At 41.7% G+C, this 144,179-nt stretch overlaps 2 protein-coding genes across 6 annotated transcripts; both read right to left on the bottom strand.

Annotated features, from left to right (window-relative positions):
- Positions 1–27,820: 27,820 nt before the first annotated feature.
- Positions 27,821–83,817, bottom strand: atp9b (ATPase phospholipid transporting 9B). Of its 5 annotated transcripts, XM_034094257.1 has the most exons (30): positions 83,730–83,817; positions 75,520–75,693; positions 71,302–71,452; positions 69,317–69,430; positions 68,401–68,509; positions 67,765–67,823; positions 66,024–66,075; positions 62,900–62,994; positions 60,879–60,959; positions 59,225–59,300; positions 57,042–57,118; positions 53,144–53,304; positions 52,763–52,905; positions 50,417–50,532; positions 48,631–48,882; positions 44,578–44,739; positions 44,299–44,391; positions 41,916–41,999; positions 40,593–40,763; positions 39,673–39,771; positions 39,494–39,583; positions 38,392–38,536; positions 37,833–37,897; positions 37,382–37,537; positions 37,134–37,198; positions 36,768–36,876; positions 32,315–32,372; positions 30,474–30,677; positions 29,695–29,727; positions 27,821–29,434 (listed from the first exon to the last, which is right to left on the bottom strand). In XM_034094257.1, exons 1-30 carry the CDS (start codon positions 83,807–83,809, stop codon positions 29,298–29,300), a joined length of 3,411 nt encoding a protein of 1,136 aa, XP_033950148.1. In that variant the 5' UTR covers positions 83,810–83,817; the 3' UTR covers positions 27,821–29,297. The 5 variants fall into 5 exon arrangements, with proteins under 5 accessions (XP_033950148.1, XP_033950144.1, XP_033950146.1 ...); XM_034094253.1 differs by lacking the exon at positions 29,695–29,727 and having other exon boundaries at positions 62,879–62,994; XM_034094255.2 differs by lacking the exon at positions 29,695–29,727.
- Positions 83,818–84,884: 1,067 nt separating this feature from the next.
- On the bottom strand, positions 84,885–94,855 carry sall3b (spalt-like transcription factor 3b). The gene is made up of 4 exons (XM_034093915.1): positions 94,107–94,855; positions 87,312–90,251; positions 86,861–87,204; positions 84,885–85,691 (listed from the first exon to the last, which is right to left on the bottom strand). The coding sequence occupies exons 1-4, from the start codon at positions 94,183–94,185 to the stop codon at positions 85,299–85,301; spliced, it is 3,756 nt and encodes a 1,251-aa protein (XP_033949806.1). The 5' UTR covers positions 94,186–94,855; the 3' UTR covers positions 84,885–85,298.
- Between the last annotated feature and the right edge of the window lie 49,324 nt (positions 94,856–144,179).

The following is a 144,179-nucleotide window of genomic DNA, read 5'->3' as shown; positions in this document are numbered from 1 at the left end:
CCTTCAGCAGTGAGAAGTGAGAAGTGTGAAGTTGCCCTTTAATACACAGTATTCAGGGTGTAAGGCAGTGATACACAGGGCAGTTGTTGGGCAATTTGGATAGAAGGCAAAGAACTGACTCACTTCAATCCCGCAGGAACATCCTGTCACCATGACAAATGAACAGACACACTGGCCATAACTGCCAGGGAACGTCATTTTACTCTAAAGATCTGAGATGTTTGACATGTCAAAATATGTTTTTGCCATCATAAAGCTGTCGCATTATAACTGTAGCAGGTTTCAATCCCTGGATTCAAAGTGTGTTAACAGAGAGTCCTTCACACTGAGCCAATGTGTGACCTTCACTGTGAGCTAACAGAGCCGCTCTGTGAGGACAACACAAACACATAAGAACAGATCCTCTGTGGTGCAATACTTTTGGCTCTTGACACAATCACATTGCTAATTTAATCACACTGTAGATCATCGTAGGGACACTTTGAAATACTTGTGTTACCCCGCGTCACTGTGATCCCAACGGCTTTGCTCTCTGAAGTGTGGCCTGGTGTATCATCGTGTGAAGCTTCAGAGGGGTTGGGGTGGTCTTACTGTCACAAACCCACACCATTTTGTCGTCCGCCATCCCGTATATGGCCACTGTCAAGTTTGCGAATACTCTGCCCGGTATGACGTGGTTTGGCGGCGGCGAGGTGGAAAAGACCTCAGCTCGCCTTTCTTTCCACAGCTCCAAACCTCAAAATCCAGTGCCTGGCTTTATTTGCGTCTGAACAAAAACACGATGGAACATTGGACGCCGTTGTAAGTTATTCATAAAGTAAGAAACAACCCAAAATGCTGGCCTCCCCACTGCTGAATCACCTGTTTGTTTTGGAAAGATGAATTGGAAGGAAAAGTAAAACTGTACTTCTTTGTGTTTTCTAAGCCTGCTCACACACCCCTCTGGCCACATGTGCACTCATAATTGCTATTTTATAAAGTGTTTCTTGCTATAGAATAATAAAAGAGTATAAATAGTCTCTATAACCACGAGTTGAGTTCAGTCTGTGCCCAGAAAAACAGTTTCAGGGGACATTAAGTAATGCGCAACCACTTTTGGCGACCAAAAGAAGAAAAGAAGAAAGAAATATCGCTAAAACTTCAAAAAGGCTATGGCACAGCTTCCAGTGACCTGACGAGACACGAGAGAGGAGGAGAAAGGTGGAGCTGAAATCAAACCAACATGTGTGGTGTCACACATCACCACCAGAATCCAGTGGTGGAATGTTTCTAAGTGCAATTACTTAATTACTGTATTTAAGTACACATTTGGGTTACTTGTACTTCCATTTAGTATTATCACATTATACACTATATACTTTTACCCCACTACATTTTGTAGGCAAATGTACTTTTTACTTTACGTCATTTATTTTCAAGCACTGGTTACTAGCTACTTTAAGTATTAATAACTAAAACATTATTACATGTTAAGTTGAATACTCGATTCGGATTGGTCAATTTGGACATTCAAGAGGTTGTTAATCCTTGGTAACAGACTGCTGCTAAGGAGAGCGGAACGTCGCAAAAGAAGATCAAGGGACTATTTGCAGTCATATCAATCGGCAGAAAGAAGTCCGGTAAATTGAAAAAACATTAGTTTTCATCCATCAGAAAAAACTGTGGAATTCTTTTTTAATATAATGTTTTCATATTTGCAAGAGCACAACACTTTGGATTCAGGATGGCTAAACTGTCCCCAGTAAAGAAGAGCACAAGAGTGCAAGATAAGGAAAGATGTTAAAAGACAGGGCGATGGACGTCAGAGAAATTAACAGAAGAAGAAAGACAGGAAGTAAACAATAACAAAAATCATGGGTTGCAGTCAAATTGTCAAAAATCAGCTCCTATCGTCTTTTCCAAACCATTATTCCTTAGGTTAAGGAATAGTGGTTAGGAGTATTCAAAAGGTCTTAGGAAAAGAAAATCCGACTGCACTTACACTATCTGACACATTTTTGATGAGCCAGCAGATGTTATTAATGTGCCTGTGGGGAAACTAGAGCTCTCTATACAGAGCATAGATACGTCGCACCGGGTGCTCTTATGGTGTGGGTTTATGGACATGGACAACATTGAAAAATATATTCTTCATTAGGTTGGAACTGCAATCAAAAAGTTAAGTGGAACTTAGTGTTGTCACTCTCTGGTCCACATGTGTTAATCATCATAAATCCCAATACGTATGATTGTATGAAAATATAAAAAGATAAATACAATTGTATTTGTTATAAACGTGTTAGGCCTTAACATCTATCACTGTGTATATCACCCTTCAAACATGTTTAGAAAAGTTAAAGAAACGCCACACAGCTCAGTAAACACTTTGCAATGTGAACTTTATTTGATCATTTCAGCAGAAAAGACACTTCGTCAAGTAATGGTATAAGCTGTAAAATGTTTAATAAGCACCGTAACTTTCATGATACGCATTTCTCGGTCACGATCGGTTGTTTCCGTGAATGGCCGAATCTTGTGTCACGGCAAATGTTGCGGCCGCAAGGCATTGTGGGGCAGCATTTTGTCTTTCCTTTCGTAAAGGAAGGTCCAGTGTTTCCTAAACTAAATTAGGTTCTAAAGGAAGTTTTAAAGCTCCTTTCCTCATCTTGAGAATCTGAACAGCTCTTACCATGGCTGATGCTGAGGTACATCCGGGTCATTTCCCTCCGTCAGGAACCTTCCTGAAATAATCTGAAAACGTATACACGTGGTCTGATTACAGACTGGTTGATGACAAAGAAAATGTGAACTGACATGACACAGAAAACCCTCGATCAGTGCTGCCGCCATTTAAGTTGCATTGCTGTTGTTGCAGTTCCAAACTTTGATAAGCAGTAGAGTGGACCTTTTTAAAAACAAATCAATAACATATTTTTAAATCAATGTTGTGAGTCAAGTTGTTGGTTATTTAGAAGGTAGACTTGTGAAAAGGGATCCTGATCGCCATGATTTGTTTTCTTTCTTCATTAATTACCGCATTGCTGCTCATTATCCCTTAAATAATTTAACATATATGATTCTGAATGGTTTCATGGAGCAGTAGTACTTTTATTGTACCAAAACTATTGATGATAATACTTATACTAATATATACTTAAGAATCTTTACACAAGTACAATTTTCAATGCAGGAATTGTACATGTAACTGAGTATTAAACACTTTTATATTCATATTTAAGTAAAAGATCAGAGTACTCCTTCCTCAAAAACACCCCATCTATTATGCAGCTTTGGTCCCTGCTTGACTTTAATATTGCGATTTGGACGGCTACATTCTCCCCACCTGATTAGTCACTGCTGTTAATCAACTTAGTATTTATATTACAGTCAGTCTGAGGAATTAGGGAGTCAATATCTTTATTTTTGCATCTCTAAAGAAGGACTGTTTGTGTTTCTGTTTGGGTAGGATAGATATATAGTTGTTGATCCCCCCGCACCACGCCCCGCCACCACCCCTGCTCTCTCTTACAGGCAGACTTCCTGTCTCCCATCAATGTTCCCCTTTTTTCTCTGCCTCTGTGACAGAATCCACTGCTCTGTTTCCTGTTGTGAAAGCCCGTTGCCTGGTTACAGCAGGGGGAGGAGTTTTCAAAGCCGAGGGAGTGCCTGTAGAGGGCCGGGGGGGTTCATGTTCCCCCCCTGACGTCCCAAAGCCGGCATTAACTGGGGCAAAACGCTGAGCAACAGCCCCCCCGAGGAGGCACACAGCACTTTACCATCTCGGAGCTGTTGGAAACGGCTCCACGTGCCCAAGGTCGTTCACATGAATCAAGAATGGAGCGAGTGTAGGGAAGTGTGTTGCTGTGGGACACGCTGAGGAACACACTGAGGCAGTTTGTCCCCACATGATCCCAGGATAAATAACATCTTCACTGATTCGCTCTGGTTAGAAAATAAGTTTACATTTTAAGTGATCTGAAGAAAAGTGTGCAAAGAGAATAAACTGTATCACGGTCCAAAGTCAGAAAGTAAAGAATTTATGATGAACTCAGAACATTTGAGACCACAGACCCATCAAAAGTGGGAGGAATAACTAAGAGTAATGTACATCAGGGCGGTCATTGAGGAACAAAGAACACTGACATGGTGATCAGGATCCTTAGGTACATTTAAAGGTCACCTATTATGCAAAACCCACTTTTTCATGTCTTTTATACATCAGCATGTGTCCCCTCTGTGTAAAGAGATTCTGAAAGTTTCAGGAAAAAAGATTTTCTCTCTTTCTGTCCTGATCCATTTATATAAAAACTTGTCTGAAAATGAGCTGATTAGATTTTGGCCACTTTATGATGTCATAACAATTTGTTTGGCTTGAGTTACCATTAGCCAATCACCAACCAAGGTAACCCCCCCCCCCCCCAACCTTATCACCTGAATCTCCTCCTAGAGCACCATTGAGTTATTTGTAACCAAATGTCTCTCTGAGGGGCGTGGGGAGGGGCTCCTTATTTTCATCTAAAGTAACAGACAGAGAATCAGCACTTTTGAAACAGGGCTGAAACAGAGGGGATTATGGGTAATGCTGCAATGATCTGTTTGGTGTTTAGAGCCAAACAATTCAGAGACATGTTTTATATATATATCTGAGACTATAAAATATTGATGAAACAGTTTAATAAGGGACCTTTAAGACAATTTTATCTAAGAAGATTATCGTATTGCTTCCACTAAGAAAAAAAGAGTCCGTTCTACTGCGAATCAACGGCTGGAACTGCAGCGTAACTTCAAATGGCGGCAGCACTGATCGAGATTTTCTGAGACTGTCCAAGTCTGTTCACATTTTATTTTCAATATAAACACTGCCACAGCCCATACCGTGGCTGCTTCTCACTTCTCTTATTTTGAATTTCCTCACTCCTCGGTCCTCGGTATCACCGGAAGTTGATTTGTCTGCGCCATCTTGAGTAGCGTCCCATTGCCCTTATTTGTGCCGGAGGACCAAGGATAGAGGACCGAGGATAGAGGACCGAGGAGCAATAACGGAGGAGCGATAATCGAGGAACCACCAGACCATCCTCCGGTGAAATCCTCAGCCACTCGCCAGGCACCCTTACTGTGTATCACTCACTGATTGGACAATGCAGCTCATCATAGGCGGAGTTTGACATTTGCGCTTGGGGGGGCAAACCTTTTTTACTGACGTCAGTACACAGTCCCAACTATTGCGTGGGGTGCTACCATAGACTGTATATATAAATGGACGTAGGGTCCGTGAAGTCACCCATAGGATTCTGCAGAGTTGCCGTGAAGCCCTTAGTAGGCGGAGTCGGCCACTAACGTCAGAGTTCAACTCCCGCCTGCTCCAAATAAGGGCAAAGAGGCGGAGCCGAGGCGGGACCTATTGCCACCGAGCTGGAAGTTCCAGAGCTAGCTGAAGCTACCAAGCTAAGCTAACATGCACACTGCCGTCGCATTCTACGTTTCTAAGGTAAGCGGACATGAAACTATTCAGCAAAACTATAAATAATAATCTAAGTTATTGAGTTTTTAGCATAATACTTCAGAATCATAAAATCCCTTAACGTTTGTATGCAATTGTGCTAAATTCAACTCTGGAATCAAGCAAATATTAATATTGTTAGAGAATATTTCTGTCCTTACTCCTAGGAGTCTAACCTTTTCTGTGTGTTGACGTTTATGACCAACCCTAAATCTGTTATCTGTCTTAAGGAATGGGAGGCTTCAGCTATTGTTGATATTACCAGTTTTATGACCGGGCAACTATCGGTCACAGAGGGTTTTATGACAGTGAGAACGCTGGCTTCTAAGCACCACAGACAGGTGATTCAGTGTCTCCAGATGTTGGGGCTACCTCCAGTGACCCAATATGTTGATTAACTCTCTGTTAAAAGGTCTATCGAGAGAGAGGCTGGTCAGAATTGATGTGGCAATGCACTCGTGCAGTCAGAACCTCTGGCTGCTGTGACTTGTGATGTGAACAATTCCTGTGCTTGCAGCTGTACTTGGGATATGCAGCTATTTGCTGTTCAATCAATCAATCAATGTTTATTTATATAGCCCAATATCGCAAATGTTACATTTGTCTCAGTGGTCTTCACAGTGTGTACAGAATATCAGTATGACAATACGACACCCTCTGTCCTTAGACCCTCACATCGTACAAGGAAAAACTTCCGAAGAAAACCCAGTTTAAAGGGAACATGGGAGAAACCTCAGGGAGAGCAACAGAGGAGGGATCCCTCTCCCAGGACGGACAGACGTGCAATAGATGCCGTGTGTAAATTGAAAAGATAATACATTTGCAACATAGGTAGTCCAAATGTTTGGAAATGCATGTGTGTATAATAGGAAGATGAATCCACGAGGATATCCATCCAGGACCTATGATCCAGGACCACAGCCAGGGCTCGCGATCCAGGACACAGGACCGCAGCATCATCCATGACTCCGGATCCCAGCGTATATAGACACCAAAAAGAAAGACATTTTGGGAAGCTGGGTTAATCGGATCATGAGAGTACACAGGTATAGACAGAGAGAAGGAAGAAGTAAGATGTCCCCTGACAAACTAAGCCTATATCAGCAAAACTAGGGGCTGAATCTAATCAGCCCTAACTATAAGCTTTATCAAAAAGGAAGGTCTTAAGCGCACTCTTAAAAACGGATAGGGTGTCTGCCGCCCGAACACAAACTGGAAGCTGATTCCACAAATGTGGAGCTTGATAAGAAAAGGCTCTGGCTCCCATTGTACTTTTAGAGACTCTAGGAACAACCAACAACCCTGCATTCTTGGAACGCAATGCCCTAGTAGGACAGTAGGGTATAATGAGTTCTTTAAGGTAAGATGGCGCCTGCCCATTAAGGGCTTTGTAGGCGAGAAGAAGAATTTTAAATTCTATCCTGTGTTCTATAGGGAGCCAGTGTAAGGCAGCCAGAACAGGAGTAATGTGGTCCCTTTTCCTAACTCTGGTTAGTACACGAGCTGCAGCATTTTGAATCAGCTGAAGCGACTTGACTGACTTCTTGGTACTCCCTGATAATAAAGAGTTACAATAATCCAGCCTAGAAGTAACAAATGCATGGACTAGTTTCTCTGCATCGTTTTGAGGCAAGATATGCCTGATTTTTGCAATGTTACGTAGATGGAAGTAGGCGGTCCTTGAAATTGATTTTATGTGGGCGTTAAAGGATAAATCCTGATCAAATATAACACCAAGATTCCTTACAGTCTCACTGGAGGCCAAATTAATGCCATCCATAGTTAGTATATCTTTAGATAATTTGTTTCGTAGATTCTTCGGGCCAAGTACAATAACTTCAGTTTTGGTCGTGTTTAACATCAAAAAGTTTAAGGTCATCCACGTTTTGAAGTCCTTAAATAGGTCCGAGCACTGAGCCCTGTGGCACTCCATGGCTAACTTTGGTTTGCGTGGAAGATTCATCGTTAACACGTACAAACTGAGAGCGTTCAGATAGATAGGACCTAAACCAGCCTAAAGCAGTTCCCTGTATGCCAACTAAGTGCTGTAGTCTTTGCAATAGGATATCATGGTCGATAGTATCAAATGCAGCACTGAGATCGAGCAAAACAAGAATAGAGACAAGTCCCTTGTCTGAGGCTATTAGAATGTCATTTGTGACTTTAACCAGAGCTGTCTCTGTGCTATGATGTGTTCTAAAGCCAGACTGAAAATCTTCAAATAAGGTTACTAAGAAATGGTCGGATAAAGCAGGATTATGCGGTTCGACTAATAGTTGCTCAATTTCAATACCATAAGTCAGAACAAGGTCGAGAGTGTGATTATAGCAGTGGGTTGGTTTATTTACACTCTGACAGAAACCAACAGAATCTAATATAGAGTTAAATGCAACAGTAAGGCTATTTTTATCATCGTCAACATGAATATTAAAGTCACCTACGATAATTACTTTGTCTGTTTTAAGAACCAAAGTTGATAAAAACTCAGAGAATTCTGATAAGAATTCTGAATAAGAACCTGGTGCACGATACACTGTAACAAATAAGATTGGCTGCAAAGTTTTCCAGGTCGGATGCGTAAGACTAAAAACGAGGCTTTCAAAGGAGGTATAATTTAATTTTGGTTTAGTATTGATAAGTAAACTTGAGTCAAAGATTGCTGCAACTCCACCTCCTCGGCCCGTGCCTCGAGCAATATGAGTGTTGATATGGCTGGGTGGAGTGGCCTCATTTATGCTGACATATTCTTCATGTCTCAACCAAGTTTCAGTGAGACAGCATATATCAATATTATAATCGGATATTAAATCATTTACCAATATTGCTTTAGATGCTAGAGATCTTATGTTTAAGAGACCACATTTAATCTTCCTGTTTTGTTGCACTGTAGTAGTTGTTACATTTACTTTTATAAGGTTATTATGTATGACATCTCCATTAGGTTTTACCTTAAATTGTCCTTGGGCAGACACACACACCGCTAATATTGGGTATTTTATTGGGTTCGGGATTCCTATGGATGACTGCCTAGGAGAGAGCGCAGAGAAGCTTGTAAGACTGCGACTCCGCCTCCTGGTCTCAACTCCAGTTTGTCATGGATTACGTCCACAACGCCCTGAAATGTTTGCCGAAATGAGATCTGCACCTTCCAAAGTAGGATGAATGCCGTCTCTCTTAATCAGACCAGGTTCTCCCCAGAAGGCTGTCTTTACGAAGCCCACATTGTTTGCTGGGCACCACCAAGACAACCAGCGCTGAAATGATGACATGCGGCTATACATGTCATCATTGATCAGATTGGGGAGGGGACCACCTGTTGACTTTCTCCTCCGCTTTGTTGGTTCTGCATTTGATTCTGTGGTTCTTCCTGAGTTTGAACTGTTGGAGGTGCCTGGCCTGCCTTCTCTGGTCCTATGGCCATCTCAGAAAACTTCTCCTCCCTTCTCCTTGTCCCGTTCCTACAAGCTTCGGCGTCTTTCTCAGCTACCTGTATCTTCAGAAGTCTTAGTTGTAGTGTTTTCATTTCTTCGTCATTTTCTCTCTGTGTTGCCTGGTATTTCATATCGTGGTGAATGAGATGTTGTCTCCATTCTTCAATAGGTTTAGTGTCTAATCCCACCATGTCTCCCAGGCCTGCCTGCACTGATGGGGGAAGGGCTTTAATGACAGCGTTCTTCCACCACATTTCAACAGATGGAGAAAGATCATGTCGTTCTCCAGTGCAGTCCTCCCACACTCCTTCACATCTCTTCAGGAAGGCATGCATGTCTTCCCCCGGTTCTTTTCTCAGGATGTTGAGAGCATGTAAACTGCGTGGGCTGTGTATCTCTCCAGATCATTCACCCACTTCTACCCTCCTTTCGTGAGTGGAGGTAGTTTTCCCACTAATGCTTCCATGTCCCTGTGAGTCCATGGTTGGTATTGCAATCCTCCTTCTCCAGCCGCTATCACCGGTAGCATGAGTCTTGTGCAGTTCTTGAGTCTTCCAGCTTTAGTTACCGTTGTTGTGTCTGGAGAACCTTCTTCTTCTCTTCTTTTGAGTTCCTCCTTCAGTTGGTTGACTTCAGCAGATAGGAGTCTTACCTCATACTCCAAGTCTTTGACACGTGTAGCTGTGGGGAGACCGTCCAACTCCAATACTCCTCCTAAAACACCAAAAGTTGGGGCTTGTATTGAGGGTTGAAAGAAAGGGTGTTCTTCTGTCATGTAGGAAGGAGGCGCATCAGTCAAGCTTGGATGGAGCTGTGAAGTTTGGATAACTGGAGCTTCTTCTGTCTTGTCTTTCTTATCTTCCTTTGCCGTGAGCTCTGCTTCTTGAACTACATACATGCTATTTGTCAATCCTTGGCTGACATATTTCAGATGGAGTATCAGAATTGTAACTGTTTTCCTTTTTTCAGCCTTTCTCATAGCGTGTTTAGCAGGTCCATACCAAGGGGGTTGTCCAGCTTTCTCCCATGCTTCTTGCTGTTTTAGCTATTCTCCATCCTCATATTCAACTACAGCTTTTCTATGGGCTTTTGTTGGTCCAGGTTGATCGTCAGCTGGAATCAATCCTCTTGTTTGCCACTGCTTGAACAGTTTCTCTAATCGGTTCCATGTCTCCTGTCTAAAATTTGGAACTGTTGTAGCATCTGATCTGATTGTTACCCTTTCCTTGATATCTGCAGTTGAGCCTGGCTCTGCGTCTGGTCTCAACTTGGTGTCATTTGGCGACATGTTCTCTAACTATTTGAATGAAATTATTAAGTTATCAAAGATGAATAATAATAATAATAATGCATTTTATTTATATAGCACTTTTCACAACTCAAAGACGCTTTACAGTATGAGGGAGGGTAGACAAACAAGGACAGGCAAACAAGTAAGTATAGTAAAATAGAAAAATAAAAAGGCAGTCAAGAGGAAGTTGATTGAGAGGGGGGGGGCATATGGGTAGACAGAGTTGAAAAGATGTGTTTTGAGGCGGGACTGAAAGACTGTGAGGGACTCAGAGTCACGGAGATCTTGGGGGAGGGAATTCCAGAGCCTAGGATCTGCCACTGAGAAGGCTCTGTCCCCAAAGCTGCAGAGTGTGGATGTGGGAATGGATAGGAGTCCGGCTGCGGTGGATCTGAGGTACCGTGGGGGGTGATAAGGAGTGAGAAGGTTTGTGAGATAAGGGGGGGCCAGATGGTCGAGTGCTTTGTAGGTGAGGACCAGCATCTTGTAGTTGATGTGATGGGAGACAGGAAGCCAGTGGAGGTCTTTGAGGACTGGGGTGAAGTAATGCCATGATTTGGTATGCGTGAGGAGACGTGCAGCTGCATTTTGAACCCGTTGGAGTCTGTTGAGGGATGTAGTGCTGATGCCGTAAAGAAGTGAGTTGCAGTATTCAAGGTGGGAGGAAATGAAGGCATGGATTAGTCGTTTGGCTGCGGGGCGGGTGAGAGAGGGTAGGATTTTTTTGCAATATTGCGGAGGTGGAGAAATGAGGTTTTGACTGTTTGGCGGATGTGAGGTTCGAGGGAGAGGGTGGGGTCAAAGATTACGCCAAGGTTGCGTGCCTGATTGGAGGGGGAAACAATGGTGCCATCAATGGTGAGTGTTATGTTAGTGACCTTGCTGAGGGTGGATTTGGAGCCGATTAGGAGGAGTTCTGTTTTGTTGCTGTTCAGTTTGAGGAGGTTATGTTGCATCCAAGATTTAATAGCTGTCAGACAGGAATCGATGTGGGTAAGGGGTGGGTGAGAGATTTGGTGATGAGGTAGATCTGAGTGTCATCAGCATAGCAGTGGAAGTCCAGGTTGAAGTGGCGGAGTATCTGACCGAGGGGGAGGATGTAAATGATGAAGAGGAGGGGGACAAGTACTGATCCTTGAGGAACGCCTTGGGTGACTGAAGCTGTGGCAGAGGAGTGGTTGGGGAGGGAGATGAAGTGGGATCGTTCAGTGAGGTAGGACTGGAGCCATGTGAGTGCAATACCTTCAATACCAATGTCCCTGAGTCGGGTGAGCAGGATGTTGTGGCTCACGGTATCGAAGGCTGCACTCAGGTCGAGGAGGATGAGAATATTGAGCGAACCAGTGTCAGCAGAGGTGAGGAGGTCATTGAGGACTTTGACGAGTGCAGTTTCTGTACTGTGGTGAGGACGAAATCCAGACTGAAGGGGTTCATAAAGCTGGTTGGTTTGGAGATGGCAGTGAATTTGTTTGGCTACAATGCGTTCAAGAGTTTTTGAGAGGAATGGTAGGTTGGAGATGGGGCGGTAATTAGTGAGGGAGGAGGGATCAAGACCAGGTTTTTTGAGGATTGGAGTAACGGCAGCAGTTTTGAAGGCAGAGGGGACGGTTCCATGGGACAGCGAGGAGTTGAAAAGGTTAGCAAGATAGGGGCTGAGGACGGGGAGGCAGGACTTCAGGAGAGGAGTGGGTAGAGGGTCAAGGGAGCAGGTTGTGGGATTTGAGGAACCGATCAGATGGAGTATTTCAAGTGGGGTAACCAGGTTGAACTGGGAGAGGCGGCGCTGGGGAGAAGGAGTCAGGAGGTCAAGGGAGATGGGGGAAGAAATGGTAGCGGTGGAGGTTGGAGGAGATGCTTGTATATCAGATGGAGCTGAGAAGGAGTGGTTAATGGCGTTAATTTTGTCTGCGAAAAACTGGAGGAATGAGCTGCAAGTAGCGGAAGTAGAAGTAGGGAGGTTATCAGCACGGGGTTTGAAGAGCTTGTTAACTGTGGAGAAGAGGGTCCTGGGGTTACGGGAGGGGTCAGTGAATATGAGAATAAGAGGTAGGCAGATTTAGCGGCAATAAGAGCATCTTTGTATGCATTGAGATGGTGTTTGTAGCTTATGTAATGGACTGTGAGGGATGATTTCTTTGAAAGACGTTCAAGTTGGCGGCCTCGCTGCTTCATTTTACGCAGTGCGGGTGTGAACCAGGGTGAGGAGGTCTTGAAAGTAACCGTTTTATTTTTGAGGGGGGCTAAAGTGTTGAGGGAGGTGAGTATGGTGGAGTTGAGGTGATTGCGCAGATCATCAGGTGAGCTGAGGGTTGCGTCCAGGGGGAGATTAGACGATGAAGCACTAATCCTCTGACTAGTACCTTTGTATTCCTGTAAAAATATCCTGGCATCAGAATTTAATTTTTTTTTTTTTTTTAAAAAAAGTTTAAGTTGTTTTTTTTTTAAGTTAAAGTACATTTAGATTTTTTTTTTTTTTAATTTTTTTTTTTTTAATTGTACAGTGTATGTTTTGACTTTGGAATATGAAAATAGAAATATGGTTAAAATCTAAATCTGCTCTGTACTGTGTATACTGAATTGTATAGAATTATGCAAATGTTTGAATATTCTACACTGTCTAGTTTGAAAGACTATTATGTCAGGTTTCTTATCTTAAAATTAGAAACCACTTGCAATTCTATGTGTGTGATGAAGCATGTGTTCATTTATAACACTTGAAATTAAACTTCAGAATATTATTGTATCTTAAGATGTGTTTTATTTATAATGCTGCTCCTGTGATATGTAATAATTCTGTACTACTAGCAGAGTGCGCTGTTGTAATTTCCAGCTTAATCCACTAGGGATAGCTTTTGCAAAACTGACCTCTATTTTAACAAGAAGAAGCTTATTTTCCTTAAAAATATCTTAAAAATGGGAAGAAAATTACAATATGGTTAAACAATACAGCATAAAACCACCAAAACACATTTGCCAGCAGAAATACTTCAAGAATCAGATGTATTATTTTCTAGTTCCAACTGTGATAAGAAGTATGATTTGTTCTTCACAAGATGGAGTGCCTTACGGTACGTCCACACAGCAGCTTTAGACGAATCTTCCACCGCTTCTCTGCCCATTGACTTTGAATGGGGATGACGTCACTTTGCCTCGCTTTTCGCCGAACTGCTTTGTGGGGGAGCGAAGCGAAGATTTCCAGGATTTCCAGGATTCAAAAGTTGAGCAATGTTCAACTTTTGAAGCTGAGCTGGAAGCGTAAGCCAATCAAATCACGTGTATGCAAATCTGACAGTAGAAGCGCTAGCCAATCAAACCGCGTGTAAGCAGGGAGAACCAGACCGCAGTTCATTTCCTCATATTCCAAACGAGAAATTATGGTCGCAAATCACCCGGTTCTTTACGACCAGAACTATTAACGGGATACAAAATGGAGGAACCAGGCATGGAGGGAGGTGGCAGAGACAGTGGGTGAAACTGGTAGGTTTTCGCCTGTTTGGGGAGTTTATATATATATATATATATATTGCTCGCATAAAATCCCCGGGGTTTTTTGCTTTGTATGTCGGGGGCGGGAGATTCATGTGATTGGTTGTTGGTCTCGTTGCTCGCAAAAAATCCCCAAGCTTTCAGACACGCCCAGCTCCAAGATTTTCAAGATTTTTGAAAAGCTGCTGTGTGGACGTACCGTTAGCCTCATGAGAATGAAACTAGATGTATGAGAACAAACAGAGGAGTACTTTCAATTAGCATTTCACAAAATGGCGACTGCCATGAGGTCAAAACAAGATGGCAACTGATTTTTCAACCCCTAAACTGAAGAACAAAGAGATTTGAAAATACACCATGTGGTTCTCACAGAGGAGTTTAAATAATGGCGGGGTGATCTTTAGACGAACCATAACAAAAGGAACCACTGGTGTGGTATGTTATAGTCTAGAAAATACAATACAAAACAACACTGTAGTTTAAAATAATAACACTTCTATCTAGTTTTATGATTATCTGTTGCTGTTTAGACACGCTAGGATGGGACCAATATGGAGACCTATCAGCGACCATTAACAGACCGCCGTCAAATTTAACGTAATGCTGCTGTAACTCCGATTACTGTAATCCACAATATCTTGGTTGAAAACAGAACAGTATAACCACTGGTAAAGCCTTAAACTTTAATCAGGCCTATTCACTGAAAAGGACTTTTTTTAAACAGTTCCAAACTGTTGTTAGACTAGCACTCACTTCAGCAATTCCTCGGTAAAATAAGTATTTGGTCACCTACAAACAAACAAGATTTCTGGCTCTCACAGACCTGTAACTTCTTCTTTAAAAGCCTCCTCTGTCCTCCACTTGTTAACTGTATTAATGGCACTTGTTTGAACTCGTTATCAGTATAAAAGACACCTGTCCACAACCTCAAACAGTCACACTCCAAACTTCACTATGGCCAAGACCAAAGAGCTGTCAAAGGACACCAGAAACAAAATTGTAGACCTGCACCAGGCTGGGAAGACTGAATCTGCAATAGGTAAGCAGCTTGGTGTGAAGAAATCAACTGTGGGAGCAATTATTAGAAAATGGAAGACATACAAGACCACTGATAATCTCCCTCGATCTGGGGCTCCAAGCAAGATCTCACCCCGTGGGGTCAAAATGATCACAAGAACGGTGAGCAAAAATCCCAGAACCACACGGGGGGACCTAGTCAATGACCTGCAGAGAGCTGGGACCAAAGTAACACAGGCTACCATCAGTAACACACTACGCCGCCAGCCAGGGACTCAAATCCTGCAGTGCCAGACCTGTCCCCCTGCTTAAGCCAGTACATGTCCAGGCCCGTCTGAAGTTTGCTAGAGAGCATTTAGATGATCCAGAAGAGGATTGGGAGAATGTCATATGGTCAGATGAAACCAAAATAGAACTTTTTGGTAAAAACTCAACTAGACGTGTTTGGAGGAGAAAGAATGCTGAGTTGCATCCAAAGAACACCATACCTACTGTGAAACATGGGGGTGGGAACATCATGCTTTGGGGCTGTTTTTATGCAAAAGGACCAGGACGACTGATCCGTGTAAAGGAAAGAATGAATGGGCCATGTATCGTGAGATTTTGAGTGACAACCTCCTTCCATCAGCAAGGGCATTGAAGATGAAACGTGGCTGGGTCTTTCAGCATGACAATGATCCCAAACACACCGCCCGGGCAATGAAGGAGTGGCTTCGTAAGAAGCATTTCAAGGTCCTGGAGTGGCCTAGCCAGTCTCCAGATCTCAACCCCATAGAACATCTTTTGAGGGAGTTGAAAGTCCCTGTTGCCCAGCGACAGCCCCAAAACATCACTGCTCTAGAGGAGATCTGCATGGAGGAATGGGCCAAAATACCAGCAACAGTGTGTGAAAACCTTGTGAAGACTTACAGAAAACGTTTGACCTCTGTCATTGCCAACAAAGGGTATATAACAAAGTATTGAGATGAACTTTTGTTATTGACCAAATACTTATTTTCCACCATAATTTGCAAATACATTCTTTAAAAATCAGACAATGTGATTTTCTGGATTTAATTTTTCTCATTTTGTCTCTCATAGTTGAAGTGTACCTAGGATGACAATTACAGGCCTCTCTCATCTTTTTAAGTGGGAGAACTTGCACAATTGGTGGCTGACTAAATACTTTTTTGCCCCACTGTATCTGAACAACAAAGTGGACAATCCAATGAATGTTAATTGAACTGGGTTTTGATAGATAACACATCTCTTTTTCTTCTCTCAATAATTGTCATTCTTTTGTGCACTCAAATCAATATTAATCAAACTATTGTTCGTTTATTTTAAGAATGGCATTTATTAACGAGTTCTTAATTTATTTTATTTATTTGGGTCTATAACAGAAGATACAAATGTTTATGTCAGTAAATGTGTACCAACAGAGGTGGGGGTGTTTGTGAATAAAACGGGACAGAGCTGGCTGCTGTCTGACGATCAGCTGTGCGGCGTCATCACAAACGGACGTCGCTTCACGTGAGGCTCCGAGGAAAGGATGTCCCATTGCTCTTAAAACTAATTTCCCTGCTTCTTATGCCTTCTCGTGGTTTCCTTGCGTCTCTCCATGCTTCCCTGGTGGGAGGGACTAAGACGCAAGTGTTGCATTTAAGAGAAGTGAGAAGCAGCCTGTGTTCTTGTTAGTGTTTACTTCCTGTCTGTCTTCTTCTGTTGTTCCTGTTAGTGTTTACTTTCTGTCTGTCTTCTTCTGTTGTTCTTGTTAGTGTTTACTTCCTATCTTTCTTCTTCTGGTGATTTCTCTGGCATCCAGCGCTCTGTCTTTTAACCTCTTTAACCACCTTAAATTGATCCAACTTCTTTCTGCAGATTGATATGACTGTCCCTTGATCCTTCTTAGCAACTGTCTGTTCTCCTTAACAGCGGTCTGTTAGCAATAATTATTTGAAATTCCTTATTTGACCAATCAGAATCGATTATTCAACTAAACCGTTTAATAAAGACGAATAATGCTATATAAGAACAATTTTCAGGTGGTGATGTTAATTAGTGTGAGACGCAATTCACTCGATTAAAAAAACTACAGAAGACGTTTCGGAAGATTTACAGTGGTGGGCTCTTTTATTAACAATTTAGGTGAAACACTGTAAACTGTCTAAAATGTGCTGTTTTTTTAATGCAGTAATAACTTTAAATAGTTGGAAGGGTAACAGCTGGAAAAATGTTAATAGCTGGCCAAAGAGTCAAATGAAAGCAGCTTAAATATAAGATTAATTCTAAGACAAGACAGCAATTGATTTGTAATCGTAATCAACCTGTTACATTTGTAAGAGATTGGGGATCAGTAGCATGATTTAACCTTAGTAAACAACTAAATAGCGAATATAATGTATGTTGTAAGAGGGTCAGATGTTAAAAGGGTTGAACTGTTAACAATGACAGCCATTGAATATTGATTTGAGGTTTACGAGCCAGAAGCATCGGTTTAGATGCCAGTTATTATGTAAGCACAAACAGCAGTCAGTGGAAGTAGCTGAACAGTCAGTTGTAAAGAAAATTAGTTTAAGTGTGAGTTGACGGGTAAGAAAATAAAACTTTATTTCTTCTGGATATGTGAACACTTTGCTCCACACTCAAAGAGTTGGCAAAACATATACAGTCACCAACTGACTCGCAATCGTCCAAATGAAAGAAAACAATGTTGTAAAAGTCATCTGGAGAACTTACAGACGCTGTTTAGAAGCTACAGTAGCCACAATTAAAACTAATGTTATTTATGGGTAAATAAGTTAAAGGGGCCCTCTTGTGCTATTTGGGGTTTCCCTTTCCTGTAGTGTGTTCTACGGGGTTCTCTACTGTACATGTTCTGCAAAGGCTAAAATCCCCCTAACATAATGAGATCACTATGTTACACTTGCCCTTCTATTGGTTAGTGCTCCAACACATTGTATGTGATAGGCTAAGTAGTAGAACCTTTATTTATCCAGGAAAATCAATTAAGAACAAATTCTTATTTACAATGATGACCTGACAGGAGGCAAAGGCTTCCTGAGGGGATGGGGTTTGGGAGGAAATAAAAAGACACACTCCGGGCACTACAGAACCCAGGAGACAACACAAACACATAGAGCAAAGATGACAGGCATAGCAGTTAAACATATAAAAACTCTAAAACAATATTGCTGTGGTTCAATCAGTCATTACAATCAGCATCAGGCAAAGCAGCTGCATGTGTGCACCAGGGTGTCAATAATAGTGACATTGAAGGTGCGGGGGGAGACAAAGGTTTTCATTTTTAATGTTTTTTGAACGGTATTCCAGCTATCTGCCGCTGCAAACTGAAAGGCGGAGCGGCCAAAGGATGTATGGGCTTTAGGGATCTTTAGCAGGATGCTTGTAGCTGACCGGGTGTTGTGCGTTGGGGGTGTGCGGAGTTGCAGTAATTGTGTGAGGTAGAAGGGAGTGAGGCCTAGGAGTGTTTTGTAAACAAACATCAGCCAGTGGATGTTGCGTCTCAAGAGAGGGCCAGTTAGCCAGAGAGTACAGGTCACAGTGGTGTGTCCTGTAGGGGGCATTGGTGGCGAAGCGGATGGCGGAGTGATACAGAACGTCTAAATGATCGAGAGCTCCTTTACACGCCGAGCGGTAGATGGCATCACCGTAGTCGAACAGAGGAAGGACAGTCATCTGGACCAGAGAGAGTTTAGCAGATGAAGTGAATGAGGAGCGATTCCTATATAGAAAGCTGAGTCTAGCTTTGACCTTGGTCTGAATTTTGGAGAGATGTTCTGAGAATGACAGATTACTGTCAATCCAAAATCCAAGGTATTTGTAAGATTTAACTATTTCGAGGTCCCGGCCATCGGCGGTCACAATAGTGCCAGTTTGGGAGGCACCACTGCGGCCAAACCACATGATCTTGGTTTTAGTTGTGTTCAGGACCAGGCCAAGGGCAGAGAGATGTGACTGGATTCTCTGAAAACTATCCTGAAGAGTTGTCAGGACAGTATCCGGGGAAGGGCTAAGGGGCGGGACATCTCTAAGCGGTTGACCAATCACAACAGAGCTGGCCAGCTAACCAATCAGAGCAGACTGGGCTCTGGTGTCAGACAGAGGGTGAAAAGAGGTGCTGCAGCACAGGCAGTATGAGAAAAAGAAAGAGCTTTCTGAACATTAAAGCATGGAGACACGTCTCAGTAGAGGAGCAAAATACAAATATGAACCTGAAAATGATCACAATAGGGTCCCTTTAATATTTTCCCAACAGGAATAGTTAAATAAGGATATTCTTCATCCAGTCAGAAAATATCATTAGCAGTAACTTTATCTCTGGTCGTTGTTTCTTAATTCAAAAAGGGTGCTGTGGATTTTTACAACAACCTCAGTCAGATGGAATATGGCTGCAGAAGCCACTTAGCCGCTTAGTAACAAGATAGCATAATGGCAGGTCTCCCTCCAGCATATAACAAAGTGAAAAACATCTGATTTTCTAAATGTTCCATCTGAAATTCCTGCTGTGTAAGTGTTTTGTATCCCCACTTATGGCTTGGATAAAATCTAGTTTATACAGAGAAGTGTTTTTCAAAAAACATAGCAGGGCTTCAAATTGAGTTATGGACAACAATTTGCTGTAGAAGAGATGAAACACTGCATCATACGCTACCATTTTGATAATGTAAGAGCTCCACTGTTGTTTCTGCACTTAACAATAATAAACCTGAGCTTATTTTACAGAAGAAGCTCAGAGTTGTTTGCTTTGCAGTCTGGTTTAGACTCATCTGTGTAGATTTACATAAAGTCTGAACTAAATGTATGAAAACACATTTGAATGCCAAAGTAATGCAGGCACTGACAGAAGAAGAAGAAGAGCTTTTATAAAAATAAACCAAGGAATACACAAATACATTTGCCTTTTTATGGTAAAAGAGAGCCTACATCATTTCATCTTAAAATAGTATATATATATTATATCAATATAAGTATCTACCTATAAGTATACGGCCTGTACGTTTTTACAATCTAATATTCTTTAGGGCAGAAATAAATCACAATAAAAAAAGATGATTAAATCGAAGCAACCAATGGATTTTTTATAGAAATCTTGTAAGTTAATACATTTAATTAAAAAACATAGATAAAAATAATTAATAATGATTTAAGTATGACAGTCTGTTTTATCATTCCTTTAAGTAATAACAATCTAAAAATGTTACGACTGAAATAAATCTCAATAAAAATGAAATAATAATAATCATAAAATAATGACTTAATACGCATGTTTTTTTTTATTCCTGTAAGCTATAACAATGTAGTATTCTTGAGAACACAAATAAATCACAATAAATAAATAATTATAAAAAAAAGAATGATTCAAACCAAGTATCTCAGTTTTTAATATATGTAAATAATTACAATCTAGTACTCTTGGACAGACATAAATAACAATGACTAGGATATTAAATGGATTTTCAAATTTGACGCAGGGTTTAAATGGAACTTTTTTATTTTAAATGCATTATTCTTATTGTTGAGCATTTGTAATTCTGTATTTGTAATTTTTATTTTATTTGCTTGAAAAGCGCTATATAAATAACATGTTTTATGATTATGTATTCATCATTATTTTAATATTCAGGTATGGTTGTGACAGATGTTTTCTCTGTATCTGAGGTACATTTATTTTTGTTACCAGTGTTTTTTCTCTCTAAGATTCCATGGATATGTGAAGTTAACTGAGCACTTAGCCTGGTCCTTGTTCTCCGTTAGAGTTATTTACGGATGACTTGGAATACTTGAGCTCTGTTTTGCTGTCTCGCTGGGGAACAAACGCTTCAGATGGAGCCGAGCGCTGTGAGTGATGATGGAGAACAGACCAGTGAACACATCACTCTGATCCGGCCTCCTCACTCACATGAACAACATGTCATCCTTTAACACTCAATGCTGGGAGCCTTTGGGAAGTGTAGGTGTCAGTAGAGCAGTCTAATCCACATGCTGTTGATCTTATTCAATTATCAGGAAAAGTCCAACATTACCATCCAACCAAATCAATAATATCTATATTTTTTAATTAAAAAGTATATTAAAAAGGATGTGAATTAACATTGCATTAATGCTTACAAAATAAACAAAAAAGTATTGATTCTGTAAAACATGCTATGGAAGCCTGTTTGCGCCACAGAAAAAAATAATAATCCTGTAAGTCATTATAATGAGATAGCCAAGTCATTATAATGAGTTACATGATTTTTTATTTTTTTTTCCTGTGGCGCAAACAGGCTTCCATACATTTCTGTTATATTTATTAATTATATATTTTTTTTTATTTGATTAATTTTTTTTCAATATTATTTTTGTAAACTAAGTTCATTAAGGGGTAAACTACGTTCAGAAAACAAACTCATGTTTTTACTTTAAGTATACAAATTTCACACAAAAAAATGAAAGATGAAAATAATAATAGAAATAATGTAAACAGTAACATATTTAAAGTAAGATTAAAGCTGATAACAGAGCAATGATACACTAAGATATGGTCACGTTATGTCTCCAAGTTGCTTCAATTCATTCTTTATTAAGGGTAACACTTTTTATTTTAGAATTTTGGAAGCACTTATTCATACGATCTCCTAATTTCTTCCCTAAAATGTCATCATTTACACAGAAAAGACAGACATATTTGAGCGTCATGTAGAAACCATCTACTTTTTATTATTTAAGTATTGTCCCAACAAAGACAAACTGCTCTCTATTAGTATAATAAATCATTAGTCACATGAACATTATCCGCTCCATCAAAGCTCCTCATGCAGCGCATTAAGTGCAGCTGCTTTGGAAGACACACACACACACACACACACACACACACACACACACACACACACACACACACACACACACACACACACACACACACACACACACACACACACACACACACACACACACACACACACACACACACACACACACACACACACACACACACACACACACACACACACACACACACACACAAAAGGAGAAGATGAAAGAGAACATTTCTGAACATGTTAAAGCCAGCGGACCATCACATTCTCACTAGGTCACTCCTCCGTCCACAAAGTGTTTCCTCCTCTGTGGGGAATAAATTGATAACACATTTGTTTGCTCCAGGACTTCCTCAGATTACATGGTAAACTATATATTTTTGACTTATATCTCCTTCTACTCTGTTAGCATTTAAACACACAATCTGTAATTACTCTTTGCTCGGGCTTGTTCTCCTGCGTTGGCTCTAAAAGATCCCCCATAGAAATGTTTATCTGATGTTCTTTTTTCAACAAAACCTTCCATTACCTCCAGGCATGTTTTAAAGGAGACATATGCTTAAATCCAGGTTCATACCTGTATTTAAAGATCCCATGTCATGGCCATTTCTACTGATCATTAATTCCATTGTTGAGATCTACTAGAATATATATATTGTGCAATTTTCAAAACTCACATTGGTTTCTCATACAGCATCTCTGTGTAGTATGTGTATTCACTCTGTCCTAAACGGCTTGTTGGGGAGGTCTTTTCTGTGTTAGAGTTTTACTCGCTACAGGGTGTACTTTGAGGGTTTTTGCAGACCGTTTACATGCATAAAAACCTTCATAACACACAAGGGGACAGATAATAACTGGAAAAGCATGACATGGGACCTTTAAACGTCCCCGATTATACTGTTTTTCATCAATATATTATAGGTCTCGGGGGGGGGGGGGTAGACATCTCCACATGTCTACCCTACTTTTTATCATTTTTGAATCATAAATCTAGTCACCAAAAGCAAAATGCTAACGTTATGCTATAAACGAACTACAAGCTAGTACAGCAGCAGGGTCGCACGACTTCAACGTCACGCCAGTTTAAGATCGTTTCAACTGACTTGCACTGAAACTGCACTTTGAACACTTTAAATATATTAACTAGGGCTGTCAAACGATTCAAATTTTTAATCAGATTAATCACAGTTTAAAAATTAATTAATCATGATTAATCACCATTCGAACTATGTCCAAAATATGCCATTTATTTATGTATATTGTTGTGGGAATGGAAAGATAAATGAAAGAAGGCGGATATATCCATTTAACTGTATGTTAAATGGATATATATATATATATATAAACATAGATACTGTATGTATCTATGTTTATTATAACATTTTTCTGCATGTCAAAATGAAAGACAACCCACACACCTATCAATCATAAAACCGTGGGGTCTTAATTCATTACGTGTTGATTTCTATCAACGGGGGAGTACTTCAGGAAAGTCGACAGAGGGGGGGCTAGTGGAGTACTTCGTGACCACGTGTGAACGTTGTGATCAGCTGTTTTAGCGCAGCCGGTTGGCGTTGTTTTGTCGTCGGGACTTCCTGCAACAACACCACGCCGTTATCAAAGATGTTCTATTGAGAAGACGATCACTACGTGACAAAAGTTTTCAAAACGTGGCTACTGAAATCAATCTTACTAACTGCTGTCTGTGCAATTTATTCCGCGCGAGTTGGCAGACTTTATTTTGCTTACTTTAACATCATGTTTCATGGTGGGGCTAAGCCATTTCTTGGTATGGGTGTAGCCTACCCCAGCCATACCCTGGCGCTGCCACTGGTGGCATGTATGGGGCGGGCCATTCTGCACATTCGTTAAATGCTAAATATTTTAACGCAATTAATTCAAAAAATTAATTGCCGCCGTTAACGCGATAATTTTGACAGCACTAATATTAACATTTTTAAACTGTATACCCCGGTTATCTAGGCCCTTTTTGTTTTGTTTTGTGTATACATGTCACACTGTGGGAAACGATATTTCGATATTTCTGGATGTATAACACATGTAGCATTTTTTTAACTATAAAGCTGCCTTTGACTTCCGCGTGCTTGCATATTTTAACAAAGCTTTTGATTTTAGCCACACTGAATTTAACTAGCAGTCATGGCTGTCAATGACCAGTCTGATATCGTTTTACAAAGATGACAAGAAGAGTGTAGATAGAGGAGAGAACCACTACAAGTCAGGACACGTAAAACAGTGCAGCCTAGATGAAGGTGTGCTTACCGGTGTTGTCAGGGCTAGCATGAGGGACAAGGTTTATAGAGTCGGTGAGTAGTGATAGCAAGAGTACCGTTAACCTAGAGTTCATTTATTCACATTAATTCCCATCAACAAATCCATTTGATGTGTCACATTAAATCTTTATTAGGCAAGGCAAGTTTAGGACAAAAAGTGAGCCAATCTTTTTTCCTGAAACTTTCAAAATCTCTTTACACAGAGGGAATATATGTTGATGTAGAAAATACATTAATACGTGGATTTTGCATAATAGGTGACCTTTAAGGGCTTCGACTACAACTTGTGTTCATGCTTTAATGTACAAAAAACACATTATGTTTCTCATAATGTAGGCCTGATAGAGAGGCGAAGTCCCGCCCTTCTACTTCCACCCCATGGGACCTTATTTCGGTAAAATTATGTATTGAAGTCAATGGGGAGAGAAAGATTATCTTTCGATCCCGTTTGAATTGTGCCACGAATTACACATATGATGTTTGTCAATCTTAAAAAAACATTTCCATTTGAAAAAAGACACAGTTTGTCGTAAAACTGTTGAAATATAAGACTATGGAAAATACGCAACTAGAAAGACTACAAATCCCAGAGTCCTGTAAGAGATGTCATTAACGTTACACATTACACTCGTGTACTCACCGAAACCTTGTAAAGCCGGTCACGCATGCTGGCTCTTACGGACCGACTAACTCCCCTTTTTCGTATGTACAGTTCTCAACATGCCCAGAATTGTAGTGATTTTCACCTCTTTTAATACTTTTCGCCTCATTCTGAAAGAAAGAGGTGAAATGTGACGGCCATCTTGGTGTAAAATGTGACGGCCATCTTGGTGTGTGGTGACGTGTGCGAGACCAGAGATGTAGTTCATTGAGCGTTTCACACAAAATGTTTTGTTACTTCACAGTTTTACGACACATTTTTATTTTTTTGACTTGCAAAATTATCTTTTAAATTGACAAACATCATAGCCTATGTGTAAGTCGTGGCACAATTCAAACGGGATCGAAAGATGATCTTTCTCTCGCTATTGACTTCAATACATACTTTTTCCGAAATAAGGTCCCATGGAGGTCCACCGGAAGGGGAGGGACTTCGCCTCTCTATTGCTGATTTTACCCTCTGTTGGAAACGCTTCGTTTTAGGGCCTGTCTCTTTAAGAAGTCTTCCGAAAAAGCATCGTCTTCTCTGATTGGTCAGCGTTTTCAGTTGTTGCTATGTCGCAGACGGGGACTCACTGGCTGCATCTCACTTCGGTTATGTCTCATTTCCTCGCTATCACTGGAAGTTGATTTGTGTGCGCCATTTTGAGTAGCGTCCCAGTGGCCTTATTTGTGCCGGAGGACCGAGGATCGAGCAGCGATAACGGAGCGATAGTATGTATTAGTGATGTGTCGGTCGCGAACAAGCCGGTTCTTTTGAACGGCTCTTTGGTACAAACGAGGGGAACCGTACTTGGTGAGAGCCGTTCTTGTTATCGTTCAATCGTTGGTTCGCACTCACTGCCTGCAAAAATCCACTTGCCTTTTAAAAACCTTGATTTTGTTCCCCAAACGTATTCTGTGAAGACCCGCCCCTACTCTGATTGGTAGTTTTCAGCATGAGGAGTGAGATGGGGTGGGTCTTAATGGAATAAGCGAGAGAGAGAAGTCATAACAAGTGGTACAGGACAGGTAGACAACGTGTTTTTCGGATGGAAAATGAGCCAAATGCCAAAACGCAGCAGCATTTCGATGCACTTCAACCAAAACCCAGGCAGTGATAAAGCGCACCATTTGTAAAGGCAACATATCCTTTAAAGCAGGGTCAACAAATAATCTCCATCGCCACTTAAAAACTACAGTATCTAATATTAAGAGTTGCGTGAATTTCATTCAAGGCAAGGCAACTTTATTTACTTAAAGTGGACCTATCAAGCTATATTTGAAACATATATTGTAGGGCCATACCTATATAAAACATGTCTGTGAAGTTTTTATTTCAAAATACCAAACAGATCATGCATTTTAGCCATGCCTCATTTCGCTCCATTTGCTCTTTTCCAGCCCTGTTTTTGCAAGGGCTGATTCTGCTTTTGTGGCAGACTACAGCGCCACTTACAGGCCTGGCATATGTACTACAGCGTCTCCAGCGCTTTTGAGCGGTCTCTCATTCCCCTGATAGGTGGAGAGTTGCCCATATAGGCGGAGCACCCCTTTTCTGACGTCAGAAACATTCAAATAATAATCAGCTCCGTTGCAGCCCCGTTTTTAGAGATTTGGGTATGGAGGAAAAGAGAGAGGGTTGAGTTTTCTGACACTTGGTGAGTTCCCTGACACACCGGGGACACATATTCATGTATAAAAGACGTACAAAAGTGCATTTTGCATGATAGGTCCCCTTTAACACATACATTCAAAGTAGTACATTCACTGACATGAATGACATGGATATGGCGCCACCTTGTGTCATATTTACAATGCAGATTATTGACATTAGGTGTGGCAATACAGTCAATCATTATCCTGGTGAGATAAACCTAGTAACCCCGCCCCCTTTAAAAAAAACTGCTCTTTTGAACGGCTCTTTCAAAGGAACAGAGCCATAAGATCCGGCTCCCTTCAAAGAGCCATAATTCCCATCACTAGTATGTATGAACGATAGTCGAGGAACTACCGGACCATCCTCCGGTGAAATCCTCAGACAGTCGCCCCGCCCCCTTACTGTGTATCGCTCACTGATTGGATGATGCAGCACTGATCTGTTGCTTCTTGACATGAGAGCAGTTTCCCAGCGGAGTGAAGAAAACACATGAAACTCACTCCTCAGTTTATACTGTGTTACACGGAGTAGAGCATCATTTATACCGCTCACTTTAGCTGTGACATCACAACCTAATGGGGGTCCTGGCTGCTCCTTTAAAGGCAGTTTCTCAAAACAGACTGCATGCATTTCACCAGGCGCGTCGCCTGGGCTGGGCATCCGGGGCTTTCGCAGAAAAATCTGTTTAGAGTTCCATTTCATATGGGTGTTAAAAGAAGTATGCATATCTCTTAATGTTGCTCTCAAAGTGCACCAGATTGATGCTTTTAACTTCAATATTTAAAAACAAATCTTCCCGGGGGAGAATGCCCCCGGACCCCCGTAGAGGAGGTGAGGACCCCCTAGCGGAGGTTACCCCCACTTATGCCGTGAGCTGATTATCGAGCCTTCATTGTAACAGTCGCAGGTGTACTGTGTTTGTGCGTGTGGGGAGTGTTGCAGTAGAAAGTTCCACGGTACTTTAATGTACCTTAATAAACTGTGGGCTAAGCCCCGAATGTTTCCAGGTCCAGGAAACACCCCTGCATTTCACTGTGGATTTAGAATGTATATAAATGAATAAATAAACGATATCACATTACAAAGTTTGACCCAAAGTCCAGCTCAGATTTTGACCATGAAAAGGCAAATTAAGCAGATAAATTGGCACAAGCTAAATGTTTTTAAACAAACATCAGTAAGAACCATCACTACCACAGACATATAACACAGACTGCGCACATGTCACCGGCGTTGATTTAGCATTTTGACACTTTCACAGTATTTGTATGGCTTCTAGATATGCTTTATAATCGAAATAAATCTCACTTAATATACAATGGGATCTTTAAAACATAAAAATACAAAACAAATATTTTAAATAAATTAGCACTTTATTTGCTTTCTGATGCAAAAGGTTTGATTACCAAGTTACTCAACAGGGGGCTATTAAAGTTATATACATCTAAAATACAAACACAATTCAAAAGTATTGATGATATTTTAAATGAATAAAATAAATCCGAAAACAAGTGGGCAATTAATGTAGTGGAGGATAAAGTAAAATGTTTGCCTCTGAATTGTATTCGAGTAAAAGTATATATTAGCAGTATAAGTATTTCAGTGTAATACTTTACTTTGAGCCACATCCGTCCACATCCATGTCCAAGGTTTAGTCTCTACCTCCGTCTAGTGGCCACAAGATGCATTTCATGGTGAATAAAACCATATCAAAAAATGTATATGTATAGCAACTGTTGTCTCTTTTTATTATTCATTTTCAATAACAATTGTATAAATAAAGACATACTGTTAGAAATCGCAGTGTAGGACAGGGAAAGCAAGTTGACAAGAAAGAAAAGTGTATACATTATCACAAACACAGAACACAGGTCTCAGCAGGAATACACTTTTGGAATTGCTCGTCATCAGAATGTCAATCAGGAATTTAAAACGCTGTGTCGCAGTCACATAACTGCATCATTTATTAGTCTTTTTTATTATAGTGTAGCTACATTTTAAAGTATGGTTGCCACGATTTAAACTAACAGCCGTGTTTAGGAATGATCGGCCTGAGTTTAACTCAACTATGATTAAAAAATATATGTCAACCAGACTAATAATCATAGCTATAATAAATCCTGTATACTGAAATGTACAAAGCTTAGATCATGCTCAACAATAGCATTACACAGAGCGAATGATAAAACTCATTCCTCCTCAAAGAGAGCTCAATGTCACCGTCTGCTCCAGGACAAAGTCACATGGAAGTCATAATGTCAGTAAAGGTTTAAAAATAAACAGCCGTCAGTGTTCGGGGTCCTTTGTTGTGACTTTTTAAGTGGTTTCCCTTTCGGACATTTGTTTTCTTTAAGAGAATTGAAGTTCCTCGAAGTTCACATCTGGCTGCAGAGGTAACTAAAACAAACACCTCTGATGATTGTTGATGAGATGCAGCTTCAGCACACGGACACACGTCACGATGAGGCCCAAAGCCAGCCGCCGCGTCCAAACAGGAAGTTCGGCAGACATCGACAAACATCGCAAACACACTAACAAAACGATGTGTAATGCTGCTATGGAGTGCTGGTTCATAATACAGAGATGATAATGTCATGCGCCGTGTTACAAAATGTAAAGGACGCAAAGCAGCAAGCGCACAGAAATAAAGTTTTACCAGCACTTGTGAATGTTGTAATGTTTATCTTTAAAGCGTTAGTGCTACCGTGACAGCATTAAGGATCAATGTTGCATGTAAAGGCTTTATTAACCGTAACAAAGAAAACACTTGTGTCCCTACTCAACTCAGTTAAAAAAATGCAGGCCGGAAACTGTAATTAATACCAAGAATAAAAAAACGACACTAAAAAAATTAGAAACTTCACATATTAAAACGTAGACATCCAAAAAAATGCAGAATTGTATAAAATGACATTTGGATTGTTTGAAATGCGTTAAAACAAATAAAGGCAGATTGACCCTTTATGAAAATGGGGTCTTAGTGCAGTCACTCACACCGTGTTGCCCTTCTTCTGCGTGACTAAATCCATCGTTTAGAGTTTTTTCCCCATGTGCTCTGTTTTTTCAAGTAATCCCAAATCTCAGTGAGATAATCCGAAGAATTGATTCCCCTCCATTTTGCATTGTTCCAGTGGTTCCTTACCTGTCCCTCACTGAGGATCGGCGAGTGTAAAAAGTGCTGACATTAGAAAGCTCACGGCTTATGAGGAGAGTTTGGAGTAGCTCGGGGGGGAGAACTTGCGTTTCAGGTACTTGATGATGTAGAGAGGAAGACAGCTGACCAACGTGATGGCCGACACCTTCCACAGGAAAGGCCACGTCGTGATGAAGGACAGGTCTGGGGGGGGAAGAACAGCTTGAATACACGTTTTTTTTGTGGTTTATTACTTCACAGGATAGTAAGTGCTCAATCTAGTATGCAACTTGATCACAGGGGCATAAAACCACACGAACAGTGCATGAGAGACAGCGGAGAAGAATCCAATCACAACATGATGACACAAGCTCAAATGAAAAAAAGACAACATGCTGACAGACAAACATCACTGGGAAGTGCAGAGAGACACGAGGAGATCAACCGACAGGAAGCCAACCTACCAAGGAAAGCTCCCAGGGACACCCTGCCTATGCCTGTCGCAAACATACAGGAGCATAAGAGCAGCAGAAACAGTGAGACAGGTTAGCAGTGACGACAGGGACAGACAGGCGGAAGCATAAAAGCACAGAGCCAAAGCTACTGCACAGCATTAGGAGTAGTGTTGTAGTATTACATTAGATTAAACACAAAGCTGTTAGAGAGAAAGTGTCAAATGAATACTGGATTAAAAGGGTTAAGTGAAGATATGCTTCTACTAGTGAAAAGCCAGAGCTATGTGCAACATGAAAGCAGACCATAAAGGATTAGCCAATGTATTCAAATGATATCTTATTTGGGATCTATTTCAAAAAGCTCGAGTCATTTCAAAGTCTGAAATGTGAGGATGTGCTTATTTTCTTGTCACATGTGATATTAAACTACATTTCTTTGGGTTTTGAACTGGTTGAACAAAAGTAGCAATTTCATAATTTTAACTATTAATTACCTTAATAATTGTTCTATATCTTTGACATTTTAAAGAGAAATAATGTCACAACATGTATTTATTTAGAAAGGAATAAGCAGATGAATCTATAGCAAAATGTAAGTTAACTGACGTTGTTCCAAAAGCCTTGTGTGGGTAACTTCTCTCATATTTATTTATATATTTTCATTAAACTTTGACACATTCAAATATTCAAACTCATTTCATAAATGTATTTTTTTATTAAACAAATACGTTTTTCTCTTAGTTTCCGAGATGTTCAAAGATACAAGCGTGGAGTAAATGGAGACCTACCAAAGTACTCGTTGAGGAAGGCGAGGGAGGCCAGGTAGCAGCCCAGGCTGAAGAACTCGGCCACCACCATGAGCCAGTGCCAGGTGCGGATGGTGAGCGCCACCATCAGCAGCTCCGTGACGATGAGCGCCGTGAAGGAGATGGCCACCACGTGCACAAACTCAGACTCAAACAGCACCAGCGCGCCGTACATGAGACTGCCCCCTGGTGGCCAGAGGAAACACATCAACCACATGATATTACCAGAACACATTAGTGATGGAGGAGGCGGACTAAACAAGGGCTGTTGTTGAATAATATTTTTGAAACGTTCCTTAGGGAGTGAAATGACCCGGAAGTACTGTGATAGCCATGATAATATCTTTTTGAATTGTCTAGATACGAAAGGAGCTCCAATGCTTCTTTTGTTATCTCCTGCAGCAAAGGAAACACCGTACCATCCTCGACTAAAGGAAAGGAGATAACGCTGTCCCACGATTCCTTGCAGCCGCAACATTTTAAGTGATGCAACATTTTGCCGTTCACAGAAACAATCTATTGTGGCCAAATAAGCAGCATGTCAGTTACACTGCTTATTTAGCATTTATGTTCCACTCAGACTTATTGGGACTAATACATAGGGTAATGTTGATACATCTGAGGGGAAAAGAGGTTGAGGGAGAGCACATGCTACCATTTCATATCAACAATTGTTTTTTCATTCAAACCTTCATAAAGAAATTGTAAATAATCTTTTGCCTGTCCACGTTTATAGAGCCCGCATGAACCATCTTGATATGAACACACGCCCTTTTCTTAGTCCCTCTATGGAAGATATGGTTTTCCCACAGCAGACGCACATCAGTAACATCTGCTTTCCACGAGAAGTTGCACTGTCTCAGCACTGTAATGGTCTTTTCCTGATGATTTCTCCTTCACATCTTTCGCTAACACAAGGACGTTTTCACTGAGGTTACGAAAAATGGTTAGGAAAACACATAAGACCTGTTTTAAAAAAAAAATAAGATCACAGCCCAGGATTGTAAAGAGAAGGTTGTGTCATTTTCAAAGTATTATTTCTTCATCATTTGTTCTCAGGTCTGCTCCACAATGAGCTGCCTGGGACACTGAGGTAAGGATGTCTGGAGATAAGGACTGATTCAATAACTGTACAAGAGTTAAAGGTGCTTCAGTGAGTCTGTCTGAGTAACATATTGTAGTATCCAGACACTCAGTCATCTTGAGGCGCCCGCTGTATCTTGATAGCTCTTCATTCTGTCATAACCAACACAAATTGAGCTCAATGGCCTCTAACGGATCCCATAATTGCTGCTTCATAGTCTCCATATAGAACATTCCAGCGAGTCAAACTCTGTAATAAATTAAGCTAGATTGGCGGCTAACATTTTCCTCCTCCTCCTCCTCCGCTGTCGTCCTCTCATATCGTCTTTACATTAACCTGCCCCCCCCCCCCCCCCCTACCAGAGACCTGGTATTGGCCTTTAATTAAAAAACCCCGAGCTGTCAGGAAGTCACGCTCCAGCAGGAACATAGATCTTTCCCACACGCTGCATGGCTTAGCGATTACAGAAATATCGATTTACTGGACGGACAAAAGCCCGCATGTAAAGGCGGATGGCGGTTGGAAACCTAAGATACTGAGAAAGTGACCGTCCGAGAGTTTGAAGGGGGCCCGGGGACCCTGGTATTAAGACACGCTAGAGAGAGATGATGAAATGGTGGTTGAAGAGTTGCTTTGACAGTCTACAGTAGCAGACGGCACATTCTGTACAGACAAGCCATGCTGTACCTGGATCAGTTACAGATATAAGAGCTATTATGTTTTAGAAGGAGCACCTTACCTTGATAGATGCTGATCAAAACCCAGATGAGGAATGTCTTGAAAGATAATGAACGCCCCTGAAAGAGAAACATCGTCCATAAGTGGAACACATATATATGATATGACTTGATGTTAGGGAGAACGTTTGCAGAAAATAAACTTTAGATTTAAAAGGTCAGGATTTGATTTGATTTTTCAAGCACTGATGGGATAAATGGTATTTATAGCGCTTTATCCGGTCTTTAAGACTCCTGAAAGTGCTTTACAGTACTGTATAGGGATGGGTATCGAGAACCGGTACTAAGTCAATTCCGGTACCTGATTGGACGGTATCGGTATACCGTTAAGCCGCTGGACAAACGGTGCTGCCATCGGTATATGTGTTACGTCTACTTCCTTAGTTTAACTTTAAACCATTCTGGCTGGTTGGGAACCCTCATCCCGTGTGATGTATCCGGTTTGAGACCCTCTGATTGGCCACTGTAAATGCCACTCGTCATCTCTCTCAACAGCGCTCTTATTATTGTTGTGAGACTCCCGCAGGCATGGCGGACAGAGCGAAGCGATCGAAGGTGTGGGTGCACTTTAAAAAATGTAGTGGCGTCGATAGGGCAAGGTGCAATCTATGTACTCAATTAGTTGCTTGTGAAGGGGGTAACACAAGCAACTTAATGAAGCATTTGCAAACTCATTGAATCTAAAACGGTGCAGCGTATTTGACAGCCTAAACAATGTGGCTGCTAGCGATACTGCTAGTAGTGATGTCGGAACGAACACATCACTACGCGAACGAGCCGGCTCTTTTAAGTGAACGACAGGGGCCGGCTCGGGCCGTTTTTTTTTTTTTTTTTTTGTTAAAGAGCAACTTGCAGGTTAGAGACACCAGTGAATAAATGTGTAGGAAAATGATGAATACACTAGATTTTCCAAAAAATATACAGAAATATACACTACAGTGACATCTGGCGTCGTTTTAGTAAGACATTTTCACTTCCGCATGAAAAAGCCTCCGCACGTGACCTCCCGCGTGTGACGTAGTGATGGGCATTTCAATTCCCTTCAGGGACACAAATCTAGATTCAGTTCACTTTAAAGATTTGTTCACCGATTCGTTCACCGGTTCGCTTCTGGTGATTTGCACGTTCGCGAACGATTCGTCTTTGTACTCAAAGGTGGGGTAGGTAAGTTTGAGAAACCGGCTCGAGATACACTTTTTGTTATATTCCATGGAATGCTCTTAACATCCCGATAGCAATGAATATCTGAAGTGCTTTGACAAAACATCCATAAAAAAATTTCATCTGTGGAAGCCGTGGTGCTGTAAAAAGCACGACCAATCATTTTATATAAACTAAAATAACTGGATGGCCTACCTGCCTGTCAGCCTTCCATCGGGGCACAAACTTATCTCGTGCCCTCATTGGTCATGTGCACGTTCGTGTGTGTTGGAGGAGGGGCTCTGTAAGGAAGTGGCAGATTTTTTCCGGTTGTGTATTTTCAAATTCTAGCGCACTCGAGCTGGTTTCTCCAAAATTACCTACCCCACCTTTAATTTGTTCAGTGAATCCTCACTACTGCCGAAGTCCGTACAAGAAGTTTGCTGGCGTAAAATGTATGATATTGAAACACATTTTACACCTCACCTTGTTGCAACATGAATTATGCTCTGGGAATAGGCTACATATTATTTAAGAAATATAATTGGCCATTGTTAAATCTCATGTGTGCCTGATTATACGATGTATTCAGTGGCGAACCGTGTCTATCACAACTGGACCTTCTGTAGACACACACACCCGCCGCTGCCCCCCCCCCCTCCCAGTTCAGCACATCATTTATTTTGTAATGATTTAAAAGTACAATCCAGAAAAATATACGTACTCGCCTTTATCTTTTTGCCATCTTAGCCTTTTTACCAATTTCTTCATATCACAGTTTTGCATGATGTCACTGTAGGACAATGTTTTAAGGATCTCTTGTCGAGCTCGGTTGTCAGTTTGAAATGTCTGGATGAAGATGTAACTGATTTACAAATGTTAAAAATGCCTCTTTTCATCCTCTGTCTGAGGGAAAACCCCAACAAGCATGATAGGGCGAGCCAGGCCCCTTTAAGATATGTTATTTATTTTTGTCTGCTTCTGAGAATCTAATGTATAAGTTATAGTTATTTCTGCAAGAACATTACAATAAAATGACTGTTTAATCTTCACATCTTGTATTCATGTATATAATTTTGAGCACCAAATTATCGAAAAATACCGATAAGCGATATCGGTATCGATAAATCCTAACGATACCCATCCCTAGTACTGTATGTACAGTAGTATACAAGTTATCATTCACTTATTCATACAGAGCTATGAGGCACTTGCTTAAGTAAGCTAACATTCACACACATTTACACAACGTTGGCATCGGGAGCAACTCGGAGTTAAGTACCATGCCCAAGGATACATCGACATGTCGACTTCGAAGGCTGGGATCAAACCTTCCAATTGAAAGACGATCGCACTACCTCACAGCCAAAGTCGCCCATGATCGTGCGTTGAAGCTTGCCGGTGGGCGTGTCTGGCGTGCGACCAACAACCAATCACATTCATCTCCCGCCCTGGACACACAAGCACGCGGTTTGATTGGCTAGAGCTTGTACTGGCATATGATTTGATTGGCTGGCACTTCCGTCGACTCTTGAAAAGTTGAACTTTTCTCAACTTTCGAAGCGAGCAACGGAGGCAAAGCTTCCACGCTGCCGTGTGGACGTACCGTTACACTACAGGGCGACTGTGGCTGAGAGGGAGTGCGGTCGTCTTTCAGAGATGGAGTACTCGAGTCCTGGACTCGGACTCGAGTCGGACTTGAGTGCCGATTTTCGGGACTCGTGACTCGACTCGGACTCGCGCACTGATTGACGCGACTCGGACTCGTGAATTCTCGCACAGGATGACTTGGACTCGGACTCGGACTCGTGAATTCCCCCCCCCCACGATGACTCAGACTCGACTCGTACATTGACGCTCCGACTTGGACTCGAGCACATTTTCTCTGGAGTCTGATGTCCTCTATCCTGTATGGCGAGTTCACGTACTGGGCCCCGCTGTTCCAGTCTAGAGATGTCTACAGACACACCCCGCATCATGCTGTATGCTTTCACACATTCTGCTTCCACATTGGAAAAGAGCAGTTATGTGGAAACAATATAGAAGAGAAGGCTCCGTAACACATTACTCTAAGGATCGAGTTCAGACATATAGGCTGTCTTGAACACTATCATCAGAGTAACGTGATCTAATCAATAAATAAAGATTCAGCCGATAACGAAAGCACATACTTAACATGCAGAATGACATTTTGCATGTTAAGTAGCCATGTGCTTTCTGGGGATAAATCTTTATCGGTAAACTGATTTAACCCGTAAAAGTTCCTTCAAAATAAGAGTCCCGATCTTATTACTATCAAAATAAAAGTGCAAAACGAAAACTTTACTATAGGAAAATATTGGCATACACATATAATCACTTCTCTAAAAGGTAACTCATTTTAAATATAGTATATTTATATATAATAATAATATTAATATTATAAATAAGCTTTATATTTGTATAGCACCTATTACAAGAATTGTAGCCAAACTCGCTTCACAGCAGTTCAATAGACAGGATAACAGCAATGTAGAGGAGCAGCTACATTTCAAAACATATATCCACGAAGATTAATACATGAAGACTTGTGACTCGGACTTGACTTGGACTCTTCTTAAGTGACTCGGAATTGGACTCGGACTCGAACACAGGTAATGATGACTCGGACTCGACTTGGACACTCCTTGGGTGACTCGGACTTGGACTCGGACACAGGTAATGATGACTCGGACTCGGCTTGGACATTCCTTGGGTGACTCGGACTTGGACTCGGACTCGAAGAGTGGTGACTCGAGGGTGACTTGGACTCGTGAATTGGTGACTTGACTACAACACTGTCGTCTTTCAACCAGAAGGTTGTGGGTTCGATCCCAGCCCGTACAGCCAACACGTCGATGTATCCTTGGGCAAGATACTTAACCCTGAGTTGCTCCCGATGGCATGGCCAACGGTGTGTGAATGTTAGTTCCTAGAGCAAGTGGCACTGCTCTGTATGAATGGGTGTGAATGGGTGAATGACATGTAGTATGTAAAGCACTTTGAGGGGTCGTAAAGCTATATAAGTACAGTCCATTTACCATTTACCTCCCTAATTTAAAAATAACATCTTTTAATGTTTTGAAAATGCTGATTCAGGCTACCGCCAAGTGTTTTTTACCTTCTGATGCATGTAGGTAAGTGTCGGTGAAGAGAAGAAGAAAACAAGGAAAATGGCCAATCCTGTTCTTGATTTTGAACGTCAAATCAAAAGCTTATTTGGATGGATTTCTAATTTAGAATGCATATCGTGACACTGCAAGTAATGTAAATATATTTAAAAAAAGGGCACTGTACCTTGGTGAGGTCTTTATAAAGCTCTGGGTAGAGAAGAGCCATCTCTGGCTTCACGTCTTGGTCCAGAACCAAGGAGAACACAGGGAACATGGTGTACATGGTGGCATACCTGCACACAACAAAACAGGGTTAAGATGGACCACATATTTCCACAACTCTGTGCTGTGTTACCGTAAGGCTGTTGCCATATTAGCCACCGTTAACCATTGCATTTGGTTGTCCTAAGACTGTTATATAGAGGTAATAGCTTTGTGATGCTAAACGGCAACTTAGCACCTTGGCTGCAATAGGAGTATCTGTGAGGTGGCAGATACATTTCAAACAATACATTTTTACCACATTAAGACATTTGGAAAAGGTACATACCCCACCATGAGGAAACCCTGGTACAGTGGCACAGAGGCAAAGTAAAACACAGAAGAGAAGACCGCCTGAGGAAAGGGAACAGAAATGGTGTCATAAAGTCAGTTATTTCATAATTGTATTGGCCACAATGCGGAAGATTGTCTCAGGCTTCAGCACTGAGCAATAATTAAAAGCAGGACCACTTATTTAAAACAGGCATCAAAGGAGAAAACGACTTAAACCTGAATATTGTGTGAGTGTTTGAATACCTGCATGGTGGAGATGATCATGCCTCTGTGCATGACGAACTGACCCAGCGCGGCAGAGCGCTTGTAGCTGTTCCTGCCGTGAACCATGAGCAGGCGCCCAATGTGCTTAAACTGCGTGATGGAGAAGTCTGCAGCCAGAGATGCCTGCTTCCCTTCCTGTTCACACACACAATTAGAAAGACGCAGTTGTAAAACACCAACGTGTTAAACCATATACTTCTGAAATTGTATTAAAAAAGTATCTAAAGTTACAGAATGCGTCACTTTGTTCCTAGTTTCCCTGAAGGTGTTATAGTTTGGTATAATGTGTGGCCTTGCAGGAATAATATCCGTTTGACTTCTTACTAAATTAAGTGTTTAATAAATCGTTTCAAGATGATTGCAGTTTCTTTGACTGAATTAAGTGAGTGATTAATCAACATCTGTTTGTGTAGTAAATGGAGGTCTTTACCTTTCCTTCAATTCCAATACCACAATCTGCAGCCTGGATCATACTGACATCATTTCCTCCATCACCTTTCACAAAAAGAGAAAACACAACAAAATCATTGTACAATATTTGAATCTGGAAAAGCTCGATTAAAACGTATTTATTTTGTGTTGTATTTAAGGCTGTCATTGTGGTGAAGTATGTCCCGTGTCTTCTTGTATGTTGTGTTGTGCTTGTTGCCATCTCCTGTAAGCCAAATATGATCTGAACTGAAAGATGCACACTTTGCTGGGTGCTTCTCTTAGTGAGCTTTGACTGCCATCTTGTGGATAAAAAAAGTACATATATATATATTTTCTCCGGTGTCTGTGCATTGTCAGCATTTGATAGATATCAATGCAGGCGGCACAACTGGGGTATGGCAGCCAGTTTGAAGGCAAATCATAACTTTAAACCAAATCCCCATCCGAAAGAGAATAAAATAAATCACTGGATGGGTGTTTAATTCATCTGTCCAGCCTTTCCCCCTAAGGGACTGAGCGGTACACAGACACATGTGTCAGTCTGTGTCAGCCCTCACCTATGGCACAGGTCCTGTTGGCTGTGTGCTGCTTGAGGAGCGTGACGATCTGGGCCTTCTGGGTGGGGGAGCAGCGGCAGCAGACCACCGCAGGACACTGACACGCCAGCTCCACAAACTCATGCTCGTAATAGCGCAAACACACCTGCAACACAACACAGATACACTCTGGTGGTCTTTGTTGCAATTGCATTATAGTTTTTTAAATCTGTACACAGGAAATCTGAGCTAAGATACAATACATAGATTACTGAACAAGTTCCACAGATATTCACGTGATCTCTTGCAATACTTTATCAGTCGGACTTGAATGCCATACGAGTGAAAACACTGATTACAGTAAAGCCTTTTAGGAAAGCAAATGGCCATTTCATCTCCAACACAATCTTAATTGTCTTTAACCTTTTGTACCAGAGAAATATCCCTTTAGGTTCCAATACAAGCGATACACATCCAGAGTTGGAAGAAGTACTTGCATAAAAGTAAAATATACTCAATATACTTTAGGTTCAAAAAGTTAAAGTACGTATCTTGATGAATGGCCCATTGCAGAATGATATCTATTGCATTATGGTGTTCATCACTTCAATGTTGCACTGAGTAAAGCTGGTGTTTATTTCAATGACTTTACGTGCTGCCGGGTAGCTTGAACTGTAATAATACATCATGATTTATTGTTTTCTTTTATTATAAACTCTTATCTGCAAAGAAGCAAGTAACTAAAGCTGCAAAATAAATGTAGTGGAGTAATAAAAGCTTCCATTGTAGTGTATAAGTATAAAGTGGCATCAGGTAGAAATACTGTCCTGATGTAAAACGAGTCCAGGATCATAACAATGTCTTATGCTTTTGTTCGGCACATTATATCGACCATTAGCTGTACCTGTGCCTTTCTTTAATGTATGTCTTAAGTTAAACAAAAAACAAGAACTTTTCTAATCTTTTAGCCTCATAAAAAAGGACTAATATGATAGTATACTAATATTTCCTCTCCAAATCTTCAGAGCTCTGGTTAAAGTGTTAAGTATTGGTTTTGGCTGCATCCTCAGCATCATCTGCTCCCTTAGTAAACATGACTGTGTGCTGCGCTGTGCTGTAGTACCTCTAAGGAGTCTCCAGAGATGACCAGAGCACAGTCATGCTTCCTCCTGAAGGCGTTGAGCTCCAGATGGGCCTCTCCTCTGCTGGAGATCTGCTCGAGAGCCACACAATACAATTAGGCTTTTAGTCATTCCCCGATACATAAGCGCTTTGTGATAACATCAAAGGGAAACCGCGTACCGGCTTGAACACATGGATGTCTTGGGTTCTGGACACCAGGTGGGAGCTTTTGGCGATGCACGTAGCCGTCTCAAGTTTATCCCCCGTTAGCATCCAGATCTGTAATTCAAGAAAGAGACACAACTGGTTGCTCTGTGTACTCAACCTGAGATGATGCATGTGTTGCATGCTCTTAGCAAACAGGGAACATCTGAATGAACAGAATGGAGATCAGGGCAAAAGATAACAACCATGAGAAAGGAAATGTTAAAATCTAATTTTGGTTTATTACAACAGCAAAATGTTCCAACTACTCTCGGTCAGGGCTCATAAATCAAAAAGGGAAATCTTTTTGGCTTTTCAATGATCAAGTTATATTATTTATTGATTTGTTTTTTAAATAGTTTGGGATAATTAATAAATAGTATATTAGTATTTTAAATGATTTGAGTTAAGTAAATATATATTTACAATTGTTTTTAAATAAAGGCTTTTTAACATTTCCTTCCCCGCGGTAACTTGGATTTGAAGGGCCTGGATTGTCTTTCTGTTTAAACTGAAATTCACCTTAAAGTGTGAACTGTCTTTAATAACCTCACATATTTTGGACGTGTACAAGTTAAGATTATCATCATTACCTCCTTTTTGTGTATCTGGTTTAAACGCTGAATGACTCTTGAGGTATTCGGGGATATATTTGAGTCTCAGAGTTGACCAGAATAACCCTGGTGGCAGTATTCATAGTTGGTATGTTGCGAAATACCAGTATTGACAGTACGGAAAGTCATTTCACAACAGAAAGAGTTGAAGATGAATTTCACTGATACAGTTGCATTGATAATTTTTCTAAATGTTCTACAGATATTGTCACAATATTTTTGCTAAGAATGCTTTTGGCACTTTAACCATGTATTGAAAGTGTGACACAGTGACAGCCTTACCTTGATGCCAGCGTTCCTGAGCAGCTCCAGCGTGGGCCTGACGTCGGCCTGCAGCTGGTCCTCCACTCCGGTCAGACACAGCAGCTCCATCTCCCGCTCCAAGCTCTCCACCACTGCTGCCACCTTCAGGCCGCGGTCATGGAGGCTCAGCTTCGCCTGGCTGTAGCGGTTCTATACATGGAGGGGAAAAGAAAAGAAAAAATAATGAATTGTGAGGTAACAGTGAAAAAGGCAACTGATAAATACTCATGTCAACATAACTAAAAAGAGTGAATGCTGAGTTTTTAATCATTAAGTGACTCAAAAAAGCTGCTGTCATGAAATAGAAACAACCTAAATCCAAGGCTCACATTGCTATTTTGTTGAAAAGACTTACCTCTAGTTCCAATTAAAGAAAACATGAGACTCGTTAAAGTAAAGGATGCGCTGCCTGTATTTAGAGCAGTATAAGGCCCCGTCTACACGGACACGAAACGGGTTGTATCTGCTACAGTTCTCTATCGTATGGACGGTTCGTCCACGTGAGGCCGTAACGGAACCGGGGAAACGGAGCCCTCAAACGGTAATGGGTCCCAAGGTGGGTAGATCTGCGGGCGGAACGCTCTGGGTGGTCAAACGGCTCCGTGTGTACGTCCTATACGCCATAGCCCCGCCTCTCCCCACCTCTCCTGCTCACCCCCCGAGTCACCCACGTCATCGCTGATGTTTTTCGCCAACAACAACAACAACAGTGTTCCGAGTGTTTCGAGCCAGGTCCCATGATCTCGCAGGACAGTGCACCCAGCAGGAGCCTCCAGCAGACCCCCCCGCACTGTTCCCTCGTCCCTTGGAAGAGGCGGAGAGGTGGGTGTTTTTCATCTGCTGGTGGACTGCCGGGGAGAACGTCCTGCTCGGGAGCCAGGCTCAGAGTTAGTGGCACCTGCCTTTTACAGCAGGAACACACGCTCGCCTCGGGGAGGGAGAAAAAGAGAAACAGCCAGAGCCCTGCCTCTCCCCACCTCTGCTGCTCACTCCCGCGTCACCGCTGAATCCACCGCGGAGAATAAACAGAAGGGCACCCAGGCAACCATGGCAACCATGCTCGGGAGGTCTGATTCGCTACTTTTGGTGTATTTTGTGGCGGAAGTACAGCGCCACTTACAGGCCCGGCATATGTACTACAGCGTCTCCAGTGGGTCGAGCGGTCTCGTGTGGACGGACACGTTTCATGAGGCGATACCGTGCGGACGGAAGACTTTTTTGATATCGAATTCGGTTCTTTCTCCGTTTCGTCTCTGTGTAGATGCAGCCTAACACAGCATGCAGTGCGTTGATGATCCATACCTCAAAGTCCTGGTACTGCTCCTCAGACAGAGACTTCTTGGCCACCACCAGAGTCCTCAGGCCCTCCCTGGCCATGTTCCCACACTGACAGAGAGGAGAGGGACAGGGTGTTATGAGATATACACATAGTTCTGCCTTTAAAAGAAAGACTTTCAATTTCTATTCTTTAAGGTTTTGGTTTTTTAACTCTTGTGCCGCTCGAGACACACTTTAGATTTGTAGGCTGTGTTATTGCATATATATGGCATACATTCAGGTTGTTGTTTTTTCATTATGAAAGATCATTCTCAGCTATTGCTATAAGTATATAATAAACTGTTAGCTAAACTAGAAACACTCGGACCCATAAGGACTAAAATGTCCCCATTGAAACCAATCAAACCCACACATGTTAATCTTACTGCCATAACAGCTTAGAATCTACATGTTAACATGTCACGCTTTAATTCTACAGTATGGATCAAAATGAATGTTGGTGATTGTCATTGTGAGTCAGTCCACAACAAGTGCCCCACCCTTTGGCCACCCACATCCTTGCCCTAGGAGACTGACTATCTGATTGGAGGGTCAAGTGTGTGTGATGTTATCAAGTTGTGTGTGTAAATGTATTAATGAGTGGATTAATACGAGCAGAGCATTTAAGCAAATGCAAGTTTGTGCTTATTTTTCCTGAAAAAACCACAGTGCTATTACATAAACAAGCCGGCATTGAAAGGGTTAAAGTTTAAAATTAACGTCGTTATGATCCGGATTGATGTTGGTGACAATATTTAACTTTGAAAGTGGAACCAAAATAGTAATATATCTTGTTATATTGCTATTTATTGGCACCTTTTGTACTTTTTCAAAGCGAGGCACAGGGGTCAAAATAATTATCCCTCGCGGAGATGAATATAAATCAAACAAGGGCAGATCATTTGTTCTATCAGAGCGGCTGCTATAAGTACACCATGCAGAGTACTGTCGATAGCAGCATATTGTTACAACAGCAGAGAAATCAATAGTGAATAGCATAGCCTCTGGTGTAATTCAGAGGACACGGTAAAACAAAGGGATGGACGGCGGTTTATATTTGATATGAAACACCGATGGGGCGAATCTGCTCTGTTGATTGGTTATTGACAAGAGAATGAGCGTAGCGCCGGCTGATCTGACAGCGGGATATTACATCCAACGGGACATCGTTAGAACAATTGATCAGGAATATGACATACTGTAATTACTTCAACTTTATGTAGGTCACTAATTAAATCAAACGGCGCCCACAGTGCTAAACGACTCAATAATGCCAATATAATTATGAACATATGCACACAAGCCCTTCGATCAGCAAGCTGGTGTAGACAGGCCCGATGTCTCTCTCAATGAATGTCCTGATTACAGCATTGACACAAAGACCACTATGTGATGATGTGTGTGTTTATCTACTGCTCTTTATTATCTATTTCATTACAGTTTTCATCAAGAGGTGCTTATTTCAAGCAATGAGATAATGATTGATGCTTTTACGAAAAGACACAACAGAGTACGCACAGACAGTGGCTGGGTCCAACCAGACGAATAAACATAGAATATAAATGTGCCCAAAATGAAAGACTTTTTATAGACGTTTTGCGGCAGATGTTTTATTTTTAGGTCTGTCCATTTTAATATGGATGTTTCCAATGAAGTGCATGGCAGTGAAAAGGCTAAAAAGCGGAGGAATCGACATAAGCTACATGTACTGCACTGACTGGAGACCAATGGACATCAGTAGAAACCATCACTAACGTACTGCAGTGGCTAAATGAATCCATGACGAATGAGTTGCACTTGTTCGCTTTAGGTGTGTTGAAAGCGGTGGAAGACGTTTTGCTGAACCATGACTAGTTTCCCAGAAGCAGCTCAGGAGTGTGGACAGATGCACCACTGTAGGAACAGATCGTGCTCGCAGTGTGATGGCAGCATAGATATTACGCCTTGTGTCGCGCACGTTAGACAGAGGGCAATCACAGTGTCTCTGTGACAGCCGGGAGGTCGATGGTTTAGTTTAGGATTGGAAAACTGTCGAACTTAATGCCAATTTTTGTAAAAATAATTTCATAATAAATTCAAACGCCTTTGATTTCTCTTACCAGTTTGTCAAGCATTTCTTAAATATTTCAAACATGATTTAATGATCGCTAATCATCATTAGTTGGAAAGTCTGAAGTCAGAATAAACTAAAGTTTCATGATTCATTTATTTTTTTTGATTGATTGACAGAACAATTTATTTGACAGTTGACGGAAGCAGGAAGCTTCATCGTCATTGCATAGTCGGCGAACATTGTGCACGTGTCGGAAGTCACAATTAACAGAACCCGAATGCACCCTCAGTAGGTCGTATACATTGTAGATGTTACCTCTTCTTCCAACCAGTCGTTATACTGGACAATGCTCGCCATGGCAACATCAGCTCCCTTCATGTAGAAAGTGATGTCTCCGGTCGACTCCTCCTAAACCATATCATCAATGACAATTAGTACATTTCCTGTTCACGGAAGCCGAAACATGTAAACATCAGAATCCTATAGCTCTACACCAAGCATCTTCCAGCAGCCACATTTAACACATCAAGGTGATAAAGAGTCATAAACAATTATATTATATTATTATTATTATGGTATAGACAAGTTCCCCACCCTGACGATGATGCCCATCCTCTTGCTCTCGGAGGTAAAGGGGAAGATCTGCAGGATGTGGAAGGAAATGATCTGTCCGGAGGGGGTCCTCAGCTGCAGGGAGGCCAGGTCTCTGTTCACCAGGGTCAGGCCGACGCCCTGCGTCCACCGCACCAGCTCCACCTGAGGAACACATTCAAAAAGAAAACTGTACAGAAGCTCGAAACAGGGCAGTTCGACCCCCTACACCAGTGCTTCTCAAAGTGTGGTCCGCGGACCACTGGTGGTCCGTGAGCGCCCCCTAGTGGTCTGTGAGTATATTGGTAAGATTTCACATTTGAAATAAATAAATACATTTAAGTTTTCCGCACTCTCGCGGGAATATCTCCGCAATGGAACGAGCTTAAGTGTCACATTCTATTGCATGATAAAGCCCAGGGCAACACCTTCGTCACACATGTTGTCACTTGTTTGTACCATTTTCAGGCGATTTATAATCTGTTCTAGAAAAACGATGTGTTTTGGGATATTTGTGGAGTTAGGTGGTCCGCGAGTGTTATTGGTTAAGTGTCCTTGGTATGAAAAAGTTTGAGAAACACTGCCCTACATAATTACATTTACGCTCCGACTTCAATAAATCAAAGAGAGCTGATGAATTCTGCCATTTGTTATACTGACTAAAAGAACAATGCAAAGTCACAGTGACATATCAATGACCCGATTCCTACAATACGAGAGTATAGGACAGACCTCTAAATTGCATGTCATGTTTAACCTTCAAATTCATTTTGATTCAGGATATTATTGTCCACATTATGCTTAACTTGCAACAAAGGCATCCTAAACACAATAAGGTCATCTAAACCTAAAAGAAACGTAACCTTCAGAAATCAAGAATAGATTTCCTGTTCCGCATTCAAATCCTATCTTGTCCCATCCCTAGTTAAGGATGGAGATATATTGCATTCAACCCGTCATTTGCAAAGGACTCAGGCATTTACTCAATACAAATAAAATAAGCAAGCTAATCTCGCACAATACATATGTGAAAAAGAGGTGATTTTTTAACAAATATAAAACATGTTGAATCCAAATCCAAAATGTCGACCACGGAGCAGACTGAATCTCATCTCTCTTGCAGTTGAAAGACGAGGCCTGAGAGAGTTATGGCTTCTCCCTGTTTCTCTCCCCCTTCCCTCCTCAGCAGGAACTGCAGCCCCCGAGCGAGCGTTCAGCTGCACACGACTCAATCCTCAATGGGTTCATTTTCAATGTGCTCACTCAAAGGTTGTTATTATACTCTGACCTACAAATTGGAACTTCCTGTTAATACCCCGTCATTTCTGCTGCTCCCCCTTTGAGCTCCGTAAAAAGGAGCTGCCTGTATTTACTTAACACACATCTGCCTGTCATTATCCTGGTGGTGGTGTGTGCAGCTCACACACACATGGACAGATACGCCATGGACTGAGAGTCCTAAATCCAGCTGTTCAATCTCCTGTTTGAGCTCTACAGGAACTATTAAGCTTCGTCAACTTTGATACAAACTGAATGTGAATGATGCGTGACGACGGTAAGAGAAGAGCTACTCTCGGACAGGCGGATTAAACAGCCTGATCGATATTCAACTGCGTTCCAATGATCACGTACAATTTAAATCACAATGGAAGCACTGCCTTTAACGTTAACAGCAGCTCAAGCATGTCATGAAAATGACCATTAACAGGTTAAATACTGCTCATGGCACGTGATGTCAATATAAACGGTATTAGAAGTGAATTATTCTGGAGATCATTTAACGGTTTTAACATGAAAAAAAGGGCCTAGTTCATATTTGTATTAAAATTAAAATGTCTCTCCTGTGTTCCTCATACTGCCTGTGCCCACCTCTTTTCACCCTCTGTCTGAAACCAGAGCCCAGTCTGCCTGGAACAAATCCATTGGACTCCTTCCATAACATAGTGACATCACTATAATAATTAATATAATAATATTTAAATAATAATAATTAAATCCTTGCATTTATTATAGCGCTTTTTCCAGTGCTCAAAGCGCTTTACAGATACACATTACACACATATGTTTTATACATGCAATGGTCACTGTGGACAATACCCACAGGAGCAAGGACACACCGGCTTTACAGACGCAGCAGCGGCGGGTTTCACCCCTTGATCTGATGATCATTGCACAGCGCACTGCGCCACACCGTCCATCTTCACGCCTCGAGGTCATCGAGGCGCTTTTACAAATACAGTATTATAAATTAGTATTATACATGTACTGTGGACAATACCCACAGGAGCAAATCCGGGTGAAGTGTCTTGCCCAAGGACACAGCGGCCTGACGCAGTGGCGGCGGGAGCGGGTTTCGAACTGGAGTTCCCCAGCACTCCCCCTTGATCTGATGATCGGATGCACAGACCACTGCACCACCCGTCCCCGGGTAACACTGGCTCTTCTATTGGCTGACACTACAACATATTGTACGTAACAGGCTAAGGGGCGGGACATCTCTAAGCGGTTGACCAATCACAACAGAGCCGACCAGCTAACCAATCAGAGCAGACTGGGCTCTGGTTTCAGACAGAGGGTGAAAAGAGGTGCTGCAGCACAGGCAGTATGAGAACCTAAAGAGCTGTTTGACAGGTAGGCGTTTAAATGGCACAGCAGAAAAACAAAATACAAATTTGAACCCAAATAAGATGCCTTATGGTGAACATCACACTCAGTGAAACTATCAGTTACATCCAATTGGAAATGATGAAGCACCCACGTCCTGGACATGGCCGTCATTAAAGTCTACAGTCCAATGCTCTCGTCTGATATTACGAAGGTCAAAGGTCACAGGAGAACTCTGTTCACCGGCAGGTCAGGCGACCTCTGCGGCCGCCCACTTCATCTCCTTACTGATGGCTCATTACATTAGAGGCCGAGCAGAGAGCCAGGGCCAAACGAACTATCACTAACAGACGAGCAGCAGCCAAGATCTGATGCTGCAGTCAGCGAGAGTGAGGAGACAAGGAGGGGAGGGGGGGGGGGGGGGGGGGGGGGGGCGGAGGAAGAACAAAGAATATGGTAGAAGGGGAAGGGAGGGCTCCAGCTACAATCACAGACCTCCACCTCTCATCGTCTCTGGGAGAAAATTAAATATTGATCAATCCGAGCAGTGTGAGACAATAGAGAGGGGAGACGGAACGGAGGGGGGGCCGGGATATAAATAAATATATACATCAACTCAGAGGGGGAGGACAACTGAGATTTATCTCTCGCCACCTTTTTATCTTTATTTTGATTGTTAGATAGCTGGACTCGGGGTTCAACCCGAAGTGCCGCATTCTCACAAAGGCTCTCACATGTCACGGGTGACAAACGTGTTGAAATGGGGGGGGTGGGGGGATTAACTACCCCTCAACACGCATTAAATATCTCTTTAAAAACAGATACTGACTGTTACTTTACCTGTTAAAAAATATGTCCCTGTTCTCCAGATGTAAGTACAGATTCTCCTCGGGCTTCTCAATTGTATACAATGATTATTAAGGGCTATATATATATAAAGACTCAGCAGCACGCTCAGCCATAAAGGAAAGGTCAGAGGAAAGGAAGCGGTGGTGATGCCTTTAGGGATCGTTTGCACGTTCTACCAGGAGCAGTAAATTCACAGGAAGCAAGTACACACGGTTAAATAGCTTAACCTCTAGGAGGGGATCACGACCTCTGACTGCGTGTTCATGAAGTGACTATTATGACAAACCAGGGTTATTTAGGATCACCAATAAAACATGAAGACGGAAACACACGGGCTGTTCTCCTGAGCGAGAGAACACTGCTCACTCTCACTTACTAGTAGCTGCATTTCATCAACATATGAGACATTTAAAAACATCTGTAAAGGTGCTTTAGAAAACAGGTCCTTTATGTTCCTAAATGAAACCCTAAGTAATGGAAATATTTAGTATAAAGGGCAAAATAAAGATAGTCATTAAGATTAGGTGTTTATGTAACCTCTGAACCCATGTATTCCCTCTAAAGCTGAAGGTGCTGAAACCGTTTCCTGGATGTCATGTTTACCTCATCGGGGCTGGAGGCCTGGTAGGTTCGGTTGTCATCACTGAAGTCCTGGTCGGCCTCAGCAGACTCCGTCTCTCCGTCCACGGCGGCGTGCGACTCATAGACCGGTGTGACGTTGTGGCACAGGGCGATGGCCTTCACAGCCTCGTGGATGCGACTTCTGACGCTCTTGCGGACCTTCGGGCCCGAGCTTTGGGTTTTCCGTGCTGGAGCGGTGCCGCTGGTGCTTCCATTGGAGGGCTGGGAGGGCGGCTGAAACAATGTGAACCATGGAGTCAGAACATTAGACTTGTAAATACATTTAAGTCACAACCGAAGGATGCCTGCACATGGGTCGAATCCTACACTGGTCGCCAATTCCCTCTGACACCCCTGTTCAAGATAAACGACGCAGCGAAGGGAAGTGTTGTATCACCGTCTTTATCGTGTCATATCTGATTTGAGGACCTTTTATGTGTTCCGCTGTTTTGACATCAGCCATCAGTTGAACTGGGGGGTGACGAGCGGAGCAGGCAGACAGCCCACTGTGCCAGCTGCGCCTGGCGGGGGCGACGCGCTCTGCTGAAGCGTTTGATGTTGGCTTATTATTAACCTTCAGTCCTGCCAGGCAGGGAGGAGGGGCGGCGGGGAAGACAGTACGACAACCTTCATGGGAAGTGACTGAAAGATCAATGAGACACCATTGGGTTATGTTGTCAGACAAGTTAAGCATCGGAGCAACATGAAGAGGGTGCTAATGATATTGCTAGGTAATGAAGTATAATATTAGTTCAACAACATGTACTACAACACGTTTGTTTTGAAAGATTTATAATATTAATCGTTAAAAAATGAAAGAGGGGGGGAAAGTGTGCGGGAGGGAACTTTGGGATGTAAGCCTTTGCAGACCATTCACATGCAACCTATCGAACACACTACGACTGTACAGGGACGGGAACACCACAAAAAAGGACCATTTTAATATCTTTTAAAGATTTAAAGTAAAAGTTTTAGTTAAGAAAAAGTATTGTATATATAAATACATAAATGGCAACAACTGTTAATATCTGCCCTAATCTGGGTGGGTTGTTTAAATTAACAATAGTGCTAAACAAAAACGATTCCTGTAACGATGTCACTGCCACAGTAAATAAAGAGCAACATAGTAAGAATAGCTGGTCAGAGGAATTGCTTCAGCTGCAGTTCCAAAAAGGACTCGTCATTTTTCATTAGCCGAGATTACACATACGGGCGTGGGGCAGATGGTTTCGGAGCTGAGCAGCTGCTGGAGCTGGCTGAGTGTGAACAATATCATTCTGTCAAGACTGCAGCCAGGTCTGAGCCACCCGGTGAGGGAAACACTTGCTTACAGTACGAGGGCGCGCTGAGGGACACTGCCTGATGAATGAACAATATGGGCTTCCTTCCTGGAAATCTTATCCTTAGCTCAATATAAAAATTGATCGATGTGCTCCACGGGGAGAGGCGTGACTAAGCAGAAAAACACGAGACAACACGTTTGTATTTAAATGTGTCCTCTCCACGACTGGAAACACATTTGTATGTTGCAAGTGACACGTTTTGCTTTGTTTTGATTGGTTCTGTCCAGTTTTTGATGTACAGTAGATTTAACATCATTTATTGGGAATTCATATGATTGTATAGCTCAAGGGAATACAAGTAGTGGATTCATTCCCAAATGAGTGCTCAAACTTGATGCTATAGTGTTGTGGATGGTGGTGGTGTTAATGGTCAGAATGTTTCCTGAACAGTTCATTAAGGAATTAGAAACGGAAACACATCTGACCTGTGCAGCATATGACTGAGCTATGTGGCTCTGTATCTCGTCCATGGTGTCCGTGCCGTAGGACACTGTGCCCAGGTGCAGCCGCTTGAAGACCATTTCGTTCTGAGTCAATGTGCCTGCAGTTCAGAAGAGCAACACAATGTCACAAAGCAATACATCATAAAGAAATGACCCCATCGTTATTCCTTTATTGAGGACTGCTCTCATTTCTGTTATAGCAGAAGCATCTTAAGCAGAACAGGTACCGCCCAACTGATGCTGTACCTTTAAGGCTGGTGTGTGTAACTCAAGCCTTATCTTTGTGTGCATACTAACTGGGAACATTACAGTTTATAAAAAATACACATGTCAGTGTTCTCTAGTTGACAAACGATAATAAAGTGTCTTTTGTTTGCTATTGAATTTAGACTATAAGAAAATCTAATGAAGGTAAATCAATAACTTAGGATCTTCTGCTCTGTACACATAACGTAATAAGATAAGAATGATATACCAAATATCAGCTGTTTAAGAAATGGGTAAAAAAAACATCAAAGCAAGATAAATATACTTAACATATCTGAAGTTAACAAGCACACACACGGCATTTATCACCAGTGGACTGCCCACAATGCATCACTGTGTGACTGCCTTCTCATTGACCTAATCTCATTACCAATATGGAGTGCATGTCCTCTCTTCCTAACAGACAGTGCATACAAAGAGACTGAGTGAATGTCCAGACACTAAAAAACAACAACTTTGTGAAACAGAGCAATGGCTTGTTTGAATGGATGTGGGCAGACGCGATGTGTGGCGATGGAGCTTAAAGCTGATTCGAGGGCATCTCACTTCCCAAAACATTAGAGACGGGGTTAACCAATTCTCTCCGATTGATTGTCTGTTCTTCTTTCCATGTGCGTTAACCATCAACCTGGACAAATGGCTCTACAGCTAATCTATTCCTACCTAGATCAGCGGGGAAGACAGAGGAGCATGTTAGGAGCGCAGCAGGCGTTTATCACTGATCCACATTGACTAGCATTAGTAAAGAGCAGCCATTTGTTATTAGACACTCAGGACATGATTGTGAAATGAGAGAAGTTGAAGGAACACACATTAGGGACATTTGTTTGACCTTTTGTCCTTTCTTTTACCTCAGAATGCGTATACCTTAACCACAATTAGGTGGCTGAAACTACGTTTGAATACATTAAAGGTGGGGTAGGTACGTTTCAGAAACCGGCTCGAGATACACTTTTTGTTATATTCCATGGAATGCTCTTAACATCCCGATAGCAATGAATATCTTAAGTGCTTTGACAAAAAATCCATAAAAAAATGTCATCTGTGGAAGCCGTAGTGCTGTAAAAAGCACGACCAATTGGATTGGATTGGATTGCCGCCCTGTCTGTCAGCCTTCCATCTCGTGCACGCACAAATGTATCTCGTGCCCTCATTGGGCGTGCCGTCATTGGGCGAGTCATTGCAGCAGTACTTCAATGACTCGCCAGCAACAGGCGGCCACTTTCACCAGTCTGCTGACGTCACGTTCGTGTGTGTTAGAGGAGGTGCTCTGTAAGGAATTCTGAACGAAGGGGCGGATTCTTTTCGGCTGTGTACTTTCAAATGTTAGTGCACTCGAGCCGGTTTCTGAAACTTAGCTACCCCACCTTTAAATACATAAGTTATTTGTTTATTGTTAAGAAAGTGTGCTACACTAATAATTGCATAACATCTACAAACAGTGTTACCCTGTACATAGAATAGAGAGCTGCAGTGACGCGTCCTAAAACCCGGAAGTAAGCTGCGCTCGGGTTCCCTCCACAAAAAAGCAACGGGATTTCTCCATAGGATTTTGGAAAATAGCTGGAAATAAGGTCTGTGGAAACTAACCTGTTAGCTAAATGCACGTTTTGTTCAGCCGGATAATATTACCCTACTTTTATAATTCCTAATCATAAATCTAATCGATAGATTTATGATTCCTAGAAGTTAGCATCACAAGGGCTCCCTTTGAGAAAAAGTAAACTTTCAAACATTCTCCAGAAGGGTTTTTACTGTAAACCGTAAAATGAAATGTGAATCTCTTGTTTACGACGGACCTTATTTCAGGTACCAAAAACACAAAAGAAAAACCCACACAAACCAACTAACTAAGTTCCGGGTTTTAGGATTCATTCCTGCGCTACTCCTCTAAGGTCGGATCTTTATTGTTATGACGATTCCAACATCATTTTGCTATCAAGCAGAACAGCAAAAAGAGTTGAGCCGATACTTGGATGCAAGATAGTTGTCCTCTTGAAATCAGAAATAATGTTGAGTCAAGAACTGTGAATGTAATCTTCAGTGTGTATGGACAACTACCTGTCTTGTCTGTCAGCAGGTAGACCAGCCGGCCCAGTTCTTCTGGGATGGTGCTGGTTCTCACCACAGTGCCAGGGATGTTTTCGTCTTTCATGATCATCCAGCCGTAAGCCGACTTCCCCATGTCCAGATTTACACGCAAACTACCCATAGGAAAAACAAAGCCGTTATCTATCACAGAACTAATAACAACACAACTGTGTCAAAACTGAAACACAAAATTAATGAAATATATTCCATGTTCTAAAGAAGGTCTTGTCCAAGAGGAAACAGACAGGAAGCTTGGGAGTCAAAGTATTAATCATATTTTTTCTTTGTACAACCTTACATATTTTATTTTGCCTGTGGTCACAAAATATCAAAACATTATAAAAAAAGTACCTGATGGGGATGATGTAAGAGAAGAGCACGACAAATCGGAAAAGGTTGCGAAACCAAGGACCCACAAATCCCTGCACTGCTACCATGACAACAGACAAGACCACCTGGGCCAGGAACAGAGCCTTGGTGAGGCGGTTCAGCTCAAGGTCCAGTAAGCCCACCTATAGACAAGAGGTCATAGGTCAGACATCACTTCTTCATCATTGTCCTACTCATTTCCCATTAGCATGGAATTACTCGTACAACATTAAAATGACTGTGTGTATTAGGTTTTGATTCTGCAGTGCATTGTGGGGTTTTCCTTCAATGGGATTCACAGAATGACCAGAGTAAACATGGTATTTATTCTAGTCATACACTGTGACTAGAGAAGACTCTAAGTTCCCATCTGCTCCCAAAGCCTTACAATATGCTAGACAGAGAGCAAAAACAAAGCCAATGAAGAACACTCTTCGCTGCAGGCTTTTATCATGCAAACCATGTGTACGACGTAAATAAGTTTGTTTTGTAGTTGCTTTATTTCCATACTGAAGTATTGTCTTTCAATACAACAGAAGGTCAAAAGGCCTCAAAGATAAAGTTCCCATATTGAGATTGGCTTTATGGAAGAAAGAAAAGACAAAAAAGGGGGGTCAGAATTGTCTTTTATTTTTCGAGTGTGTCTCCCAGCCAATGGAGCATGTGGGAAAAAGATGTCAAATAAAGAAGTGCCCTTCCCCTTTCTGGCAGCGCTCGCCGCAAAGCCCTGTACACAGAGGGCTTTCTTCTGACGCACCACGCTTACAAAAACAGCAGAACATAACATCTCTCCTCCCTCAAATAAAAGGAACTGCTCTGAAAAGAAGGGGAGGGGGCAAGCACGTATAAAAAAGCAGCAGAATTCCTCCGCTGCCCAAACCCCCACCAAGCCCATTCCCCTGAGGACCGCGAGAGCCGGGGGACCAGTGTGACTGATTTATCCGTCGCTGTTAAACTCCCAGTAGCAAGAAAAAAAAGGAAGGGTAACGGGAGCGAGTGGGTGGGTGGGTATCTCCCACCCTGCTGCTTCACTACATGGTTCATGGTTGAGCTATTGAGAAAAATAGGGGGTTTGGGTGGATTAAAATGAAGAAAAATTAAGACAGAGAGCACGCCTGAAAAGCAAAGGATCGCCTTCTGCTCGAACAATGGCGGGTCTACATTTTTCCGAGCCTTGCCGGGGATCAGATGAAGTCATTATTCATTCAGTCAAGGGGGGGGAAGGACTCAATTACCTCAACCTAAAGATGCTATCAATGAATTAAAAAAAAAAGTGCATATTTTACCCCATTCATCTCCAAGCCATTAAAAGTGAAAGGAATGACTCGATCTGCTTTGTGGCTCGTATTTATGTGCGAAATCTGATGGACATGAATATTCATTGAGCTGAAAGCAAAGAATATCAGGAGTTCAGTGAGTAAGTAGCGCTTTGTTAAGGTGCTTGAGACACCGGTGAATCACCCATCCATCCCTAGTCAACCGTTCATCCGGAGACGGGTCACGGAGGTAGCAGTTCCAGCAGAGGGTCCCATACTCCCCTTTCACTCACCACATCAAGGTGCTCCCAGGCCAGCGTGGAGATGTCATTCCTGCACCTGGTCCTGGGTCTGGCCCTCGGTGTCCCCCCAGCCGGATAGGGAGGCAACCAGGTGGCTCCTTTCAACACGAAGGAGCAGCAGCTCTACTCCAAGTCCCTGCCGCACTTCTCACCTTATCCATAAGGGACAACTGGAGTAAACCCATTTCGTCCGACTGCATTCAAGACAGTGTTTCCGTTAGAAGAACATTGTTCGGAGAAAGGTTTAACTCCTTTTTACTCTGGTCACAGCCGTAGCAGCCAGGTTGCACTGAGCAAAGGGGCGTGTCCAAGGACAACAGTGGGCAAAAGGCAGCTTGTGTAAGGCCCCACATACGAACTACAAGTATTATTTTCCCTCGCGATATAAAGTCCTGAAGCTCTGGTGGCACGGTGTCTTGTGGCGTTGATGCGAGCGGCTTGGGTTAGATCATTTATACAAGACAATATGACTGGAGGATTACAATTTGCTGGACTTTTAAAGATATTTCCGGTCAAAGTACGGTGAGTACCGGCTACCTGAAACACTGGTTCACAATCTCGTTATTTTGTTCATGACCGTAGCTGAGAGTAGGAATGAAGACGGACCGGTACATTGAGAGCTTTGCATTCTGGCTCAGTTCTGTCTTGGTCACAACCGTGCGGTAAAGCAACTGCAATACCGCTGCAACGATTCTCCGGCCCATCTCACGCTCCATCGACCCCTCACTCAAGAGCAACACCCAGAGATACTTGAACTGCTTCACTTGGGGTAAGGACTCATTCCCTACTCTGAGTGGACAGTCCATCGGTTTCCTGCCGAGAGCCATGGCCTCGGGCTTTGAGGGGCTGATCCGGGGAATCAAGGGGAAATAAAGTGAAATTGATTCTTGAGGTCTTAGTAAACAACTTTTCCCAAGAGTTTGATAGACATGTGAAGAGTATTGAGAGCTGGATATGTACTTCAAACTAACAATCCGTATTGAGCAGCAGCCTCTTGTCAATGACATTGTTCTGCCTCTTTACTCAGACAGAGGTCTGTCTAACAATACGGAGACAAAGAGTGAATCTATGTCTGACGTGCTGTCAGATTGATCAAGTGCAGGCATTGTCCCCAGCCGCTGTCACAACAGATTATATGAGGCCAAAACGTTCTTGCGACTTTAGCCACACTGTATCGACTTTCTCCCCCAATCTCCAGGCTCCATATTGGCACTTCTGACATCACCTCCTTGAAATATTGAATTCCTCTCAACTGTCGAGCTTACACAAAACAGAGGCCCGCCCACGCTCAGTTCGACCGGCCACATCAGCGATCCTAATAAAAGACACTGGTGTCCAAACGGTGCCGCAGTAGTAAAGGGTTGTTGTGCCGCGTAGAGCTTTAGCGGTGCAGACAAGTGTAACTGTGTGTAAAAGTAATGTAGCAAAACCACCACCTCCATCAGTTGACCCGTGTCTATCTCGCTCCCCCATCTTCCAAGTAAAGTCTTATATTTAGAATCAGATTTCCATCCACCTCCTCAATCTGAGGACAACGCACTCAATGGGGATTCTGCGGGATTAACTTTCTGCTGCAAATGTCATTTAAATCCTCGGTTAGTTAATTTCCCTTTTGGTTAATTAGCAACCGGCGTTGACCTTTTGCGTTGACAGGTCCAACTTTATCTAGAAAGTCAAGGTTAAAAAAGCACCTCGCTCCAGTGATTGATTAGTGATTAGAGGCAGGGGGAAGAACGATGGCATGGAGGGGGACTTGGAGCAGATGTTACTTTGTGTGTTTCACCCTCTGCAGCCTTTTCTAAACATCTATGTTTATACCGGCATACGATTCAAAGATGTAAGGGCTTTATCGTCATATGCACAGTAGCTACAGTGTAGTTTTTAGAATGAAAATCTTGTTTTTCTTTATTATTTATGAATTGCAAGAAACAAAAGTAAGTGTATCTGGTTTGTAAGGATGTGAATTATTTTTGTTCCCAAGAAAATCGTTACATCCTATGCAGAAAGTAAAACATATACGAAGAAGAGCATTTAGTTCCAGACTCAAAATCTGACGATTTGTTGCTTTTTGTATCATATGTGAAAGTAAACATTCAGGTGTCATATTTGGCTTAAGTACATTTGGTAGTTTTTTCTAATTGAATTTTTTTATATTTTATACACTTGTATCATATGAATCGATATGTCAAGAAATTAGTTGGCACATATAAGACGTTTTATCCTTCTAATAACATGAATGCTTTTTTTAATTAAGGCATTCGCGACCAAAAACAAATCCCATAACTTGCCGTTTGTTCTCGCAGAAACAGAAAAAGTATTCACCTTGTTCTTGGCAGAGGATGTGTTCAGTACGCTCCTGGTCTCTTTGCCGGTGTAGATCACCAGCCCTATCACCGTGCCTGCCAAGCAGAGAGACAAGGAAAGTAATGCTGCTCATTAACACACACACACACACACACACACACACACACACACACACACACACACACACACACACACACACACACACACACACACACACACACACACACACACACACACACACACACACACACACACACACACACACACACACACACACACACACACACACACACACACACACACACACACACACACACACACACACACACACACACACACACACACACACACACACACACACACACACACACACACACACACACACACACACACACGGCAGTTGTCTCATTGCCACTCACGGCCACAGACAGCAGTTTAATACGCGTAGACTCTGAGGGCCTCGGCCACCCTATGGAAGCTCATAAAAGCTGATCAATACTCTGCCATCTTTATTTGGCAATTCATTACGGTGGCCTTATTACGGAGGATTAATGAGTCATTAATATTAAATGAGCTTAATGGGGGCGCAAAGCCTGAAATCCCCGAACTATAAAAATGGCAAGAAAGTAAAAATTGGGCAGAAAACAGAAGAAGGAAAGTGAAGAGAAGAAAAAGAGGACTGGAGAAGAAAGGAGATGAATTGATGAGTTTCAGAAAATATGTGACAAATGGTTTGTGACTCAGCATGCAGAGGGGCTTCAATTTGAATATGTGAACGACTAATTCCCTCGTCACAGCTGGACTGGGGGCCTGCGTTGGAGGGGATGCACGCTGATCCCGGGGCCACTTCTACCCCGTTTCCACCAAAGCCGTTCCAGGGCCAGATCGGAAGGGCAGACGTTTTCCAGTTTCTCTTGTTATAGCATCGATCGGGTGTGGTCAATACAACAGGTAAGACCGTTCGGAATGAAAAATATGCAGTTAAAATATGCTATGATAGTCAGATTAGCTTCCGTGGCTAAGCTCACATCACCCATCGAATACCAGGGACACGTTAATAACGGCATAATGATCCAAAACAGTGTGAATTCAAATGAAAACATTCACTTATGCGGAGGGGAAATGTGCGTCAGGGGACGTTGCTTGTGTGACAGCGAGTTATGACTTTCCAGCGCCTGTTGCCGAGTAAACAGTGACGTTATGACGTTGCACCATTTGGGATCTTGGAGACGGAAAGCGAAACACGTTCTCTCTTAGAACTCATTGAGAACTAAACAAGCACCAGCACGGAACTAGAACTAAACTGGATTCAGTGGAAAAGGGTACTCGAGTGCCCAGAAGGCCACGAGAGGCAAAGGAAGGGTCCGTCAAAGAGAGGCTTGTGAGGGACAATGACATTCCTGAGCAGAGATGATGTAAGGGGGTCAAAGTCAGGCTTTTTCTGCGAGTGTGTGTGTGTGTGTGTGTGTTCTTCTGGTCAAGGTCAGGCCAGAGGGGAGAGCAACACCGCAGATCAATGGTGTGGCCGTCGCCGCGAGCGTCACAAACACTCTCAACTGACACGAGCGTTTCTGTGGGGAATGGCTAAGTTGGAGCGAGGGAGGATTACCTCACTGGGCATTCTCAGAGTTCTTAGCAGTAACAAAGCCTTCAAGGTGTCGAGCCGTGAAGCGGGGATGGGTATGTGTTCATGTTGTTGCTGTTGAATATAAATGTGTCCTTATGATCCAAGTTTATCCAGCGGTGTTATATACACTATATTTGAAAGAACCGCTTTAGGTAAACGGCGTGTTTTCACAAATATACAGAAACTAACACACACACACACACACACACACACACACACACACACACAGACAATCCGAAGACTGGCTACTCCCACTCCCACAAGCACCATCTCCATTTCTTAGGGTTTTGTAAATGTATAAACGAGAATTGCTCACAAAAACAGGCTTATCAAAACATACTTTTAAATTCAGGGACACAGTATTTGAATGAAGTCTTATGTTTTCAAAGTACACTACCACTAGTAGAGTTTCAATGGGCAGAACCCCATACACAGCACTCCACGTGAACACAGTCAGACATGTTACAGTGTTCCTGGTAACCAACACACGTGTCTGCGATGCATCAGAAAGTATTGCACAGCATCTCATCACGAGATCAAAGCAGACTCAAACACAAAGTGGTCATTTCCTCACCAGAGGCGACGACCGTGCTGGCCCACAGCGTGTTTTCAATGCTCAGACTCTCGTGGATCTGAGGGTCAGCGTCTTCCTGCAGGAACAATAAGGAGGAAATAAATGTGTTATAATTATGTGTATTGTTGTTTAAGCTTGAAAGAATACTGCAAGGCTGTATTGTACAGCAGGTACGCTGTGAGACTGTATGGCACTGTATGCTGTGTAGCCTCCTAACAAACAATGATTTATAGGAAGCGTAGTTCAAAAGCGTGTTGGTGTAGGTTTCAACTGGAAGAAAGTCCCTTAATAAAACCCTTTTGAAATTATTTCTGCAATCAGCCAACTTCTAGTTAGTATTCAATGTTGCCGTGCGGCAGGAAACAAAAACAAAACCAATAGAGCCATGAATTTTGCTTTTAGACAGATAAATTGTTTTAATAAAGAAAATGTTGCGTTTTAATTTAACTCTTTCATTTATCGGCTTACATTGTCTTCACAACTAGCTAGATGTATGTGTTTAGGTGGATGACCAACATAGTTAAATGTGTATATTTCGCATTAAGCTGACATTTGCGCAATAAAAATATTTGAGTAAACGATTTGGCAAATCACTTAATCGAGGCAAACAAAACTATCCTGAAAGAAAAACATGCCAGCCGTACCGATTTGAGCAAAACAAGCTCAGAGAGAGTGCATACATCGTGAGCCGAAGCACCGGCTCTGCTGTGCCATTAATTTCCACAAGCACCTGACACAGGAGTGCAGACCGAGGCAATACAGTGGTGCCTTTATCAATACTTTCACGAGATTTGGCATGGCGATAGAGGCTGCTTTTTGAAACAGTATAGAGAGTGCACGTAGATGAGATTCCAGCGATAAATAAGCCCCTGGAGAGCCTCTTGTTTCACCCTCCCCCTCCCCGCCTTTACCCTTCTCTCTTAAATAAAGAGGAAAATGGCTTGAGTCAGGAGTGCAGAGTCGAGGCTCCGGTTTCGGCTCAAATTGCCGCCTGATATGATAATTATGATACCTAAGCACCCACATCCTGTCAATCTCACTCCAACATGGGGAGAGGCGCATGGAAGATACATGGCAGGTTGCAGAGTGCTTGACCGCCCTGACATTGGTGTTCATAACTGCACAGGGTCTGACTAAAAGACAGCAGAAACAAAGCCACCATATCCGTCTCGAGGACGGACATAAATAGGTAAGTTCATTTAGTGCGGATCTGTGGGAACCCATTTTTTTCCCATCCTGCCAGGACTAAAAGCACACGCTATGCAAAGGAAGGCCGCGGAGGATGAATGAGCGGAGGAAGTGCTCCTTCACTAAGCCTGGTGTGTGGCCAAGAGTGAAGACGGGCCACAAAGCCTGCCTTTGTACCGGAGCTCTCCTCTCTGTGGGGGCTGCGCTAATCTGCTATTAATAAAAAAAAAGAATATCACTGAGCAACAAGCAGGATGGATGGAGCTGGAGCGGCGAGGAGCTGCCTGTGATGTAAGAGGTACGCCTGCTGGAGATAACAACGGGGCCCAGATGGACACACAAGCTCTTATTGTTGCCGCTTGTCAACACACTGCAGTGATACACATCTTCCATGTCAATCCACTTTCTATAGGGAAAGCTCTGCATGTGTTTAACAGGTTATAAAAATGTCAACGAGGTACTGTACCCTCGTGAAGTTCCCCTCGAAGCTGTGGATGTCCAGCTGAGGCTTCTGGGCGTAGACGTAGGCGCTGATGGAGAAGAGATCCTGAGACGAGGAGGGGGACGGAGAGGATTTAGTATTCATTTATCAAAATAAAACTCAAGCACAGTCGTATCGTCTTAATTAAAGAGCCTTCCCTGCAGTGTGTTCTATAGGTTTGTGTGCATGTAAATGGTCTGCAAAGGCTAAAATCCCTGTGTTCCCTCCAGAGGGACTTTCTCTCCCACACATTTCCCCCCTAGCCCCCTCCCCACCTGAAACGCCTGCATTGGCACTCCTTTGTTGACTTCTGTATCATAATGACATCACTACGTAACACTTGTGCTTGTATTGGCTAGCGCTCCGACACAGTGTACGTGATAGGCTAAGGGGCGGGACATCTTTAAGCGGTTGACCAATCACAACAGAGCAGAGCAGCTAGGCAGTATGAGAAAAATAAAGACCTTTTTGAACATTAGAGCATTTATATAATAAATAAATATGAATATAAACAAAGGTTTTAAAAAGTAATACGCTTTAATGTTTGCAGTCTGTACATTCATTAATAATAATTGTAATTAAATAAGTTCAGTGTCTGTTCAAATCCTATGAAGATAGAAACCTACTCGAGCATTGAAAATCCAATCCTAGTCTTGGAAATATACATATTCTTATTTGAATCATTATTATGGGTTTTAATATTTGGATTCAACCAAACGTAATGATATAAGCATGTTGAAGCAGTTCAAAGAATAGAAAAATAACCTTAGAAAGACAATCATAAACACTTAATCATAAGTGTTTGATAAACTGTTCCTAAAGAATGTGACTGCAGCCTTTGGCCTGAGTCGCACCGACTGTAACACCGCCTCTTTTTTAGCCTCAAGTGGAACAAAATTGATTGTCAATATTAAATAATTCAGGCAGGCAGCCTCTGCAGCGGTGTGCTCAGATAGTGTTCTCCTGCGGAACACGGCAGAGCGGTTAGAGAGGAGCAGGGAAGATTATTTTACTGAGGCCCCAACGGAGAGTAGTGTTGCTCCGCACTTCTCAGAGACTCAGAGATCAATGTGGCTGCTGAACAAACAGGACTTATCCAGTCATTTAGAGCTGACACAGGGGTATAATAACACTTAAGGCCAGTGGTGGAATGTAACTAAGTACATTTACTCAAGTACTATATTAAAGTTGAACTGTGAGGTATTTCAACTTTACTTAAGTATTATAATTTTCTGTTACATCTATGAGCGATTGTACTATTTACTCCATTACTTAAATTTAACACTTGTTATTTTATTACATAAGTGATGAGAAGTGATTATGTGTTACATATACTTTTCCCCCACCACTTCTTAATTCTTAATGTTGGCAGTACTCAGATGTTCGTGGCTTTGAAACTTAGCCAAAATAAAAATAAAAGATATCATTGTTTTTATCTTGAATTGACAACCTTGCTTTAGTGACTCTTCAAAGTAATATTGACATATCCAATAGTATTTAGGAAAAAAATCTTTCAGTAATATTCTGAGACGACAGTTCTCTGTGTGCTAACTTCTTAACACAAATACATTAAGAATCACTTTCTGTGTGAGAGCAATCACAAAATAGCACCATATTGATCTGTTTTACTGCACAAAGAGTTAGTATTATAGGCTAAAACTAATTGCTTCAATAACCAATGTAAAAAGAAGGTTGCATGCTGTACAGGCTTAAGTGAGGACAACGCTTGCTATCTTCTCGTCTCTTGAAACCTAATATGGACGCCACGGCTCAATCATCCAATGACTTGCTGCAACTTTAATTCTCTGATCACACTAAGTGGCAACAATCGCCTGAGCTGAAATCTTAAGGTTCACAATGTTCCCGCTGTCCGTCATCAGTGATTAGGTTCCCATCACAACTTCATCTGATGAGCAATGCTTTTAGTGATAACACAACACTCATTCACTCGTGCTCAATGCGTGTGTGTGTCACCAGAGACTCACTACATCGTAATGCACCCTCACCCCCACTGCTGGGAGCCGCTGCGTGCAGCACACGGCCACCTTCAGCTTCCAGTCCGTTTCCCCGTCCAGCTGATCCGTTCTGATGAAACAGGAACCTGGAAAATGCAGGACAGAAATTCTATAAGTACTGTAAGTGTCAGTGGTGGAATGTAACTAAGTACAATTACTAAAGTACCCTACTTAAGTACTATTTTGACATACTTGTAGTTTACTTGAGAGTATTTCCATGTGATGCTCCTTTGAACTTCTGCACTTCCTTTCAGAGGCAGTTTTAACGTAACTGCATTTACTTAACAATCATAGTTACTTTCTTCAGTGGCCGACAGGTGCAAACTCCTTACAACAGCCCACACACTTCTTTGAAGAGAAACCCACTGTCGCTTCAAGAAAGATTCAAATATAAAAACACAAATGTTCCAAAACACGTGCAAAGGAAGGAACATCTTCTCCATCCTGACGAAACATGTCGTGTAGCATTACTTAAAGAGCTGCATTAACAAAACGCTGCAAGAAGCGAGGACAGCGAGGACCGGAGCACGTGTTGACGGGTGGGGATTTTGAAGTTCGGAAACTATCACCGTCACTGGAAATGTACATTGTGTTATTATAACAATGTGATCTCATGACTCTTCTAATAGTAGTGGGGACCTGCTGAAAGCTAGCTAGCTCATGGAGCTAAGCTAGCTAGCTCATGGAGCTAAGCTAGTCATTTCAAATATACTGATGGAATAATTGCAATTATGAAACAGGCTAGGGTCAGCGAGAGCGGCAGTTGGCCGACTTTATAATCCCTGAATGTCAACAGGTGCTTCGGTCCCAGATGTGTGCGTCACTTTTTAGTGTCCCTGTTTCCGATCTGTTTTGAGCTTAATAATACTTCTGTACTTCTACTTAAGTAACATTTGTACTCACGACTTTAGTCTCGGGACTAAAGTCGTGAGTAAAAATGTTACTTACAAAAAAAAAAATACTACGATCTACTGGGACTACTTCATACCCGAGTATCTGCCACTTCCTTACAGAGCCCCTCCTCCAACACACACGAACGCGCACATGACCAATGAGGGCACGAGATAAGTTTGTGCCCCGATGGAAGGCTGACAGGCAGGTAGGCAGGTTGTACTTTTTACAGTATTACGGCTTCTACAGATGACATTTTTTATGGATTTTTTGTCAAAGCACTTCAGATATTCATGGCTATCGGGATGTTAAGAGCATTCCATGGAATATAACAAAAAGTGTATCTCGAGCCGGTTTCTCAAACTTACCTACCCCACCTTTAAGCCTGTGAACTGATTTGGTAATGTTAGTGAGTAATCGATCTAAAGTGTGATAATATTACACTCTATAAGCTAATGGTCGTGCCAGTTAGGCAGAATCAGAAAATCCCAAGGGTGTTACATTTGTAATGACTGCAAAATAAATGTAGTTTTTTATGGCTGTTTCACAATTTCACACAGATAAGTTAGTATGATTTAAAACATATTAAATTAAAATTCAGCATATCTTGTGGCTATTTTGTATCCATTTGCTAAGAGATTGTGCTGCTGAGGAGGTTTATTACAGCATCCAATACTTATCGTCATGTGCCCAGTAGGCCTTGGTTTAACTACATTTCTGAACATTTTCTAATCATAAAGTAAAAAAAACAAATCATTCGACTTCTTTGTCAGAAATCGTATATACACACATTTAAAAACACATGCTTAAAGTCTTTACATTTAAAATGAATGAACCAACTTGACCTTCATTTGTGTTTAGTTCAAATGAATTGATATAATATATTTGTAGTAATATTTGTGCCGGTAATGTAATGTTGATCTGATTCTTATCATTGTCAGTGTGATATAGACTACTTGATTGTGTGTGGACCTGCTCGAGGTCTCGGATGGAAATGAACCAATAACTCAATCAGCAGAAATCCTCTCTTCTCTTCCCGGAGATGGTCGTATTGTTACGCATGGTCCTTGTTAAGTCAAAACATGGTATTATTTGTAATAACATAGATATGTCAATCACAAACGGCACGGTACATCGCAGCCTGCAGCAGATCCAGAGCAAGTGTGGCTGCTACGGACACCGCAGGGTCCGATAAACGTTGAGCAGTCGTGACCCGTATTGATCTGAGGTAATATTACATATGAAACTGATGGATGAGAGCAACTATTTGACAGAGGGGGCAAAGGGCAGCTATAAACCGTCCCTGGGGGGATCACTATGATGGAGGACATTAAGGAGGAGGATTCATGCTGTGCTTCTGCTGAACCGGCACTAAAGCATCACTCGTGTGTGTGTGTGTGTGTGTGTGTGTGTGTGTGTGTGTGTGTGTGTGTGTGTGTGTGTGTGTGTGTGTGTGTGTGTGTGTGTGTGTGTGTGTGTGGACTAGCATTACTATACTTGTGGGGACCTAAATCTGTTTACATAGTCACGTGTGGGGACTCGCCTCCCTTATGGGGACAAATTGGAGGTCCCCATGAGGGGAATCATTAATTTTAGGGTGAAGACTTGGTTAGGGTTAGGGTAAGGGTACGTTTAAGGGTTAGGCATGTGTTGGTTATGGTTAAGGTTAGGATAAGTCTCTCGGAAATGCATGTAAGTCAATGTAATGTCCCCTGAAGTGAGGTATACATGATATATGTGTGTGTGTGTGTGTGTGTGTGTGTGTGTACAAGCATGCGAAATATAAAGATGTGTTATGTAAGAGTGTGTGTTTTAAAGGCATAAAGACATCAACAACTCGCTGCCAAGCATATTGGCACATCAAAGATTGATGGAAATGATGTGCTCAGAACATTTCCTGCCGATGCCCCTCAGGAAGGAGCGAGAGTCTGACGCAGCTTATTGATTCATTGGACTTCGCATCATCACTCACTGGAAGAATGTGACATAAATCATATGAACCACGAGCCGCCGAGGAGAGGATGCCACGGGACTGGTGGTCTGTGAAGTCACATTCCCACCCAAATCATCTCGATACGTTTTCGTCAAAGTGCTACGTGTATTCTGTCTGTTAATTGTATATTTGTATTTATGTTTCATTTACGGCGATGATTTATGAATGTAATTTGATTTAAAGAGCGTCCTTCACTTGGGAGGAGTCCTTGTGTGAGCCCTTTACACTCACCGTTTTTCTCCGATGTCCTCAGGAATATCATGTCTGCGGGAATCCTTTGGTTCTGCAAAAAGGAAGATAAAAAGCCTTTTAATCGTGGAGTGTTCCTGAGCACTAAGGCACAATCTTCCTGAATAATTAAACAAGGTTAATACCTTGGGTGAAGGAGAAAGCGTTTTTTGAAAGTCAGTCTAATGGAAATTGTACTTAATAGAAGCAGCTGGATTTCATGTTGGCTGAAACTGAAGATCACAGGCTTAACAGGTGGGTGCGAGCTTCAAAGAGTACCAACAGCACCTTGTAAGTTTCAATTCACAATGAAGTACAACTCAACTGAAATCAACACCGTGCTTTAAACTCTGTTAAGTTATTTTGGGGGATTTCCCTTTCCTTTCCCTTAGTGTGTGTAAAGCTTTTCCTGCATGTAAATCGTCTGCAAAGGCTAAACTTATTGTAAGTCGCTTTGGATAAAAGCGTCAGCTAAATGCAATGTAATGTAAACCCAGAGCCCAGTCTGCTCTGATTGGTTAGCTGGCCGGTTGTGTAATGATTGGTCAACCACAAAGACATAATAATAATAACTTGAATTTATATAGCGCCTTTCGTAACCTCAAGGTCGCTTTACAAAGAAACATACAAGGACAAGACATAAAACATAAACATAAAACAGGGGGCAGAAATGGAAGTGTAAGTGGGGGGGGGAGTTATTGTTGGAAGGCGATGTTGAACAGATGAGTTTTAAGGGTTGATTTGAAGATGTTGAGAGAAGGGGCGTTGTGGATTTCTGCAGGGAGGGAGTTCCAGAGGGGGGGGCAGCGACACTGAAGGCACGGTCCCCGAAGGTGCGGAGGCGTGAACGGGGAATGGAGAGCAGGCCGGAGTCTGAGGATGAAAGGGTGCGGGACGGGATGTAAGGGTGGAGGAGATCTGTGAGGTACTGAGGGGAGAGGGCATGGAGCGGTTTGTAGGTGAGGAGGAGGAGTTTGTAGGTGAGGAGGAGGAGTTTGTAGGTGAGGAGGAGGAGTTTGTAGGTGAGGAGGAGGAGTTTGTAGGTGATGCGGGACTTGACTGGGAGCCAGTGGAGGCTGAAGAGAGTGGGGGTGATGTGCTGCCAGGGCTTGGTGCGTGTGAGAACCCTGGCAGCTGGGTTCTGTGTGTACTGGAGCCGGTTCAGGGTTCTGCTGGGAACCCCGGTTACAATAGTCCAGGCGTGAGGTAATGAAACAATGTATCAGCTTCTCAGCAACAGAGTCGGACAGTGATGGCCGGAGTCTGGAGATATCTGAGGTGGAAGAAGGCTGATTTTGAAACGGATTTTATGTGGTTTTGAAATGAGAGGGTTGAATCCAAGACAACACCAGGGTTGCGGACCTGAGGGGACGGGGAGATGATGGAACCGTGGATGTTGAGGAGCAGATCTCCAACCTTCCCGGGGCGTGCCTTGGGGGCCACAACCATGAGCTCAGTTTTATCACCGTTTAGTTTGAGTAGGTCCCGTCTCTTCGCTAATGATGTGCAATATGTTGTCGTGCAAACCAATAGAAGCGTGAGAGTTACATAGTGATGTCACTGTGTAACAAATGTAAACAAAGGAATCAAATGAAGGACTTTCAGGCTTTGGGAAGTGTGTGGGAGAGGAACAGGACATGGACACATGAAACCCACTACAGCACAGAGAAGACCCCGAAAGCATAGTCGGCCCCTTTAAAACCCGTGCATGCAGAAATATCTCCAGGAAACCGTAGAGATTTACCTTTTCAACGATGATCATGTCCCCGACTTGTATGTCGGAGCTCTTCACTGGAGTTTGACCTAAAGGAAAAAGACAAATGAATGAAGAAAAGACACTCAAATGATACCTTTCTTTTTCAAGACATGCTATGAGTATTTGAATAACTACGAAATAAACTGAAGGTATTGATTTCAGGCTCTTAAAACCACAACCCACTTTCCCGTCTCCCTTTCCAACAGAAAGGATAATGTAATACCCCTCTGTTTGCATCTCGGGTCAGAGGCATAGACAAAAACAACGGCACACACTGTAGGGTCACTCAATTATATCGCCTCAATATCCTCCAAAGCCGTCTTCGAGCTGCGTACACGCACACGAGCACATGAGTGTGAGAGCTGCAGCCCCAGGTCACAGATAGCACACGGGGGGGTTTCACCACACGTTCAACAAAGGGACCGATCTTAGATCCTACGGTCTTGAGAAAGTGAGAGAAGGAAAAATCAATGCAATTACAGCGAGAGGAATGACTTCTGTTACAAGTGTAGATCCCGCGGAGTGCCGTCTCTTTAATTGCACGGGGAGAGAATATCCGTTATCATAATGTCAGCAAACAGTTACAGTCATGAGGAGGAGAGTGGATGGATGTCTCTCGCTCACCTCGCACTGTGAGCTTGCTGTACAGTTGAGAGTTCATCTCTTTGTCCCGTCGGTAGCGCCGCATTTCGTCCACGGCCTCGCGCACCATCGTCACGGTTAACACAAAGCCCTGAGACACGGAAGGTAGGGCAAAACAGATTCAAGTCAGCCAGATCATTCAGAAAGCTACGTTAATATTAGAGCTGCTGATCGGGACACATAAAGCCGACCTTCACACAACAACGGTTCCTTTCCAACTGTATTAACTGAGAACAGCCGTGACTTTGAGATGTGTCCTTTATGTGGAATAATAGTTTATTTACAAATGAGGTCACAAGAAGCCTTTGCTTCTGACATCAAGAATTATTTCCTTTTTTTAGCTTAATCATTATTACATCTTGACGGAAACAGAAACAAAAGTAGTTTAAAACTGTCTCAATGGGATAAAAAGATGACTATAAAGTCATAAGTCGGTGATTCATCTGAATTTAAATGTGTTAATAACAATTATTCTAACTATACATATAAATGCAGATTAATTTCTGTGTCCAAGTGTCAAAAACTGAAATGATTGTCTCCCATCAAATCAATTGACAATTCTTGAATAAACTAATCATTTTAATATTCAATTATATACACAAAGGCCTTCTTGAAACTCAACCTATAATGCATCGAGCACTTTTTATACACTAACGATAACAGTGAACAATGAAAAGTGTTTCACAAAAAACTAATGTTTAAAAAATACCAACACAGAGACAGACATGACTGTGTTTAATAAAAACACTTAATAACTCAATGAAATTCAAAGGCAAACTAAAAAGGCAGGTGTTGGGTAGGCCGTACAAGAAAAACACTCCAACTGGCTTCCATTGCATTTCTATGAGAGACTAACACATGTTTCATACAAATCAATTACAGACTGAAGTGCATGTACCAGCGGTGCCCAGTACGTGTAGAGGTATCCAATCTTCAGGGATGGCACAAACTGGGAGCAGGCCACCACCAGGAAGTAGAGATTGAGGAAGAACTTGAACTGCTGGTAGAGAACCTGAGAGCAGAGGAGAGGATTCAGAGAGGTGAGGGAACCTGTCAGCGAGGCGGGTCAGAGACCAGCTGCCAGCGAAGACAAAGAGGATGCCGCCGCAACAGATGGGTTACTGTACCAGGTCCAAGAGGGAACCGGATACATGCTAATGCTGTTAACTTTACATTAACCCGATGGGAACTGTGGCACTCTGGGAACTTCTGTTACACATGGCATTCAGGGTGAACATTTCCCCTGGCATGGTACCTTTGAGAAAGCAGTAGTGTGCAGAACTTCGGTCCAATTATCAGGTACTTATATTTTACCTGAGTATTTTCAATTGATTCTACTTTGACTTAATTTTAAGAAAATATTCTACTTTTTACACCATTTATCTGAAAGCTTGAATCACTAGTTACTTTATGAATTCAGATTGAAAGCTGATATACAATGTATGAATTATGAAATAATCATTGACTTATAGGTTAAAATGAACAGCAGCAGAATAAAAAGTAGTAAAAGTTAGCTCCACATTTAACAGCCGTTGCCAAAAACCAAGCCCCCAGGAAGTTCGCCGGGCGTTGAAGCAAATGTTAGTAGTGGCCAAACGTTGGTACTACAACTACAGTGTCAGTCCCATTGACAAGAGACATCTGTAAATCAGCGTAACATATGTGTTTAGATCAGTGATCCACCAAGTACACGCACGTGAATAGCCTGTATTCAAATAAGTTGGTCTTTAAGTTGTAAAATGCGCTAAAAGCAGAATCAAGGTTTTTTCCATCCATTCTTTTGACTGAGCTGAGAATCTCCAGAATGTATTTGAATCAGCAATGGCTCCATGTTTGGCTTCACTGAGCGACTTTCATAGGAATGGCCACTGAAGGACAAATACAGGACTTCTGATTCTCATTCTGATAAATTAATAATCATAAACCATTGATTGTATTCATATCGATCTGAAATGAGCTTCTACACTACACAAGTACTTTTACTTTCGGAATGTACAGTAGGTGTATTTGATACCAATACTCTTTGTATCTCTATCAAAGTTAGATGAAGGCTCGACTTTGACTTCTAACAGAGTATGTTTACATGTTGTTATTGCTACTTCCACTTAGGTATAAGACATGAGTACCCGTTCCTCCTCTGGTACGATGTCTGTTGGAGCCTCTATGCTTTGCAGCACAATCACAGCACAAGACAAACGGGACTGATCACCACAATAATGGATAAAGAAGGAACTTTCTTAAATCACGTGCCACCGGGCTGTGGCTTGCCGGGCTCGTTGCTAATGGGCCATCCATCAACAGGGATCTTGGTATCCCATTCATCTACGGTCGCATTTTGAATAATGTTTGCAATAATGAGAGTCCTGCATCTCGTCACAGATTATCAGAGACAACGGGATCAATGCGCGGCTCTCCGCGGTTAATGAACCCCCTGACCTTTAGGGGAAAATGCACACGGCTAAACTCAATTTGTGTGTGTTTAATAATTCATCGCAGAGGGAGAAAAACAGCGCCGTTGTGTTCGCCAGCGACGAGAATATCTGCGTCTCTAACAGACAGTTGACATTTTATTGCCTGGAACCGTTTGGTTTTTAATAAGTAAGTCTGATGGATCTCTCATGTCCCCCACCGTGTAAACGCTCGCCTTAATGACGGAACAGTTAACTATCAGACCCAGTGCAGGCTACTGTGCTTTCCATAATACACACATTTCATCTGGATGAAGTAGGGATTATAAAGCAGTGGGAACATTGACTCAAAACAGCCGTAACGTCTACGGTTGTCCCGACGATCAGAGCATGAAATGTGAGTCCTGCTACATGAGCAAGTGGAGTGATGTGACCCACAGGATATGCCTTAGTTGCTCTCTGGAATCGAACGTACCCCAGGCACGAAGGTGAAGATGTTGTATTTCTGGTTTTTTATTCCGTTTTTGGGGAACTTCTCTTCACATTTCTCCGGGCAGCCGAGCCACACGGTCCTGGCCTTCAGCTCCTTTCTCCTCCGACATACACGGGCCAGGCAGTCGCAGCAGCTGAGAGACACAAAGAGACATACTTCATCCAGAGTCAACATCACGCCAGATACAAGCTGCTAAACGGGCTGCAACTAGCAGTCACCAGCAATAGCAACACTAACATTAGCAATTCATCTCCTGATTATTTGCAGGTCTATAAACAGTCCAGGAATTGTTATGAATGTCTGTGGTGACATATTTCGTCATAAACAAACTCGTAACAGCAGATTCTGAATTTGTGTTGCTTAATTTACTGATTCAACTCAATTATAAACGTTTAGTTTGTGGCCGATTTATATACAGCTCTGGAAAGAATGAAGTGACCACTCCAAATTGTTCCTAAATCTCAATCTCTACATGTAGGGCAGCCCTTTCATTCCAGTGACTGTTGGATTCCAACACGGAGAAATGTTGGAAGTAGTTTATAGAATAAAATTAAATAAAAATGCATTTTTCTCAAACACATCGCTAGAAATAGTCAAACCAGAGGAACTGATAATGCTGCAGTGGTCTCTTCATTTTTCAGAGCTGTAACATTTTTCGATAAGAATAAAAAGAATATATAGAAAAGATAAGTTGATATCTTCATTTTTAACCACTTTCACAGACAAATGACAAGACTTATTTTCTTTTATAAAAGAGAAGTTCACTTCAAACTTTTACAAAAAGCTTAATGGTCACAAAAATATGTTTTCAGCAAACTTTTCAACAGGGAGGATTTGAAGATGTTGCATGAATCAGATCTTTAAGACTTCTTTTGACACAATTTCATAAACAAACCCTTTGCCAACATCACTTAAAGGTGGGGTAGGTCATTTTGGAGAAACCAGCTCGAGTGCGCTAGAATTTGAAAATACACAGCCGGAGAAAATCTGCCACTTCCTTACAGAGCCCCGCCTCCAACACACACGAACGCGCACATGACCAATGAGGGCACGAGATACGTTTGTGCACAGATGGAAGGCTGACAGGCAGGTAGGCCATCCAGTCACTTTAGCCGGGCCGGCTCAGATGATTGGTCGTGCTTTTTACAGTACTAAGGCTTCCACAGATGATGTTTTTTTAATGGATTCATTATCAAAGCACTTCAGATATTCATCGCTATCGGATGTTAAGAGCATTCCATGGAATATAACAAGTGTTTCTGAAGTGAATTACCTACCTCACCTTTAAATGATCTGAAATGTTAAGATATTCAGGAGGAATTGTTGAGAAGCTGTAAAGGCTATGGGAGTTGAAAATCAGAGGAATCTTAAAAAGCAAAAATAATGTTTGTGTGCAGACGAGTGTTCATCAGTGTTTATGTGAACGTGATAAACACTTGTTTTGAGTTGGTTTTACCTCATGTTGACATCCAATAACCAGCCACATGTACAGTTAGTATTGTGATATTATCAAAGTTCTGAGAGGAGATTAGATTGATGGATTGTGACAATATTTACTTTTTTTTTTTAAAGTATTTGACTTTCTATCAACCTGCTAATGACTACAATGGAGCTTATCTAGCATATCTGATATCAAACGCAAACAGAGGTGTAGTACAGGGGTAAATTACAATGAGAGCGCTGGCACCTGGGGGGGAGATGAGAGGGTGTGTGTGTATACCGTCATGCTGATCGACTTGGCTTTTCCACTTTTTAAGCAAGTTGGCAAAACATGAAACTAAATAAATCAACTTTGGTGAAAAGTCCTGTTTGTATTGGCGTCGCTGCTCTCCGTCTCTGTGCACCCCCGGTCCGGTTTCATAAGAGCCATTATTTGAGCAAATGCATGCTATTCAAACGATATGCTATTTGAACAGTCAGGGCTTATTCAGCGTGAATTATTTGAGTTTTATAATCCCACACTAAGCACACATAAAATTACTGGAAAGCATCAAACTGGTCAGCTGTGAAAAATCCAATTTGTTCATTAGAGGGGGGGGGGGGGATCAATATGCAACTGGAGATGCATTGCTATCAACACAGAGAATGTTCAATGGAAGTCCTTCATTAGTAAACGCATCTTTATGGGCACTGAACAAACATTTGTGTATGAAGGTTACACTTTATTGCACGAACAAACACTTCTAAAAAAAAGGAGCATCTTTAGAGGGCAAAACCTCTCAAATGCATCATTAGCTGGATCAACCGCAGCGCTGTGTCTGACCTGAAAATCTTTTTTGGACTGATGGTGCGCATCGAGGAACTCGACCAAAAAACATGCCCTTATCCTCTCTTTGCACTTCATGCACAGCTACCGGTGCGTTCCAAATCCAAACTGATCGTCACCAGCGTCCTCGCTAACATTATACACTACATTTACAGAGTGACAAACAGAACCACCACTTTCAGAGCGGGGAAGGTCCAATAACTCCTGATGTGAGGTTGTATTGCAGAACAGGAATTTGTTTAGGTTTGAAAGCAATAAACATGTATTTATATTAGTGCTGTCAAAATTATCGCATTAACGGCGGTAATACATTTTTTGAATTAATTGCGTTAAAATATTTAACGCATTTAACACATGTGCAGAATGGCCCGCCCCATACGTGCCACCAGTGGCAGCGCCAGGGTATGGCTGGGGTAGGCTACACCCATACCAAGAAATGGCTTAGCCCCACCATGAAAAATGATGTTAAAGTAAGCAAAATAAAGTCTGCCAACTCGCGCGGAGTAAATTGCACAGACAGCAGTTAGTAAGATTGATTTCAGTAGCCACGGTTTTGAAAACTTTTGTCACGTAGTGATCGTCTTCTCAATAGAACATCTTTGATAATGACTTCTGGCCAATCAGAATCAAGATAACGGCGTGGTGTTGTTGCAGGAAGTCCCGACGGAGAATACTCTTGCTGTAGTACAGGGCAGAGCAATATAATAGTAATAATATGGCTCTGGTACAGGGGTGCACATAACTGGTACGCAGGTTATGTGCGTAATCTGAAATGCGTACCGTCACTTGTGTCACAAAGCGCATTTGCGTACCGACGTACTTGTGAAGCTTTTCCAGAAGGCGGTTAGATCACCGGACGACAGAGTCGGTCTCCGTGTGCACAGACAGGGCTGCTGTTAACGTCGGTCTGTACAACGGACTTGTGCCAAAACTACGCCAACCGGCTGCGGAGGGAGACTCCCCCCCTTCACTGGAGAACTGCGCTAAAACAGCTGATCACAACGTTCACACTCTGTGGTCACGAAGTACTCCACTAGCTCCCCCCTCTGTCGACTTTCCTGAAGTACTCCCCCGTTGATAGAAATCAACACGTAATGAATTAAGACCCCACGGTTTGATGATTGATAGGTGTGTGGGTTGTCTTTCATTTTGACATGCAGAAAAATGTTATAATAAACAGATACTGTATGTTAAATGGATATATCCGCCTTCTTTCATTTATCTTTCCATTCCCACAACAATATACATAAAGAAATGGCATATTTTGGACATAGTTCGAATGGTGATTAATCATGATTAATTCATTTTTAAGCTGTGATTAATCTGATTAAAAATGTTAATCGTTTGACAGCCCTAATTTATATATAAATAAATAAATAAATAATTCTACTATTCAAATCTGTATATGCGTCAACAGTTTCACCTTACTCTATTTGTGATTTTATTATATGCTGTTACTTATATTCTTTATGCTTATTATCCTTGTTTTGTACTGTTCTTTCCTGTACGATGTTATTCCTGTTGCTGCTTTAACGTCATTTCCCTGTCAGTTTGATTGGAAAGTACCTGAGCATACGACCTGGACAATGATTAACCTCATTTTAGAATAACATGTGTATACCCTGTGGGCATTTGTTCAGAGACATCTCGTAAAACTGCTGCAATATATAAATCTGCAATAAGTGTAAAAAGAGTAAGAATAATATTAAAGCTTCCACCCAGGAAAAATACAGTAGGAGGTAAATACATGTTGCAGAGGCACAAAGTATACACTTTCTGGATTACATTATAGTTTTGATATTTGTTCAAAAACCTTTCTCCAATGCAGGAGTTAGAGTCAAGTTGAGCAAGGGAAGAACGTTGAGCTACATGAGATCCGCGCATCATCATGTTCAAATAAAACCATTTAAAGAATAATAATGCTAAAGAAATACCTGCCACAGAGGACCTTCCACCCCCCCAGCAGGAACCAGCCAAGGCCCCTCTGTCTGTGGCTGACTCGGGCCCGGGGCAGGGTCTGGTAGTCGCTCTCGTCATTCTCAAAGCCTTCCTCCGACATCATCAGAGGCATCTCGTCCAGGTTAGAGGGCTCATCTTCCAGGGAGTATCTGCCAGGACGGGGGGGACAGTCAATTATTTAGAAAAAGAACTTGCCATGGAACTTCAATGGATTGTGCTGACGAGGACATGCTATTATAAATGAAGAATGATAATATGTTGTGTTAAGGTGTACATGCAAACAATGTTCCAGCCTTGGACTTTAGATCTCAAAATATTAACTTTAGGTGTTTGTTATTTAAAGCCTGCTATCACAACTAAATTGACACACAATGTCCGTTTCTTTTTTTAAATAGGTACATATTGTGAAGAACGTGGTGGTCTGACAAGGTGGGGTGGATGAGTTAGTGGGCAGGATGTGTGTGGGTTATTGGGCATGGAGGGGGTGGTATGGAAGGGTGGAGGATGGGGCAGCTGGACCTGGCATCAATGTGATTGTCTTCTTGTACATTGTTTATTCTTTACAGCCCTGATACCGTTATGTACAAAATATAAAGATTTGTATTCAATAATGATGATATTCTATTTACATTAAGTTATACTGATGATAATAAACCCAGCCCATTTGAAACATGTCCCCATCATTACGCTTTGAATCCAACTGGTTGCTGAATTAAACATGATCTACAAGCTGTTGGGCAACTAAGGACATTCTGGAGTCAGTTGAGAGTTCCAGATGTGCAGATTCGAGCAAAAGTCTGAAGAAAAGCCAAGACTAAAAGATATTTAGCGCAGTGCATCAGTTCCTCCATCACTAAGTACTGTTGAGAGTGTCTCCTGTTCACATTATAAAAGACACGCTGGATGCACATAATGACTTATTCATGAGGTGTAGTGTAGAATCAGAAATGCAACATTGGCTCACAATCCTGGCTCAGTCACCGTAAACCTCAGCTCGTGCATATCAACAAACAAATACAATGTATGCATTACACCGTCACCATATACGATCAAGAGAAGATGCAAAACATATACAAACTTGTGGAGGAGTTCAAACTGCAGAAAACTCAGCATATCTATATAATGTTTAGCATTTGGTTCACATGTAAGTAAATAATAGGGAAAGGTTTACAGGTCTCTATTGAAAATTCTGCTAAATGAGACACATAAGCCCATTCTCATTTCTCACATGTTTGCCTCCTCGACTCCTCGGTCCTCCGGTAGTGATCCGGAAATCGATGTCAGTGCGCCACGTTGAAGGACATCTCATTTCTCTTAATGCACATCGAGGACCGAGCATCGAGGAGGCTCATATATTATATTACATTACTCAGCACTACTTATTATGTGTAGGGGCTGTAGGTGTGTGTGTGCGTGCGTGTGTGTGTGTGTGTGTGTGTGTGTGTGTGTGTGAGAGAGAGCGACAGGCAGGACAGGTCTCAGTTTCCCCTGTTTACTTTTAAGAATTGTAAATAAAACGTTTGGCCTGTAATTGAATTTCCCCCTTGTAGGGACCAGAGAGAGGTGAGGGAAATATATCCAGTCTCTGATAATGTTACGTTAATAGTGCAAGTGCTTTGATACTCGTTTGATTCTGAAATCGTATATGTATGTCATTATTTAGCATGTCTACAGCATTTTCCATAGTTAAATCTGTTCATTTCATTTTATGAAAAAGGTTTCCCCCTCAGTCAATTCATACCGGCTGCCCGCATCAGTAGCCTGTTATTGTTACTCCCTCCTCGGTTCCCCTCCTCGACTCCTACGCTCGCATCTCCTGTGGGCAGGACTAAGACGTGAGGCGAGGAGTCGAGGCGAGAGGAGTTGAGGAGGTGAAAATTGGGAAATGAGAAAGGGCTATAGTCTGCTATGAAGTGAGGATTGCGAACCAAAGATGCAGTTGACTATTAGAGGAGCTACTCTCTTGGTTAATATGAAGTCAAGGCCGTTGCCCATTCTGCTGGCATGTAGCTGGGCCTAAACTATTGTTTACCTGCTGAAAAAACATCACCAATTATTTCTGCAACCACGCATTTACTGAAGGCACTCCACATGTGACAGCTGGCCTCCATATTGATTGAATATACAACAATGTAATGGGTTTTGTGTAGAAATTAGACAAGTTGCAGGAAATCACAATGCAAAACCCAAATCTGGTTTTGATAGGATAATAAGGAAGCTGCTACTGTGCCTACTGCTGTTAAAGCTGATCCTACAAAACTACTTTTTTATAAACTAAAATAAACACTTACAAGATGACATTAGGAGACCTTCAGAACCAATGAATGCCATTGTTGTATTGTCAAGTCTTTCTTCTCTCTGCAATGCCTGTTTGCTTTCATTACAAATAACTGCTTGTTGAATTAAAACCCTACTTCAACATATAGCAGGGTTTCCCACACATAGAATATACTTGGGCGGGCCGCCCAGGTATATTAACGACCGCCCAAGTATATTTCGCGACCCATTTAGGTTTTTTTTTTTTTTTTTTTTATAATTTTGTTTTTTATTCACCCGTGACCACGACGCCATCTGCGATCGATTAACTTGTGGACAATGATCCCTCGCTCCCTTGCTCTGATCTCGCCTCCTTCTGGCCTGCCTCACACAGGGTGACTGGCTGTCCACATGATATGGCCTGCCGACATGGCCACTGTCATACAGATCATAAATCAAAGCCCTTGATTGGTCTCTGTGTGTCATTCAAGCTCGGGATAACCTCAGCTCAGGTGAGGTAAAGGACTCTCTGAGTGTTTAGATAGTTAACTTAGTCTAAGTTCTCAGTGGGTCTCAAACGGTGTGGTCACCATTTATGTAAACACATATTTCCATTTGAGAGGGTAGTGATTGGTGTAATGTATAGTGAGGTGGGCTGAAGATCGGAAGGCTGTGAGTTCAAATCCCGCCAGGAACACCACCACTAGTGTGCCCTTGAGTAAGGCACTTAGCCCTTAGTTACTCCAGGGAGAATGTCCCTGTAATCGGTCATTATAAGTCGCTTTGGATAAAAGCGTCAGCTAAATGAAATGTAATGTGATTAGTAAAATATGCATGAATAAATAAATAAAAAGTTAACTGGGTGAAAAAAGGTAAGATACACTTTTAAAACTTGTTGAGAGAAAACTAGTCTTTGCTGCTGCCTCAAAGAGGAGCAGGGGGGAGAGGAGGGAGACAGGAGAGGCTGATTCAGGAGCACAGACACACTCACAACTATAAATGAACCAAAAATAAATTAATAAACAAGTTTCAGTGATTTTTTCATATTGGAAATGGTATGTTATTCGTTATGGCCATGATTTTATGATTATTGAAATGTATACAGTTCCGTTTAATATAGGTGTTTCCATATATCTAGTCTCTTTATTTTCCCCTCAAAATGCACCAGATTGATGCATTTAACTCCAAAATAAAATCTTACCGGGGGGGCATGCCCCTGGACCCCCCTAGAGGATTTGAGGTCGACCCCCACTAAAAATCACATGGATAGGTTCCTAAATACATTTATAAATACATTTATTTTTTTAAGTATTTAAGCATTTCCATATGTTCATGTGTGGGTAGTAGATTTAAACTATAGGGCTATCATTATGGGCCCTGCCTGTACCTGTTTGCTCTGCCATCGCGTGAAGGGTCTGCTAACAAGCGACCAACAGAAATATTAATGTTGTTGCACGTCACCTCACCTCAAGGCTGACAGGCAGGTAGGCCATCCAATCGATTGGTTGTACTTTTTTCAGTATTACGGCTTCTACAGATGACATTTTTGTATGGATTTTTTGTCAAAGCACTTAAGATATTCATTGCTATCGGGATGTTAAGAGCATTCCATGGAATATAACAAAAAGTGTATCTCGAGCCGGTTTCTGAAACGTACCTACCCCACCATTAAAATCGCGATTTCGATTTAAAATCGATTAAACGTTCAGCCCTAATGCGAATGCACAGTTCTGGGAATCGTTATAATTACGCACATCAAACGCTATTTGAAAAAAGGGTTGAAGGATAAAAACACAACATATTTGTCATGTGGCTTCCCATATGGTTACAATGCCCAAAGAAAATATTATATGGAATATAAGTAGCCTGAAATGCCCATCTGCTGTACACCAATCCCTGTCTTGTACCTACAAAACACATTATGTAAACACATACTACCAACAGCGGGATTAGGATCTTAACATCAACCGTTCATACTGATATGTCCCTCCAGAGCTCAACGACGCAGGCTGCTAGCTGCAACATGACTTCCTGTTTCACCTGAGAGTTCCTGTACCTTACATTTAAGACAGATAATGATCATATCATTAAGATACATTTCAGTCCTATAGAATGTATCCACCCATGCATAATGATAGCCAGTGACATCAAGGCTTTAACCACTGGTTGGTTGATTCTCAGTTCCTATTTTTCCTAAATACATTTCAGTATCTTAATCATGTGATAAAGCCTAAATGATATCACAAGCTTAAACCAAACCCCAATTAATTCAACTGCAACTACCTAGCCTGCACTACTTGATATGTAGTGCTACAACAGGTTAATGCTGTACACATTTGAATTAAAACGTATACTTTATCATATGGAGTAACAATTACAACAAATCCTCAAGTGGGGAGATGATGTCATTCTACAGTGTGAAAATTAAATATTCCTATTGATTAAGGAGGCTGATAGATTATAAAACATGCTTTTTTTTATCCAAAACAATTATAATATAGGTGTATTACCTTGAGCAAAAAAAGCGCTGAAAGCCAAACACTTCTGGGTGTTCTTTTGGGAGGCTGGGTGTTTGCATGTGATTTACCTTCTGACACACTTTGGTAAAAGGTGGTTCTGAAGGTCTTGTTTACATAACCCTGGCTGATCCAATGTTACAAGGTAACCCAATGAGGAAGAAGTGTTCGAAACATGTGACAGTCAATGATCTTCATTGCTTTGAGAGTTCGTAAGCAGTGAGTCACAATATGTAAATGATTGAAATGCATTCATAACTGAATCATAGTTTTGCTTTGAACCCTCAATTAAACTAATGCACCTCACGTAGCGAAACTGGCTTCATCCTAACTGTTATTTGTACTAGCCAACCTCCTATCCATCCCCACCCGCATCAAGCACCGGACCTGGGGGGACAGAGCCTTCTGCCCCCTCCCTCTGGAACTCACTCCCCCAACCCATCAGAGACTGCACTGACCTCACCACCTTCAAAACTCACCTCTTCAATCTGGCTTTTAATGTGTGATAATTTACATTATTTGACTTTAACTATATATTTATTTGATGTTCTTTTCTTTTCACTATATCTGTAAAGCGTCTTTGAGCACCTGTAAAAGCGCTAACAAAATAAATCTATTATTAATATTATTATTATGTTGTACTAGTCTATAACTACGAAGTGCTCGATGTTGAGTGTGAACTATTGTTGTCAACACATCAAAAATAACGTATACCATGGCAATCGGAAAGATAGTTAGCAGCAAGAAGACAATAACATGCCTTAAGATAAGAAACCATTGTAATTCTGCTCAAAGGTTAACTGAAAAGTCTTCAAAGAAAAGCAAGGATCTATTGAATGCCTTAATATTAGTTGCAACAAGTGCAGGGCTCCACATTATAAATGGCCCGCTGGCCCGGAAGCACTATTTAGACACCCCGGGCCAGCATAACGTACTTTCCACTTGCCCGCTCGGGCCACTAAAAATATTGCTTTAAAAAAAAAAAAGTGTCCTGTGGTATCAGTATTTTGACTAGCAATTTTGTTAAATTGTTTCGTTTATTAACGCTACAACATAGCGTTTCGTGAGTCGGTTGTCGTCGTTAGGTGAAAAGCAAACAGCTGTTTGCTGCGGAGCGCAGCGCAAGCAGGCTCCCGTGAGCGCGCTCCTTCACTACAGACTATCGCGCCACCTAACCATTCGCCAAAAATGTTTTTAATACCAGCGGTAACCTCCGGAAAGTCACCGGAGGAGTTAAAGGAGAGTGACAGGGAGTATGAGAAGAAGAGGGAGAGAAAGTTTCAGCTTGATCGATGGAGTTGGCTTCTAGTGGTGCAGTGACGCGTCTTAAAACCCTTTTATAATCTATCGATTAGATTTATGATTCGAAAGTTATAAAAGTAGGGTAACATGTGGAGATTATCCGGCTGAACAAAACGTGCATTTATCAAACAGGTTTGTTTTCCACAGACCTTATTTCCAGCAATTTTCCAAAACCCTGTGGAGAAATCCCATGGCTTTTTGTCGAGGGAACCAGCAGCTTACTTCCTGGTTTTAGGACGCGTCACTGCACCTCTCAATATGATGCCAATATAAACAAGGTCTTCTGTCAGCTCTGTACAGCAATGCCGACCTATGCTGACAAGTACGTGAATAACTGATGATTCAAATGTTGTAGTACAAGTAGTAATGTAGTTAGTGCATAAATTACTATTGCAACAAATGTGTTCATTTTCTTCATTATTAGTCGATTTTTTTTGGGGACGAATGCTCCGGGCCAGTGGTTACAATGGTGGGGCCAGTGTTGATACAATTCCACTGGCCCAGAGGGCAAGCGGAATTTTACCCTTAATGTCTACCCCTGAAGTGGGACCTTTGTCAAAAGCCAGGGACTGTAGCAAACTGTAAATGACATATTGAAAAATCAGCGTTAGGTAGTGTTTGTTAGATATGGTTGAAAACATGCAAATCATCTCCTGAGGTTTTGACCTCAGCCACATTAGTGCTTGAGGCTACCACCAACTTCTCATCACTGTTTTGTTTACAAACTGTTGGGACCTTCCAACAGGAAACACTAACATCTAAAGTGTTTGTATGATCTATAACTCCCACAACTGATTGCAAAACTCTAACTCCAATGGAAGCGTGGGGTGGTTTTGGAAAGGTTTTATGACTCTCCAGTGACGCACAAGCATTGTAGTAAACAATTTTGAAATACTCTTATTGGTTTTTAAAGCTCTTAATGGTCCTGGTCCTAGATATTATCAGACTTGGGTTTTACCTATATTACCCTCAGGTCATCTGGTTCTGGCCTCTTTTCATCATACCAAAAGTTAAAACAAAGACCCATAGCGAGGTGTCTTTGTATTATTATTATTATTATTATTATTTGACTCCTTTTTATTATTCTTATACCGGATTATACCTGGGAAGGAGGAGATAGTGTTGTTCTTATATTTTGTTAAATGTCTATGTGTTTGGTTTGTGAAGCACTTTGAGTTACCTTTGTGTCTGAAAAGTGCTTCATAAATAAAGTTAGATTTTTCATTTCATTTCAAACCTTTATTTAACCAGATTGGTCCCATTGAGATCATAGATCTCTTTTTCAAGGGAGACCTGCAGATTAGATTTGAACATTTGCTTCCCGTTACAATAAAAAAAAAAGCTTAGATAATGTGGCTTTACCAGCTTCAGGACCCGCTGCTCTGTATCTGTTTCTGATCCAGCAGAAGCCACAACTATTCCCCAAATAACTGCCACATGAATGTAATTACTGAGAGCAAGAGAAGGGAATACAGAAAGGCTGACATTCTTTAAATGCGAGATAAGAGAAAACATCACAACAAATGGTGCTACATACACTAGTGATGGGCTACCATTACTCATATCAATATACAATGTAAACACTACTACTAAACATACCATCTAGTCTAAAAGTACCTGATAATGCGACTAGTTCCCTTCATTTCCATATCTGAATCTAAGGGCTTGTCCTCTCTGAAAAATGAACAAGCGGGTGAATGATGACTCCAGTATGCAACACATTATTATAACATGTGACGAACTTAACACACAGAAGCTATCATGTGACTTTAAATGAAATGCCAGCAGGGTACTAAGCAGTGCAGTGGTAAAGGGATATATGTCACGAACTAAGAGGTTATAGAGTTTGTGGTATTTGGCTAATAAAGGTATACTAAAATTAGAATGGTTTGTAATTTTATGGAAACTGGTGTTAGCTCACGAAACAGCTGTCAAAGAAGATAATGCGATAAGCTGTCAGAAGCAGAGCTAGCACACAAGCTAACAGCTACAACCAGAACACAAACATACACCAGGGAGCTACTGAGGCACAAAACATTTAAACATTTGGGACAAACCGCTGTGTCTTAAGTAGGCAACAGAAGAAAATATATCAGCTGGCTCCTCCATACCTTGAAAGTCTGGCTGAGTTGTAATACGGGATCCTCCTCGAGTTCTTCCGTAACGGATTTAACGGGATGCTGTCAGCCATCTTGGCTGGGCAGTACACATCCTGACGTCACGTACAAAAAAAACGTTTAGGAGTTATGCTGCGTTCAATAACTATTCAGACATATCGTACATAATGATATATAATGGAGAAGTGCGTTTTAGGTTAGAGAACACAAAGGGTTTCCTTATTGTTTCCAGTTATTCCATTGACGTAGCACAACATACCACTAACCATTGATAAATCAAATAAACAAATAAGTGTTCTTCTAAAAGTTGTTCTCGTTGGATGGAACAATGCGGAGTATCCAAATTTCGAGAGTCGACGAATGCATCTTTTATTTTCCATTGAAAACTAATTTAGAGCCATGATGAGCAGATAACCAGCTGATGAAGGCAAGTTTGAAGACCATGAGATACGGTTGAAAGTTCCGCAAAGGCGAATAATAAATGAACATTTGCTTTTTGACTGTTTATTTGCATAGGCCTTTAGCTACAGTAAACCTAATTTGTTCTTTTTGGTTTATTTTTTCACTTAAATCCCAGATGATATTCTCGATAATCTAAAAAAAACAAAACATTTAAATATGTCCCAGATAAATTATTAAGTAGACAGTGTTTATATCATACGTCTGGAGACAAGATGAAAAGAAAAAACACAACATTTGTTCAAAACTTATTTATGCTTGAAAACGGATTGCACCAAAAATAAATTAGCTTATTAAATTGTGATTATTATTATTATTATTATGTATAATTATGATCATCTATTGTGTTCATAGAGTGTAGCTTGAGAAGAGTTCAGTTATGTTGTAGGCCTGCGAAACTGAACAGAAAAGATGAACAAGATGCAGAAACCACATTTAAACAAATAGATTTTGTTTTATAAGTTACGTCTGATTGATCCTGTTTGTTTGTGGGAAATAAATACTTATCGCTTACATAATGCATAAAGAAAAAGTAATCAAGCTTAATGAAATAAAATGAAAGATCTTAGTTGAAGTTTTTACAACAAAAACTAAGCATGTATTGTTCTAATGTGTAAAATAACATTAGGAAAGTGTGAGGCAGTGAATTGAACATACAGACTGTTTGTTCTAGTTTTTATTTGGGTCCAACTGTTGTTTAAGAATAACACTTTCTCACCATAATATTGACAACTCTTAATTGTGGGTATTCATGAGCATGTATTGTGCTTTGCACCAGCTAGCAGCATTGGGCAGCTGTCCGGAGGAGATAACAGACTCTTTGCATTATTGATTTGAACATACAGTATGTTCCTCTTATTCAGCACCCTAGGAATTCTCAGGTACAAGATAAACAACTTTTTAATGTATTGGAACCAAAACAAACATTCACAAATGACGGCAAAGTAAAATAGCAAAATGTGAATACCCAACTAGTCTTTGTCAATTGATAAAAAGTTCTTTTTTAAGTCTATATATAATACATACGAACAAACAAGAGGTTTTACAAATATTTTAATGTTCATAATAGATTGCATAAGTATTAAGTCTCCATTCATTGTTTTTTCAATTGATTCCAATTTCTTTGCTGTCATCAATCAGCATAGAAAAATGCCTATTATTCCCCAGGTCCATGCCTGTCTTGGTTAGACTGTTTATTGGACTTCCTGCGGCGCTCACTCTGTCCATGCCTGCAGTCAGAGGGTGCAGCTGAGAGATGACTCTGTTCTGAATCACTGAGATCTCGTTGTTCTTCGTGGCCAGGCTGTTGGCGATCGCTGTAGCGTATCGGTTCCAAAATCCAGGATCTACGTTCATGGCTCGAGCTGCCAGGTCTTTCTGAAACATCTCTCCAAACTTTGCGGCATCTCCGCTCAGCAGGGCCATGGGGTTTTCCACTGACAGACGCCGGCCTCTCCTGGCTGGTGCATTGTTCCACATGTGAGTTCCCATATGAACCTGAAAACGACAGGAAATTAGATTTGATGTATGCTTTTATTTCTCAGCAAAAACATGGGTTGTCGCAGTAAATATCCAGCCCCCTACACCTTAACAGCTGCAGCTTTATTATCTATTACACTATAATACTCATTCTATATATAATAGCCTTTATTAAATAAAATGTGAAAAGGTTTCAGATATCTGTTTTAATTGATTAAATCTGTGTTTACCAAATCTGACGGAAGTGTAGTTCCACTAGAGTGGGTTTTTGAAAGTTGATTCATGCTTAGTCACCCAACAGAAACTTGATCAGCAAGAAAGTAAAACTTCATACAAAGAATCGCTAAGTATTTGCTGGTACAAACTTCTTGAAGGTTAAGATTTGATGCTATTCTTTGGAGAAATTATTTTAGGTTTTGACCTTAGACTTAACAAAACATTTGTAATGCATATTTAAAATGTTGGGACATTTTATGACAACAATGTATTACTAATGCATGGAGAACTGTATCTGCAACCTAATCAATGAGGAAATAATTGTAAATGCCAGCCCTTTACTGATTTTTCTTTCGAAAGTGACTCAAATTGTTATAAACATGCTTTTTGGCTTATGGGGGGAAATATACCTTGAAACAATATCATAGGAGACATGTTGCACCTAATTATAGTCAGGGCATTCATAATTCATACAGAATTTCATGTGGCTTTTTTATTTTGAATTTAAGAAAATGTCTTTTTCTTACATTAGTTGAAATGCACGCATATGCCTGTGCGAATAAATATGTTGTAATTAAATAAGAATGTATGCACTTTTATAAAAGGGGGATTGATCTGTGTTCAAACAGGGAGTTAAACCGTAATTGAACAGTAACAGTGATTTAAATGTACAAACTGGCTTACTTTTTCTTTTTCTTTTGAACACACATGGGTCAATGATTAGTTTCTATAAAATAACAGGGAGGTTATGTTGTTGCCATGTATGCTGCCTTACATACAACAAAAGACCCACTTGCTGTGTAATTACAAAAATGTAATTTTTAAAATTGATTGACCAGTCACTTGTTTTTTTTCTGTTGTTGTTGAGAACTATTCATCTTATATTTCACAAAAGGCAGATAATTACCTCTAAATATACCAACAGAGCTATCAGCTTGACAGCACAACAGAGAGAAACCTCCTTTATCTACCTTCAGATTGCCTTTCGTGGTGAACGCTCTGCCGCAGGAGGAGCAGACAAAGGGTTTCTCTCCGGTGTGTGTGCGCTCGTGGATCTGCAGGGCGCTGGCAGAAGAGAAGTTCTTCCCACAGGCGTTGCAGTTGTGCTGCTTCGGAGTTCGGCGGGGAGGCGCGGGGCCGAGCAGGGAGGTCATTCCTGGGCTGCCGACTGAAGCGTAAGCTGGGGGGATGTGGACGCTAAACGGTGGGAGCTGCCTTTCAGACAAATTGTTCGGTTGACTATGACCATTCATCTCGGTTTTTATCAGCCCTGACGATGTGCTGGTAACCAGGGTGGGGATACTTTGACCTGCAGCTGAAATCAAAGTGCAAAGGGGATCAATCATTGAATCATCTTCAAAAGAAAAACACATTTATCTTTAGTAGGCTATGAACATTTGCATTTCAACATTGCAAGATTACCTCTTTCTCGGCTCAGTTGGAAGGACATACTATAAGGAGTCTCCTCTTTCACACACAGCTTGCTGGCCGGTATTCCTCCCAGTTCTTGGACCACTGCAGCTGCTGATGCCGAGGTAGGAGAATCAGGTTGCTCTCTCTTTACTGAGGCTGCCAAAGACTCGTGGGATTCTGGCCTATTGTTGTTCACTGCAGGCGATTTGATCGTCATGCCTTCTGAGTTGCTTTGAATCGGAGATCCCGACACACGAGGCGAACAGGACGATTCTGAAACATGTGGGCTGTTAAGTCTGCAGTTCTCCACGCCTTTCTCTGCCAAAGACCTTTTAAAATTAAGTTGGCTAATGTCATTAAAACCATTTGTTAGAGATTGTATACCAAAGGAGTGGTTTAGGCTTAAAGTAGAGTCAATCATCCTCATTTGGTTCTCCAGAGCGGCTAAACTTGAAACAATGTTGGACTTCGGCGGTGAATAACAGTCATAGATCAAGGGTTTCGATGGATTTACAACTTCCTCCATACTCTCTACTTCCTCTTCTTCTTCCTCATTATCATCCTCCATTGACATATAATCAAGGAGGTCATTGTCATTGCTGCTGAGACTATCAAAATGCCTCTCGTTGAAGGACACATCCATCTCCTGCAGCCCCTCCATGAGCGTGGAGTCTGGAATCTGTCCCACCATGTGCATGCGGATGTGCTGCTGAAGGACAACAGCGTTGGTGAACTTCTTCTGGCAGATGGGACACGAGTGTTGCACCTGGACGGGAGGGTTTTCTCTGTGGACGCCAATGTGAGTCTTCAGGTTGCCTTTGGTGGTGAAAGCCCTGCCACACACTTTACATTTGAAGGGCCTCTCCCCGGTGTGGATGCGGTAGTGCATCTTGAGCGCACTCTGACAGCTGAGGATGCGGTGACAGAGGACACACTGGTTGGGGTCTGTTATCTTCTTGTCGATGTTCTCCACCAGCTGCTGAAGCTTTGAGGTTTCAGACGTGTGCATAGAGTCCAGGAAACCCCCGCTTGGGTATTTCATTACGTCCGAGTCGTACGATAGAGGTGGGGACTCGGAGAGGGGGGATGCTGAGGTGATGGGTTCCGGCGTGGTGGCCACAGATGGGATCGTAGTGCTGGGTGCTTCTGTTAGAGGGTTGCCTCTCAATATCAGGGAGCAGTTCTGGGGCAGGTGTATCCCTTCTGTTTTTAGTATATTGGACACTTCTGTCTCACGCTTCAACTCTGAAACAGGAGCGAAATGAGCCTCACTGCCTCTGTGGTTAGGTGACAAAGATACACATTCACCAAGAGCTGTCTGGAAGGGAGATTTAACAGATGGTGTTACACTTACAGGGTCATTCGAGCCTCTGATACAGGTAATAGCGGAGGGAAGCGGAAGACCCATAGTGGCTGGCAGAGTTGCTACAACAGGTTTGTTCTCCAGCCATGAGGACACGGGCTTTTCCGGGGGGAAGGACATTCCGTAGGGAATCCCAGAATTCGTTGGCACATTGTCTAGATATTCTGGCACAGGGTAGGGGTTCATCTGAACATGAGGGTACTTATCTTTATGCCTCTGGAAGTGCACCTTTAAGTTCCCTTTCGTGGAGAAGCGATTGCCACAGATGTTGCATTTGAAGGGCCGCTCTCCTGTATGGGAGCGCAGGTGGATCTGCAGAGCGCTGTCGCTGCCAAACACTTTGGCACAGAACCTGCATTTATGCTTGAAGAAAGGCTCCTCTGGGTTGGGCTTGGTTTCGTACAAGGGCCCGTTGGGCGGTTTCCCCTTCCCGTGCTTCATGAGGGCTGCGAGAGGGTCAAGTGCATTAGCTGTGGCGGCGATGCTAGCCAAGGGATTGGGGAAAATGACACTGCTAGGGGGGCTCTGAGGTAGAAATGGTAGGCCGGAGGGGGAACTGAGGAGGCGGCTCTGTCCCAGGGGGAGCGGGCTGGAGGAGCTCAGCGTCTGAGAGCAGCTAATGCCGCTGCTGTGTGAGCCCATGTAAGGAGGCAGCAATGTGGAGATGTTGCTGCTGCAGCTGGTGACAGATGGGGTGGACGTTTCTGAAGACGTTGAGGTACATTTCACATTTCTGAAGGTGGACTGCCCATATAGAGTTTGTGAGGGGAGACTGTGTGACTTCTTGAGCACAGAAGACAAAGAAACAGCAGCCTTTCCGTTGAAGGTTGAGGGCATGGTTCCTGATAGAGGCAGGATGGGAGGAGCGATGGTGGGGAAAGGGATAGGGGCCAGAGACAGGGATCTGGAGACTGGCTTTAACGCCGCCTGTGTTGGTTGTCTGTTCATGATGGCTACCTGGCTGCAGATCTGCTCAATGAGCTGCAGCTGGTGGACCTGTTGTTGTTGAAGGGCCAGCAGGTGCTCCAGGATCACAGGGATGGCCCCTGAAGCCTTCCCTCCAGTCCCCATGCTGCTGAGATCCTGGGAGAACTGAGCCACAGCCACCCTGGTGCTGTGGAGGATCTCCAGCGTCACGTTTGTACTCTGCATGCCGTAACTGTCAACAGCTGACATCTTGGGGGTCTCAGCGGAATCTGGAGGCTGAGGGCTGGAGGTTTGTTTGTCGTGCAAGTGATGCTCAAGCTCCATGGCTTCATCTCGCTCCAAGCCTTCCTCGAAATTGTCCAGGCTATCGTTGTCGTTCACCAGCGTCCCCCCCAGGCCACAGCTGGGTTCTGCTGCAGACGAGTCACTAGACGCAACGCTAGGAACCGGAGAGGGTCCAACAGGAGATTCATCAGGAACTGGCATCCCGTCATTGTCCTTCACGATCAGCACCAAGGGATCCACAGCGCAGACTTTCTGATGCTCACTCAGTTCGGTCCTGGAGAAGAACTCAGCACAGCATCGTTCACAGATGTGTGTTTCCTGTCTGCTGTGGCAGCCTCCATTGGTGTTCTCTCTGCACAGGCCCTCCACCATGCCTGAAACATGAAATAAACTGATTAAGAACGCATACTGGCTCACTTATCGTCCTGATATTTCCTACATACAGAGCAGTGAGTCCATCTTTCTTAACTTGTGTTGTGGACAAGCATTGTTCAAAAACCACTGAACCAAAGATCTGTGTCCAAAACTAACAATTCATGTTGATTTTAACATCGGTTGTTTTGTAGAAGAAAACCATTTAATGTAGAAGAAAAAAGTATTCACCCAAAACAAATGTATAACATTGTCATACAGTGTGGAAATGTGTTTTTCTACCATTGAGCTACTCAGGGAAATTAAATGGGAAACAACATTTTAACAGCAAATATTTCACTTTCTATTTCACTTTCTTTCTCTTTTTATGTCTCAAATTAGATGATATGTAATACAAAGTGTTCCTATGTATATATATATATTTACAGCAGCATGTGTTCGTGATACCACTTTGGATCTTATAATTCTACAAGGCCCATAATAAACATCTCTTTAAAGTGTCGACAAAGGTTTTAAACTGGCACCCCCTGTTTGCAGATGTTAATAATCTTCCTCAAAAATCAATAAAGTTCAATGAAGTTATCTGACCTCTCCATTGTGCATTCAGACAGATAATGAAATCTCATACACTATATTGATTTTCCTCTGCATTCATACATTTAAGTATTGTCTCATGTGCATCAAATGTGCACTTTCTACTATTGGTCAAAACCTACAAAGTGTTAATAGTTGTTCAACTGGATTAAAAAGCTAAAACGTGGTTACATTGGGTGATGTCAGCTGACAATTTAATGTAAATGTCATTTGTGCAAAACATCATAGGTTTTAGATTTTCAAGGCAGTTTGAAACATAAGTTAAACATATTCTTGATGAGCATGGTCAGGCCCGGGAAAACTTCAGTGTATTCTTATACCCAGAAAAACACATTTGGGATTCTTCATCAAAACACAATCAAAAAGTGTATCATCTCTCAGCTTTAACAGCATGTTGTTTCTATAACAGGAACAAAGATCCGAATGATATGTGCACAGTTTTCGATTTTGAAAGGATTTAATTTATTATAATGTCAGTTTGAAAGGGATCTTTTGACATCACAGTGTCCTCCCCTCCTCCGTCAGCAGCTCATAAGTGACGTAGTTTGAGAAAAGATTTTACACTTTACAATCACTGTTGCATCTGTTCAGGCGTTGCCCCATTAGGGAACAGACAGCTTTACCAGATGGAACATTTGGGGAAATCAATAGTAAATGATTTCTACATACACTCCGGCTTCCCTACTCACATTTAAGAACCACAATTAAAAAGCACCACAGAAAATAGATGGGCAAAATGTTATTTCATTGAACTTTTTAGCAATAATTTGGATTGCAATGGGAAAAACAAAAGTAATCAAAAACAACACGATGAAACCAAATCATGAATAATGAAATGTAGTGCGTGTGTGTTCTGGGTGTGTGTGGCCGACATATGCTGCACGTAAACGCAGTAAATGTGGACAATTGAACGTGCCTGTCTTTGTGTTAAATTGACCATGAATGTGTGTGTGTGTGTGTGTGTGTGTGTGTGTGTGTGTGTGTGTGTGTGTGTGTGTGTGTGTGTGAGAGCTACCAGACTGTACATGCACGCAGTTTGTGTGAATGTGTGTGTTACTATGCACGTAGTTTGTGTGTTATCACTCTGTCTCACCACCTGAGAGAACGAGTGTCAGTGTGTTCGAGCTATAACCCCGAATGGGACATCTGTTGTATTCACGATTATAGCAGAACACTCAACAGATCCTCAAGCAGACACACTGATGCACGTCTGTATTAACTAGGAATATGTTTTTAATTAAATGACAGGCTTCTAACTGTGTCACATCTGTGTCATAAAAATTGATTGTAAAAAAGAAGAGTGTGCCCACAGTTGAGAGGGTTAAACGTATTTGGAAGTGAAGAGGTACATCGTGACTGGCTCTCCATGTGGGTGGTCTGGAGATCACCAAGGCGATTCAGCAAACACGGGAGCGAAAACACTTTCCCTGTGGATTTTGGGAATCGTTTCTCTTCCAGGAAAAACAAAGAAAAGATCAGTTTTGATTTAGATTCCAAATATAATAACACCGATAGACATGTCGTTCTTAAATGTCACCGATCGCTCAATCCATTCTGTTAGGAGCAGAACACAGATTTATGAGTGTTTCTCGCTGTGTGGCTTGGCCAGGGGAAAGGGTCTGCAGCAGCAAAGCAAACAGAGTGCAGGGGCCAGCGCAGAGCCTCTTGCCTCCGAGTGACCCGCAGCTGCAGAGGTCACCACTTCACATGTACTAATTGTATTATGATGCAGACGTGGAGCACTTGCCCCTCGCAGGGTGAGGCTGACAAAGGTTAAATCGGCAGGCTTAATCAAAGCCCCTCTCCGAGTGGCCGAGCCCCCCCCGCCTGGCTGCAGGGCTGTGGGGGGGCCTCGAACACACTCGACACCTTCTCACACACACCAATAATAATTAATAAATCACTGGCTGACATGAGACAATAACTGAGGGGAGGATGATTTGAATTAATGCGCAGGCCTTTTGCTTTTCAGATGTATGACTTACATGTTGAATAAAGTTGACAGGGATATAAATAAATACTTGAATCAATTGAATCATTAGATTATATTAATTCAGATTCATTTATGAACTGTCAGCTACAGCCAAGCATGTTGCAAACCAATTTTGTCATTGCACAATATTTAGAGAGCGAAGGCCAAATTATTTTTTAAATTGTCATATTTTTTTTTTTTTTTGGATAACCTCTTGTCCAATCCATTAAAGGTTTATGTATGTTATAATATCAGTGCTGATACGTACAAATAACATCCAGCTTTACAGATATGATAAAATATAATTTTTTATTTTAATATTAAATCATTAAAAACGGTTAGTGTTCCACACCATGGGCTGGCAATAGGATGAAGTGGTATCTCATTACAAAGTGTTCAGGGCTGATCATTTTAAAACTAGATTGTTTATATATATGATATAGTGGATGTTGAGATTCATTCAATATTGTGAATTTTCTAGGTAATTTGTGGTGAAAATATTGATATTTTTTAAAGTAAGAATATCAGTTAAACCCAGGGGTCCTGCATGCATGTAAAATACACTTTTATTATCATAAAAGTAATATCATTAAGGCCACAATTTCATTTTAGTTTATTTTCTTATGACGTATAAGATTACTGTTTCTCATTGTAATAGTTGTCAAGAAGGCCTCGAACCCAAATCAAAATAACCTACACATTTAAAACGTATTTCAGCTTTAGTTATATTAATGCTTTTATTGTTGTTGGATAGGCCTTTCCTACATATCCCCTAAAACGGTTAAAGTTACATTAAATAACATGTGAAAAGTTGAATTCACGAGAGGTTTGATCGTTTTGTAGCCTACCGTTTTCAGAATAACGTTACTTTGATTACTTTACTGTGTCCACAAATCCAATAAATAAATACATGTACCGTTTTTGGTTAAAACACCAAAAAACGATTTAACTATCCAACATTTAATTCTATTCTTGTAACAGATTCATAAACTTTTTAGACATTTATTTTTTAATCTAGCACACTTCAGAAATTCAAAGTGTGAAAACTAATGTATGCTCAAATTGTAAAAAAATAAAATAAAACTGTGAACCAATTTAAACCACTCAATTTAGTTTACAAAATAGAGTTCGTCCAACATTTTAGATATTAAAATGGCCTGAGCCACAATCATTCTTAATCTTAAACCTTTTCTTTGCAATAAAAGTCTTTAAATTAAGCTCTACTCGTAGTTGTTGTTTGTATCCCATCAGCTGCAGTAAACACAGTAAAAGTGGTTTGAAACACACGTACCGGTATGGCAGAGCGGTGCGCTCCTCGCCACTCCCTCCGCCTGGAGCTGCTGCGGCTTGGCTTGCTTGCGGCGGGACATGTTGAGCTCTCTCTGCGCCTCTCTGCCTCCTCACCCCGGCTCATCTACGAGCAGCGAGTGGGACCCTTCAGCCGGAGCGGGGAGCTGGAATAAACGAAGTGTTCCTGCTGCTGCTGATGCCCGTGTGCAGATTGCGCATGTCAGTGTGATGGTGATGGAGGAAGGATAGCGCTTTTACGACTCCTGCTGCCCTTCGGCGGGTGATTGGCTGCAGTCCAGCCAACTCACGCAAGATATGGAAATGAGGGATGGGGTTAAATAATAATATGTTCACTTCCTGTCCGGTGATGCTTTTACGCACAACTCTCCGAGGAACTCCAACATGGTTTAGTCCGACGTGTGAGTGGCTCGTGCGCTGTGTAGGAGACCTGGGTTTAACTTTGTGGTCAAATGCTGCATCCTGGTGTCCGTTTGGGATTAAGAGTGCCTTTCTTTGGGAGCTTTTTGACGAGTTTGCGTCAAAAGAGCCGCTCCAGTTTGAGTTGACTTCTCTGATGGATGGATGTCGCCTCAAGAGCAGTTATCCTTCCACAGGAGAGGAGAGGCTGTGTCCCAAAACTGCGTAAAGTCCAGAAGAAAATCCTTTAACAAAAAGTAGTTGCGCAAACAATGTGAAATAAATCACATTTTGCGCAAACACCTCGCTCAGGTCGCAGACAGGTCCGGTCTCCAGCCGGTGTGTTTCGGAAGTGAGGCTCCCTGGTTTGTCCGAGGCACCGGCGCTCCTTGGTGCCTCCGCCTCCGGTCCATCATTAGAAGCCCCTCAGCCGCCTGCGATAGGCTGCTGCCAGGATACCGCAGGAGCTGCTGGAGCCCGTGCTTCATTTGTTACGACCTCCCACAATTTGGCGCCATAAAAGAGCGAAAAATGTCTCCAAGTTGGAAAATAAGTCTTCCTTCAGAGGTGGAAAAAGTACTTAGGTGTTGTACTTAAGTACAAGTTGAAGTAGGCCTACCAGAGTGTAGGAATACTGTGTTGCAAGTAAAAGTCCTTCAATCAAAATGTAAACATACTTAAAGTACCAAAAGTAAAAGTATTCATTGTGCAGATTGGTCCATTTCAGAATAATATATACAGTATGATTTAAGAGTAGATTATATTTCATATCATCAATCCAAATCTGTAAAGTAACTACAAAATAAATGTAGTGGTAAAGTAGGCTACAAGTACCTCAAAATTGTAGGCTACTTGACTAAATATACTTAGTTACTTACAGGTACTCAGCAGTGGTGGAAGAAGTATTCAGATGCTTTACTTGAGTAAAAGTACCGATACATTATTGTCAAATAAAAGTCCTTACAAAAGTACAAAAGTATTATCAACAAAATGTACTTAACGTATGTAATGTAATGGTACTCATAGTACGACATGGCCAGATAATACTGTATCAAATAGCATTTTACTGAGTAGACCATGTGTCAAACTCAAGGCCCGGGGGCCAAATCAGGCCCGTGGTGGATTTAATTTCGGCCCACAGGATCATTTCTAATTACTATTAGATCTGGCCCGCCGGTATATTGCACGCACACCTTCACTCCATCCTGAGGGTTTCCTCAGCTCAGAGCCTGACCCCAAACATTGATGAACTTGCACCCGAGATGAGATGCCAAGTATCTGGCTTAGTGTGCATCACAGAGCAGCACACTGAGTTTACATGGATGTTTCCTTCTGCACTTTCTTTCTTGCGACAACAGGGAATGTTTGGTTTTCTCTTTGAGGGAAATGTTTTTTTGAAGCTGTTATTGGCCTGTGGGAAAATGTACTCGCAGATAGAGCCATAAGAAATGAATGCAACTGATTATGTAATGTTTAATGTTGTTTTTATATCCAATAATTTAAGCTTTGTTAGTTCCAGGTTTAATATGTGCAATAAGTTCATTTCAATACGTTTTGCAATAAACATTGAAGCAGTCCGGCCCTCGACTAGTACACATTTTTTTATTTTGGCCCGCTGTGTATTTAAGTTTGACCCCCTAAAGACAAACACAGTCTGAATGACTTTTTGTAAAATATTGAAATCATTTGACTCTGTTATGACTTAAAGACTGAGCCCACTTACATTTTTAAAGAGAAATGGAAATACTCAAGTTAAGTACAAGTACCTCAAAATTGTACTTAAGGACAGTACTTTAGTAAATGTACTTATTTATTTCCCACCTCTGATTATCAGAGATGTGAGGAGGGTAAACTAATATCAGTTTGGAAATAAAATAAAAAATAGACCCTCTCGTCTTCAATTTGTTACGGTTTGGTGGTCGGTTTACATTTGATTAGCACATCGTGAAGTAGCTAAAGATCACAGTGGGAATTAGAGCCAAATATCAGAGTACGAATAAAATCAGTTTGATCGTCCTCTTCCACACTGTAGCTATTTCAAAGCTTGAAGCACACTAAAGCTGTAATCCCCGTCCACCATGGCATTGTCCCACAACTTGTAATTATGTGGTATTAAAAGATGCAGCTGGGGGAGGACAGAATCAGCTGTTGATAATTGCAAGTACTACACAACAGCCCGGTATTGATCGGCATGTCTCCTATTCCCCTGCTATGGAGAGATAAGGAGACCCGCTCCTGCCGGAATATCATTTCTTCTGACCTATCAGGTTTCTACAGACTTATGATGAATAGCCAGAGTGGCCGAAGAGGGCTTATCTGGGAGACTCAACCCTCCTTGATTCGATATCGATTCCTTGTAACCAGCGGTGGCACACAAAATCAAACTAGCTACTACTTGACCATGATCTCTTCCAGATTCCAACTTGGCCAGACTGACGCAGACTGCACTCACACCGAAGCACCACTCGAGGGGAATTATTGTGTACATCTGTGAGAGGAGCACGTATCAATGTGTTCATTGTTTAGTATGATGAGCATAAGAGATGTGTTCACAATGCCAAGTTCAATTAATTAGATGATACATGTTTTCAGTTTGGGTGTTGCAGGAATGTAATGCATACTTACAGTTAAATAGAATACAGATGTACTAGAACTAATTATGAACGGGTTATTCACAGTTACCTGAAAAACATGTAACAAGCACTGTGAAGATTAAACTTCCCCCCCCCCCCCCCCCCCGTTTATTATGAGGCATTTATGGAAATACTGATATCATGAATCCTTTTTAAGGATATACTTTTATTTTTTTTATTTGGGTGTTTTTGTTCTTTTCTGTTTGTTTATTTTCTATTGTTTTGTTGGGAAAATGACTAACTAGTAAAATGATGAAATGTCCCAGTTTTAGGTTTATGCATACTGGATATTATATACGATGTACATGTATTGTATAACTTGACTAAGTTAACATTGATGTTACTTGTGAACTACCTATCCATATCAAATGGCTGCCATGTGATCTAAAATAATAAAGCAGAGGCCCTACATTTTAAAATATAAGTTAGTCAGGGAACCTATTTCTGGAAAACTATATTTCCACCAAAAACTTACATTTGCTTCAAAACAAGCAAATAATATAAATCAAATATATTGTTTGTCTATAATTTCTGTTTAAATTACTTACTCTAACTAATGGCCGCTGAGACGGACAGCCAGCAGCTATGCAAAGCTCTGCAGAGATATGTCAAGCTAAAAGACACCACAAGAGTCCAGGGGAAGACGTTGAGACTTCTACACCTCCATACTGAGGTGAAATTATTTCCATGTCAAGTGTACTGGCCTATAACGGAGGTTTGGGCACATTTCTTTAAATAAAACAAAGTAATTCCAACTCTTTAGACGTGCTGACCTATTGGTGGATCATGATATACTTACATTGCAGCCAAACATTTTATTAAACCTACATTTTTTATTTCAAATTCTGTTGGAGATCCCAAAGTGTCCAAAGTTAATAAATATGTGAAGTTTAATTGAGAGGAAACGTATAAAAAGGATCTATAAGACATGTAGAATATTTACTTTATCGGAGACAGTAAATATGCAAATGATCAGACAGGGTGTGATTCAATTCGTTTTTTTGTAGTCCTGAGACCTTAAGAACAAAATAAGCGTTTGTCATTGCCTTCCATTCAAAACCCCTGTGAGCGTTTTCTGATCTGGCATCTCTTTTAAAAGGACGGAAGTCTTTGTAAGTGTCTTCCAATCAGACATTATTTGCACAACAACAATAGAGACATTTGTTGGGAAAACATTGGTTGAGTGGGCAGTTAGCAGTCTGTCAGTTTTTATTTTTTGGTAAGACATCTTTGTGACATCACCAAGAGTCATTATGTTTTGCCCTGAGCCAACGAAAAGTCACTAGAATGTATGTTCATATTGGAAAGATCTGCAGCAAGTGCCAGTGCCAATACAGTGATGAAGCATGTAATGATCTCAGTGTACCCACAGTCCCTTTACCTATTATTTATTATTATTATTATTTTTTTTTTTTCCAAGATGGAGTTTGATTCAGGCCTTTGTAAAGTAATCCAATATCATGGTAATCTCTAGCAACATAAATAATACAATTGCATTCACCTCCATTGAAATCAGATGGTGGGCCAAATAAATAATATGTCTGCGGTCACCAATGATTTGTCAAAAAAAAGATTTTCTTTTTAAATGGGCTGCATTTATACATCACTGTTCAAGTCTTTGCAACCCCTTAATAAGCATTCACCCATTCATACAGATGCAGATGCTGTATAAGGTGCCCCCTGCTCAGGGACACTAACATTCACACACACTCCTAAACTGTTCAGGAGAGATCTGGGGTTAAGTATCTTGACCAAGGACAGTTCGACATGTTGACTCCAGTGGCTGGGGATCAAACCAACAACCCCCCGATTGGTGGACGACCATTCTACTTAGAAAACAGCTGCCCTTAAGATGTGGCTGAACTGACCCTTTAAAGCAGTGGTCAACAACCTTTTTAAGCCCAAGATCACAGACCTCGGCCTAGGTGAAAGGCGAGATCTACCTATTGCAGAATTGAGTGAAAAAGACGGCCCAGACAGTGCTTCCAATTTGAGGCTTTTTATATAGGCTAATTGCATCTGAATTACCGTTACAATGAAGGCTCCATAATCAGCTCACAGCATATAGGCAGGGGTAAAGTGCTATTTTTTATGAGTGGGGGGCGGACCTCACCTCCTCTAGGGGGGTCCGGGGGGATGCTCCCCCGGGAAGATTTTTTTTTTTTAAATATTGAAGTTGAAAGCATCAATCTGGTGTACTTTGAGAGCAACATGAAGAGATCTATGGATATATCTCTGAGCACCCAGATGAAACACAACTGTAAACAGATGTTCTTTTTCTTTATGGATATTTTACAAATCACCCTTTTAAACTGTATTCTTGTTTTACTGCCATATAGTATTTCATACCTGTTTTTCATTTATTCTATTATTGTTTGTATAACTATAATGATCATATGAAGGTGTCCCTCGTAAATAATCTTTTGAATAATTTGTGACAAAACTGTTCTAAACAAGTCCTTTAGCTCACCAGAGCCCCTCAGTCTGACAGGGGAGGACTCTCCTCCAGCTTGTTGTGGAAACAGCCCCTTATGTCCGTTAGTGCAGCTAGCTAACCAGATGCTAACATGACGGCACCGGTCCCTCTCTCTCCCTCCCTCTCCCTCCCTCTCTCCCCCTCTCTCTCCCTCTCTCTCTCCCTCTCTCTCTCTATCACACTAAATGCGCTATTGCCACACACACACAGAGCCGAGCTTGAATGACACAAGCACACGTGTATTTCCATGCAACTCTCTGATTGGTCTGGTGACTTGCCTCTGTTGCATTCACGGAACACGGGAAATTGCATTCCTGCCGTCCTCTCTTGTGTCATGATGAGGTTCACGTAAAGCACGGTTAAAGGTGGGGTAGGTAAGTTTCAGAAACCGGCTCGAGATACACTTGTTGTTATATTCCATGGAATGCTCTTAACATCCCGATAGCAATGAATATCTGAAGTGCTTTGACAAAAAATCCATGAAAAAATGTCATCTGTAGAAGCCGTAATACTGTAAAAAGTACAACCAATCCGTTTAGCCGGCCCGGCTAAACGGATTGGATGGCCTACCTACCTGTCAGCCTTCCATCGGGGCACAAACTTATCTCGTGCCCTCATTGGTCGTGTGTGTTGGAGGAGGGGCTCTATAAGGAAGTGGCAGATTTTCTCCGGTTGTGTATTTTCAAATTCGAGCGATCTCGAGGCGGTTTCTCAAATGTACCTACCCCACCTTTAATGTATTATATTATTGCGGTGTCTCAATATATACGTCAATCAAGTGGCACAGCTAACGGGGTGGTGGATGATAGGTTTACATCTAAAAACGTATTTTTCAAACATTATTATTTTTATTTTCTTTTTCTTTCTTTTGTTACTTTTTTTTTTAACGGTCCGCGATCTACCCCTCGATTGCGAGTGTGGTGGGGTAGATCGACTGGTTGGCGACCACTGCTTTAAAGTATGCTTGGGGAATTATGTCAAGTCCCAAAATAAGGAGTATCCAACAGTCAAAGGGGTTGGAGCCACAGGCTGCAGGCTCAGTTAGTAGCGACAGTGGAGCCATCAATTTCATTTGATTTACTTTCCCATGAAACCAACTGGATCATAACAATTTTTAAGTTAACAATATTTCTCCTCTGGGGGGCTTTAGGGTGGCAGTCTGTTTAGCCCTCCACCACCGGGACCCTGCTACATAATAGATCGAAAAGAATTACACTCGCTCAGGCTTTGTTTCCTCATATAATCACACAAAAGGATTTTTCTTGAAAATGATCATAAATCAAAGGCCGGATCAATACGCCGGGCCCAGCCTGCACTAGCCTGATAACACAATCAATACAGGGTATTTGGATTTTAATTAATACATGACGGCGCCTCAGCCCTGAAACGGTGAAATACGGCCTCAACTCCCTCTGAAATACGTCCTGCAGAGCATCACATGCGGCCCTGATATCTGCTACAACTCATCAGGTGTCGATGTGATCTGGTACCTGAGGAGCAGAGCGGACGAGGGAACACATATATTTGTACAAGAAGCAGGTGAAACAACACTGAGACGGAGACAGTTCAGCCAGCAGCTTTAGGCTCTATGATGTTTAAAGTGTGTTACGATGAGACTTTGAGGCATCATCTTAATATCGTTGATAGATGTGTTTTATTCCAAAAACAATGCAGACTTATTTAAATGCATTTTACATTTAGGCATATAGCTCAATTTAGTAATTAAATTGAGGACATTTGGATGTAACTGGGGTATATTGTGCTTATCAGTAGTGTTTTAGCATGCTAACATTTGTTATTTGTCACGTCAAAGGAAGTACAGCTAAGCTTGACCAAGCACCAAATTGGCGATCCATCAAATAGTTGTCAAGATATTGCACCTACAACCTCCTGGTAGTTAACATGTCAATGGATCACAAGGCCAAACAGATTCATCCTCTTGGGAAATGAATGTCTTCACCAAATGTCATTGTGGTCCTTGCAAAAGTTATTGAGATATTTCACACACAAACACAAATGTCAAGATGGCACAGAGAATAACCAAAGTTAGACTTATTCATCCTCTGGTGATCATGAATGTCTCGTTGACACAATTCACTAAATAAAATGTAAATTCGTCTTGGCAGAGAGAAACATTCAGAAGAACAGCAAAGTCACTTGGATTCATCCGAGGGATTTCATATATCCAAAAGGTAAGATATTTCAATAAAAAAACACCTTTTGATTTAGCTAGAAGAGTCAAAGGATCACTTAAATTGAGACCGGTCACTGAAATCCAAAAATGTCAACCTGCTCGTGGTAATACAGTGAAAATCAAAGGCTTAGCAACGTAATAAGGATTCACCCTCTGGTGGTCATGAATGTGTTTACCAAATGTCATTAGGATAAGGATTACTACAAAAGTTGTTGAGATATATCAAAATGAATGTCAACCTTGTGATGGCGCTAGATGAAGAGTCAATGGATCACAACAATCAGGATAATTCATCATCTGGTGACCATGAATGTCTTTACAAATATGCATGGCCTCTATCCAATAGTTGTCGAGACAGTTAACTTAAAAAAAAATGATTTGCTTTTGCTTCTAGAGAAATATTAAGAAGATCCGCAAAGATTATCCACTTATTCATTCTCTGGGGATCACCAATGTTCACCAATTTTTTTAATTTTTTTTACAAGTCTTTTTATTTCATTATAGTGTACAGTAATCAATGCCATTTCATTGATATTGTAATATCACAGTACACTCACTACACTCCCCCCTCCCTCCCTCCCTCCCTCCCTCCGTCCACACATGCCCACACAGGGTTCATCAATTTTCAATAGTTGAGACAAACGAAAGAAAATGTCAACTTGCTTTTGCCTCCATAGGAACATTATGAAGATCAGCAAAGTCACCATGATACAACCTCTGGGGATCGTGAGCGCTGCACCTAATTTAATTGCAATCAATTCAAAATGTGTTACGTAATTTCACTTAATTCACAAATGTACAGTAAACATCATGGTAGCGCTAAATGGCCAGAGGATCAGCTGAGTGTTTAGGATTCATCCTCTGAAGACAATGCATGTCGGCACAACATTCCATGGCAATCCATCCGATAGAAGCCGAGGTATTTCAGTCTGTACCAGAGTGTTGGACTGGCCGTCTGACACAGCCATCCCTAGAGCCACGCTGCTAACACGGCTAAAAACAAAAGACTGATCACTGCAGTCCATCCTCACGTCCCTCCGGAGAGACCGGCAATTGTCAAAGCTGATATGGAGGCTCAGACAGGCTCCCTGGCAATATCCAAAACCTTCACTCAGCAGTTATTGCAGCTGAATGGGAGCAGGTCCTTCATCCCAAAACACAAAGCAGACGGGGAATAGACCAAAAAGAAATCAGAAGTGAACAAAGCGGGATTGAACAGAGAGCAGAGAGTGATAGACAGCACAGAGACAGGGCTGTTAGGTTATGTAGACCGAGGGCCGAGGGCCGGGGAATTTCTGATCGCTTTAATTCACACAACCAACTTCGCTCTGCTCTCTCCCCCTCTCTGCTTTTATCTAACACTGTGTTTCTGTATTGATTTCTTTTTCTTTATCTTCAAGGCTGGATAAGAGAACAGAGAAGTACGGGACTGAGAGTGAATGGAGAACTTTCCTGAAGATTGCTGCTATTCTCCGACTTATTGCCTCCTGTCCTTCACGGTTTCACATGACGTCCCGAGTGTCATGATCGCCTTCAGGCTGGAAATGAAGAAGCTGATGATACCAGCGGACTGGGATCAAAAAGGAGGGAATTGGATGAGGTAGTAAAAAGACACAGAAATTAAATAAAAGCGGGGGATAATATCACCTCGGTTTATTTATTTGTTGGAGCACAGGCAAGAGAAAGAAGAAGATTTGCTTTAGGGAACTTTGTGTTGGTCCAGGACACTTGGGAAGGTGTTATGAGACTCTTTCCGTTAGGCACGCAGATAAAACACCTCCTCAGCTGCTGTTCTCTTATCCATAAAAGCTTCGTAATGATGTGTTGTGACTTTGTTGACTTGCGAACGTACATGACAACAAGTTAATGCCTCTCACAAAGTTGCGCGCCAAATACAACAATGGCTGCAGTAAAACAGTAGTTAATTACCACCTTTGAGCAAGAAACATGTGAGGCTGGTAGAGGAAAGCTACAGTATCTTGGAGTTGCTTTCTTTACATGAAATACACCAGAGTTGAAAGTGCCAATTTTCAAATGATGAGAAACTTTTCAGCCACAGATCTGTTAAAACAAAGAGGAGATACACATGAATATATCAGCATGGTGCTTCTTTCTTATTCCAGAAACAATTGGACAGCACAATGGTTTGGCATGAGAATAGATGGTTCTAGATCAAAGTGAAAGTCAGAAGTCTTTTCAGAGCCGACTAACAAAGCAGACTGCCTGCAGGTAGCCCTTTGTTTCAACTCCAGCATTAACACAATCAGCATTTCATACCAACTCTGACAAATAATGTAGTTGGCAATCTGTTAATCTGGGAAACCAGGGTTTGGTATTCAATGTAGGAATCCACACACATGTTATTGTGGTTATGTAACTTAAATGTGACTTGGAGCAAACATTAGTGGTGATAGTAAATGAGTAAATCCACTCGAAAGTACCATTTGAGATACTTGTTCTTCACTGAAGTATAACGTTTTTAAATGAAATGAAATCAAGATATCTAAATGCTAACATGTGTAAAATGTACGAAAGGTCTCTTTTCACCAAGTCAGCTTATAAGAAACATGTAAGTAAAACAAAAAGGTGCTATACTTTATTTACATTATCACACAGACACCGGTCAAGAGAGAATCAAACAGCTAAAGGATTTTGCATCGGAAACTAAAAAATGTGTTGATACTGTAAACCCCAAAACAAGGAAAACCCATAGAAATACAAATTAAATATCACATTTAAATAAACTTTTAAAATTAAGATTTATAATTTTTAAAATGGTATGTAATTTAAAATTACATAGAAAATTACATTTGTTACATTATTTTTGTAATACTTTAAATGGTCTATTATTAGCTTTTTCTTTAACTGTCTACCTTTTCTAAATCATTCCAAAGTGTATAAATTGCCAAAGATAACCTCCTCCATCAGCGAGATGTTCCTCACAACCTTTCCTTTTAATTTCAATACGCTTTACTTATAATATTTGAACCTTAGTAAATTCTCGCTGACAAGCTAACTTGCCGTGGAATACCGTTACACATAGTATTGTTAATACGTGAATACGTGTTCCACCACTGGCCCATCGCACGGTGAGGCAGTGCGAGGAGCCTGCAGGCCTCTCTGTTACAGCAACACATGTGAAGATGTTCGAGCCTGCTGGTCCAGCGTGGCTCAGCGGGAGAATAATGATTGTAAACTCCTCCTGAAACTCCCCAGGAGAAACAGTGTCCTCACAACTCGGAGCAGAAGGCCAATAACAGCTGGCTAACATGTTGTCCTGCCACATCCTCAGAGCACAGAAAGCCAAACCATGTTGTCTACTTGATAGCACACTTACAGTAAGGAATGGGAAGTCCCAGATAAGATAAACATCTTTCAGCTTTGGGAGAACATGAAGGGTAAGGACGAGCTTACTCGTGTCTGTGGGAAGTTGCAGATCCTCGTGAAAAGTCAAAGCTGTCAAACATATCAAGGTGTCGTCCCCCAGCCAGTAAAACAGCAAAGCTCCGCCACCGTCTACACACAATGAAAAGGAGGCGAGAGGGAAAAAAGAAACTAGAAAAGGGCCCAGACTGATTTTTATGTGAATGTTGACTAAGAATGGTCTCCATCTGTGTAAACCCACTCAAACAGTGACTTCCTGTGAGTAACCGTCTGAAGCCTGGAGCAAATCACTGATATTTATCATGCAAGATGGCACACATTCCCAGAGCTTCGCTGCACTCGCACTCAGGCCGGGGAGAGGCTACTTCTAAATCAGCCCGACTATACCAGGATCTGAATCTCAAAGTTCTAGGTACGTTTGCTACTTTGCTTACTAGCCACGGCAGACAGAACTAACGGATGTTTTGGATAGTATCGTACATAGGGGTGGGTTTAAGGGAGGTTACTCAACTTTAAAAAAGGCTTAGTGGTTTTATCAGCAGTAGTGTCTGAAACAGCCTCTGCTGGTCCTCAGCAGACTAGTATTTACTGGCTAAAGCTGAACAATTGTTTAATTCTTAAAGTTTAAGAGCCACAATTATTTGTTAATTTGATAATTTCTGGAGTCTTTGGATTCTCCAGACTCTCCTGAACCTGTCATTTTTGGATCCAAACACGTATGGATATATCCACTAACTGATCCCTTATGCAACAGTTGTTCGTCAGTATCAGGATCATTCAAACTTCTCTAATATTCTTAATTTTGTTGTTGTTTTTTTTGCACTTATTATTGTCTTGTTCCGTACAGGGGGGGAGGGGATGTAAAACATGGACAACACACACACTTCTGTATTTTATATTCTGCGCTGAATGTATTACAAGGTTGCTAAGTTGAAGATTGATGAATTCAATCATTAAAACAATTCTTCTGGATATAAAAAGTGTACATTTCAAAACCAAGATTGCACATTTAGCAATTATTCGAAATGTTTCTCAGCAGGTTGTATGTTGGAACGACAAGACTATACTGTAGGCTTTTTTGTTGTTGTATATAACATATATGGTGAAAAATAAAACCCTTAATGTTTTAACCTTGTTGAAAAATATTTAATTTAATAAAAAAATAAGTTTCTAAAAGTCGGTCAATTTCTCTCACACCCTTCTGAAAAGAAAAACACGCAAAGTGCCCATTCCTTGACCTAAATACTTCTGGAATACGTACTTACTATAAAGTGAAAATAAAGTAGTAAGTAAAGTAAGAATTCATAGTTTCAACCTTGTGTACAAAATATATAAAATAATTATAAAAAGTAAGAAGTTTCTCATGGCCTGCAAAAAGCTGCCTTTGTTCCAGCTCCAGGTTATGATGTGTTCTTCTCACGGTGACAGACAACATGCCAGCTGCCATTGATCTCCATTCTCTTATATTAGCAACTTCCATTGACCCTATCCTAAATGTGATACATATTTAGGCATCATAGTCACCGTCTAAAGTGGAATCAAGATAGAGGGTTTTTTCCCTTACCAAAGTGTTTATGTTCTCCTTCCTTTAGCAGATCTTGCACGTTGAACACCAAGTAGTGTTTCTAAGAGTTGCCGTCACCCTCAGTGTTCACCCTGGCTTCCCACATATTAATGATGCAATAAAAGGCGGCGTGGTCGGAGCAAGTTACGGATAATTGCAAAGTCATGCTCCATCGGGCCTGCGCGGTTTATTTGATTAACCTCTGGTGACAGGTCAGATGTCGGGAGTATGTTTTTCAGCCAGATGATCACGGGTCATGTATGGCCTCCCACTGAAGGATAATCAATAGCTGGATAGACACACAGCAGAACAAATCTGTCATCATACTCGTGTTTGTATTATGTCTGGTCCTGAGGCGCAGGAACTGGCAGATATCACGATTCTGCCTGGCCTGGTGTTTACAGAGCAATGAAAAGGGAGAGAGCTTTTCTCATAAACTCTGGCCTCAGTTCAACCCAGGGAATGTTTCTGTTTCTACCTGCCTCACACTTTGTTCTCTCCTAGCCACAAAATGGCAGAACGTGCGTCAAACGGTCCATTCAGAAAGAGAAGAGGGGGAGAGGCGGGGGAGAGGAGGGAGGGAGGGAAAAACAAATGTCATGATGCAAATAGTCAAACGAATCCAATCTGCTTTACAGCGGTTGTACAGCACGTCCTGGCCCTGCACACCCTCACCCTGCTCTGCTGCCTCTCTCTGCCACCCTCCCTCCTGCTGCTCTCTGAAAGCAGCGCCCGCTTTGAGCTCCGACAGGCTGTAAACAAATGCCATTTTGCATTTCCTGTAGTCTAGACACAATTGAGGCAGAGCTGAAGCAGCGCTCATTCATCGTCTGTGGAGCAGATAAACACTTTAAGGTTGTGTGCTAAGCATTTAGCCACAATGCTAAGTGCACGTTTTAAAAAAAAATATTGGTAAAATTATCAATTTTGAACAAAGGAAAACACCTCGATAGAAGAGTAGACTAGGTTGGGGAAATAACATTGGAACAAAATGGTAAGAAATTATAATAAATAACTTATATTTCCCTGAAAATTCAGTGAAATCCAGGTAAAACTTAAAAATCTTAACATTTACTTTAAATCACTAAAAGCTCGAAATGCATACCTTTAAAACCCTTACCCTTAAAAAACATTGAAATCCACAAACTGTTTAGATTTCCCCGAACAACAATATTTGACGAATCAAATTTCACAGATTGTTCCCTAAAAGCTGAAAAACTAACGATTAGAAATATCTAAACATGTACAGTATAAAGAAATCCTTAAAAATACCTTAAAGCCATACAAATCCCTTAAAGGGAGAGTTCCCTAAAATGACAAATCTTGAGAATTCAATAAAATACAAATAAATAAAATCTCCTTAAAACACACTCTAAACATTAACTAGCAATCTTTAAAAAAGGATAGTAAACTTAAAAAGTAAAAAAGTATAGGAACTGCCATCAAAATCCAAAATCTTTAACACTACTCTTACATTTTGCATACCCCAGTTCAAATAATGCTATTGTCTTGCCTTTTCTTGTATTAAACACCAAGACAGTGAACATGCCTTTGAGGTGCATCCTGGGTAAAATGTCCCCTGCTGCAGAGACAGAGGGCTGAGCAGCGCAGCCAGACGAATGAAAGACGCGGAGATGATCATTGATTTAATCACATCATCAACGGCAGCCTCTTCAGGGCCAACGCAGCTAATCCATAGCAGCAAACAGATTCACGCCAGCATCACAGCTAAATGGGGATCAGGACGTTGCGCAGGGATCAGCTTCATCACCATCATCACCTTCATCACCTCACATTATGAAGTGTCTCAGCATCGATCAGGGATAACAACTACATGTCCATCGACCGCATAACACATAACTGCATCGACAAGAGAATCAGACGGATAATTGTTCCTCTGTCATCTAACTCCTGGGTGTGTGTGTGTGTGTGTGTGTGTGCGTGCGTGCGTGCGTGCGTGTGTGTGTGTGTGTGTGTGTGGCCTAGCATTACTATACTTTTTTTTTTGTTTGTTTATTTTATTTAAAGGACAGTGCACATTAATTCACATTGCTGTAAATGAGCCAGTATTAGCCAGCAGGCTAATTTTCAACTGTTGTCCTTGGCAAGATGTTAACTGACCACAACAAGACTAGAAAATAAAAACATAATTAAATAGAGTACAGCAGACAACATCAGTACACCAATACATAAATAGCAGTACAAGAATAAATAAATAGCAGTACAACAATAAATAGGAACAGTAGTACAACAATAGAGAGGAACAAACAAACATGCAAACAGATGAAATATCATCATACCTTGATTCAGTTAAAAGTGTTCACATTTTTGATTGTTTAAAAGCCAGTTCTTATGATTGTGGGTAAATGTATGATAAGGTGTTATTCCTGATCTGTATTGGTATCGTGTTCCAGAGTGTTGGTGCCCTCACAGAGAAACAGTGTTTGCCAAAGGAACTGGACCTAAGAGGGACTACACAGTCCCCTCTTAGGGCAGACCTTGTGGTTCTGCTGTTTGAATTTTTCTGTTGTATAAAAGTGCGGAGTGGGGGGGTGCCTTGCCGTTTAGCATTTTAAAAATGAGACATGCATCAGTGTGTTTTAATATATTTTCCCAGCTGAGCAGGTTATGTTTGTCCAGGATTTTGCAATGGTGGTATAGCTTTGGTTTTTTGTCAAAAACTTTGAGAGCTTGCTTGTAAAGTGACAGGATAGGCCTTAATGTGGTGCTATTCGCCTGGGTCCAGCTGGTCATACAGTATGTTAGGTGGGGAAGGATCATGGCAGTCATATAGAGTTTTGCAACAGGTGTTGTCAAACAGTTCCTTATATATCTAAAATTTGCTAGATTGTATTTAGTTATTTGCATTACCTTTCTCACTTGTTTTTTGAAGGATAAAGTAGTGTCAAGGATAATGCCTAGATATTTGAAATGTGTAACTGTTTGAATGACCTCCCCAGACACATAGACCTTGGGTTCACAGTGTGATAGAGCGTTGGTCTTGCTAAAAAACATACAGACTGTCTTCTTAACGTTCAGATATAGCTGTGAGTCAGTAAGCCATTGATTTACATGAACCTTGTGGGGACCTACATCTGTTTACACAGTCACGTGTGGGGACTCGCCTCCCTTATGGGGACAAAATGGAGGTTAGGGTCCCCATGAGGGGAATCCTTCATTTTAGGGTGAAGACTTGGTAAGGGTAAGGTTAAGGGTAAGGGTAAGGGTTAGGCATGTGTCGGTTATGGTTAAGGTTAGGATAAGTCTCCAGGAAATGCATGTAAGTCAATGTAATGTCCCTGAAGTGATGTATACATGGTGTGTGTGTGTGTGTGTGTGTGTGTGTGTGTGTGTGTGTGTGTGTGTGTGTGTGTGTGTGTGTGTGTGTGTGTGTGTGTGTGTGTGTGTGTGTGTGTGTGTGAATGGACTGTACTTATAATACACTATATATCCACGGATTCCAGACAAATGTATGTAAGGGAATATGTATTTGTATTTTTAAGGGCACATTGAGTGCATCATTTCATGTTCACAATGATATATGTTTTTTTCAGAGTTACATTTCCAGTGGTATAGGAAGTTATCAGATTCTTTACTTAAGTGAAAGTACCAATACATTTCTGGAAAGACTTTCCAAAGAAGATACATACAACTCATGCAGCACATGAATATTATCAGTAACATTTTCTTAAAGTACTTTCCACTGAAAAAACCCATATTGTTAAGAGAGATATGTCCATGCACAGCATTTTACTTTTAAGGAGGAGGAGATATTTCGGGGATTATTACATAACGAAAGAAGAATAAAGAAAGTGAGGCGTGTGGCGCAGTGGTCTAGTGCGTTGGGATCAGGGGAGCACAGGTTCAAACCCCACTGCAGTCAGCATGTCTAACAAGTGATGAAATGTTCTGTGAAACAAATACGTTTTTGCTTTTCATTCAAACTCAATCATCAGACCTGGGGAGTAACAGATTTCATGTAACGGGATAACGTAATCAGGATACAAAGAAAAACGGTATTCCCTTAAAGTTACATAAAAAAATAACATAATCAGATTACTGTTACATTTGTAAATACTGAGGATAACTCGCATGATTTCATGTCAGTGAAAACCTAAGAAGAGCATCGTGGTTGTTGTCATCAGCTGTTCTCTCTTCTCTGTACGCCGACTGCCTGAATCTGCTTTATGGTTTTCACTTTCTTTGCTTCATGTGTTCTGTTAATTCAGTAGGTGCTATATGTTCATTAAATAGTGTGTGTGAGCTTAACTGTGTGTGTTAAACGAAAACGGAGCATTTTCTCTCAGCTCTAAACTGTAGTATGTGGTTGTTATCAATACAATCATTCTTGATCTAAATGCCTTGGTTTCTTCTTTATTAAGGTCACACTGTTCTGTTGTCTTAGATATAAGACTTAAGTAAAACACATCTTTTGATATTCCTTTTCTCTTTTATGTATTAGCATGATTTCAAGGGAATACAAAAGAATGGCAAATAATCAGGTTACATCACTTTTATATTTCAATACTGAGGTTACCGACAATTTCTTTGTAACTTATCATTTTAATGGAATACATTTAAAGTCACCTTCTCAACTCCGCTTTCTCGGCCTCCAACAGTTATTGTATGAAGTGTGTGATAAATGTGAAACTGCTGCTAAATATCTGGAGCATGAAGGGGGCGCACTCTGAGTTTCTGTAAGAGATCACCAAGCAGGTTTGGAATATAGGATCTTCAATATGTTTTAATGTCAATTCTAGAAAATGAATGTCGTGGCGTGAAAACGGTCATTTCCTTTGAATGATAAGAACATGGAAATGCTGCGAGCATACGCCCTCAGAATGTTCCTACAGCAGGAAGTTCAATCTGAAATACACACATTATCTTCAGTCAAAGCTGAAAGTGCTAAATATTATTTTTGTGGAGGAGTCTCATTAGTTTCTCAGGGCGTTTTACAAAAGCGAAGGCATGAGGAAAGAGTGAAAAGAAGGACACACAAAAAAGGCTTTCTTTTGATCTGATATCAGGGCAGAAAAGCCTTCTTTCCTTTCGTCCTCTTGGGTGAAAAATACAACCCTGGGAAAGCTTTTCGGGGTTATTATTGGATGTCCACTCTTAAAGTATTTCCTCAACAATCCGATGTTGTGCTCCTAATAGAAATCTATGAATGCTTCTCAGGGGCTACGGCGGGGCTGTACATCTGTGAGTTTAGAAACAAAGCTTTGTTTGTGAGCCTCAATCACTTGTGTTCATGAAAGCAGACACTTACTTGAAAAACTTTCTTTTTTTCTTTCAGGGGAGGGGGGTGTGGGGACACTCTAAACCTACATCCTGGTATAAATTTGCAAAACGCAATACAGGCCTGATTGTGTGTGGAGCAGAACGCAGGATGCATACAAATAGAATCCCCTTCTGAAATGTCCCCTTTTCCCTTTGCATGGCTCAGTGGCTAATGTACAATAAATCAACAAAAGGGGGCTTTAATACCAGCGACCGGGATACTGTTATTTTATCTTTTTTTACAGTATTTAATTGGAAGTTTTCCCTGAAACATTACACCGTGCTTTCAAATGCCCAAAATCTAAGAGGAGATTGATACGAATTTCCCTTCTCTTCCTCCTCTCTTAAAGTTTTTTTTAAAAAGCCTTTCAGGAGAGAGCAAGTTTTTGCCGAAGGGAGACTAAAGTTACAAGTGTGTGGCATTTCGTGCGGGGGAGAATGAAATCGGAGGCTTGGACGCGCGGATAAGGACAGGCTGGGAAAAAGGGAAGTTGGCAGTGGGAGCGGGTCAACAGCGCGCCTCAGAGCCGTACCCACTGCACCAGGTGTCCACTTAATTCAAATGATACTATTATTCATAGACAGAGGAAGAGTATTGAAACGGACCCCCCTCCTCCCCCCTCCAAATCATTTGCAACTGAATACAGATATAATCCTGGAAATATAAGTCTCCATTAAGGCTATCCCATTTAGCAAACAAGGCTCCCATTGTGCAACATGTTGTGTGTATAAATCAGTCTGAGGGGAGAGGGAGGAAGAAAGACGAGGGAGAAAGTAAAACAGCGAGTCCGAGACCAGATTTGAGAATGTCACTCAGTCACACATGACAATTAGGAGTGTGTTTAGCTTTCTGATTTTATGGCGTCCTCTTTGTTAGTCTTGATTTTATTCGTTACTTTATTCAGGAAAAAAAAGAAGTATAGTAAATCAAAGAAGAAAATGAAGCCGGAGTAACAGCTGTGCACATTATGGAAATAGCAGCAATTATATTGTTAATGATATAAATATATATCATTTGTGTTTAAACAAATGTAATAATAGAGGTCAGAAATGTGTTCTTCCTGCATGATAAACGCAATTAGGAATTGTTCATGTGCTTTTGATATATACTGACATTTACTGATGTCACTGCATCCCCCACATATTAACACTCCAAGAGTAAAGGAAAACATAGACAAACACAAATAGTAACAGGGCCATAAAAAGGCCCAGCAGGCCACACATTCAAAATACAACATGCAATAAAACCAAAACAGGAATACTTGACCGCATTACACATTTTTAAAATGATTTTAAGTGGAGAAATATTGTGACAATCTGGATTTCTTTTTAATTTGACTGATATTATTACGTCAAAAGTTCAAAAGTTATCAGCCCAAATCAACTTTTCAAAGATGCAAATGTATCAAAAAGGCCTCAAATTGCACTTTGCAATTGAATATGTAATGAAACCTAATGAAAAAGACATACTGTAAAAGTGTAGGGGACTTACTGTATATCCAACATTATCTGCATAACATACTGTACACACAGCCATTAACGTTTTAACGTCAAACTAATTTAAATGTTAACCTAAAAACAAACTGAGCCAAGATCTGATCCAGCTGGTATCATAGCATGGTTATGTACCGGCGGAGAAATTGCTAGATTTTTAGGATATCTTTCTTATTTTCTGGCAATTTATGGAAAAACTAAGGCCTGTTCTTTTCAATGATTCATTGTTATTTTTTTTAAGGCCTTAACTTTAAAAATAAATAAATCACCACACAGAATGGTTCCCAGTTGCCTAATATCGCTAATTAATTTCAGTTCCTGGTAAAGAAAAGGACAAAAAGCACTTCAGGACCCCCCCTGTCCCCCGTCCCCCGTCCCCCGTCCCTGCTGCTGGGTACAGTACGTCACCAGGACTTCTCTTCACCCAGTGGATCAATGTAATCCTGCAGAGGAACGTATGGAGCGGGGCAATCACACATAACAATGGCTGTACACACTCTGTTCCCTTCACACACACACTCAGAGGTGAAAAGAGCAGCGCCTTTATACAAGCAGACTATATGAAGCTCCTGATCACTTCTGACCACCACAGAAGAAGAGTTTCAGCAAGGGCCAATTACAGGTTAATCTTCCAACTAAATATCCAATGGACAGAGTTTATATTGACAGACACCTCAAATGAACCTTTGATCAAATCAAAAATACTTCACTTGAACGCCTCCTTTTTGAGGCCTGATCACTGCTCAGTGAGATTGAATGGAATTATTATAGCATACTGTATAGGACAAACATGTGGTCAGAGGTTTGGCTTGGAAGAATGTATAAATAATTTTGACTGTCTTAAAGTTGAAATCAGCTTAATTGCCAAATGATCCTCAGGAAGCTCTAAGACTTGGCCCTACTGTATACTGTAATGTGAAACATGCTGCTCTTTTGAATCAAAGCAACATTGGATACAGTTAAATGAATTCATCCTTTATTTCTGAAGAGCTTCTTCTCATTTTGTGTCAGTGTAGAAGCGTTTCCCCCAGGTTGCTGTACGGGACACTTGTTTCAATCACAGAAAGATGAGCTAAATGTGACATTTACATTTATTTAGTTATGATTATTAGTCAATACATCGATTAGTTGATTGACAGATAATTATTTGACATTTGAGTAATTTTTGTAATTATTAACAAACAAATACGCCAACAAATGTCATGTGTTGTCTTATATATATATAGTTGTTATTGCTTATTTAAAACAGTTTTCATTTTGAATATTAAAAATCGACATGCAAACATTTTTTGTTACAGCTGAACTGAAAACTCACTCATCGATTTATTTCTCTAAATGATAGGCAACTATTTTGATAACTTCACAATACTTCAGTATTCAAAAATAGTTCATTATTTTCTGGTTCCAGCTCTTGAATGTGAGGATTGTTTTATTTCCTCTGTATCATATCCGTGTAAACTGAGTATTTTGGTGTTTTTGCCGGACGGTCAAACAAAAGAAGCGATTTAAAGTCATCATCTTGGCCTTTTGAAAGGTTGGATATGCAAAACTATACAAACAACTCTTTATAAAAAGTTGGATTTCAGTGAGGTTGCCTTGCATAAATAAAAGTTTGCATTAGTCAATCAATCGACAGCACTTTTCTAAGTCAATTCACAAAGATTCCAAAATATGACTATTTCAGACAACATTAAAACTCTTGTTGTATGTCTATCTTCATAAACCTTTATAAATTCCTCTTGGGTTTTCCAGACCTGTCTGTGTCTGTGTCTCCGTCTCTCCGTCTCTAAGCTGAAGTTCCCATGACCCGTCACAATACAGTGATGATGTATTCAAGCAGTGATGTATGAAATTCGGGCAAATAAAAACCTTTGTCCTCCCACACTGGCTAATTATTTGACAGATTGGAGCCCTGTTGTGTGTAGATACTGTGAAGGAGCCCTCCGCGGCCCATCCCCCACCCAATAAAGAGGCCACTTGCAGAAAAAAATTCCTCTATAGCCACCCTTTTCTATTCTTTGTTAGAAGATTACATTTTTTCCCCACATTTTGGAATGACAAAATGGGGGAGAACTGTGGGTTTTTTGGAGGGGCACCCTGTGTGCTCAGGCAGTGACAGAGGGGGCCAGGACAGCAGTCAGTGGCCGTTTAAAAAGATTTTCTCAAGCAGAAATATTTAATCTTCTCAGGGAAAATAAAGCAGAGAAAAAACAGAGGACAAAAAGAAGCTAATCATCCACAGGTCTCCCCCCTCTCCCTCCTCCCCACAGTTATCTGTACAAAAACAAGAGAGAAAAAGATTATGTAAGATTGATAGAATAAATCTGCATGTGTAAGTATGAATTATACATGTTCCCACATTTACGCGAGACAGCTTTTCTGATGATTTATTTTCTGTCAATTTTACACCGAGACTGACGCTGCGCCAAAGGAAAGATCAGTTATTGTAAAAATACTGACAAAAGTGTAACCAGACAACTTTAGCGTAGTGAGATGGTATTTTGCAGTAGCATTTTATGTTGACTGTTAATCTGCATTTTTTTCTCACAGCGACAACTTTTCTGTAAAGAGCTAATTAGCAAAGCTGGAAGCCTTCAATTACTCTCAACCGGGCTCTGTTTTTCCAATTGGTATGTGTAGGAGGAGCATGAGTATGCACATTGCATGCAGGTGCAAGATGCTTTTGGAAAACAGCAAAGAGAGAGGAGAATCCATACCACAAAATCACCCAATAGACACGTCAATCCAAGGCTGATCTTCATCTGGTCAAACATCCGCCGTAAAACTTTAACCACACTTATCACCCAAGTCTTTTTTGTCCAGTAGCCTAAATAACATTTTAGTTTAGCATACATTTCCAGGTGTTTTACTGAAGTCCACTGTTTGAAATCAGCAGTTCACTATTCAAAGTTATGGCCACATTTTCTAGCTAGCTTAATTAGCTTAAATGTGGCTAAAGCTTAACCTGCTGCTGACATTAGCCCTAAACTATTATCTAACATTTGGTGCAGTCAGCCATGCTATATCTATCTATATTAGAACACATCACTTCAGCAACAGTATTGTTTGCAGTTATGTTTTTTTCTAATAGATTTTGGATCTTTCTAACTTGTTAGTTAGCTTATGACAGAGCATAAACTACATAGCATAATTCTTGCATTTTTGTGCCACTACATTTTCTGTTCAAATAACATATTACAACCTTTAGAAAAGTGTTGCAAGTGTTCATTTATTAATATATATAGGCTATTGATTGATTTAGTATTTATCCCAATCAGCTTTAAACTGAACTGGAATTCACAACTTTAGCTGCTATCCACGTTTGACAAACTAGCATGCTAACATAAGCTATGTTAGTTAAAATAAGTTTAGTGGGTACAAAATGTACATTGAATGATAATACAAATGCTTTTTGTGTTTTGTTGGTTTTGGATGATGCTTCCTAGTAGGCTTTAATAATGAATCATACTATTTCAGGGGTTTTGTTAAGTAACTAAGTAGCTATTCACCTGTAATAAATATGGTTTAGTATATTTTAAGTGTGTTGTTATATTTATCTTTTATTAATTTAGCAGAATAAAGTGTCTTTGAGCTCCGTTTAAAGCACTTTATAAATAATGTAATAATAATATATAATAATAATAATATGTGTTATTATTAATATTAACTGTAACACATAATGTCAATGTTAATGTTAGCTTAAAGTTTAGTAAGACATTTTTTCATCACTCTCTGCATTTTTCTCTTTTTATTTACATCATACTAAATTATATTATTTTTCTATTCTTTTATTTTATGTTGTATTGTCTTGTGATTTTAGATGTAGCTGAGCCAAAACAAAAACTGGCATCATACATCACGCTCGGCCCATGACTAATATCACAGGCTCCAGGTTTGGACACAACCTTGATGTTGTGGTCCTGAAGCCACCAGAGTTTATCCTCTTGGCATCTGGCTGCGAGGTAGAGGGGACCGAGAGAAAGCATCTGTGGGGTCTCGCCACCCCCCACCCCTCCTCACGGAGCCCAGGCTGGAGGAAGAGTTGGCACCGGCCCAGTGGAGAGGTGGCTGGAGTATTAACCGCACAACTTCCCCCACGTAGAAGGTTAAAACCCTTTCACAGTTCCCTCCCTCCCTCCCTCTGTAGCATTAGCACAACATATGCTCCTTAAAAACATATGGTCAGCAGCAAAACTTCATCTCTTCAAACAATGGAAGAGCTCACTTTGAAGCGAAAGCGGTGAAAGTAATGATACATTTAGAAACAAAATAAAGGCGATTAGAGGATCCCATGTCAGGCTGTGGTGATTTATCACACACATATTGTCCCAATTAGCACGATTATGGCGATGGCACAGGCTGCTTGACCTTCTAGCACCATCCTCATTTGTATTGTGTCAACGAAAAAAATGCTCCTAAATCACTGGCTCGTCTCTCGCCGGTCAAATTACCGTACACTGTTTAAACCTGTGATCCCAGAGATATGGGAACGGGGACACAGTTACAGGGAACTTTCCAAAATGTGACTGTGTCCTACTGCAGAACAAGTGTAAGATCATTGTGAAGCTTAATACTAGTAATATAGATTAAATCAGCAATAATATCTAAAACTTCAATAAAAGGTGCATTTAAAAATACCTCTAAAAGTCTTCAGTTCAATATTTTCACTGCAATCACTTTGTAGTAGTAATTGTGATGTCTTTAAGAAATTTATATTAAACTAACAAACATTACATTACAGAATACAGGATTAAAGTACAGTGACACATGTGATGTTGCAAATAACTTTCAGAGTTTTTAAATAGTTTTCATCATAAACATCTACAAGCATTATATAATAAAAGTAGTATGTTACAATGAAAGCAGTGGACATGATATAGACAAAGTAGAAACTAAGGAGACAGAGAAGTGTAAAGTAAAGGCAAAAATAATACGGAGAACGTAGAAACAATATGAATGAAGAGTAAAAGTAGATACAATCATAAAAAGTAGAAAGTATACAGAAAAAAACAGGAAAAAAAGAAAACATTGGCAGAAAAAACCCCACAGAAGATACAGAAAGAGAACATACATGTAAATGAATGTAAGGTAGATAAAAAAACAGATACAAATTAGAAAGTATAAGTAAGTAGTAGTAGTAGTAGTAGTAGTAGTAGTAGTAGTAGTAGTAGTAGTAGTAGTAGTAGTAGTAGTAAGTCAATACAACTTGGAGAGATGCTAAGTTGGTTAAAAATGTGAAAATCAACTCAATATCAACACAAAGTAGATAGAATGCAAGAACGAAGGGAGACACAAAGTTTTGAGAAGAACATAAAGACAGCCTTATTTGTCTCTTGCTGATTCATACACAGCAGATGCTCTGAGAGGGTGACAGTGTGTACAGTATGTGACTGTGATGACTCTGTGCTGCAGCCACAGAGAGACGAGACAATGAGGCTGCTCCGGCCCGCCTCGTGTGGAAATCCATCTCTGGATGTTTTGTTTTGGCTAATGGCTGATGTGTCAGCTCGTATGTCTGTGTCACACCACCGGCCAAGATCAGCCTCCCGACAGGGCTTCGCGGGTGTGTGCGTGTGCGTGCGTGCGTGCGTGCGTGTGTGTGTGTGTGTGTGCGCGTGTGTGTGTAGGTGGCTGTAACAGAGAGCTTGGAGTCGGGCATTTTTTGGGGTGGGATAAGGGGGGGGGTCAGGCTTCGAAGGGAGCACATGGAAATGAGACCCATTCATCCCTCTACCCATGACCCCCCCGATTGGCATATGGCATGGCATTGTCCTTGGCCGCTGAGCCAGAAGTGATGCAATTTGTTGGCATGTCCTGTCATTTCACAAACTACCCATCCCATTGAGGCCGCCAGAAAACAACAACAGAAGACATGGAAGGGCAGCCAACAGCTCAGATCCTGCCACTGCCCTGCCAACACACTCAGGGGGGGGGAAAGAACTTGGGCTAGAAACACTCAAGACATTTAGCCATATTACTCAGATTTAGATTTGTATACACGTTTTTGAAATGTGGCAAAACATTTGCAGCTTGACATAGTATTTGAGAAAGCAAGTGAAAGTTGTTTTAAAAGTGGAAAAATACGGAAAGAAGTTAAAATAGTGGTTACAATGGGAGTACTGAAAGAAGGGGTACATGTAAGGGTGTGAATAAAAGCTAGCTCAAATGAAAGCTGAAGTAAAAGTGCAGCACATGGTTTAAAATGCAACAGAAGTGGTACATTGAGCCTGTTGAATTGTGTAAACAAAAAAACACGAGTCAGTTCAAGTGTAAGCTGAAGTGATAGAGCTGAAAGCCGCTGAGGTGTACTGTAGTGTGTGAACAGGTGTGAGCGTTAGAAGAGCGGAAGAAGTTTTTGTTTAATGTTGCTTAAAGCAAAAAGCCTAATAATTCAAAAGGGTTCAAAATGTCAGCTAAAGAGGAAGGGATTAATGCGGTCAAGATTTCCGTTAAACAAAGTGGTGAAAGCTGTTCAAATGTCAGTTATGGTATAAGGGGTTGAAGTAATTTGCATATTAGAAAACAGACTTAGCTGGACAATGAAAACAATTGCTTAAAACGTGCATTTGAAATAAGAGTAAAAGATGAAGTTAAAGTGGGAGGTAAAATAAGATTACTGAATGAGATAAAAGAGCAGAAACTAATTTAAGTTTAGGTTGTTTCATATACTGAAAGGAGCTGAAGCCGAAGTGACATTGAGCTTGGAGTTTGAGTTGAAGTGAAAGTTATGATAAAGGTTACTGCAAGTTTAAGTGTCTTACCTGCGATACGCCCCGTGTCCGCCAGCAAAACAGAAAAAGTAAATGACTGAGTGTTTTTAGCGGTCTATTGGTATTTAGGAGGAGTAGACCTATGTGTATTACAACTTGAAGAAGCTGTCTTTAATTACAAACTGCCATGATGCAAACATGGCCACCAAACTCCCTTTGGTTGTTACTGTTTTGATTGAGAGACCCCTAGTGGCAGGAAACAGCATATCGTACGTTACAAGATTAAAAGATGAAAGTATTGGGAGTGTGTTGTGTATAATTGGTAAAAGGTAAAAACCAGAATGGTTGAGATACTAAATGATTAAATAAAAAAATAAGAGATGAATTCAGTCGACAGGCAGCTGAAGTGGTAACAGTAACATTTCAGAAAATAACTAACACACAAAACCAATTTGCTTTTAGGTGTTTGCATGAAAATGGAAAAACTTGTTTTCAGCACTTCACCAGAAGTTAATAATTCGCTTCAACAAATATTTAATGCAGCATCCTGCCACAATGACATGATAAAAAAAAGTATTTTTCTTTTTCACTTTGAGCCGAGGCTTGACCCCAAGCTGTCCAATGTTTAATTAACTCTCTCAGAACCTGACGGGGGTAGGAGGCTACAATCTTCAAAGAATATGACCAGTGCTTTGTGGAACATCAAATCCAGCTCCAGATCCCTTTGTGCAGAGTTTGCTCATAGTTGACCTCACCTTCTGTTGGTACATCCTGTTGAAAGACGCGCTGGGCTGGGACAAAGAGGATTTCCCTGCAGGGAGACTCTGAGCCGTCAGTGGGAGAAGCTGCTGATGCTGCGTCACGTGTCTGATCTGTTGCTCATGCCTGAAAAGGATCAACGGAGAGATTAGTTGTTGTTTTTTCTTTCAAATGTTTGGCTGAAATCTGTCAGCCCCATGCAGAGGCGCCTATTGTTGCCTCTCGAGTGACATATCCTTTCATTTAAAACACAATTTGTCTCTGTCTCGGACAGAAACACTTCTCCACAAAGCACAATCCCTTAAAGGCTGCAGTTAAGATGTTTGTTTCTGGTACGTGGAGAGAGCTGACCACTCTCCTGCTGCCTCTGCCGGGGAGGGATGTCTTCAAGTCGCATGCTGGTAGGCAGAGGTGGAAGAAGTACTCAGATGTTGTACTTCAATACAAGTAAATACCAAAGTGTAGTAATACTCTGTGCCAGGTACAAGTCCTGTATTCAAAATGTTACTGAAGTAAAAGTATAATCAGAATCAGAATAGTATTCACCCAGACGAGGAATATGCTTTGGTGTAAATGGTGCACAAAGACACAGGAAGAAGAATAGGTTGGGTTTTTTTAAATAAAAAGAGCAACAAATATTACTATTATAAAAACTATTAAAAATAAGACAGTATTTACACAAAATATATATGTAAGAAATTAGTACAGTAAAATAAAAAAATTACAAACACAATATCGGCATCAAAATATACTTCAAAATTAAAAGTACTTTTGATCCTTATTGGCACATTTCACAATCCTATTTATTGCATGTTTTAATATAATCATTGATGTATTTATCAAGTGCTGACAAGTGAGTTCACTCCAGGTGTAACTAAAGTCTTATTTAAGTGTCATATTGTTATCATTAATCCAAAGTAAATGTAGTGGTTGAAGTACAAAGTAGCATATCATGGAAATACTCTAAGTACCTCAGAATTGTATTTAAGTACAATACTTGAGTAAATGTACATATCTGCCGGTATGTGGTAATTGCATTACGACATCTCAGTTTACTGCAGGCTCTTCTCCCAGGTGCAGCACACGATGTGCGTATCATGTGATGTGAGAGGCTCCTTGGAAACAGATAGCAGCTGTGTTAGCACTTAGCAGGACGTTAGCTGGCAGTACAAATGTGCTTCACAATTACCAGGTGAAAGTCAAATGATGTTCTTGTTTGTGTTTTGAGTTGCTCCTTTAAAATGTAAAGTGGAATTTAGCGTGTTAATAAATAAAGGGAGAAAACTAAATCATTTCAAGAACGGGTTGTAAAGACAGAGGTAGACTAAGGAGGATTGGAAAAGGACACAAACATACGATAACATTTTTTAATTAGCTCTTTGTTTATCAGACTGACAATAACTGTCTAGTTTAAAATGTGTTTTTTTTTATTGTCATGCAATTACAATATTCAGACTCAAACTACAAGGTGCGCAACGAGGAAGATATAGTTCTTTGTGCACTTTCCCTGTCATTGCAGCAGTTTGAGGATATGTGATGCTCAGATGAACGGTTTAGTGTAAGGCTCACGTTCCTCACCGAGCTCAGCATTTGATGAATACAATTATATTTGATAGGAATGATAGATCATAAAAACTCATGTTTCAAGAAAAATCACAAAATGCAGTTACAGTATGTAGTAGTATGAAATGAAATGTATTTCAGTGTCACTTACAGTACTTATTATATTGCAACCTTTAAAGTGAAATCTACAAAAAAGAAATTGATATGTGAAGCGTCTTTGAGTTGTGAAAAGCGCTATATAAATAAAATGCATTATCATTATTATTATTATTATTATTATTATTATTATTATTATTATGTGTATAATTTTGTATTTCTTATAAAATAATCATGTTGTTTTCTTCATCTTGTTCTGCTCGGTCAATTAGGATTGCACGCTGCTGTACACATACACCTGCACACAACACTGATCACTTGATCCGCTCCTTGACTTCAACACAACTCGCACAAAGTGGGAACCCCACATTCCATCCATCAGATTGTAACTTTAAAAAGTGCACCAAGGAGGCAAAAAGAATCGTTTAAATTGAATGTCACTTTGAAGCAGTTCTTGCCATTTGTTACAGACATCTCTATTTGACCCTACAGTATGTTAACAACTACATTCATATCAATTGTATTCTGATTGAAAGCCTCTCAATCCTTCAATTGGACAGCTGTACGGCTGAGGCCCCATCCATCCTTTCAGGTGACCAGGTAAATACATGCAAAGGGGGTTAAAGGTCTGAGGAGGGGGGGGGGGACCTGCTGGTAAGTTGACAGCAGGGTCGCACTGTCACTATCAGTGGATCATTCCTACTATCGTTTCATTCCCTTTCATCTCCTTTCCTTTTCCCTATCTTTTGTTTCAACGTGTGTATTAATGCTTTCCTTCCCTTTCTCCCCTTGGTGAACACAGACCTTTTTCTTTCCTTTATCATTTCACTTCTTCCCTTCCCCTCCGTTCCCTTTTCTTTGCTTTCCTTCCCTTTTCCTGGTTTCCCCTCCCTTTCTTGTTCTTCACCTTTCCTGTCCATTTCCCTCCTTTTCCTTTTCCTTTATCTTCATTTATTTTCCTTTCCTTTTCTTTGTATTCCTTTCCTTATAACTGCAGACGCAGCTTAAACCGTGTCATGATTAATTAACTGTAATTAAATAATTCATTGTATTATTTACTGTCTTGTTTGAACTCTTTGTCAATGTGACTGGTGTTATTTCAAATCATATTTGTTTATTTGTATTTTTTTCCTTAATAATGTATAAGACCCCATATTAATGTCACACTTCCTGCATGCAGCAATGTGTATTTCTGTGCGCTGTAATCCGCGCTCTCTGCAGGTCGTCTGTCCCCATCAATTAGGAGAAGTGTTGGCATCACAGGCTCTGAGTAATGCTGATGATGTCATGGATGCAACCCACAGCTTACAAATCACGACCAAGTCATAAATCACCACCCAGATGTCCCCCTCATTGGATTAACACCGTGTCCATATGGCCCGCTGTAGTATATCAATCAGCACAATATGGCAGCCACTGAGCCTGATGGAGAACACGCAGCGATACACACACTCCTCACGTTTTACACTTTGCTGTTATTCCCATCATCGCACATGGCCATCTTTTATTTGTTTATCGTTGGGTTTTGTTTCTCTTTGCCACCATTTTTTTTTTTTTTTTTTTATGAGAATCCAATTTGCACACATTTGCATTTGCTGTAAAGTGAAGCTCTTAGCAACTGCTACAAAGCCAGACCCTAAAGGTAGCGGGAGGTTATGATAATTCCACACACAATAAGGCCGCTGCTGTGAGCCTTATAACACTGAAGGCCTCAATGCTTCCTCTCTGCATATCAAAAACCCCAGCGTTTATACACATCTCCTCTGAAGACTCATCCGACCATTATATCTTTGTAAAGATCTCAGAAATCATGCAAAATATAATTAAGGGATTCCACGCTGCAGATATGAGTGCTAATTATGGTACTGTTGTAAATGTATTCCGTGGTGTTTCAAGTTCTCCCTCTATTGATTTCAGCGTTGTTTCCTCTTAATAACATTTCTTTTATGTCCCTGAAACCTCCAGCATTAGTCGGTCTCATTTGCATTCAGGCCTAAATGGCACAACAAGACCTTTGAAGCAGGTGAATATGATTTATTCATTTTTCGTTCATCTTTTATTATAGACAGGTATTGAATATGTTTATCTTTAATATTGTTTTGAAGGGAAACCTGGCCAGGGTGGTGGCTCAGAACAAACCTGGAGTTTGAAGATAAACCAAATGAGTAAGAGACACAGAATAACAGGGTGAATAAAGGTTCAGATAGGAAATGTTGCATGGCAGAATCCGGATCAAAGACTCTTTAGATTTTGACAAAAAATGTATTACATGATTTTATAGGAAGAGGAAAATAATGTGCACTGATTTGGGTTCACTGACATTTTGTAGGAAGCTGTTTGAAATTCAAACTATCATTACAATTTACAACAGGTCTATTTTGTACATCTACACGGCAGTCTCTTTCATTCAAATCAACCACAGACAGTGTGGACAGGAGAAGCCAGGGATCGAACCATCAGCCCTATCATTATTGTCTGAGCTTCCAAATCAACAAAAACACAACCTTTCACTCTTTGGCTGAAACTTTCACAACTTGGGAACTTGTAAATGGACACAGTTCCTTTTAAATAAAGAATATATCTATTCCTTTTATATTATTAATCTGACATTTGAGTGACTTTATTGCCAAAAAAGACACCATGGGACAACAAAAGCAACAAAAGCAACAAAAGCAAACAACAAAAGCAACAAAAGCTCTACTGTGTGGGGGAAACTTCTGAAGCACTTGGAAACAGGACTCAGGCGGCTTTCACACCAGCTCTTTTCCCTGTCTAGCTCAGAGCGGGAGCTTTTCTGGTTCAGCTCCGGTTTCCCTCTTCTGCTCCCGCTCTGTTCACACCGCCCAGAGCTGCCGCTGCTGCGTCATGACGTCACCGTTTACGTGCCTGCTTCATAAAATCCAAACCGTGCGGAAATCCTTCACATCGACAACAACAACAATGGCCGATTGTATTGAAGCGCTGTTCGCTTTGGTTATCCTCTTACGAAACGAAATGGAAGGCATCGGACGACTTTACACGGGACGACTTTACTTGGAACTTTACAAACATCACATGAGAAATGCAAGACTTCTTTGTGGTCTTCAGCATCTACTTCAACGACGACTCTGCCCCTGCCCCCGCCTCGACGTAAGAGAGACGTAAGCGATGCCGCCTCTTAGCTCCGAAGCTCTTGCCTCTAGACCGACAATCTTTTGGAGCTGGAAGTGAACCGGATTCCGGAGCTAATGCCCCTTTCACACCAGCGCTTTTTCAGCTCCGGCTCAGAGCTGGAGCCTGAAAAGCGCCGGTTTTTCCTGTTCACACCGCAGCGGCGCCGGCTCCGGAATCGGGTTCACTTCCAGCTCCAAAAAATTGTCGGTCTAGAGGCAAGAGCTTCGGAGCTAAGAGGTGACGTCGCTTACGTCTCTCTTACGTCGAGGCGTGCAGGAAACTAAACCCACCTCCCATGGGTCGACTGTCATGCCTGCCTACAAGCAGTAGTGCCTATAAACACACTTTATAAAGTCAGGCAACACTAACCAGGCTTCGTGTGATTCTGTTTATTTGTGCCTTACTTTGACCATCCGTTCACTGTTATCGATCATTGTGGAGAGAGGCAGACGTGTTGTTTTGTATTATTGCAGCTATCGGATGCAAGTAGTCAGTTTAGCTTCGGTTGCTATGCCAACATCACCCGTTTTATACCAGAGAAACTTTCATAACAGCGTTGTGATACCAAACAGTGTCAATTCAGACGGACACACATTCACTTAGGCTAAGGGGAACTGGGGATATGCATCAGCTGCTTGTGTGAGTCGGACAGTGAATACTTTAGAGCGGCCGCTGCAGTGTGAGCTAACCGGGAGCTAACGGGAGAATAAACTCCCGTGGAAGAGCAGCCAGCACTGCAGCGGTCGGTACATGCCCAGAAACACATTAATAAACAATGAACCACGGCACTCTGGAGAAAAGCATAAGGTTGGAGAAGTCGTTATTCAATTTATTCTGGCTTCGTGTGATTAAAAGCAACACGATCATCGACCCGACGCAGTTCCCCGTTGTTGTTGTTGTGAGCTGCCGTTGGGTGGCAAATCAGCGATGTAAACGGTGACGTCATGATGCAGCAGGGGCAGCTCTGGGGCGCCAGTGGGCCGTGTGAACAGAGCGGGAGCTGAAAAGGGAAACCGGAGCTGAATCAGAAAAGCTCCCGCTCGGAGCTAGAAAGGGAAAAGCGCTGGTGTGAAAGCCGCATCTGTGGTGTGAAAAGGAAAAACCGGTACTTTTCAGGCTCCAGCTCCGAGCCAGAGCTGAAAACGCGTTGGTGTGAAAGGGGCAGAGAGACACGAGGAGAGCTGGAGCTTTGATGGCAAACACTGACGGTTTATGTGGAGCTTCGGCCGGAGAATTCACAAGACATGCCACGGGCCACGATCTGACCACACGGTTGAGATGCCACCATCAATTCTGAAGAGCCCTACCCCAGACCCGCGTATTTAGCTAGTTCAGAGAGAATAATCCACATTGTGCATAACAAGATAGAATGATAACCCCTCTATCAGCTGACGCCAACAGGGAGACAAAACACTCAGAGCCACAGCAGCCAAGGTTACAGGTGCGTGTGCTGAGTCAGGACAGTTTGAACTGATCAACTGGGTCAAAGTTATGGGCCTTGGAAAATATTTCCCCAACATACTGCACAGACTTTTATGTTCTATTTTCTTTCAGGGATGAGCCACCAAACCTGCAATTCTTGTCCAAAATCTCAATCAAAGCTAAAATACAACCATCCACTATTAACCCCTGACTTTTACATGGAGACAGTTTTTTTTTGTAAAAACCCATAAATGTATGATTTTAATATCTCAGACTTTGGTGAATCCAAATGGTATTGTCAAAAAGGCATCCTGGCACATTACTGATAAATATGATATATGCTGAGCTGCAAAAAAGGCCGTGATCAGATCAAATATCTAGACGTTGCAGCTTTGCTCACACGCCGAAAAGGCTTTGATCTTCTAATTTGTGGAACATAATTAATAAATGGCGTCCAGTTTCACAGAGAGGTAGACATTGTTCTGCAACTCTCTTATTGGGTTTGCACCTCCGCAGATACAGAATTAATAACTGGAAACCACAACAAAAGCTGCTATTCACTTTCCATGTGAATTCACTGGTGGACCCTCAGTGGATCAGAATGAATGGCTGAGGTACACGCCTCATTGTCAACTGAGTGTTGTCTGGTGGGTACTTGAAAATGCATTAACCTACAAACCAGGGGGAATAAGGCAGAGCGGGCCCGTGTAAAACCAGTGAACCCATTAGAAGGCCTGATCAGAGCGCTCTGTTTATGAGTGTCTCCACTTCATCCTAATGTAGCTTTTAGATGATGCTAATAGATCACAGGCCGTTGTGATCAGACAAGGTAATGGACCTTTGTCACAGCTTGCTGAGTATGGCTTCAGGGGCCACACACACACACACACACACACACACACACACACACACACACACACACACACACACACACACACACACACACAAGTTCAACACATATACGCAAACAAAAGAAGTACACATAGGCAGACACACACACACACACACACACACACACACACACTAGAACAATGACCCTAATTAATAACGATTAGTCCTCTCTCAAACACACTCGCAAAATGTGCAAATGGAACAATAAACATAGCTCCTAAACATGGCTTTTACAAGTGAGCTGAAACAATCTCTACTAATCATTAGCAAACATTGCAGCGATTTGTCATTATTACTCTGTGATGCGTGCAGAGGAGGATAAACCGAGCGGAGCTGGCACAGCAAGCAGCTCGTCAAAGTTTAGAGTGAGAATAAAACAACGGACGGAAAGTCCAAACACAAACTCAGAACTGACACAGAGACAATTATTCTCTTCTAGCCAGCCATGGATAATAACGTGGTACATTTATTTAACTGCAATACTGTTTATAGGCACAGATGAGATATTTTACTTGTTTTTTTACTTGGTGTTTCTGTTTTGTGCAGCCTTATACTTCTACTAAATATTATTTAAGTGAGAAGTAGTACATACAGCCATATCTATCTGATAGAGGAAATAGTTATTTGCATATAATGTCATTCATTAAACCCAAAAAGTCAAAGGCATGCTGTCCAGGAAATGATTGTTCAAAAAAATCGAATGAAAACAATTAAGATGGTAAAAGAGTCCATGACACATGAATGTAAGTGTGGGTGCATTTATGTTAATGAGTTTGCTGCTCAAAGTTAGCCGGCATTGACACATGTAACAGTGTTATCAGATGGACAGGATTATTATCACTTCTCAATATTATCGTGCTGATGCGAAACATGCAACCAAATAAGAAACATGTATCACCTCCTGGCTTATTAATACGTAGTTGGAGAGATGTTGTTCACGTTTAAATGAGTAGACCTATTTCATACATTTAGTATTGCACGTCTAACAAAACAATGAAAATGTCCTCTTTTGTACTCTTTTCTTGTCAAAACCTGGGGCCTTTATACCGACCCTCATCTCAGACTCACGCACACCTCAGAGAGTTTGGCTGCATTTCCAGGTGTGTCATGCTCGTCGCCACTAGCCTGCAGCAGAGATGAGGAGAGACACAGAGGCTTTCTCCACACCAGCAGATTTGTAAACATTTGTAAACGTGTATTGTCCCGACCAAACAGACAGATGTATTAGATTAAACACAGTTTTCTCCAGATCCACACGAGGCATCATTTACCTTTTCCCACATGCTCCTCAAAAGCAGTATACCTTCTTTGCTCTGTGAAATGGGTCGAGACAAACAAAGACAGAAAAAGTGGACATTGGATTAAGTGTTGTGTTTTGTGCAGGTAAATGATTGTCTCAAAGGGTCAATAATAAATGTTTATGTCCAATATTTGAGTTTATTTGAGTCTGAATTGTGGCAGGAGTTTGGGTTACCCATTGGATACCCAAGATAGTTCTAGAAGAATTATGTTTTATTATTCTTCATGTCTAATATCATCAGGCATGAAAACGGGTCAGGGGTGAAAAAGGTGAGAAGGATATTATCCCTCTAGGGGGGTCCGGGGGCATGCTCCCCCGGAAGAACATTTTGAATATTCCATATTTTAAAGCATCAATCTGATGCATTTTGAGATGCATTTTTTTGCCAACCTGGGGAGAGCTGGAGAAACCTAACTTCAGCCATGAGTCAATCATCCCCATTTACTCCAAATGTCCCTTTAGAGAATAATTGTATCCTCTTATGAAATATCCAATGATGTTCGGCCTTCAGGCCTCTGCTGAGCTATTATCAATGACAACAACTGAATAACTTAAGGTCATATGGACTCTCAAAGTAATGTCATTTTAAACTGAAAATCTGTGGATTTGTTGAGCATTGCATTACTTTCGGATTTTTTTAATAAAAAGACAAATGAAATAGTTGTTATTAAAGTACATAGCTGTGTTTAGGTGGGGGTCAGCATTGACTGTGGGAGATGTTATTTGAATTTAATATATATATTTAGTGTAGGAAACATAAATAAAGGGTACATGGATGTGTAAAGTGCTGCTGTGGGGAGTTATATGCTTTGAATAAAACGGTCAAATGCATTAAAAATAAAACAAATTGTTCACCCTCTTTGAGTAAAGTGCAGCATCGATCCAAACACTGTGACTCTCTGTCACTTTAAAACAGTTTCCCCTCAAAGCCTCGTCCCCCATCAGTGAGCGGAGCATCAGAGCATCACTTGTGACAAACAGCTTATTGTTTGAGCCCAGAGACACAGAGGGAGCACACAGGGGTGACAGTGGGTAATAGGGGACATAAAAAAATAATGATTAGCCTACTATGTAAATGGCAATTAAAGGACACTAAGTGCTGCGGGCGTTGTCCTTGCATTTCACGGTTGGTTTTGATAGGAACACACCCAGCTGCTGAAAGCCTCTGGCCTCTGAACCTCATTTGGCCAAATGAGGAAGAGGGGGGGGGGGGGGGTGTGGTGCAATGCATTAAATCAATTAGGTTGAATTGAAAGTGATCAGATTCTACTAACCCAGTATCTAGCTAGTATATACATTTGTTGCTTTGCTTCTCCAAACGTTTTTGAGCACTGCACACATCCTGCATTAAACACAGACATGTTAACAGAGTGCTGTGGTGTGCTGCTGGAAATGAGCTTCATTAGTTTCACTTTAACTCTACTGGTGTAATGAAGGAGGTGGGGGGGAGAACTCGGAGATGCGAGGGTGACGAGGTAGAAGAGGAGAGACTTAGAGACAACAAACAGGAGTGGGATCGCAGAGATTGTCTAAATTCTCACTTATTCATCACAAGAATATGCAGATAGAAGAGCAACACTGGAGATGCTTTGCATAGAAGCGCACTGCCACCTAGAGTTTGTATGTAAAACCACAGAATTAAGAATGGTAAAATAATGATAATAAGAGACTTAAAATGCTGAATACTTAATAAAATGACTAACTAACATCATTGGGACGAAACAAAGACACACTAAATAAGGGAGGAACCAATGAAGAAATGCTTATTAATTAAAAAAATTACTGCATCTTAAGTATTTAATGAATGTCTCTATAGACCAGTGGTTCTCAACTGGTCAGGCCTCGGGACCCACTTTTTACTTTTTTCAGCATACAACATTAATAAAAGTGAAGTACAGTGCATATATCCCTTATATCCCTTCACAGAACTAAAGTATGCTTTTAAAAAAGGTTTAATGAGATGATGGAATCAAAGCTGAACTATATAAAAAGGCACACATGCTGAAAACTAACCCCAGCAGGGGGGTCTGGGGGGATTCTCCCCCAGGACATTTTTAGAAATACTAACATAACTATGCATTCTGGTACACTCTGAGAAGAAAATAAATAAATCTATTACTACCCGACATATTATTAATATGTTATGCCATTGTATGTTTTTCACTTTGTTCTGACATCTTGCTGCGAGAAGAGCAAAGAGGAGATAGTCTGTGTGACTTACTTTAAATTGTGGGTAAGGGTAGATAGCTCCCATTGTTTTGTGACCTGTCAATCATCAAACCGGGGGTCATATTTCATTATGTGTTCATTTTTATCTGAAGTTGTACCCATGGATGTATAAAGAAGAGTTCTACCGCTAAATTATTCTCCGTGGGGACTTCCGGCAACAATCTTGATTCTGATTGGCCAGAAGACTCGAAAAAACATCAGCAAAGATATTTTATTGAAAAGATGATCACTATGTGACAGAAGTTTTTCAAAACTGTTTATGGTCTCCGGTACTTCCAGTCCAACGCCGACTGTTTGCACAGCGTTAGAAAATCGGGCCTTCAAAAATAAAAGTTTGACTTTTCCCCCCCAAAAATAATACCTTTTTTTTTTCTTCACTTACACATCCGCGACCCACTCGAAAAGGGTCCGCGACCCACTCGAAACGGGACCCAAAAGTGGGTCGCGACCCACCAGTTGAGAACCACTGCTATAGACCTTCGTTCATGTGACGTGTTCAGTACACAAGTTTTACGGATTATATGATTATATGAATACTTTCGTGACGTTTCGCTCTCTCAAAAGTTGGGCCATTTTGTCTTCATGCGCCAATGAGCAACTCTCATAGGAATGAACGAGGCCCCGCCTCCCACGCTGTATCCAGTTCTTATTATACATCCATGTGACCCAGTGGCGGAACAAGGTTGTGATTGGCCCCGGTGCAAATATTGTTTTCGGTCATTGGACAGACAAATTACAAATTAATTTAGGTTGCTTGGTTATTTTGAAGACTGCATGAACCGGTCAATGCCATTGGGGCCCCAAAATAGTAAAAAAATAATAATAATTATATACTTTCTTTTTTCTTTGTTTTTTACATGGGCCCCTGGTGTACAGTCGATAGTTACGCCACTGATGCGACCTATACAGAGCTGGACCTATAATCAGGGGTGCACATAACTTGTACGCAGGTAGGCTACGTATGCGTGGCAAAAATCTGAAATGCGTAACGTCACTTTTGTCACTGCACGGCGCGCGCCTTTGCGTACCTGATAGGTCATCAAAACAAAACATATATTTTGTCTACTGTACACATGTTTCTTGCATAGACTGTATATATAAATGGACGTAGTGTCCGTGACGTCACCCATAGAATTCTGCAGAGTTGCCGAGAAGCCTAAAGTATGCAGTGTCGGCCACTAACGGCTCGACAGTGATGTCAGAGTCTAACTCCCGCCTGTTCCAAATAAGGGCAAAGAGGCGGAGCAGCCACCGAGCTGGAAGTTCCAGAGCTAGCTGAGGCTACCAAGCTAAGCTAACATGCTCAGCAGTGCTGCTCTGTGATGCTAGCCGGCTAACCTACGTCTGTTGCTCCCGGTCTGCACATTTGACCTTGCTTAAAGTGGACCTATCATGCTATATTTGAAACATATATTGTAGGGCCATACCTATATAAAACATGTCTGTGAAGTTTTTTTTTCAAAATACCAAACAGATCATGCATTTTAGCCATGCCTCATTTCGCTCTATTTGCTCTTTTCCAGCCCTGTTTTTGCAAGGGCTGATTCTGCTTTTGTGGCAGACTACAGCGCCACTTACAGGCCTGGCATACAGTATGTACTACAGCGTCTCCAGCGCTTTCGAGCGGTCTCTCATTCCCCTGATAGGTGGAGAGTTGCCCATATAGGCGGAGCACCCCTTTTCTGACATCAGAAACATTCAAATAATAATCAGCTCCGTTGCAGCCCCGTTTTTAGAGATTTGGGTATGGAGGAAAATTATTATTATTTCAATAATAATCTAAGGTATTGAGTTTTGGGATAATACTAATCTTAAAATGCCTTCAGGTTTCTAAAATATATATTTTGTGGTATATTCAACACTGGATCCAGCAAAGATTCAAATATGTGCATGACTTTTGATAAATTCAAGTCAAGCTTAGTTAAATGTGATGGTAGCTAGTTAGTGCTCTTACCTGTGTGCCTCCTCCACAACCAGACTGTATTAAAACTCTTAAGTACCAGTTCTATCTACTTTACTTTAAACAATTAAAAAGACAAAATCAACTAAATGTATTGAAACATTGGGACATTAAAACAGGGACAGGGAGGTGCATCTGCAGCATCTTCATCATCTACCATGCAATAAGTGTAAATAGAGGACAGTGAAGGAGACACTGAGGAGGACAGTGAGGAAGAATGTTGCACAGTATTTTACTGTATATCTGTATAGTTCAATGTTAATTGACAATAAATAGTTATTTTTGAATTGTACTTTCTTTATTTGATTGGCAGTCAGTTGTTGATTACATGCAGACGTTAAAGCTACAGGCTACTTCAATATATCACACTAATTCATAAAGCAACAAGACATGTTGATGTTCCGGACCTTTGCATGGGGAGATTTTCTCTAACTGGACCTCGTTGAATTTCAGTTGAATACCCCTGGTCTATAGGGTTGCAAGTCATTTCAAAAGGCTTGAAGGTCTTGAAAGCAAATCTCATTCAGCTTGTGTGTGAGGATCGGGACTGTTATCAGAGCTAAAGTTACATGAGCATGAAAGTAATTTCATATTACCAGAGTATTTACTGCATACACTTGTACATCAGTAACATATATTAAAGAGCATGTTTAAATGTTGGAAAAAGGGCAATATCTGTATGAGACAATCCTACATGAACGGCCTCCTTATGTATGTTCTCTACTGAGGCCTAAAACAGTATATGCAATCGTTTTTTAAAGGACTTAAGACTATTTAAATGCATACACCCCTGTTAAAAAACACTGCAAAATCATTGTTTGATATACAATTCTTGTTTTAAGACAGTTAAACTTGTTATTGTCAGGATGTTCATGTTATGTCACGTTTATAGTTTTGTATGTCTGGTTATGGGTATTGTCCTCCTTGTATATTGTCTGGTCCTTTTCCCTGTGTTTTTCCTCCCGTCGTTAGTTTCCCTGGTGTGTCTTATTGTCTGATTGTGTTCACCTGTGGCCCTTGTGTTTCTCGTCTTGTGATTACCCCTCCCTGTATTTAGTCTTGTCTTTTCCTGTGTTCAGTGTTGGTTCGTCTTTTGTTTGTGACTAAGACTGCGGTGAGTGTTCTGTTTTGTCTTTATTAGTATCCGGTAGCCTTGAAATAAAGGAATTTTCAGTTTAAATCTGCATTTGGGTCCTGCCTGCTTCACACACCGTAACAGAATGTTTTTGGCTGGCTGCTCTAGTTGATGGTTGGGAGCGTCCAGGGTTCAGCAGCGAGAGGCTGTTCTGCCAGAAGCACGCCAGATTACGATGGAGAAACCAGGCTTGGTTAAATTCTTACCGGGCGGGATTTTGGATTTCCTCATGGTGTGTTATCCCCTGCCTGACAGCCCCAGGCCTCCCAACTCCCGTTATGACACCACACGCATCGGTGTGGTCCATTTGGAGTCAACCCTGGCTTCTGCCCCATTGCCTGCTCCTGTCCAGGAGCCGTTCTCTGGAACTCGTCTGGCCTTTGGAGGTCCACAGAGCCTCCAAACGGCTCCTAAAGGAAGGAGTCGCAAGGCCAGGTTAGCAACCCGAGCTCAAAGATCCATGGTCCCGGCCCCAGTTCTGGCCACAGCGGCCATGGTTCTGGCCCCAGCAGCCATGTTTCCGGCCCCAGTTCTGGCCCCAGCAGCCATGGTTCCAGCCCCAGTACAGGCGCCAGCAGCCATGGTTCCGGCTCCAGTACAGGCCCCAGCAGCCATGGTTCCAGCCCCAGTTCTGGCCCAAGCAGCCATGGTTTCGACTCCAGCCCCTCGTCTCCGGCCGACGCCAGCTCCCCATGTCCTGTTGGCATTCTGGCCGACTCCAGCCCCCCGTGTTCTGTTGGCGAACCGACCGTCTCAAGTCTCCTCTCAAGTCCCTTCTCAAGTCCCCTCTCAAGCCACATCTCCAGCTCCCTCTCAAGTCACCTTTCAAGTCTCCTCTCGAGTCTCCTCTCGAGTCTCCTCTCGAGTCTCCTCAAGTCTCCTCTCAAGTCACATTACATTACATTACATTGCATTTAGCTGACGCTTTTATCCAAAGCGACGTACAATAAGTGCGTTCGACCAACAAAATAAAAACTTGAAGAAAACAGAATCATATAAGTACATCAGGTTTCATAGAGCAAAAACATTTCAAGTGCTACTCAACTGGCTTTAGGTAAGCCAGTCCTTTTATTAGTATATAAGTGCTTTGTTAATAGTTCTATCGCTCGAAGTGGAGTCGAAAGAGATGCGTTTTCAGTCTGCGCCGGAAGGTGTGTAAGCTTTCTGCTGTCCTGATGTCAATGGGGAGCTCATTCCACCATTTTGGAGCCAGGATAGCAAACCCACGTGTTTTTGCTGATGGGAACTTGGGTCCCCCTCGCAGCGAGGGTGCAGCGAGCCGTTTAGTTGATGCAGAGCGGAGTGCACGTGCTGGAGTGTACGGTTGAACCATGTCCTGGATGTAGTAAGGGCCAGATCCATTCGCAGCATGGTACGCAAGTACCATTGTCTTGAAGTGGATTCTAGCAGTTACCGGAAGCCAGTGGAGGGAGCGGAGGAGCGGCGTGGTGTGGGAGAATTTAGGAAGGTTGAAGACCAGACGAGCCGCTGCATTCTGGATGAGCTGCAGAGGTCGGATGGCACATGCAGGTAGACCAGCCAGGAGGGAGTTGCAGTAGTCTAGGCGTGAGCTGACGAGAGCCTGGACCAGAACCTGCTTCGCTTTCTGGGTCAGCTGGGGACGCATCCTCCTGATGTTGTAAAGCGTGTATCTGCAGCAGCGGGTTGTAGCAGCGATGTTTGCAGTGAAGGACAGTTTGTTATCTAGGATCACACCCAGATTCCTTGCAGTCTGAGTCGGGGAAACAACAGAGGTGCCGATGTTGATTGTTAGGTCAAGAGTGGGACAATCTTTACCCGGAAGGAAAAGCAGTTCAGTCTTGTCAAGGTTGAGCTTGAGGTGATGAGCAGACATCCACTGAGAGATGTCAGCTTGACAAGCAGAGATGCGTGCGACGACCTGGGTCTCTGAGCGGGGAAAGGACAGAATTAATTGGGTGTCGTCAGCGTAGCAGTGGTATGAAAAACCATGCGGGCTAATGACAGATCCGAGCGAGTTTGTGTAGAAGGAGAAGAGGAGGGGACCGAGAACAGAGCCCTGAGGGACCCCTGTAGTTAATTGACAAGGGTCGGACTCGGACCCTCTCCAAGTAACCCTGTAGGTATGGTATTTGAGGTATGAGGTGATGAGGGAAAGTGCAGAGCCTGAAACTCCAAGTTCTTGGAGAGTGCGAAGGAGGATCTGATGGTTCACCGTGTCGAATGCAGCAGACCGATCCAACAGGATGATGACAGAGGAGAGGGATGCTGCTTTGGCAGTGTGCAGTTCCTCAGAGACAGCAATGAGAGCAGTTTCTGTGGAGTGACCTGCCTTGAAACCAGACTGGTGCGTATCCAGAAGGTTGTTCTGATGGAGATAACAGGAGAATTGTTTAAAGACAGCGCGTTCAAGTGTTTTAGACAGGAACGGGAGGAGAGAGACAGGCCTGTAGTTTATAACATCAGACGGGTTGAGAGTGGGTTTCTTTAGGAGAGGGTTTACTCTTGCCTCCTTGAGACTGTTTGGAAAGTGACCAGAATTTAGAGAAGTGTAGATGAAATGGGTGAGAAACGGTAGAATATCAGGAGCGATAGTCTGAAGGTTTGAAGGGATAGGGTCCAGAGGACAGGTGGTAGGGCGGGCAGAGGTAATGAGGGTAAGAACCTCACTTGGAGAGAGAGGGGAAAAGGAGGTCAGTGTGTGGGTAAAAGGAGGGTCTGGTGACCCAGCGGTGAGTAAAGGTGAGTCAGAAAAAGAAGAGCGAATATCAACCTTTTTTTCAAAGTGGTTAACAAAGTCGCTTGACAGAAGGGAGGAGGGGGAAGGGGCTTTGGGAGGGTCCAGGAGGGAGGAGAAGATGGAAAATAGTTTTTTGGGATTGGAATAGGAAGAATGGATCTTATCTTGAAAGAAAGTGCTTTTTGCCTGAGAGATCGAAGCAGAGAAAGAGGAGAGGAGAGCCTGATAGGTTAGGAGTTTGGATTTCCACCGTTTCCGAAGGATGGTTCTATTAGCACGCAGTGCGTAATTTAGCCAGGGAGCAAGAGGGGACTGACGAGCCTGCCGAGATGTGAGAGGACAGAGAGAGTCCAGAGAGGATGAGAGAGTAGAGAGGAGAGTTTCTGCAGCATAGTTTGGAGGTAGGAGTTAGAACGAGTCAGAGGAAGGGAGGGCTGAGAGCACCGATGAGGCAAAGGTAGAGGGGGAGAGGGAACGAAGGTTACGGCGGACAGGTGCAGGATGAGAAGAGATTAGTTTGTTATGTTTGGAAAGGGGTAGAGAGAATGAAATGAAGAAGTGATCGGATGTGTGGAGCGGGTTTAAAGAGAGGTTAGAAGTAGAGCAGTTCCTTGAGAATATGAGGTCAAGGACACTGCCAGCTTTATGAGTTGGTGGGGACGGAGACAGTGAGAAAGCAAAGGCGGTTAACAGAGATGTTAGTTCGTCTATCTTCCCCGTCATGTGGGATAGACGAGAGCAGGCCGGTTATATCGATTACGAGATACACGGGGCCAGTGATAATTGCGAGAAGACACAAACAGGAATGGAGAAAATACACATGATTATAGCATGAGAGGCTAAACAATTAAATAAAACACCAGCGATACTTAGCTCAATCAAAGTAGGATTTGCCTCCTCTTTGCCTCCCTCGTGACTCCCACAGGACTCCTTTGTCTTTGTCAGTCTTAGCCTGTCTGACGCTCCAGGAAAGTGCTACCTAAATGGACACCTGATTGCTGAGTTCTCACAGCTGTGAGGCCACATCCCTTTAATTAGTTAACTCTCTGCAGCTGGTGGCCCTCAAAAGGAAATCTAGACTGGCTCCCTCTTGAGTTGCTATAGTATCTTTTCAGTGGCCCAATGGTTTTACAATTACATTAAACCCTAAGTTATAAAGTTATGAGTTTAACCCTTAATACAGTTACACCTACTCAATAAAGCTCTTAGTATTCTACAAATGTTTAAATCAAAGTTAACCCTAGCAGTCAGTTTGTTCAGTTTAAAGGTTTCAGTCAAATTACTTGTCCCAAGTTTCTGCCTGACAGATACTGTAGCGGTTTTGAGATTTAAAATCACAATTTCAGTCAGATCAACTACAGAGCATTGATACAGTGTACACACACTGAAACAGAGAAGTCTAAAAACAGAATGTTACTCACACAATTCTAGAAGTCACCAGTTGTTATCCTGTTAAAATCGAGTCACCCCTCCAGTTCCCTCTCGAGTCCCCTTTCAAGACACTTCGCAAGTTCCCTCTCGAGTCCCCTCTCAAGTCACCCCTCCAGCTCCCTATCGAGTCCCCTCTCGAGTCCTCTCGAGTTACCTCTCGAGTCCCTCCTCTAGTCCCTTCCCTAGGCCCTACTCAAGTCCCTCCTCTAGTCAATTCCCTAGTCCCACCTCTAGTCCCACCTCCAGTCACTTCTCGAGTCCCCTCTCGAGTTCCCTCCTCGAGTCCCTTGTCTCTCCTCGAGTCTCCTCTCGAGTCTCCTCTCGAGTCTCCTCTCGAGTTCCCCCTTGGTTCCCCTCTCAAGTCTCCTCTCGAGTCTCCTCTCGAGTCTCCTCTCAAGTCCCCTCTCGAGTCATGTCTCAAGTCCCTACTCAATGTCCTGGTCCGTTGGAGGTTCCGCTGGGGGTCCTGCCAACTCCATGTCCTGTGCCGTTGGAGGCCCCGGCGATTACTCCTCTGCCGGGGATCCTGCCAACCCTATGTCCTGTGCCGTTGGAGGTTCCGCTGGGGGTCCTGCCAACTCTATGTCCTGTCCTGTTGGGGGTCCCCGCCGACTACTCTTCTGCCGGGGGTCCTGCCAACCCTATGTCCTGTGCTGTTGGAGGTCCCGCCGACTACTCTCCTGCCGGGGGTCCTGCCAACCCTGTGTCCTGTCCCGTTGGGGGTCCCGCCGACGACTCTTCTGCCAGGGGTCCTGCCAACCCTATGTCCTGTGCCGTTGGAGGTTCCGCTGGGGTTCCTGCCAGCTCCATGTCCTGTCCCGTTGGGGGTCCCGTCGACTACTCTCCTGCCGGGGGTCCTGCCAACCCTATGTCCTGTGCCGTTGGAGGCTCCGCCGACTGCTCTCCTGCCGGGGGTCCTGCCAATCCTATGTCCTGTTCCTCTGGGGGTCCCGCCGTAAACTCTTCTGCCGGAGGTCCTGCCAACCCCTTGCCCTGTTCCGTTGGAGGCCCCGCCATCACCTGTCTCGCCGGGGGTCCTGCCAACTCCTGGTCCTCTTCCGTGGGGCCGACGCTGGGTCCTGCCCGGCCTCCGGAGCTGTCCCGTCAGCGCTTTCCTGCCCGGCCCCCTGAGAGCCGCGGTCTTCGCCCTCGAGCCCAGCCCCCTGAGAGCCGCGGTCTTCGCCCTCAAGCCCGGCCCCCTGAGAGCCGTGGTCTTCGCCCTCGATCCCGGCCCTCTGACTCTTCCTGCCGCTGCCTTCACCCTCATGCTCGGCCCCTGAGTTCGCCCGCTGTGGCCTTCGCCCCACCATGGACTCTGCCTTGCCCCCGGGCCGTCCGTCCGAGACCCCCATCTTGGACTCTGCCTTGCCCCCGGGCTATCCGCCCAAGACCCCCACCTTGGACTCTGCCTTGCCCCCGGGCCGTCCGCCCGAGACCCCCACCTTGGACTCTGCCTTGCCCCTGGGCCGTCCGCCCGAGTCCCCCTGCATTTTTAAAAAGCGTTAAAACACCATAAGACACTATCGTCCAAACAAAAAGAACAGCAATAATATCAGTGGGATTACTGCTATTCTGCTTTGAGCCCCAAAAAAAGTCCACATGTCCCTCGATCTCAATGGTTGCGAAGGAGAAATCTCAAACCCATGGCAAACAAGACCAAAGCTGCATGACAACAACACTATAAGGGTAAGGTTGATAGGATTTGAGAGTATCCATGCTTTGAACTGTCAGACTTGACCCCTTGGTGAAACAGGAAGTGGGTCTTTGTTCCCACCAGCGGGACCCTGTAATGAAGTTCACCGGGCCCCCCCCCCCCCGCCCCAGCTCCTCTCTGCTTGGGACCAGAGCAGTGAACTGGACGTGAAGTCGCACTTCATTTCATTTTTCAGAGCCGATGGGATCTCAGCTGTTATCTGATGAAATTGAACAACCATTACTAAGCGAATAAAGCTTTTTTGAGTGCTCCCTAACAGAAATCCAACACCCACCCCCCCTCTTCCTCTTTGTCCACCGTTTTGAATTCATTGGCCCCTTCTCGACAAGATGATAGGAATAATCTCGCCAAGTGAGATTGACAGTTCATTTCAGAAATCAATATTTACAATTTACTTCTTTCAAAGTTCATTCTGGGAGAGGGCTCCTTATTATCCACCTCCCAAATAAGCTGATCATATCTCCGCCAGCCCTGGAATGAGTTTCCTACCCAAAATGTGTCAGGGTTTTTTTTCTATCCTCCTCCCTCTCTTTCCCCGCTCAGAAATCAATGTCTGCGTTTGTGCGCTTTAATCTGGCCTCTGATGACAGTAAATCTTTATCTGTTTCTGGGCGAGCAGCAGTGAGAGGCTGACACCATTTCCCATCAGAACAAAGAGCCAGGCCTGTGTGGACTCTGGGAGATACATGGGGCTCTAATGTGGCTGGACATGTTTCAGCAGGGCCATTAATCAGAGACGCTGACAACCAGAGCTGCTGCGGCACCGCGCTCACAAAAGTGAGGAGAGCAGGGCAGGTGGATAGAGATCAAACTGCTCTCCTCTGTCACAACATGGGGCCGGATATTTCTATCTCAAAGACTAGGATAGAAGTTCTTACACAAAGAAAAATCTTCTAAGAATTACACATAGGCCTATACTGAGAATGGAACATCAGGTCAATTCAAATACTTAATAATGAATCTTTCCGGCATTATAAAAAGGTAAATATTTGACAAAAAGGAATCCTAGAGCTTGTAATAACTGCAAAATAAGCAAAAAAGTGTTTTTTTCATGCAAGTGAACATGGAAAAAGATCTTAATAGTAAAAAAGAAAAAGCTCTAAAAACATATCAAGCTAAGCAAATGCAGATTCAACATAGCACAAATTAATAAAGAATGCAAAATTATGGAAATAATGAATAATAATGTAGTATATTGGTCATATTAAAAGGAAATGTTTACATTTTTGTAACATTTAACATTTATGACTGAAATAGAAACAATCAATGTTTATACTCTAAGTCCACAGCAATGCTAGCAGCTCTGAGGCTGTAGCCTTCTTAAAGCTAATGCTAACACCAGCATGAATATGCTAATTCAACGCTAACATGTAGGTTTTTACCATGTTTACTGCCTCAGTTTAGCATGCTATCATTTGCTGTTTGTTGTAAGTAAATCTGAGTCGTGTGTGTGTGTGTGTGTGTGTGTGTGTGTGTGTGTGTGTGTGTGTGTGTGTGTGTGTGTGTGTGTGTGTGTGTGTGTGTGTGTGTGTGTGTGTGTGTGTGTGTGTGTGTGTGTGTGTGTGTGTGTGTGTGTGTGTGTGTGTGTGTGTGTGTGTGTGTGTGTGCGCGTGCGTGTGTGTGTGATGGTCATGAAAGTATTGGACAAATACAAATTTCACGGCAATTCATTCTTTAAAAAAGATCTTCTAAGAATTTGAAATATACTAGAGTCGGAACCTCAGGTCCAATTCTGAATCTTTGTAACATTTAATATTTATCACTAAATAAGAAATAAGGTTTAAACTCAGTTCACAGCCGTGGTAGCCTGAGGCTACTAAAAGCTAATGCTAACACCGGTATTCTAACATGCTAATTTAATGCTAACATGAACGATTTAACCATGTCTGAAAACTGAGGACCAATCGATAAAGAGAGCAATCGAGAAATGTAACAATGCAAAAAATATAAGTAATAAAACGTGAGAAGATACTGTATATGAAAACTACCATCAAGTATAGAGCATAACTGCTCCTGGGTAAAACATGTTTATAGTGTGTATCCACAATGTAAAGAGCAACTGGATCTCTAGGTACATGACAATAAAGCTGCACATTTTTACTATTTTTAGTATGTTTTGAAAGATTTTCAAACTGTAAAATATCTCAGCTCACAAAAAAGAATACATACTGTACAGTATCACTTCACTGTAGTCTCCTAAATGAGGTATTAGGTTTCAACATCATACGTATGGGATATGCACAAAGACAAAAACACTCACATATGGCAAGGTCAGAGTAACCTGTTGGAGGGCCCAAGAGGCCAAAATAAATTCCCATTTACACTGTTGTCTCACTTTCTGTTTAAAGTTTAAATATGTTTGCTTTTTCTGCAAAAATACCACTACCTCTGGATTGTCATAATGTGAAAACATTTGTGTATTTCAAAGAAAATAATATCCTCGGGATTAAGCTAAACCGGGCAGTCAAAATGCCCTGATATTGTGCTTTGTTGCAAAAGATTTCCAATTAAATTAAAGTTTCTCTCTTCTCTGCTTTAAAATCCAGCCAAATGTTTCAGTTAAAAATGTTTTGCTTTTAAATGAGACATTTATAGACAAACAAGTTATGAGGAAAAGGTTAGATTAAAATGATTGATATGAGTGCTGCATTCTTTATATGTTGCATCTAAACGTCAAATAATCCACACAAACCATCACAAATTACTCAGCAATCCCTCCAAGGTGTTATTGTGATGATTCATAACCTTCTCTGTATTAATAACAGCACCTCCAGCACTGGGAGAAGCAATATCTATTATTCAGCAGATTTATGACACCACCCCCCCCCCCCCCCCCCCCCCCCACGTATCACACCCTGCTGAAGTAGCTCCATTCACAGAGGCTCCATGGGGAATTAGTGTGTGGTAATCTATTGTTAAACAGCTTTTAGAGTGATGGATGAAAACTGCCACAACCTACTCACAATCAATTCATATCTAATTAGCCCCTATTATTTATGACACCTTCAATAGGCAGGGTGTGAGTCTCAGGGGGAGAGCTCAGCTGCCACCAGGGGAAGGTTGGGAGAGGTTATCAGGGGGTCCTATCAATTAACATAGAGGACCAACAATTAATTTCCCACCAGGGGGAGAAATCCAGGCTGATTTAGACACAGACAGGAACACTGAAGCAAATGGAACTGGGATGTGAGACATTTTGCAGCTTTTGGTTCGTTTTTAAGCTTTTATTCCCAGAAACAAACTCCACAAGTGCTTTGTAGGCATACAAACTGATTTAAAGATAGACATTAAAACTACAAGTATTCATATAAAAAAAATTCACGATGAGAAAAAAAGAAAAATAGACCTAATGTTTGAGTAAGCCTGACATCTGCTGGTCAACTGAGCTTATTACAGCTTTTGACAATATATATATATGACTATCCTCAGATTTGGTTTGACCGATACAGCATCAGGGATGGAAAGAGAATATCTGAATCAAGTAAAAGCAGGCGCCTTGTTTGTTTTTAAACAAACTAGGTCGATTTTAAAGACTGATAAAGTACATTAA

The sequence above is a fragment of the Pseudochaenichthys georgianus genome, chromosome 11 (assembly GCF_902827115.2).
Source record: "Pseudochaenichthys georgianus chromosome 11, fPseGeo1.2, whole genome shotgun sequence".
Taxonomy (NCBI): domain Eukaryota; kingdom Metazoa; phylum Chordata; class Actinopteri; order Perciformes; family Channichthyidae; genus Pseudochaenichthys; species Pseudochaenichthys georgianus.
This window is presented reverse-complemented; position numbering and strand designations above follow the sequence as displayed.

Bases quoted from the DNA above. Each gene is read 5' to 3' on its own strand.
- sall3b (XM_034093915.1), bottom strand. From the start codon at position 94,185: ATGTCCCGCCGCAAGCAAGCCAAGCCGCAGCAGCTCCAGGCGGAGGGA. The intron at 87,205-87,311 runs GTAATCTTGCAA...CTTTGATTTCAG, and splicing joins CCAACTGAGCCGAGAAAGAG to CTGCAGGTCAAAGTATCCCC. The intron at 85,692-86,860 runs GTAGATAAAGGA...TGTCGTTTTCAG, and splicing joins CCACGAAAGGCAATCTGAAG to GTTCATATGGGAACTCACAT.
- atp9b (XM_034094257.1), bottom strand. From the start codon at position 83,809: ATGGCTGACAGCATCCCGTTAAATCCGTTACGGAAGAACTCGAGGAGG. The intron at 75,694-83,729 runs GTATGGAGGAGC...CCGTCCTGGCAG, and splicing joins AACTCAGCCAGACTTTCAAG to ATACTCCCTGGAAGATGAGC. The intron at 52,906-53,143 runs GTACTTTTTTTA...TCCTATGGGTAG, and splicing joins TCTTACATCATCCCCATCAG to TTTGCGTGTAAATCTGGACA.